Below are 133112 nucleotides of genomic sequence, written 5' to 3'. Positions count from 1 at the left end.
TACAACGCGCTAGAATCCGACCCTCTCTAACGCGCTACCAACATCTTAAAAAATCTGCTCGGATTTTTATGATATTCTGAATTTGTTTTCCACCATTACATTTTATTGGTTTGTTCTTCAATTCAATGGAATAAAACTTTTAAATTTCGGATTTGTTTTTGGATAATCGACTTTTACATTTCGTAACGTTACAACGCCCGTTCAGTTTCAAACAGGGTTCTGCTCGCGTTGTAACGTCACGGAAATGCACATCATGTTAAAATCAGAATAATCAGCCAAATTTACCCGAATTTGTGAATATATCATTGCATTATCTTCACTGCTTCAAGGGGAACTTTATTCTATTGAAAATCCGTTTTGTGATAAATGGCTCGGGAGGCAAAGTTATTGCTATCAATAGTATGAATACTCCTTCATGAAGGTTAATGACACCGGCACCCATCTTCGCTTCAGTATCACCCATATTCTTCTAGTTTTGTTCCAAAGACTAGCGCGCTGAGATACATTATCTTACACCGCCAGATATTTAAAATTTTCAGCATATATCTCATCACGCCGTCGAGATAAGACACATTCTACGGTGACGTTACAACGTTTCTACGCATTCGTAGCCAGATTTTTCACTATAATTCATAAAAACGACTGTAAACTTCAAAATATTTTGTCATATTTAGATTCCTTGTCAAATTTCCGATATGTTTGACCTGTTTAACATAAAGTTTTCATTAGGAAAACTTATTTAAAATGCGTATTTGTAGCGTGACGTTCCAACGCGCTAGAATTCGACCCCCTCTACCGCGCAATCAATATCTTGAAAAATTTGCTCGGATTTTTATTTAAAACTGAAAATTTCTCCCACCATTGAAATTTATTGGTTTGTTCTTCAATGCAGTGAAATAAAACATATACATTTCGGATTTTTACATTTCGTGACGTTACAACGCCCGTTCAGTTTCAAACAGGGTTCTGCTCGCGTTGTAACGTCACGAAAATGCGCATCATTTTAGAATCAGAATAATCAGCTAAATTTACCCGAATTTGTGAATATATTATTGCATTATTTTCACTGCTCCAAGAGCAACTTTATTCTATTGAAAATCCGTGTTGTGATAAATGGCTCGGAGCGCCCAGTTATTGCTATCAGCAGTATGAAAACTCCTTCATGAAGGTTAATGGTACCCATCTTCGGCCTAGTACCACCCATATTCATCTCATTTTGTCCCAAAGACTAAACCGTTGATGTTCATTACTTCGCACCGCCAGATATTTAGATTTTGCAGCATAAAACTAATCATGCCGTCGAATTAAACATTTTTTCAATAATTTATGCAATGTCATTGATTCAAGTAAAAACGCTTCAAGATGTGCGAGCAGTTATTGAACCAAAGACATACCTGAGGATCTGCATACCACTTAGGGGCATCAATTACTTAGAGTTAGTGTCTTTGGCAAAGTTGTTTGATAAGTCAAAAACTTACAGCTGATTTACTATTGGATGTGGGATTCTGACACACTGGGCGACGCTAATTAAAATTTTACAATAGTTTACAAACGATTAGAGTTTCTCAAAAAGTTTTCAACAAATTTTGACTAATTGAGAAACTATAGACTGTTTCAGAAATTATAAATACACTTTGTTTATTAAATTAAATAAACTGTTCTAATAATTTTTACCAACTTTTTTCAGAGTATAGCGTATGGTACTCAATATTTTTATATTTCCTTTCAATTGTCTTGATATTTTGAAGAACAGTCGAGTTCTCTAACAAATAACTAAATTTTTCAAATTTGGATTTGCACAAAGGTGTTTTTAATGAGTTCAACATTTTTTATCACTAAATATCAAAAATTATCAATATTTTTATCACATTCGCTTTCTTAACAAGTTGTCTAAAGAATGCCTTGATCAAAATTTGGAAAAAATCGATCAAGGCATTTCCACAACATTTTTTCGGAGATCAAGTTTTTTATTTTTTGAGGTTTTCTACGGAACATAAGAACTACCACACATTTTCTTAGCTTTTCTGAACGCATTTAATCTAAACAATCTTATTTTTTCAGCTCATTCGATCCTTCAGATGGCAAAGCTGGTCATACCATTAAAACGAATGCAGTAAGCAGTAATTAAGACATTCTTTGGCTTAACGTTTATTGCTACTGTTGAGAAATATGAAACAAAAAAAAAATATTAAGAAGGCCCGTAATGGTGGTTTTTTATCAAATATTCCAGTAAAAATTACTCTTACCAATCGAGAAATATCTTTTATTATCGATACAGCAAATTTCAATTGTGTTTGGAAATTAAATATTTTATCCGTGAGATTTTTTTCTTTTCTACTGTGCTACATTTTTTTACCACTTTGTGCAACTTCAAATTTTAATCATCTAGTTTACAGAGCCCTATTTTTTAACTTTTACCAGAAACATCAACAAAATTGGTATTATATGTTTCGTTAGCATGTTTACTATAAGAGCTGGAAGAAACTTTTTTGGATATTGTGCTCAAATAGAAAAGGTAGTTAATCGTTAGTGTATTTATAATTTCTGAAACAGTCTATATTTTTTTGCAAATTTTTGGGCAAAATTTTAACTACCACTAGTCACGGCACGATAAACAACTTTTCCATTATAAAGTCTAAAGTCTTAAGTAATTAGAGTCCTGAGATATATGAGTTTCAATTTCGTAGGTGTTACGTCTGTTTGTCGGTGATTCTTGTTATATCAAAAATAGATGTAACACTGACGTAATATCCATTCCATATATTTCAAGATCCTAACTATTTAGACAGTTGGTGTCCTCGTTAAAATTGTTTGGCTGGTCAAGAACTTTCAATTGATGGGCCGAATGATTTCAAATCCTTCCACTAGGCGGCGCTAGTGGGCATACACATTTTTAGTTTTACTTACCTCAGGATCGTGATTAATTGGAAAGATGGTTGCTTCATTAAAGTTGTTTGGTAGATCAAGGGCTTTCAGTTTAATAGCCGTATGGTATTAATTTCTGCCACACAGTGGTGGTAGTTGCAAATTTTCAAAAGCATGCCAATTTTATAAATTACCCAAAACACATTCGGCTTGTTGAACTTTTATAAACACATTCGGCTTGTTGTAACTTTTTATAAAATATACCAAAAATTCTCAAATTTTGACTGATAGTTCCTTATCTTGTTGTCTGTAATTTCTACAAATTTGGACTTGATTGGTTAGCTCTACACAAATATGGAGCGCTTTAAGCAGAATCATATTTTTGACTGTTGTTCTATTAACTCTTATATCTTAAGAATAAGTGAATCAAATCAAATTAAATTTTGAAAGTTAAGAATTATATTTTGATCTTTGATTACTATTTGATTTGAATACAATGTGTCCAAAGTGAAAAAGTTGCAGCTTGCAGAATACTTTTCAAGAAATTCTAATCCCTTCACTGCTTTTGCAAAATGGAAACTAACGTCTTCTAGTGGAAATATCTCGCATCTATTGGTCAATCAACAATCAACTGCAAGTCCTTTACTTACCAAACAACTTTGCCGAAGAAATCGTATTTCTATGAAATAGGGATCCAGAGATGTATGAAATTTAAAATTTGTAAGTTCTCTAGCGCCACCTGTTTGTGGAGCTTTAAATCAAATTATCCATCAACTGTAAGCCTTTGACCAACTTAATAACTTTGAAATTTCGTCAGTGTTTCGTCTGTTTGGCCAAACACCATCTCCCCCGTCCTTCAAAAGTCTACGTAGTTTATGAACGGGCAATGGTTCGCAATTTATAAACAATATCTTGAAAAAGAGCTCATACACAACGAGAACGAAACTGTTTTGATTATAGAACTACGTTTGTCCAATTCAGAAGCCGTCCAAGCCAGAAAAATTTGGTCTTTTCCATAGAACTTTTTTTCGTGACGTTACAACGCAAACTTCAACCAGGTGAAACTCAGGCTTCCGTGAACCGATTTTATTTCTTTTAGTCTCGTTTGAAAGAGCTTTTCGAGTACAAAGAGCATACAAAATTTCATATTTGTAACGTTTTCCGTATTTGAATAAAATTTAAAAATGTTGATTTTTCGTGACGTTACAACGCAATAAAAACCCATACTATGATCAGCCATATTTCAGAGTTATAAAGTCTTCCGATTTTGAATCTTTTTATGCTAAAAAATCTACATACATTTATCTACAAATGATGGAAGACTTTTGAAAAATCAGTGTGTTGGTGTTTAAAATACGACAGTTTGGATGAAAAGTGTGCCTAAATGACTTAAAATCACAATTTTAATGTTAATCTTAATCGTCGTTCAATTTATATTTATTGTCATACTAATATCATGTCGAATACATTTTTGGATGGCAAAAGTAATGTAGAATGTGATAAAAATGTCAAATATGACATAACTCAACTTTGAAAAATTGGTATTGATGATACGGGGCCCGTAGAATGTGTCTAATAACCGTACGACCACGAAGCCCACAATGTTTTTTTTTTGTTTAGCAATAGTTTACTTGAAACTAGTAATTAGCATTTTGGCAAATCAAATAGGGTTACAATCATGTTATCATAACTACTGCATAATATTCATGTAATTCGAGACATAACGCCAGAAAGAAGAAGAAAAACTACAAAAATGTTGAAATAGAAATTCAACATCCGCATAAAATGTATTTTTTTATTCCATTTGAAAAAGGTAACAATTTTATGTGCACCATATTCCTATTCGAATGGTTTTGCTGGCAGGACGACTCCGGTGCACGTTCCGAAGCCAATTCTCACTTCATCGTTCTGGCAGTGTCCACGAATCACCACTTCATCGTTGTCCTGTAAAAATTTCCTACTTTCTCCACCTAATAGTTGCACCTGTTTAGTGCCCTTCCAGCTCAACTCTAACATCGATCCAAATGAGTCCGACGCGTCGCCACTGATCGTTCCCGATGCCATCAAATCACCCGGCTTCAGGTTACAGCCGGTAACAGTGTGATGCGCGATTTGTTGCAGTGCTGTCCAATACAGGTTTTTATAGTTGGATCGGCAGACGGTAGTCGAGGCACCTTTAGCGGCTGTGGAAGAAACAAACATTATAATGATATTCAAATTTTTTCTACCGCCACCCGGCAACAAACCGGTTCGACCACAAACGGCCGAACAAGACAAACAAAATTCTTACGTTTGATGTCCACTTCCAGCTTGATGTCGAAGTTGAATTTTTGCTCGTGCCGCAGGTACGGGAATGGTTGTGGGTCTTGTGGAAAATTGTCCACTTTGTATGGTTCGAGGGCAGCTACTGGAACGACCCATGGTGAAATAGTCGTTCCAAGATTCTTCGCCGTGAACGGTCCCAACGGAACGTATTCCCACTTTTGAATGTCTCGAGCGCTCCAGTCGTTCATTAGCACAAATCCAAAGACACGTTTGGCCGCTTCTTCGGTTGTGACACGTGTTCCGAGCTCAGTCGGAGGGCCTCCGACAAAGAATGCCATTTCCAACTCAAAATCGAACAAACGGCATGGCCCGAACACTGGATCCGCTCCATCAACGGGCAGAGTTTGGCCGAGTGGTCTACGAACTGGTGTTCCCGATACGACCACAGAGCTGGCTCGACCGTGGTATCCAACGGGTAGATGCTTCCAGTTCGGCATAAGGGCATTGTCTTTGCCACGGAACATGATTCCAACGTTGGTTGCGTGGTGGATGGACGAATAAAAATCAGTGTAATCACCAATATTGGCCGGTAAATGCATTTGGACGGACGATTGTGGAACGAGCGCTGCTTGCTGAAGATTCGTGTTCTTGTGGAGCTCAGAACCCTCCTGTAGCAGGTTCTGTGTTATGCGGCGAACTTCGCTCCATGCCTCATAGCCAAGAGACATGAGCGGATTAAGAACGGTTGATGTTAGGGCATCCTAGAAGATAAAAAGTTGGTTTAAAAAATATATTAAACCGGTTGAATTACACAAATTTCATCATGAATTGTTGATAAAAATGCTTGGCAAACCTCGTTGAATAAATGTACGACTCGTGCTGAAAAAAATATCATTTTGCAACTTGTTACATGAATTGAAATGTTAACCGAAATATTAACTGAATTTGATGTTTAGAATAACACAGCAAGATCACCTTTTATGCTTGAATATATTGGAAGCTCAGTAGATTATAATAGCATACGTGTGTAAATGTCAAACAGTTCTTGAGTTTAGATGCTTTCAGTCCTGGGCACCTACGATGGTGCAGAGTGCTGAATTGAAAGATTTCCATCCTGGGCGATTGCCAGCCATCGCCCTGACCTGTGGCCAGGTCAAATTTCTGTCGACTAGCTTGATTTCGTTGCTGAGACTGCGCTACCATGCGTCTCTGGGTCAGCCTCTGCTGCGATGTCCTGCTGGGTTCCAATCTAACGCTTGCTTGCAGATTTCGTTTCCGCCCCTGCATAGAGTGGGGCCGACCCACCTCCACTTTCGCTCATGAATTTCTGTCGCTATCGGCTTTTGATGACATCGACGATAGAGCTCCACGTTGGAGATCCAATTGTGAGGCCACCCTGCATGAATTATATACCGCAGGCATCTATTGATAGAGACCTGCAGCCGTTGAGTGTTCTCCATTGATACACACCAGGTTTCACTGGTGTATTGCAGCACAGATTTCACGTTCGAGTTGAAATTTTGGATTACGGTGCGTCGACTAATCTAATTATTTTTCCATACATTTCTTAAACTCGCAAAAGCAGCCCTCGCCTTCTTGATCCGTGCACCTATGTCGATTTTGGTGCCGCCATCGGTCGCCATTTGGCTACCAAGATGTTGGAAGCTTTCAACATGCCCAGCTACTTGCCAGCTACCGTAAAACTGAAAGGTTGACCGTGCTTACATCCAACGATTTGGTCTTGTTGACGTTGATGGTAAGACCTGCCGCTGAGGAGTGATTGACAAGATCATCGAGCTTGCTCTGCACATCGCCGTTGAGCTAGGAGAGCAACGTCATCTGCCAGTTCGAAGTAATTTAGGTGCTCCAAAGCAATCCACGATTTGATTCACGGTCAATCGCACCTACCAGGATCTCGTCGATTATGGTGAGGAACAGTAGCGGTGATAGGATACATCCTTGCATCACTCCAGCAACGACCCGGATGGGATCGGACAAAACACCAATTCTTTCAGTTTCTGCACGAAACTGCTCTGTACTGTGCTTCAATGAGACCGATGATTTTCCCAGGGAGACCCTTGCGCCTGAGGGCTTTCCACATGTTTCCGTGATTGAGACGGTCGAAAGCTTTTTCGTAATCAATGAACACCAGGTAGAGAGACTCTTGGAATTTATTGATTTTCTCCAGGATGATACGGCGCGAGACAATATGGTCCACACAGGATCGTCCGGCACGGAATCCTGCCTGCTGCCGTCGGAGAGTTGCGTCAATCTTCTCCTGTATCCGGTTAATGATCACTTTGCAGAAGACTTTGAGAACGATACACAGTAACATGATGCCCCGCCAATTATCGCATAAGTCATGTCATCCTTTTGGGTACCTTTACTAAGACGCCTTGCATCCAGTCGCCCGGATATGTCGCGGTTTCCCATATGTTGCGGAACAATAGATGCAGTAGTTGTGCGGATACTACGGGGTCAGCTTTGAGCATCTCCTATCTCCTGCACCGATGGAGCTTCTGTGTTGGTACGGGTAATGCGTCGAACCCTTGGCGGATCATGCTGTGGTGTTGATGGCGTGACCGACACTTGAAATAGGTTTCCAAAGTGCTTGAACCAGCGTTTCAACTGGTCAGCCGTTCAGTAACTGTCCAGATGTGTCTTTCACGAGCATCATAGCATTCATCTTAGTCCCACTGAAGCGACGTGAAACATCGTAAAGGAGATGTCTTCTTATGTTGATAATCGTTCAAAAATTCATTCAAATCGGTTCGCTGGTTTCCGAGATATGACTGTTAACAAATAAGTTGCCTACACACTTAAACTCATTGATTTCGGTAAACGGTTTACCGATAATCCAACAGCTGATATCTCGGTAAAATGTTTACTGATTCGCGGTGAACTTTGCCGAGATCTTGGTAAAAAGTTGGATTACCGAGATCTCGGCAAAGTTTTAACGACAGCTCGGTAAAACTTTTACCGAGATTCAGTAAAAGTTATTACCGGATTCTCGGCTGTTGGATTCTCGGCAATCCGTTTGCTGAGGTTGGCGATTTAATTTAGGTGTGTAAAAAATAGTGATCTACAAGAAAGGTTCTAGCGAAAGATTAACCAATTGAGCTCAAATTTGTACCAATGATACACATACAGTGTATCAAACAATTGTCCGTACAGCAATTTTTTGGAAAAAAAATATTTTTTCACTCAAATGTTCATAACTTTTTTATACGTCAATCAAAAACGCTGAAATTTTTACCAATCATGAATCATATATTAGAGCTCCGTTGGTAAAATTTTGAGCGATATCGAATAAGTTTGCTGAAAGTTTTAAAACTTTTAGTAAAACCTTTAAGATTTTTGAACACTTTTTTAATACATTATATCTTAGTATGTACTCGATGAAACTTTTTCATTTTTTGTATTGTACAGCTGATAGCTAAGGTTTCCATATGCAGCTACTTTTGAGGTTTTATATTCACTACAAAAAATATGAAAAATGTGCTTATGTAGTTGACGATGTTTAAAAATTTACCTTATTTTGCACATATAATCTGCCAAACGTTTTCCACCAATAAAAGTGCATTAACTGAACGAAAAATACATATGGCCTACTCTTCATATGTAGTTTAGTAGGTCCTGTATAAAAATATTACTTTGAGAGAATATAAAAACGTAGAAAACACTTGACACTTTTATTGATCAAAATATGATACATTTTCAAATGACACTCTTCTGAACATAGACAGATTTTTCATAGTGAACATAAAACCTCAAACGAAGCTGCATATGAAAGCCTTCGGTATAAGTTGTATCACAAAAAAAAATGGAAAAAGTTTCATCGAGTACATATTGAGATATAATGTTTTAAAAATGTGTTCAAAGATCTTATAAGTTTTACTAAAAGTTCTATAACTTCCAGAATACTTATTCGATCTCGCTCAAAATTTTACCAATGGATTTTTAATATATGGTTTATGATTGATCAAAATTTCAGCGTATTTGATTGATGTATAAAAAAGTTTTGATCATTTGAATGAAAAAATATTTTGACCAAAAAACTGCTGTACGGACAATTGTTTGATACACTGTATAATAGGTTCACAAACAGTCAAAACTTGAGAACTTTTGGTGCACTCTATTAAAAGTTACAGCAAGTTGAACTTTTTTGTGAGAAAAAAAAGTTGCCTATCCCAAACATTCAATCGGGAAACACATTTTCAAATTCCTGTGTGAGCTATTTCTTTACGTTTATGCCAAAAACACTAATTCGATTTTTTACGGGTTTTTTTGACATGATCATTTGGTGCTTGTTGTAAAAGTATATTTTTGGTCTATACATATGCACTGCAAGATGTTGAGATAACTGCTAAAATTACTGTTCCATTTCTGGATACGACACGCCCACTTATATTCGAGTTTTTATCAAGTTAAATCAGGTTTTCAAGAATATTGAATTTTCTGTTTGAATCCAACTTTCAGGTTCAAAAGTCTATGTTAAAATTCAAACCAATGGTTGTATGATAGATACAACAAATCATGGATATACAGGGGATAGACAAAATGATCGGGACCAGTGCTGAAAAGTTCATTTCGTGATATCTAAATTCATTCACCTACAGCTCATTTTAGAAGCTGAACCTTAGAATATGGTATATGAAAAACTTGTGCGGCTGGACCAATTCTGCAAGAAAGCCACGGAAAAAACGATATTTTTCGAATATTTAAGGTAAATGTCACGGACTACCTTCGCAAAATGCCAATGATATTCACGGTGAATATCATTTGGCATTTTTCAAAGGTAGTCCGTGACATTTACCTTAAATATTAAAAAAAAATGCGGTTTTTCCGTGACTTTCTTGCAGAACTGGTCTAGCCGCACAAGTTTTTCATAAAACAATGTTATCAGGTTCAACATCTAAAATGAGCTGTAGGTGATTGAATTTAATTATGACGAAATGAAGTTTTCAGCACTGATCGGGACAGGCAAAATTTTCACTTTTTAAAAAATGTTCAACTAGCTGTAACTATTCCAAAAGTGCATCAAATATTCTCAAATTTTGATTGTAAGTTCATCAACTAGTTGTGTATTAGTGGTTCAAATTTGGAAAAGATCGGGCTTATATCCATGAAGTAAGAAAGATTCTTAAAAAAGGTATAATCATCCGATAGCCAACTTTGAGCTGTTATATTTCCGGATCTACGTCCGAGTGCCAGGGAAGGACTCTAAGCTCAACTGTGGTCCTCCGGAAAGTAGGGGGTTGGTGTCAGGCCCTACGAGCCAGCCGTAAAAAACCATTGTAACGGAAAATCAGCAACAGAATAATACGAACCGAGACCAACGGCAACGACCCCAGCGAACAAAAAGGACTTGCGATTGGAAACTCGGTACGTGGAACTGCCGATCTCTCAACTTCATTGGGAGCACCCGCATACTCGCCGATCTACTGAAGGACCGCGGGTTCGGCATCGTAGCGCTGCAGGAGGTGTGTTGGACAGGATCCATGGTGCGAACGTTTAGAGGTAATCATACCATCTACCAGAGCTGCGGCAACACACGCGAGCTGGGAACAGCTTTCATCGTGATGGGTGATATGCAGAGGCGCGTGATCGGTTGGTGGCCGATCGACGAAAGAATGTGCAGGTTGAGGATCAAGGGCCGATTCTCCAACTTCAGCATAATAAACGTGCACAGCCCACACTCCGGAAGTACTGATGATGACAAGGACGCATTTTACGCGCAGCTCGAACGTGAGTACGATCGCCGCCCAAGCCACGACGTCAAGATCATCATAGGTGATTTGAACGCTCAGGTAGGCCAGGAGGAGGAATTCAGACCGACGATTGGTAAGTTCAGCGCCCACCAGCAGACGAACGAAAACGGCCTACGACTCATTGATTTCGCCGCCTCCAAAAATATGGCCATACGTAGCACCTTTTTCCAACACATCGTTACCTGGAGGTCACCACAGCAAACGGAATCTTAAATCGACCACGTTCTGATTGACGGACGGCACTTCTCCGACATTATCGACGTCAGGACCTATCGTGGCGCCAACATCGACTCCGACCACTATCTGGTGATGGTCAAACTGCGCCCAAAACTGGTAGGCGTTTCCACAAAAATCTAGTACTCCTCACCAATTTGATCAACGTAAAACGATAAGAACGACGTCACATGTTTATGAGTGTGATTTTGGAGGCAAAGTGAAGAGGCCATTTCTTTCATTCGGGCCTGCCGCGTCGTCGTCGTCGTCGTCGCCGATTTGCTCATCTTCGTACGGGCGGTTTAGTGTGATTTTGGAGGCAAAGTGAAGAGGCAATTTCTTTCATTCGGGCCGGCTGCAACGTCGTCGTCGTAGTCATTTTGAATGTCCACATCGTCGTACCCGTGTGTAGTAGTAGCAGTTCAGTGTGATTTCGGAGAAGAGGCCAGTTAGTGGAAGATGCTGCAGCACATACACTTCGGAGGATGTTTATTGGTGAGCTCTTTCCATTTTATCATAATAATTAATGCTAAAGGATTTATACAATTCTGCTCTGGTTTTTGTGTATTTATCTAACAAATATTGAAAAGTTCGTCACGTCATGTGTCGGCGCTAGTTCCAAATGCACATTTGGTTGATAATAAATAATTTCCTTTCATTTTTGCATGTACACAGAAATTTGAATGCTTCGTCATCTTCGGTGTCGACATTTGTAATATTTTAGTCCAAATGAATAAATGTTTTGACTCAAATAAAGGTTGCATGAATTTCTGGAAAAAGAAAGGGTCGGTAAAAGATATACGGTGAACCATGCGGTAAGATCTTTCTGATTTATTTATCACGTGTTATTTTGTTAATACTTGTGAATTGATCGCGTTCAGCATTGTCGCGCGCGGAAACGCAAACTACAGATGCGTCGGTGTTTAGCTTTGTGTTCTCCTTAGTTGCGAATGAATAACTTATGTAGGGTGAGTTTTTAGGCACAATAGATCGCGTTCGTCGTCCAAGGTTTAGAAGGGTATTTCTTCGCGAGCGCATTATTAATCGCGAATCAAAACATTACATTCGTTTACCACGACAAAATCCTCAACACATCTCCATTTCCCCTGTCCAAACTCCTAGTGATTTCTCGTAGTAACGCAGAGAATTCCACGGTTATTGGCCTAAGCGAAAATCACGTCATCACTTCCTTCCCTATCCTCAATTGACCTGCATTCGGACGCGGCCGGCGCTGGTATTGCTTATTGAAAAGTATTGGGATTCCAGCATTTACACAATGAAGAGAAAGCTAATCCCAAGCATCATCTGTTGGTTCTTTGTGTAAATGCAGTTGTCCTTGCAATAACAGAGGAGCAACCGCGGGCGGTCAATCATGCTCATGCTCATGCTCATGCTCATGCTCACGCTCAAGGTCAAACTTCGCCCAAAACTCTACGTCATCAACAATGTACGGTACCGGCGATCGCCACGGTACAACCTAGAGCGATTGAAGCAAACGGATGTCGCCTCAGCATACGCGCAGAATTTCGAGGCCGCGTTGCCAGACGAGGGCGAGCTCGAAGAGGCCCCTCTAGAGGACTGCTGGAGTACAGTGAAAGCAGCCATCAACGACGCAGCCGAGAGCACCATCGGGTACGTGGAACGGAATCGACGGAACGAATGGTTCGACGAAGAGTGCAGAACGGTTTTGGAGGAGAAGAATGCAGCGAGGGCGGTAATGCTGCAGCAAGGGACTCGACAGAACGTGGAACGTTATAAACAGAAGCGGAAACAGCAGACCCGGGAGAAAAAGCGCCGCCTGGAAGAAGCGGAGTGTGAAGAAATGGAACTGCTGTGCCGTTCCCAAGAAACACGGAAGTTCTATCAGAAACTCAACGCATCCCGCAACGGCTTCGTGCCGCGAGCCGAAATATGCAGGGATGAAGACGGAGGCCTCTTGACGGACGGACGTGAGGTGATCGAAAGGTGGAAGCAGCACTTCGATCAGCACCTGAACGGCGTGGAGAACGTAGGCACGGGAGCCCACGGCAACGGAGGAAACGACGACGCCAGTGCAGCGGAGGACGGAAATGAACCAACTCCCACGCTGAGGGAAGTTAAGGATGCCATTCACCAGCTCAAAACCAACAAAGCAGCTGGTATCGCAGCTGAACTCATCAAGATGGGCCCAGAAAAGTTGGCCACCTGTCTGCATCGGCTGATGGTCAGGATCTGGGAAACCGAACAGCTACCGGAGGAGTGGAAGGAAGGGGTAATCTGCCCCATTCACAAGAAAGGCGACCATTTGGAATGTGAGAACTTCAGGGCGATCACTATTTTGAATGCTGCCAACAAAGTGCTATCCCAGATCATCTTCTCTCGTCTGTCACCAAAAACAAATGAGTTCGTGGGAAGTTACCAAGCCGGCTTCATCGACGGCCGGTCGACAACGGACCAGATCTTTACCGTACGGCAAATCCTCCAGAAATGCCGTGAGTACCAGGTCCCAACGCATCACCTGTTCATCGACTTCAAAGCGGCATACGATAGTATCGACCGTGAAGAGCTATGGAGAATCATGGACGAAAACGGCTTTCCTGGGAAGCTGACTAGACTGATTAAAGCAAAGATGGACGGTGTGCAAAACTGCGTAAGGGTTTCGGCTGAACTATCTAGTTCATTCGAATCTCGCCGGGGACTGCGACAAGGTGATGAACTCTCATGCCTACTCTTCAACATCGCTCTGGAAGGTGTGATGCGACGAGCCGGGCTCAACAGCCGGGGAACGATTTTCACAAAATCCGGACAATTTGTGTGCTTTGCGGACGACATGGACATTATTGCCAGAACATTTGGAACGGTGGCAGAGCTGTACACCCGCCTGAAACGCGAAGCAGCAAATGTCGGACTGGTGGTGAATGCCTCAAAAACAAAGTACATGCTGGTAGGCGGAACCGAAAACGACCGGATCCGTCTGGGTAGTAATGTTACGATAGACGGGGATACCTTCGAGGTGGTGGAGGAATTCGTCTACCTCGGATCCTTACTGACGGCTGACAACAACGTGAGCCGTGAAATTTTGAGGCGCATCATCAGCGGAAGTCGGGCCTACTACGGGCTCCAGAAGAAACTGCGGTCGAAAAAGATTCATCCACGCACCAAATGCACCATGTACAAAACGCTAATAAGACCGGTAATCCTCTACGGGCACGAGACATGGACCATGCTCGAGGAGGACCTGCAAGCACTCGGAGTTTTCGAGCGACGCGTGCTAAGGACGATCTTCGGCGGTGTGCAGGAGAACGGTGTGTGGCGGAGAAGAATGAACCACGAGCTCGCTGCACTTTACGGCGAACCCAGCATCCAGAAGGTGGCCAAAGCCGGAAGGATACGGTGGGCAGGGCATGTTGCAAGAATTCCGGACAACAACCCTGCAAAGCTGGTGTTTGCACCAGATCCGGTTGGCACAAGATGGCGTGGAGCGCAGAGAGCACGATGGGCGGACCAGGTGGAGCGTGACTTGGCGAACATCGGGCGCGACCGAGGATGGAGAGCGGCAGTCACGAACCGTGTATTATGGAGAAATATTGTTGATTCAGTTTTATCTTGAATTTGATGTAATACTAAATAAATGAAATGAAATGATTTCCGGATTCAATGAACCGAATTCAATGAAATTTTGACCATTTAAGACTAATATAATGAACTTTGGGCCCATATAGCCGAGGCGGTAAACGCACGGGTATTCAGCATGACCATGCTGAGGGTGACGGGTTCGATTCCCGGTCGGTCCAGGATCTTTTCGTAAAGGAAATTTCCTTGACTTCCTTGGGCATAGAGTATCTTCGTGCCTGCCACACGATATACACATGCAAAATGGTCATTGGCAGAGGAAGCTCTCAGTTAATAACTGTGGAAGTGCTCATAGAACACTAAGCTGAGAAGCAGGCTGTGTCCCAGTGAGGACGTTACGCCAAGAAGAGGAGAGGATAATGAACTTTGAAAAACAATTGACTAAACTTAAAATTCTTAACACAAAAGAAAATTATATCGATTAGATTATTTTTCTAATAAAATACCAAATTCTCCAAAACTTCAACATCGTTTCAAAATTTAAGATGCAAATTATAATTCATTTAATTTCCCTCTAATTGACTTATATATAAATGTGTTTGAAGGAAGGTAACAACATTGTCGCCAATAAATTGAAAAGGTAATGGAATGCATATTAAAAATAGACCAATTTACTGAAAAATCGTGAAATAAATAAAATCGCTATAACTTTTTCTCTTGTTGAAAATTTCAAATTAAGTCAACCGTTTTTCAGAGTTCATCACATAAGTCATAAATGGTCAAAATTCCATAGCATTCGGTTCATTGAATCCGGAGATATAACAGCTCAAAGTTGGCTATCGGATAATTAGACCTTTTTCAAGAATCTTTATAACTTCATGGAGGCCCGGTCTTATCTAAAATTGGACCACTGATACATAACTAGTGAAAATTTGAGAATATTTGATGCACTTTTCGAAAGTTACAGCTAGCTAGCTGAAAAGTGAAAATTTTGCCTGTCCCGATCATTTTGTCTATCCCTTGTAATTATTTAAATGTTTATCTAGCTGAATTTAAGGTGAAGATGTGACTAAGCCACCCTTCGAATTTTCTAGAGCACAAATCTGAAAAACCAAATGATGGAAAGCACTGCAAAGTTGATAGATTGATTACCACCAGTGGCTGGCCAATCGATCAACTTTACAGCGCGGTGCGACATTCGGTTACACAGATTTGTACTTTTGGAAATTCGGGGTTCATTCTACATACATAGAAAAGAATTTGTTAAGTAATGTTGTTGAAGAACCTCTTAAAGGTCTTCTATGGAATATTTTCCTGCATACAAGCAAAGAATGAAATACAACTCTTGATAGTCTTGATAGGCATTTGTTGTTAATATATTAAGGCTGGATAAATGTGAAAATGAAACTTGTTCGTGCATCTAGCCCGAAATGGCAGAGTTGCTAAGTTGTGCCCATAACTTCTGCTTCATGTACATAATGTAATCCGACATAAATCGGTGAGATTGTATGACATAAATCTCAAATTCACATGATGCGTCTTTTTTTTTTATTTTTACTTTATCTAATGTTCACTCACATAAACTAAATGATGCTTATAGGTAATTTTTGTATTCTTGATCAGTTATCCAAATTTTAGTTAATGAAAATGTTGTTCTCTGGTGATATGTTTCACAATAATGTTTGTATATATCGCTTTTTATTTCTTTAAACCTCTTTTTGTATTTGGGACATTTTTGACCAAAAAAGTACACTACGTCAGTGAACTGTTCTTAACGTTATGCAATAAAAAGGTTAAAAAAAATATAAAAAAAAATTTTGAAAATCTATGAAATTATGAGTAATGTCCCATGTTCTACGGGAATCCCTATTAACATGGGACAACTATGCAGCACACGGCAGTGAATGAAGAACAAAATATTACTTCAGAAGAAGGTGAATAATATTATATTTTTTATCAAACCAGTTAGAAATTACTTATAATGAGTTTTGAGCGAGTAAATCATCGAAAAAAAAACTACACAACTTACATGATACTGCACAGGATAGAGGCTCTTAACAGCCCCAAGATCCAGAACGTGTTCTCCGATAGCGACTCCCAGGCGGTGGCGGGACTGGTTTCATGAATAAATAAAAAAGGAAAATATGCAACTCAGTAACAAAAAAAAAGAATGTGTGACCTCTAAGCACATCGGTTCAATATTTAGTTTTTTTTGCCATCATTTACTCACATCCTCCTGGGTTGAGAAAACACCGTACGGCAGATTCTGGATAGGAAAGTCACTGTTTTCGGGCACCGCGACAAACGACTTCATGGTTCGGAAATTATTACTACTGACCAGCAGAATCAGTATCAAAGCCAAATGGAGGTGAAACCGCAACTCTATGGCGATGGTTGGCTAGCGTTAGCGAGAACGTTGTGACTTGCTACACACTCGGACTGGAACTGAATATTTTCGGGATGTTTAGTCGCGTTTATCCGGCAACAGGTTGTTGTTTTGCTCTAGCCTAGCCGGTTTGCTTTCGGATTAGTATTTGTATCAGCAATGTGTAGGTTTCTGTATGATATACGTATTCCGAACGTTTTTATTGCATAGTGATAATGTACACACCCCCAAGCGCAATACATTTTCAACTCTGTAGAACTTGACGTAAATTAATTTGATAAGACTTTCGTGGTTTAGGTGGTTGAGCTGAATGTTTACCGTAGATCATCGCTGCTTGTTTGATTTAATATTCTTTTTGCAGACGAAAGTGTATACACTTTCATATATTTTATTTATTATTTTCTTTGATTACGTTGCGTTAATTAACATGTAAAAAGCTAGTGTGGTAGAGCACATCATCACTAAATTCGGCTGCAACCCGCCTGAATCACAGAAGTTCTAATATTGACTGGTTACTGAGACAGTAGCCCCACTGGTGGTACACCAAATCAGCGAGGTTGCAATAGTAAACAGAACTGTTCAACATCAGTTCTGTCACTTGTGTACCGTAAATAGAGGGAAAGTTCATGTTTTTAAAACCATTTAGTTCGATGAAATCCTACAGTGCATGGCAAACACTTGTTTGCTGGAGATCTTAGGGGTCATCTTAGTATTTTGAAAAGTTTTAAAATCAATACTTTAGTTACACATGAAGACTGGATGGAGAGGCAGTATAACTTTGAACGACTATTCGATGTGACTTTTCCGAATCGTGTTGAATGGGAATCAGGGGGGCCTAATATTCACTGGTGTCAGTGGCCCTGGAATTAGTTTATCAATATCTATGGGCAGATGGCCAACTGTGTTTCAAGCAGAATACAGGCGATTATTGAATGTGCCTATATTTGTTTAAAACGTAACTATAGAAATGCGAACATATGTATCTTTTCTGATAGTCAAGCTGCATTAAAAGCGTTAAAATCTTTTACGTGTACTTCTAAATTAGTTTGAGAATGCATTCAATTACTACAGAAGGCATCTAAAAAATGCTCAGTAAATCTTTTCTGGGTACCTGTGCACTGTGGAATTGAAGGTAATGAAAAAGCAGACTGTTTAGCAAGACTTGGGTCATCAGCTTCTTTCCTAGGTCCAGAGCCATTTTATGGGGCCGCAGAATGTACCTTCAAAATGGAATTAAAGAACTGGGAAAAGAAGATGATTGATGATACCTGGCAAAAAACGACAACAGCACGACAATCGAAACGATTTATAGTACCTAACAAAATTATAACTCAAAAACTTCTCAGCCTGTCAAAAAAAGACTTGAATACTTTGTGCGACCTTATAACAGGGCACTGTGCAAGTAAATACCATTTGAAACAACTATGTATACTCGAAGATGATACCTGTCGTTTCTGTAATAGGGACAAGGAGGATTCTGAACATTTGTTATGTACCTGTGAAGCACTTCTCCAACAAAGATGCACATTTTTCGATAAAGGTTTTATAAAACCATCAGATGTATGGATGACTTCTCTTAGCAAGGTAATACATTTGATTCGATCTGTTATACCGAACTGAGATAATGCCTACAGTCAGCAAGTGGATATGACACACTGATGTGGGCAAAAACATTAAAACGGGGCCGTCCAAAATAGATTTAAAAAAAATGGTCGCAGTGGAAAATGTACCCAACAGGAAAAAAAGCAAACACTTCTAACCCTAGCAAGATGTTGGGGTCAATATGTCAATACCAAGGCATGCACACTGGACGTGTACTATGCCAGCGTGGTGCGCCAATCCCTAGGCCAATCCTTATATCCTAGAAGGGTTCGACACATTATCAGATAAGTTACTCAGTTACTCAATAAAAATTGGAACGATTTTGTTTTGCAACAGCAGAGCAGGAATAAGAATTTGTATTGACTGAAACAAGAAGAATTACATAACCCCTTGATGATCAAGCGGGTGAGCAACGATTATAAGAAGATGAATGCGGAGCTCTATAAGTCTCACGTTCTTAGGGTGCAGTTTGGTTTACGCCGAGACCCAAAATCTTTCTGGAGATTTGTGAATAGCAAAAGGAAAAGTTCGTCTGCTCCTTCCAACGTTATTTATGATGGGCAAGAGTCTGTGAATGAGTCGGAAGCTTGTGATTTCTTTGCAAAGCACTTTGCTTCAGTCTTTCAATTACCGTCATCTGGCGACCAGGCGGAACGTGCCGCTTCTCGTGTTACTCCGGATGCGGTAGATCTGGACACGTTTGAAATTTCATCCGATATGATTGTCGAGGCCTCAAAAAAACTGAAAAACTCATTCGCTCCTGGACCAGACGGCATTCCCGCCGTGGTGTTTCGTCGCTGCATTAGTGCCGTTGCGGAACCGCTATCGTTCATCTTTAGACAGTCATTCGAATCTCCTTGTTCCCTACGATTTGGAAAACATCGTACATGTTCCCTGTGCACAAAAGTGGGGACAAAAAGGATGTGAAAAACTATCGCGGGATTACCAGTCTCTCTACCGCTTCGAAACTATTCGAGATCATTGTAAGTGATCGCTTAATGCGCGCCTCGAAAGCCTACATCTCGAGCGATCAACACGGCTTTATTCCCGGTAGGTCTGTAGCCACCAATCTCCTGGATTTGACAACTACCTGTCTGACAGCTATGGAAGAAAGGATGCAAGTAGACGTAATTTACACGGACTTGAAGGCAGCGTTCGACAAAATTGACCACAAGGTGTTGATATGCAAGTTGCCTAGACTGGGAATCTCGAATAGGCTCTTAGCGTGGTTTTCATCGTACCTGACGGACAGAAAGCTGTGTGTCAAACACGGAGCGTACGTTTCTGCGCCGTTTGTTGCCTCGTCTGGTGTGCCTCAAGGCAGCAATTTGGGACCCTTGTTATTTGTCATCTTCTTTAATGATGCAGCATCGACACTTGGTTTCAAGTGCAAGCTCGTTTACGCCGACGATCTCAAGATCTACATGGTGGTGCGATCCATAGAAGACTGCCTTCATCTGCAAACCTTGCTTAACATGTTTGCACAATGGTGCGAGGAGAACAAGCTTGTTATCAGCGTACCTAAATGCCAAGTGATGACTTTCTACCGCTCTAAGGATCCGATAATATTCGACTACCACATCAATGGCTCCATTCTAAAGAGGGTGGACGAAGTGACGGATCTTGGAACCATACTGGATCGCCAGCTTAGCTTTCAATCTCATTATGCGAGTATTATCTCGAAAGCAAATCGACAACTTGGTTTTGTTTTCAAGATTGCTAAAGACTTTACAGATCCACATTGCCTGAAATCGCTCTACTGCTCCCTCGTACGCCCGATCCTGGAGAATGCCTCGGTTATTTGGGCCCCACATGATGTCACATGGAATCTGAGGATTGAACGAGTGCAAAAAAGGTTTGTTCGACTCGCGCTTAGGAGTCTCCCGTGGCGTGATCCCTTGAATCTTCCAGCGTACCCCGACAGATGTCGTTTGCTCGGTCTGGAAACTCTTGGCAGAAGACGCAAAATTCAACAGGCTGCATTCGTTGTAAAACTCTTAAATAGTGATATCGACTGCCCAAGACTCCTGTCACTGCTCGACTTCCATGTACCTGGCAGGATGCTAAGACAGCGAAGTCTAATGCAAACCGGATTTCATCGTACTCTGTATGGATACAACCAACCAATTTGTGCTATGGTCCGAATGTTCAACACCGTAGAATCAGTTTTTGACTTTGGGTTAACGTCTAAGCAGTTTGTGACTAGGTTGCGAAGAATGGATTTTATTTAATTAGTAATAGATTTACTACATTCATTAAGACTATGTGAGATGAAATAAATAAAATAAAATAAATAAAATAAATAAATGTCAGAAAATCGTCATTCCATAGTATGTAGTTCGAGTGGTGCACTCGAATAAACAAAAAACTTCTAGTGCTTCCAGTAGGAAGACGCATTGTTAAAACCTCGACAGTGGGGTAGAGGTTCGCACTATATTTATGAATCTAGAACCTCAATATAGTTACAGAGTGTTTGAAGCAATGACGAATTCCTATAGAAACTACTATTAAGTATATATAATATGCATCCTCAAATTGTTCCGACAGAGGATTTAAACTTTTATTTGGAGAAGAAGAAGATGGATTATAAGACAATCATTGTGTTGGCCTATTCAAAACAAAAATTAAAAATTAATGAAAAACATTTTAACCCTTTGGAGATGGAGACGGAGGGGTCATATATGACTCCAACATACAAATGGCTGTGTGAATTCACACATTCAATAAAACAGAATACTGTTTCCAACAAAGTTGTTGCAGATTGAGTCCTCTTTCAAGGAAAAATGGGAAAATTTGTATTTGAGACTTCATGACAACCTAGAACATGCTGAACACCATAAAGTTTGGTGGTGTGTATACATATGTCGCAGAATTGGCGGCTATGCACTACGCATTAGAGCGAATCGCCTCTCTTCCCTCTGATCAATATTTCATTTTCACGGATAGCCTCAGTTCAATTGAGGCTATTCGCTCAATGAGGCCGGTAAAGCACTCCACGTATTTCCTAAGTGAAATACGATCATTTTTGAGTGCTCTATCGAATCAAGCATTGGCTTGGGTCCCTTCGCATTGCTCGATCCCGGGCAATGAGAAAGTGGACTCACTCGCCAAGGTGGGCGCTTTGGAAGGCGATATTTATGACTGTCATATCGTCTTCAATGATTTTTTTTTTCGATTGCTCGTCAGTATGCCTTGGTCGGTTGGCAACAAAAATGGGATGCAGGAGAGTTCGGCAGGTGGTTACATTCAATTCTCCCACAGGTATCTAAGACGGCGTGGTTGCATATGGGTCGAGATTTTATCAAGATAATGTGTCGACTTATGTCCAATCACTACTCTCTGGGCTCACTATAAGCATATTCCAGGTCAGCCAAAATACCTTGGAGTTCAGTACTTCAGGTCTACACTAGTAACAGTAGCCATATATGTTATACTGAGTAACGTTGCATAATCAACCGCACTAACTGGACCAATGTGAAGTCTACTTGATATTATTGTAAACCTTTCGGACATTCATTGGACGACTAGAAATATGTACTACTACAAATCATTATTAACCTTTGGGACATTCAGAGTCATCTTAGTCCTTCAAATCTACATGAATAATGTTATGCGTTGGCGAAAAATAAATAATAGCAACGCATAATCTGCTGGGATCCGTGAAGCTCATTAAATCTCAAATGTTATTTGGAAACACTATAGGTATATTCCAGGTCATCCAAAATACCTTGGAGTTCAGAACTTCAGGTCTACATTCGTAACAGCAGCCATATCTGCTATACTGAGTAACGTTGCATATTTAACCGTGGATAGAGGACCAATATTATGATAAACCTTTGGGGCATTCAGGGTCTTCCAAACTGTATTGAAGTTTAGCTCTTGATAGTAGCAGTAGTCATTCTCACAATGAACTGCAACTTTACAGATCCAAACTACTTTGGAGACCATAGCTTCAGGTCTACATTTAATAGCTTTTGCCAGTACGTTAAGTAGTGTTACATCCGCTGTATTTACCAAAGTAGTTCGAGGAACAATATGCGTTGTTATATATTTATTGTGATATTATGGGCCATCGTTACTGTAATGAAGCTTAATTTATAAAAACAACCACTGTAACATGAAATGATAGTAACATTACACTATCAAATAGGGTCCATGAACCACTTAACTCTCAAGGCTCACTTCATGAAATATTTCTGGAGCAACATTTGAAAAGGGCCCAAGAGGTCTTGTGTCTTTTTTCTAAAACGCTCCGTAGGGCATAACAGCAGCCCGCCCACGAAAATGAACACCGTTATCCGAAAGATCGATGTTTGCTCTATCTGATAACGGTCTTAGTTTTTGTGAATAAGCTGAGGGGGGCTCAGGAGCGATGTGTGAAGTCATTGTTTACCAATGCTTGTATGCCCTTTTCAAATGTTGCTCCAGATTTGTGATAATTTGTGTCATCTAATCTTTCATGGAGCGCACAGCAATGACACAGAACTAAAAATGATACATAAATGGTTCATTATTTATTTTTTTACTAATATTCTTCAAAGACTAGTACCGTCAAGGCGCCATTCACCGTGGGGGCTCCATTCACCGTGTGCCTTCGAATATTTTTTCATTATTTCCATATTACGATTGAATGATATGACAATTTCCCTTCAATTTCACCAATACAACACTAATGTATTGTTACCATGTCAAAACGCTCATTAGAAACATTTAAAAGTATCATTTTAACAATAAAGTGTGTTTACATGAAGCGGGTTTCTGCTCGTTCACTGCATTCATAGTGAAAAAACGAAAACTGCGCTAAGGTGATTCAAGCGATAAACTAAATGTAGTAACGTTTTGATTCTACCAAGAAGCAATTAAATTCACATGTCAGGTATGTATTTTGCATTACCGAAGTAAGTTTAATAAGAAAGTACGATTACTCGTACTTTTTAATTGAAACAAAAAGGCACGGTAAATGGGTACCCTAAAAATCAATGGTCTCCATTCACCGTGTCCCATATTGCCCCATATATCTAGAAAAAATAAAAAATTTGAACATTCGTTTTTCTAATAAAATCTTGCAAGTTATAACTTGAAATGAATTTAAACGAAGAAAATTCCCTTGGCTGGGTTGTTTTGATCATTTTTAAACAAAGTAGAATAAAATTTCTCATACACGGTGAATGGGTCCCTACTACCACGGTGAATGGTGACCTACCACGGAATTAGGCGACCCTACTACCCTTTACTAATTGTACTATATCATCAAATTTTGTGAATAATTTTCTACTTCTGTGGATATTGCTTCAATTTTAATCTATAATGAAGGCAATTGAACGCGGCACCAACAATGTTTATAAGACTGGTGTCAAATGACAGCCCTTATTTGCCCCGAATCCTCTTAGATCCACGGTGAATGGTGCCTTGACGGTAGGCATTATTATGTACCTTTGAAACATTAAACATTTGTACAAACTTTTATGAATCTCATATTTAGGAATCTGCATTCGTTGGAGTCATTATTTGTGCTATAAAAAGTTACGTTACCTAGTCCAACCCATCCAGATCCGTGAACTTATGTGAATCTCAGAGCTATTCCGAAATACCTTTGAAATATTTCAGGATTACTAAACTTCCCTACAACTAAGAACATCCAGCTAAGGTGAAGATATGTTGAAGCCACGCTCGAGCACAAATTTGAAGGCAAATGTGGGACACGGCCGAGGATAAGGACTGCATGCTAGATTTTTAACATCATAATTGTTTGGATGACCCCAGCCATTCTGATGATGTTCATTTAACATTCAGAAGATTCACTGGACATGATAGATTACAAATCGTAGCATTGTATAATGAAATAAGTTTCCAATACATGCGCACACTTTAGGATCTTAGCTCAAGAACAGTTTGGATGACCTAAGATATCGTGACTGATCTGATAATGTCACATTATAAGATGTCACATTATAAGATGTATGTCTTGAGTTACGGAATTGAATAAATAATAATAATAATAATAATAATAATATCCGTACTGGAAATCTTAGGGAAATTGTGGCATAATTTCTCCAAAGAAATATTTTGTGAAGTACATATCATCCAATTTTCCCGTAACGTGGGTAGATCACCTTAGAATGGTGCGTTGCGGTGTAAGATCTACCAAATCAAATTTTGATTTTGATATTTACCGTATTTTTAAATATTCCAAGATCAAAGTTTGATGCTCTTTTCCTTGTGTTTTGTAGTATTTGTGTTTCAATGTACTGCTAATTAACATTTTATTTCAGCAGGATTCAGGTAAATGTATTGTACGATATAAATAATATTTTAAAAATACGTAACTGTGGCGAGCGTATCACTAATATGTAGCTTATTTGACGTACGATGTTAATATTATTTTATATTTCAGATTATCAACCGCAGTAATTCAACGAAACGCCAACAAGATGACTAGGAAACCTGGATGAATTGGGCAGACAACTGATTCGAAGCAGTCTAACAATGGTGTGCCTGAACGTTAACCAAGCGTATCCTTTGGAGTTTACCCTTCCTCTAACAACACCCAAATTCCCGTGACACCTAGGCCTGAGAGATCGTAGAGTTGTCTACATTTTTCATAGGTGTCCAAAACTAACCATCCTTTCCCATTCCTCAGCAGTCGCAAGGACGTGGCCAGGACAGTGCTCGACCATTGGAGGATTGCGTCAGTCTTGTCTAAGAGTCAGAGATTAGGCCCAAATCTTTGTGCTTTGGTTCGGACGGGAAGGAGGCAACCCTCATAACAGCGGTCTAGGACTGTACCACCTACGAATTTGTGCGACTCGCTTAATGCTAATGCTAATGCTAATGCTTACATATCATCCAATTTTGTTGAAGAGTCTACCTGACAATTCAAACTAAAAATTCTTAACTGTCGAGAATTTTCTTCAGTAATTTTTTCGACACTTCTGCACGTTTTTTTTTTCATGGAAAAAATTCAGGCATTACAAAACAATCCACTTGGGAGCATCCATTTAGTACGTCACGCTAAAATTGGGAATTTTCTTGTTTAAGCTTCAGCTTTAAGTTTTTAGACACATATTGTGTTTGAGAAAGTTTATTTTCAATTGTTGACCCTATTCCCTATTATTGTTATGTTAGGGTGGTTCGTCTGGTTAAACTGATTCAAAAATCTGCTTTCTAATAATTTTATTTGCGATGCCATGATGGATGGTGATGGATCGTTTAATTAGAAATTCCACCAATAAACGGCAAATTCTAAATTTCATATATCTCAGGACTCTCACCACTTAGAAAGTTGGTGTCTTCGACAACGTTGTTAAGTGAGTCAAGGGCTTACAGTTAATGGTCCACTAGGCGGCGCTAGTTACACATTGGCAAAATCATTCAAATGATTGATATTTTTTTGTGAAGTAATCAACAAGCTGTAAGTTTGTTTTCTTTGAACGTGTCTAAGTCAAGTCAAAGGTTTTTCAAAGAGCTATGTATTAGTCATAATTGTGCAATGTCGCATTTCATTCGGTTCACTTGATCCAGAGATATAGTAATTAAACGAAGAACACTCAAATATGAACTACTTTATTAGAGTTGCTCCAATTTTATGTAAAGTTATCCAATCGAGCCCAAATTTGTACCGTTTATAGCTTACTAGTTGTGCAACTGGCAGGAAAAATTTTGATTACTTGTTCCTCAACGAGTTTGATTTAATTGGTGCAAATTTGGGCTTGATTGATTATTCAACTTTACACGAAATTAGAGCCCTTCTATCTATATCTAGTTTTTGACTTCCGTTTATCACATTACTGTACCTTAGGACTAAGCGAACCGAATTAAATTTTGAAAGTTTGTGACTAATGTATTGGTCTTCATGTATCGTTCACTCAGCCAAATAACCTTAAGATTTCCATAAGGCCCAACTTATGGAACGGCCTTTAAATAATTCATAATGATTCGGATGAATTTCATAAGGTCACTCTATGACGTAAAATCGTCTCACAGCTTGGCTTTTATTCATGTTTAGCAACATTGAATTCTCAAGCGTCGGTAGCCGTGTGGATAAGACACGGGCTCGGTGATCTCGACGTTCATGGATTGAATCCAGTCTGCATCATTTTATATTTTTTTTGTTCTTTTCATAAGTCTATCTTATGAAATTTGTCATAGCAAGCACGATCAATTTTCATAAGGTATTCTTATGTGATCCATAAGAATTAGTTATAGCAAATTTTCATAAGGTATTTCGATGAATTTCGCTAGTTTTTTTCGCTGAGTGTTGGACTCGACTAAAATATGACCAAAGGCAAAAAAGTTGCAATTTATTGAAAACTTTTCGAAAAGTTCTAATGATTCGAATGTTTTATCCAAGGGCTGAAAGTCTCTTGAATAAAGACAAATCAATCGAATGTTTTAATTTTGTAAATTTGCTATAACTTTGTAAAACATTCTGATATTGTATAGAGAATAATTAATCAGCAGATTTTTGGATAAGCCACACTTGATTGACCGTAATTATTTCACAATAATGAAAAAAAAAGGAAAGACAGAACTTGGCAGAAACATTTTTGTCTTCGTAAATACGACTCTAGACCCATTGTGCACTGAAAAGCCCGCATCCAGCAGGTTGCTGTTTGCAAGTGGAAAATTCCATGTAGACAATAGGACGCGAAGCTCAGCAGCGAAGCGAAAGTTATTTTTAGACGCAACCCGGTTTAACTTCTCGGGTTTGAATGGAGGTGTTTGTGTGTAGTGGTATGGAAGCTATGGAACCGTGTAGCGCATCTTAAAACAACGAATGGATTATGATTTATCACATTTTCTGTACGTTTTTAATGCATAAATTGGTAGAAAAGGCATATCTCAATTTTTGGTAGCTTTTCTTGTTTTGCGTGTACATTTTACTTCGATTTTATGTACATTTTTTAATGGTAATTTTTTCAATATTCAATATTCAATTCAATCAGTTCAAAACTTGCAGTTTGTATCATGATGGCTTATAATGCAGGGGTTTTCAGCCTTTTGACACGCGGAGCACTTCATATCAATAAATTGTTTTGTAGAGCACGCATATTAGCGCCAAAGAATACCTCATGACATACTTAGTTCTACATATTTACCGTAATCTCCATTATGTATTACTTCATTATGTATACTTCCCTTTTTGACTTCATTTTTTTTAATATCCCTGGCTTTGTCGATGATAACGATGAGCGGAGTATATGGGGTGGTTTTCTGGCGATATTTTATATAGATCTTGTAGCAATGACAACATTTTGGTGGATGCATGCAAACTGCTCATTCGCCAGACTTTTCCTCAAAGTTGTCTAACAAATTTTTTTCAACATATCTTATGATTTCATCACTGAGAATTGTATTATATTACTGATATTTTTGGTAGATGTCTGCTGATTGAATTCCAAAATTTGTAGCAAATTTTATAAAAAAAAAAGTCCATGTAATGCTTCGGCTGATTACTGACAAAATGTGTCTAGTGCTGTCATGGTAGAATAGGAGCTAGTTAGTCAAGGTTCTAAGATTTCAGCGTCCCTTCACGTGCACACTACCAAGGATGAATTCCTGGAGGAATCTTTGAAGGAACCGCTTGAGCAATTCTTCTAACAACTTGTAAAAGAATCCATGGACCAAGTTTTGAAGAAATCCCTGCTGAAATTTCTGAAGTAATTCTAGTAATATTGAACAAGTCTCTAAAGATATTTCCGAAAGTATCGCTGAAGAAATTTCAGATGGAATTTATAAAAATGTCACGAATAGGCTCGGGAACGGGTCAACAGATTGACATAATTTTGTCACTGTTATATTCGTGCAAGGCCCCGACGTGTTCGCACGGAAAAATAATTGCATAAATCAACCGGAAAAGCAACGAAACCACGAAAATTTTAAATTACACTTTGTGAGCCATTTTCTTCCAGAGCTGAATGTCAAGAAACATAGTATGCAGACAGAACGTCGTTTGCCGGACAACTAGTTATACATAAATTCCTAAAAGAATTTGATGGATTTTCTCAAGAAGTTCCGGAAGGAATACCTGGAAACCTGGTAGAATACCTTACAAAACCTTTGTATAATTCTGCAAAAGGGAAATGAAATGTCTTGAAGCAATATCTAAAGGGGTGGGAATCCTTAATAATAATAATCTCTTGTAGATTTTCTGCAGGAATCCTTGGAGACAGTTCTTTCAAAGGCTTTCTGAAAAAAATTTGAAGAAGTTTTGAGTTTCTGATTCTTAATGTATCCGTAAATCATATTCTGAAATAAGTTCATGGAATATTTATGAAAAACTACAAAAAAGGTTTTCTAGATGAATGCTTTTAAAAAAAATCGAAGGAATGTCTATTAAAGAAATTGAAAGAAATTCGTAGATGTATTTCTGGAACAATTGATTCAAGATTTTTTGAACACATGCAACATTTTTGGAAGCTATCCGTGCAAGACTTTCTTAAGGAGTTCTTGGAGAAATTTCTGAATGGCATTAAGCCTAGAGGAATCGCTAGAAAATTTTGTGAAAAAAAAATCAACTGAATTTCTTTCGGATTTCCTGAATGAATTTTTGAAGTAAATCTATTAAACGAACCGCAAAATTTGTGTAAGTTTTTTTAAAGTAATAGAGAAATTTATAAAGAAATCTCTGGAAGAAAACCTGGTGATATTTTTGAAGAAGTTATTAGTCGAATTTATAACAAAAGTCATGGGAGTTTTTCTGAAGGAACCCCCAGGGTAGTTTCTACAATAATCCCTGCAAAAAAAATTCTCGAATGGATCTCACATTTTTTTAAAGTCTCTGGAGGATTTTTTAGAGAAATGCCAGGAAATTTTTCTGACAGAAATTCAGGTTCAAAAAAATCCCTGGAGCAATTTCTAAAACAAACCCCGGAGAATGTTTTCAAATAAATGTTTGGGAGATCATGTGCGAGAATGCTGAAAGGAATTTCCGAAGGGGTTTTCGGAAAAATCTAAAAAAGCCTCGAAAAAAAGGTAATTCCCTGAAGGGTTTTCTGAAGAAATCCCTGGAGAAATTCTTACAAAAAATCATACACAACTCATTCTGAAACTTCTGGATAAATCACTAAGTAGTCAGAGGAATTTCTGTAGAAATCTGAAGTTGCTGTGGGAATTTTTGATGAAAAGCTTGGAAGAATTTCCAAAGTAACCTCAGTTCAAAGTTTTCAAACATTTTCTGAAAAATAGTTTCTGAAGGCATCGCCGGCAGTTTCATTAAGGCGAAACTGGATCCATTTCCTCACTTTTTGGTTTTTGATTTTTTATTAAATAACGAAGCAATATTTTCAAAATCGGTTTTCGTGCACATGTAGAGTATGGATCAAGGTAGGGCACTTGCCGCTATAACTTAGTCATTTTCAAACCGATTGATTTGAAATTTTGTCCAGAGTTAGGCACGTACAGTATCTAACTCTGTGCAAAAAATCAAAGCAATCGGTTTGAAATTGACTTAGTTATAGCGACAAGTGCCCAAAATAGGTACACCTGCCCAAATGGTACAATACCCTATCTCTTAATTTTTTTTTAGATGGAAAATGTTTTTAGTTTTTGCAGAAACCATTTTTAACCGTTATGTGTCCGACAAACTTTTTGCTTTTTTTACACCGTGCTTTTTAAATGGGCGCTGGGTACCTGGGTACCCTGTCGGCCACATAAGGGTTAAACAAAATTAAAAAAAAAAAAAATGGTTTCTGCAAAAACGAAAAACTTTTTCCACCTGGGAAAATTCAGGAGATACCTTGATCCATACTCTACATGTGTACGAAAACCGATTTTGAAAATATTGCTCCGTTATTTTATGAAAAATCAAAAACCAAAATAATGAGGAAATGCTTCCAGTTTCGCCGTAAAGGAATCTCTGGAAAAATTTCTGACATATTTCTGAATGAATTTTTGTAAGTACCTATCCCTACAGAAATTTCTACTGAAATTCATGAATATTTTTTCGAAAAAAATTGGAGGAATTTCAGAAATAAACCATGAAATATGCTTTGAAAGAATTCTTTGTGAAATTCATAGAATAGAAGAAATTTCTTGAATCCATGGAAGATTTTTTGAAAGGATCAGTGAAGGATATTTTGGCCAAATACTCGGACAAGTTTCCGCAAACAAAAACAGAAAGATGTTTTACAAGAATTTCTGAAGAAATTTTTGGTAGATTTTCTAAAGAAATCTCCAAAAGGTTCTTCGAACAAATGCCTAGAAATTTATGAATAAATAATTAGAGAACTGGGTGAATTTCTCAAATAATCTTAAAGAATTATTTGTGAAAAATCATGTAGGAATTGGTGAAGAAATTCTTGTCAAATTTCGTTAAATAAGTCTTTGTGAAACTTCTGGAGGAACACATTTAAGATTTTCTAAAATATTCTGTAACATGATGATTTGAGGCGGGAAGTTTTATTCGGAGGCCGTCATAATACAGTTGAAAATTCTGGGTTCACTTAATTTTATATAACACCTCAGAATTGTAACAAAAGGCGACCGAGTAAATAGCGGCACTAGCCTACATTACTCATACAGAAAGATCGTTCGGCAAATACAGCACAACCAGTAACCACGCTCTATCAAGTGCTTGTCACGAATCTCTAAACTTCCGAAGATACTCCTTGAGGAATTACAGATGGGATCCCTGGTATCAGGTATCAGAAGGCCGGCTCCAGAGGCACGTTATCCTCCATTTGGGACATTTGTGCCATCGCCAAAATAACAGCCTATTTCATCATCTACCTGAGGGAAAAGGAAGGAAAAAGGATTTGGATGGGGATAGGGACAGGTAGGGAAATAGGAAAAATACCCTGGAAGAGGGTACTAACGCACAAGCGTACCACAATGGGTTCAAACAGCGCCCTGAAAAGGGCACTGTAATAACGCATAAAGCGAAAGAGAGCCTATAGCTCTTTACCACAGCGGGTTAAGAACAACAGAATATCCTGAAGATTCAGGTTTCTGAAGTCAGTTTCACTTAATAAGTGTTTACCGAATACAGGTCGGACTCGATTATCCGGAGACTCGATTATCCGGAGACTCGATTATCCGGAATTCGATTATCCGGAATTTTAGACTCGATTATCCGGAGTATTTTTATTACGATATTTTTTTTTTTAATTCAATGATAAAATTTGACATAATTAAGTATTATTACATAGTGCTGACACAATTTTGGAAGCCCCCGATTTCGTTTTCCTCTGCTTTTGACTGGATTATGTTAGCCTCTTTTAACGAGAAAATTAAAATGTTTAACACTCAGCATTAACATTTTACATTTCCAGTATTTTACAGTGTATCTCATTCAGTTGATAATTTTTGGCGTCATATACAAATTACGTAACAAAAAAATCGCGTTATGTTTGAGAAGGGCCAAACAATTTTAAATCTCTTCTCAGCGAGAAATCGCTAAATGTTGCATCTGTTTTCAAAACATACCGTGCATCATCCAGGAAATTTTCAAAGAATGATTGCTGGCCTTTCTTCAGTAGTGTTTCTGGGGTTTCTCCAAATTTTCCTTCAAGGGGAAACCTATCAGAGATTATTTCCCGAGGAGATTTAACGAAATTTTTTCCGGGTAACTCTTCTTGGGATTCCATCAGGATTTTATACTGGAATTCTTCCACGAAGTTTTGTAGTTGTATTTTAAATACCCACAGGTGGATCTACGTTTTTTTTTCTTAATGGGATTTTTATGGGGATTTCTCCAGGTATTTCTTGAAGTTTTCTCCGGAATTTTCTGTTGATATTCTACCAGAAGTTCTTGAGGATTTCTTTAGGTATTCATGCAGAAATTTCTCCTAGGATTCTTTCGGATATTCCTCAGAATTCTTTTAGAGATTTCTCCAGGAAGTTTTAAATTAGGCATCCCCACTTTTTCAAAAATGTTCTCTGATTCTCAAGTCCTCTAATATTTTGATTGGCATCCAAAAAGAAGTAACTAGTCAAAACTTCAGCCAAATCCATTGTAATTAAGAAGTCCAAAGCACGATTGCCCCCGAAAAGCTAGTTTTTAGGACACCTTAGGCTTTCACGAATTTCAATAATTTTCGCTCAACTCATACATCATTGACAGGTCGGTGAAGTACTAGATTTGTAGTAATGAGCTGAATATTAGTATGGTGTGAAAGTCAATTATTTGTTTCTCCAATTAAATTGTGCAAAAAGCGTGGGTATTATGATTCCTTGCCTAATTTGATGTTGTTTGAGTAAAAGTTTGGGCGCCAATGTTGTTGTTTTCTCCATTTCTTGCAACATAAACAACATAGTTATTCAAAGTTTTGCTCAAACAGCATCAAATTAGGTAAGGAATCATAATACCCACGCTTTTTGTACCATTTCATTGCAGAAACAGAGAACTGACCTTCTCACCATACTAAAATTCAGCTCATTACTACAAATCTAGTACTACACCGAACGTGCCCCATTATAGACACATGGAAAAGGCTGTTTCTAGATTAGAACAGTCTGAGAATTAACGCTGGATTCATCATACAACATCCCCATTCACTTCAAAAAATGTTTTCTCGTTCCTCAACATTTTCTCCAATTTACACAAATCACACCCCTTTACCTCAACCATGTATTCTCGAGCCCATAACCTTTTTATTTAGTTCAAAATTGACAGAAAAGTGCCCGATCTTATCAACCAAAAACACTATTAGGATCTTACTACATACAGCATACTAAGGGAATGTCCATAAATTATGTCAAATTTGAGAGGGGCGGGGAGATGCAGCAAATTGTGATGACCCATTAAAACTTCAGAAAACTTGTATAAAAAGTGTGAATAGGAGAAGTAGCAAAAAAGTTTTTTGACGTAATTTATGGACGATCCCTTATTCGAATTTCTGGTTACGCCACTGCTTCATGAATATAAAATAACAAAAACATATATTTTCATACATTTTTGAATTATCATTTTATTTTTATATGTGATTCGATTATCCGGAAAATTCGATTATCCGGAGTGAAATAAAAATCGATACTCCGGATAATCGAGTCCGACCTGTACTCGGAAACGCAGTTGCGCGAAAACTGGACAGTTACATATCAAATGATACGAAGTTCCATAATCGGATTCACAGCTATCACAGGCAAATGAATGAATGAGTGCAAGCGCTAGTTGATTAGAAGCGAAGAAGTTGTGTGTGGGTGCGTTGAACGAAAGAAAAGAAGGTAAACCGAAATTGTGTTAAACTGCGATTGGCAATTGTTAAACCATTATGTGTGCCCACGTGGGTTGTCTCGAAATAGGTTCGCGGCATTATAGGCGAAGCCGACACACTACACCTACCGATAAGACCGTTTTTGACCCCACGCGACGACTTCAAAGATTCCCGGGGTACACGTGGCCGGAGAAGGATGCGATCGTTAAAATCGCTCCTTGGCAGGCAAGCCCGTCGACAGTCAGCGTCATCCGTGGAGAGCATCTTTTCAAGCCAACCACACGCCGTCCAGCAAGCAACCGTTGCGCAGCAGTACCACGCGCCGACGGCGCCTCAACATTTTTCGCGCCAGCTGCAGGACGAGTGAGCGTTTGTACCGCGCTCCAGACGCAAGCCCGCGTACCGGTGTGGGAGACACCCATCGTCACCGTCGTCGTCGTTTCCATCAATCGCCTCCCGAGGCGAGAGCCCCCGGCAAAGGCCGGGCGTGAGCTCCCTGCACAGCGTCGTCTCCCCACCCACAAATGAAACCCTAGGTTACCGTGAGTAGTAAATTGCATGCAATATTATGTTTGTGTCGTCCATGGCCATGTGACCCAATAGAGGCACAACATATATATTTTTGTTGCTAGTCCGTCCCTACAAACCACGACGGCTCTAGCATAGAAACCGGCGGAGAGCGAGTGTATGAGATCGCCTCCCGCCTCGAAGTTGCCACTTTGCTAACCCGTCTTCGCAAACCCAGACGGCGGTAGCCTAACCGCTCACCCGAGAGTGAGAGACAGCGAGTGATCTGCATGTCGGAGTTCGGAGCAGCGTAGAGAGAAGTGTAGTTTGCGCAGAGAAGAAGAGAGTCGCGCATGCGCGGATAGACAGAAAAGGTAGGGAGGTTTGATCACGTACACATGAGAAAACTAGAGGGAAGATAGAGGGAATGAGTATAGCTTAGGCCTAGGCAATGAAAGCGAAAGTGCTGAGAAAAGGTGAATAAACTCATGAATATTTTGTAAACAGAGTCCCATGTAGTTTGCATTCCATGTATGTTGTCCCTTGAGCAAGATGCAGAGTTTTTAGTCAACCCGATACACGGTAGGAAATGCATCGTCCAATTTGAATGAAGTTAGTTGATGTCTGGTAAGGTCTTATGTTGCTTCGCGTTCGTTTGTAGAGTTTTTGGGTATTTTGTGTAGTTTACTGGGTAGTCGGCCCGAATCCGATTTTGGATCGTTCTCTAGTCTTCCGTGGACTGGGACAGGTGGACTTTTTGGACTGGGCCTGTGAAGAAAACCCCCGCACTGGTGGCTTGTTCTCGGCCGAATATTGGAGGGATTTATTTACAATATTTCTTGAGGTTCGCTGTATCCACTCGGGAACGAGAAGTACGGCAGTCTTTTTGAGTCAGCCAGTCAGCTTACTTTCTAAGAATAGTGACCCTTCCCAAAGAAGGTCTCAAGCCGGGCAACGCACATCTCTGTTGGATGGTCTCCTTTGGAGTGGCGCATAAGCCATCCAATTACGAAAAGTAAGCGCGACAGGCTGGCCCCGTTATAACTTTAACGTCATTAGTTACATGGTATTGGACAAAACAATTTAACTTATGAGTAAAACGCAAAAAAGTACGTTTTCCCATACTAACTTCCACACAAATTTCAATCGCAATGCGGAATACAATGACGCAATCAATCGCTCCAAAACTTTGCACAGTTGTTTTGGACGCTTATATAGATTGAAAAGCTTTGTTCCGGGTTAATACGATCAAATTTAAAGGTTCTCCATACAACGTTGACCCACTTTAATGTCCATTGCTCAAAATATTGGCTCTTCAATCAACCATACATAGTTTTGGAGACAAAAAATTTCGATCGTACCAAAATAGCGAGATAGCGGTTTATTCGTTATTTAGCGAGAATTACTTAAATATACCAAAAACTCTGAGCCTTTTATCGAAAACTCAATTTCCATGCAACTTTTATATGTTTTGGTACATTGTGATTTGAAATTTTAATGAAAATAGAATTAAAAAATTTGCTTCGATTTCATGTAAAATTCGATTTTATAGACATTTCAAAAACCGAAATGTCCACTAAATCGAGGTATACCTGTACTTAATACATTGCTTGTCACACTTTTGCCTACCCCCATCCCCCCTCTAAGTGTGACGTACACCGTGTCCAATAAGTTCTCATACAAAATCAAAATGAATTCATTTCACATCTGTAATTAGGATTTTCAAAGTAAATTTATTTATTGAAAGGCCAACTAACACTGATCAAATGCAGCATATGTTTTGGAATTAATTGTCCTTTATCCTTCTCTGCTGATCGCTTATGTGTCGTAAGTCTATTTCAGCTATTCAGCTGGCACGCACGCCATTTCTTCGGTATTCCGTCACATTTCAACGAGTAATGGTTCAAAGTTGAAACAAATTAGGTTCCTGTCTTCACCATTGCTAGTAGTAACAAAAACCAGAAGGGAAAAAATATGAGACTCTTAATTGGTGGAGTACAAAGCCATTTTATTTTGTACAAAATAAAACGTTAATTAAACAAAAATGTCCATTTACCTGTTTTAATAAGATTTGTTGTGGTAAAGAAGCATGGCTGCATCTTATCTTCTTGATTCACACAATTCTCACTTTTCAGACATGCTTGTATCCCATTGTGGTAAATTTGGTCCAAAATTTACGTTTATGATGCTTATCTGTAATATAACGATAACTTTGAAGGAAATCAACTCAAGTTAAGCTTACTTGCAAATTTCTTATCATTTCATCACTAAAATTGTAATGTTTTAGTCTTTGCAGTGGCGTAGCCAGAAATTTGCTCTGGGAGGGGTTTTCGATATTCAATATTATTATTTTTTATTTGACACTCACATTTCGCAAAAATATACACTGAATTTGTGCCATAGGTTCAAAATAGCGGCGCAGCCGAAAATTTTTTTTCATCACAAAGCGTTTTATACTGGAAATTTGTTCCAGAAATTTTGGCTCTGGGGGGGGTTTTAACCCTAAAACCCCCCCCGTGGCTACGCCAGTGAGTCTTTGTATATCCATTTGGTACAATACTTGAGATAAAAGCTCAAAATTTAACTCTATGGATGCTATTTGGCTATCGTAGAATGAAAATCTTTTCGAACATTTTTCTCGCGTGCCGGAGCAAACGGATTTCAGAAAACGAAAGTGTACTACTAGGCTTATATAAACAAATAGAAAATAACGTTATTATAAATCGTATGCTTTATTTAATCAGTATTATGTAGCCCTGCAATACATGCATTTACATTAAAAATGTGAATCACAGATGTGTAATAAAATTATATTTTTTAAATTTGTATTTTGTATGAGAACTTATTGGACACGGTGTACTTCATGGAAACCCCCCTTGAGATTTTTCAAGATGAAAGCATTAACCAAAAAAAAAAAATGAAAGAATAATATCAGAAGAAATTCTTAGAGGAATTCCGGGGATGCACCCTGAAGAAGACCCTTGATGATTTCCTAGATTTTGTTATGGAACTTCTAAGAAGTTTAGGTTAGGTCGAAGTTTAGCCTATTCCTGTAAATCCAATAGATATTCTATGTTATGTCTGAATCTGATATTATATTATATTATATATTATATACACATATATATATATATATATATATATATATATATATATATATATATATATATATATATATATATATATATATATATATATATATATATATATATATATATATATCTATATATATATATAAAAATGCAGTGGCATACGTGGGACCGCGCATAACTTGCGAACGGATGGTGCTATTTGGGTCGTCTAAGTTTTGTTCTGTTAGTTTTCACCCAAGGAAGGTTTATGAGGCAAAAAACATGGGAAAATAGAGAGTTTTTGCAAATCGGGTTTTTATACATTTTGAACGGGGACTCTGGCTTGGCTAGGGACTTGAAACGTCAAAAAACGCAGTAGGCAAGACAAAGTTTGCCGGGTTCAGCTAGTATATATATATATTATATATGTATAAATGCAGTGGCATACGTGGGACCGCGCATAACTTTCGTACGGGTGGTCCGATTTGGATCATCTAAGATTTGTTCCGTTAGTTTTCACTCAAGGAAGGTTTATGAGCCAAAAAACATGGGAAAAATGAGAGTTTTTGAAAATCGGGTTTTCATGCATTTTGAACGGGGACTTGGGCTTGGATAAGGACTTGAAACGTCAAAAAACGCAGTAGGCAAGACAAAGTTTGCCGGGTACAGCTAGTATGTTATATAATTGATATTATATGATCAATTATGAAGGCGAGAGTGTGCTTGCATGTTTTTCTCAGGTACGTAGTAAAACTAATTATGCAAAATGAAGGTAATTGCTACGACAATGAAATATATTGATGTAACTATCAGGTATCAGGTATCAGTAGGTCGGCTCTAGAGGCACGTTCTCCTCCATTCGGGAAATTTGTGCCATCGCCATGAACACGAGCCTATTCATCATTTACCTGACGGAGAAGGGAAGGAAAAAGGATAGGACATGGGAAAGGACAGGTAAGGGAATAGGGTCGTCATACTCGCAAAAGCGTACCACAATGGGTTCACATAGCGTCCTGAAAAGGACACTGTAATAACGCATAAGCGTGCCACAATGGGTTCAAACAGCGCCCTGAGAAGGGCACTGTGATAATGCATAAAGCGTAAAGAGAGCCTATAGCTCTTTACCACAGCTGGTCAAGAACAACAGAACATCTTGAAGATTCAGGTTTCTGAAGTCAGTTTCACTTAATAAGTGTTTCCCGAGTACTCGGAAACGCAATTGCGCAAAAGCTGGACAGTTACATATTAAATGATACGAAGTTCCATAATCGGATTCACAGCTATCACATGCAAATGAATCAGCTTGCTGAATATTCGCCATGTGATAGCTGAGTCGGCAGTGGCCAGTCAATGCTTTGACCAGCATGCTGCAATTCTGCTTTGACAGATTTGTTAGATACTTTGCCACCCCTAGAGATGGCTCAGTACAATACAATTTTGTTTGACGACATGACTCCAAAATATTCCAGTATTGTTTGTGCTGAGTGGCAGCCCAGGTGTCAATCTGAAGCTTCACCCAACACTTGGATACCGGAATAGCTGGCTCAGGGCCAATGAAGTCATGTGATGCTCCAGTGCGAGCTAACTCATCAGCCAATTCATTTCCAGCGATGGAAGAATGGCCAGGTACCCATACAAGGTGAACAGCGTTTGCTGAATTCAGCTCCTCGATTTGAGTTCGACAAGCGATAACTATCTTCGACCTGGAGTTGGCCGAAGCAAGTGCTTTAATAGCAGCCTGGCTATCTGAACAGAAGTATATTACTTTGCCCATTACGTGCTGCTGAAGTGCTGATTGCACTCCGCACATAAGAGCAAAGATTTCGGCCTGAAAAACGGTGCAGTGTCTACCAAGTGAATAAGACTGATACAGCCTTAGCTCACGAGAATAAACACCAGCACCTGCTCGACCTTCGAGAAGGGAGCCATCAGTGTAACATACGATGCCGTCTGAAATACTTCTTTCCAGATAACCAGATGTCCACTCTTCCCGGGAAGGGAATTTCGTGGAAAATGTCCTATATGGAAAATTACAAGCAATTGTAAGATCACTTGGAGCAAGGACAACTTTGTCCCAATTCACCAAGAGTGGAAACAACGAGGTGTGTGTTGAACTGCGGTTCACAGGAGTTTCCTCTAGTAAACCGAGTACCCATAGGCGGTAAGTGCAAGAAAGTGCTTCTTGTTTGAGATGAATGTGTAGTGGGGCAACGTCAAAGAGAACTTCGAGCGCTGCCGTGGGAGTTGAAGAGAACGCTCCAGACATCGCCATTAAGCACATCCTTTGGAGATGGCCTAACTTTGATTGGACCGTTCTCACTTCGCCCTTTTGCCACCACACAAGACATCCATAGGCCAATATTGGCCGAACAACAGTTGTGTAGATCCATTTGATATACTTGGGTTTTAGACCCCAAGTTGTTCCAAAGGTTCGCCGGCATTGCCCGAAGGCCATACAAGCTTTCTTGATTCTGAACTCAACATGAGGTGTCCAGGAAAGCTTGGAATCAAGAATGACTCCAACGTACTTTACCTGTTCAGTCACATCGATTTCAGAATCAAAGAGACGCAAAGGTCGAACGCCATTACGGTTTCGCCTTTCCGTGAAAAGAACAATAGATGTTTTACTCGGATTAACCGAAAGGCCATATTGGCGACACCAACCCTCAACTACCTGAAGGGCGTTTTGCATCAGGTCGAAAAGGGTGCTGATGCACATACCAACTAACAATGTTAGGTAGTCGTCGGCAAAACCATAAGTAGGAAAACCGCTATTATTGAGTTGCCTCAATAGCGTATCTGCTACGAGATTCCACAAAAGCGGTGATAAGACTCCCCCTTGGGGGCATCCACAAACACTCAATTTCCTAATCCCTGCTAGACGCAATGTCGAGAAGAGATATCGGTTTTTGAGCATTTGGTGAATCCAATTGGAAATCATTGGAGATATACCATGACTCCGTGCGGCTTCCAATATGGCATCGAAAGGCACGTTGTCAAAGGCACCCTCGATATCTAAGAAAACACCCAAACAAGATTGCTTTTGAGCGAATGCTTTCTCGATATCGTAAACAACCTTGTGTAAAAGAGTCACAGTGGACTTACCAGATTGGTAGGCATGTTGGTTCACATGAAGAGGCACGTTGGCCAGATGAACATCACGGATATGATGATCCACAATGCGTTCTAAGCATTTCAGAAGAAAAGAGGTCAAACTGATAGGTCTGAAACTCTTTGCTTCTTCATACGACGCACGACCCACTTTCGGAATAAACTTTACAGTAATATCCCTCCAGGATTTGGGAATATACCCTGTAGCAAAACTGCAAACAAGTAGTTTTTTCAAAACATATTTGAAATAATCAAATCCCTTCTGAAGCAAAATAGGATAAATCCCATCTGCCCCAGGAGATTTGAAAGGAGCAAAGCTATTAAGAGCCCACTCAATCGATTCTATAGTTACAATACTCCGAGCCGAAGCTAAAGAATCATAACTACAAGAAAAGACATCAGGATCATCCGAAGATGTAATATCCACACATCCAGGGAAGTGTGTGCTGAATAAGCATTCCAGAACTTCCTCATCAGAGGAAGTCAGATCGCCATTTGGCAAACGAAGTTCGTTCACCCGGAAATCCTTAGATTTCGCAAGGATTTTGTTTAACCGACTGACTTCACTCAAGCTGGAAACATTTGTACAAAGGTTTTTCCAGCCGGATCGTTCAGCAGACCGGAGAGCTTTCCTGTAGGCCTTGCGAGCCGACCTGAAAGCCTCCGATCCAGCCGAACGTCGTCTGTTCCAACTCTTTCTACATTGTTTCCTGAGCTTCGCCAGATCGGAGTTCCACCAAGGGGTTCCTCTTGTGATCTTCACAGACCGCAAAGGGCAGGCTTCTTCAAAAGCTTCTATGATGAAGGCCGTTGTAGTATCAACGGCATCATCTAAATCACTTGGAGTGTCAATTGATGGTGAATATCCATGAAATTTGGCTGCAACCAAATCGGTAAAGAGATCCCAGTTGGTTGACCGGGGATTCCTGAAACGCAAAGTTTGCGAAGTAACATTCACATGTTCAAACAAGATGTAACGATGGTCAGATAAAGATTCTTCATCTGACACATGCCAATTGGTCAGCTCATGACTAATTCTGCTAGAGCAAAGCGTTATGTCTAACACTTCCTCTCTACCAGATACCATAAAGGTTGGGCGGTTGCCTATGTTAAGTAATCCAAGATCTGTACTACTCAAGTATTCCATCAAACTGGAGCCTCTCAAATTGATGTCTGAGCTGCCCCAGATTATATGGTGAGCATTAGCATCACTACCAACAATTAGCGGAAGGCCTTTTGAAGTGCAGTATGCGATGACTTGCTTGAAAGCATCCGTAGGGGATGGTTCATCATGCGGTAAATAAACCGAACAATAAACGTATTTCCTGTTGAGGTTTCCAACAGATACATCTATTGTGATAGCACATACATCTCTGGTAGTTAGTTCAGAGATGAGTGTAGCAACGATTGCGTTGTTGACAAGCACACATGCTCGAGGCATGACACGTGAGTTTGCCATTTCATTTTTACTGAAAGTAGCAAACACCGGATTCACAAGGTTTCCTAAATAGAAATTCCCCTTACGAAAGTAAGGTTCTTGGACTAACGCCACTTGGGCTGTACCATTTTGCATAAGTCTACAAAGATTGATCGTTGCTGTTCTTTTGTGCTGAAGATTGATCTGAGCTATCCTAACCGTAGCCACTACCCAAACTAGGCAAGATTAAACTCTTAACAATCACAGCACAAAAAAGAACAGCAACAATAAAGCCAGATCGGTATCGATTTGAGTGCGCCAAAGGCGAGGATGCACAGAATACACTGTGTAAAACGCATAATGCGAAACCATATAGGTGAAAATTTAAACTAATTAATAACATCTTCATAATCCCGCCCTTATTCAGCCTCAAGTATGAGATTGAAGAAGGGCAGCTGACTGTCTCGGAGAAACACAAGGTCCACCGCGCTATTGCTCCGGTTAGCACCGTAAGGGCAAATACTGTGGAGGGTGCCCTGGTACTCCACAGGCTCCGTTTGCGGTTAGGTTTTTATTAGACCCCCCTAGCCATTCATTCCTAGGCACGGTAAGCGTAAAGCCGCATAACACCATGAATTAGGGGTCACCTGATTAGTGGATTTCTACCACTGGAACAGGCGGTCCGTAGTGCTATTCTTAGCCAGTTGAACTAACCGCTACCGACACTACACAGCTATCTAGGCTGATCGGGAAAAGAAGTTAATATTGGTGATCAACTTCATACGGGCCCGAAAAGCCATCATACAGCTAGTATGTTATATAATTGATATTATATGATCAATTATGAAGGCGAGAGTGTGCTTGCATGTTTTTCTCAGGTACGTAGTAAAACTAATTATGCAAAATGAAGGTAATTGCTACGACAATGAAATATATTGATGTAACTAAGCTGGTTTAGTTTAAAGCTTTCTAAATCATTTACATATACAGAAAGTATACATAGAGTTTTCCCATTTAAATTCCCATATAAACTTCAATCGCGATGCGCAAACTGTAGGCTCGACCAATTATTCTCAAATGTTGCACATTTGTTTGGGACCTCAAATGGCACAGCGTAACAAAAATTAACTTTTAGTCTGTCTCAAGAGCAAACTTATGTGTCTCTGGCAGATTTTGGTCCGCTGAATCCGAATCCGGGCTCAGATTTGCTCCAACACGTCACAATTTTGAGCTATACCTCAATTTATAGGGCCAAATATGCGATTTTGGGCTTTTTTGACTGCAAGTTCTTAAGCATGGAAATATTTTTTTAAGCTATCAAAAGGTTAATTGGTCAATTAACATCTGAATTAACGACTCGTGCAAAATATTTCAATTTTACCAAATCGTATTTGATAGTTTTAAGCGATTTATGTTAGGTACGATATTTCCCATACAAGTCACCCTCCAAAAGTTGCATGCAAGTTTTCATACTAACATAAAATGTTTAAATCTATCAAATTTGATTAGGGCAAACGAAATATTTTGCATGATTCGATAATTTAGATGTTGATTGACCAATTAACCTTTTGATTGCTTAAAAAAAATATTTCCATGCTTAATGGCTTGCAGTCAAAAAACCCCAAAATCGCATATTTTGCCCTATAAATTGAGGTATAGCTCAAAATTGTGACGGAGACACATAAGTTTGCTCTTGAGACAAAAAAATGTTGCGCTGTGTGGTCGGCGTTAAGTCTGTTTTTCAATGATTTTGGAAAAATGTCCTGCAAGCACATGGGATATCAAATTAAGCACATTATTTTCTGAAATACTATAACTCCTCTATGTAATGATACATCTGCATCAAAATAACATCGAAAAGTTCATAGTTATCAAATTCCTTCGCTTATCTACTGCCGTAAATCGCAAGTCAGTCCCATCTGCAAAAAGTAGGCATTGAGAAAATGGACACTGAAGTTTTCAAATTCGATTTCTATGTGAAACTTGAAAAAATCGCCATGAATTGAAATCTTCTGCGATCATCATTAAACTTTCACACATTGTTTCAAACGTAAAAACCTAACAGTGAATAATATTAAACTGGCTGAAACAGTGTTAAGTTTTGTACTGCTGGGTGCACAAGTTCGTAATGAGACTGATTTGCGATTACATACCATTATGGGACAATCTGACTTGGTGTTGTTTTTTAATTTTCCTGAACAAACTATATATTTTTATTCACGCAGCTGAAAGATCATCCCAAGAAAGGTCGGAAACGTCCATTAACTAATTTTTGTCCAAAATGCAGATGGGACTGACTTGCGATTCACGGCAGTATACCGGCCCAAAAAAACCGCGTAGTCCACTCTGGCTGAACGCCGACTAAATGGCACCTAAAAAAAATGAATCTGATCAATTTAAAACATTTTAAATTTTTACATACAGCGTTGATCCACCCTAGTGCTCATTGCTCATACTTTCTAGGACAGCCACTAAACCTGTATCAAACGATGGTTGCTCTTGGTTACTTCAACTGTTTTATCAATCGTTTTATTTTTTCTTGCGAACTAGCTTGTGACGCGGATGTTTTGATACACGCTCATACCATGGCAGATTTAGATTACCCTGGTAAATTAAAATTTCTGAAAATCGTTCAACATTTACTAATGTGTAACAAATTGTTCACTTCCATCGTAGAAATCAATCCAGCTAACGAACTGGAGAAGCGCGTAGCCGACGCTTTTCTCATCTTCGATCATCACAGCAATAAAACGATTGATGTGCGCGAGGTTGGGACAATTTTGAGATTTTTGGGTGAGTTGGTCAATGTTTGATGATCTTAATTTTAAACCATTGAAACGTTCTACCAGGCTGTGTTCCAACGGAGGCGGATGTCAATGAAGTAATTTCGGCTACTGAATTCGAAGATTCCAATGGAACGGTTCATCTCTCGAAGTTTCTTCCGTATGTTAGTCAATTGATTGCAGAGCACAAGTGAGTAGAAAACGTCTCTCATGATACATATGTTGTACAATTTTCAACCCACATAGACTGGAACCAGCCCCGCCGGAAAAGCTGTTGAAAGCGTTCCGCGTGTTGGACCAGGAGGGTAAGGGATTCGTTGACCGCGAATATATGACAAAGTTGATCACGGAAGAAGGAGAACCGTTCACCGCCGAGGAGCTGGAAGAAATGATGGCTGTTGCGGTCGATATGGCCACGGATAAAATACCTTACGAAAATTATCTTAACCAGCTTTTGGTAAGTTTGCAGTTTGGGTTTGCGTGTGCTATCGCAATATTTGAAAACAAGTACTACGTTTTCTTTTTCAAAAGTATGAACCTCAAGACTCAATTTACACATTGGCCGATCAGTTCAAGAACCAAATCAAACGCAAAACAATATTCAAATTCTACAGAAGATGATATTTTTTTTCCTAATTTTCAGGTTGATTTCTAAATCCAATAAAAATACGCAAAACTATGTCTTAACTTGACTGTTTTATTTTTGGATAAATAAAACACATATTCACAGCAGTATGATGTGTTTTATGTACATGATGACAATGTTATAACTCTTTAAGGCGAAACTGGATGCATTTTTTTGGTTTTTGATTTTTTATCAAATAACGAAGCAATATTTTCAAAAACGGTTCTCGTACACATGTAGAGTATGGATCAGGGAATCTTCTGATTTTTTTGTGGTGGAAAATGTTTTCCATTTTTGCAGAAACCATTTTTTGTGAAATTTTGTTCAAAAATGGTTTCTGCAAAAACGAAAAACATTTTCCACAACAAAAAAAAATCAGAAGATACCCTGATCCATACTCTACATGTGCACGAAAACCGATTTTGAAAATAAGGCTTCGTTATTTAATAAAAAAATGAAAAACCAAAAAGTGAGGAAATGCTTCTAGTTTCGCCTTAATTCCAGATTGTGACTGGGCTGTACTGTTTTTAATGAATGAACAGCTATATAGTACGCATGAAGGTACTTTTCAGCAGAATTTCAGAAGTTTTGATTAGTTCTTCTGAATGTTATCAGTGTTCATGTGAAAGAGTAGGTATGTACCGTCATTTCGGGTGAAATTGATCGACGTGAGGGGCATGTTTATTTGTCAAATATAACGCTCTAAACTTAGACCAATATGTTAGAAATGACCATCATTTGGCTCAAGGGTTATTGAATGAGTATTCGCTAAACCAGTTTTTGTCATCGAAAATTCTTCTCCTTTTTCTTGTTTTATGGCTCTACGTTCCCACTGGGACTTAGCCTGCCTCGCTTCAACTTAGTGTATTTTGAGACCTTCCACAGTTATTAATTGAAGGGCTTTCTTTGCCTGCCATTGCATGAATTTGTATACATATTGTGAGGCAAGTACAACGATACACCACAGACAAACAGACGTCTCACCATTGGCGTAGCTAGGGGGGGGTTCCAGGGGTGCCTGGCACCCCCTAGAACAAATTTGGCACCCCCTAGAATTTTCCAGTCACCCAAAATTTAAAACTGCACACAATAATTCCAATATTTATTAATGGCACATTTGAACATAACTTAAGCACACCTGGAATTACTTATATTCCTGTTGTACGTTTTGGCGTTTTGGATATTGGTAAGAACAATCAAAAGGCTTCTTCATGGATTCCTCCAGAAATGCCTCTATCTATTCATACAGTGATTTCTCTATGCTTCCTTTTTGGATTCCTCCTTATATTTCTTCAATAAACTTCCTTTGGGATTCTCCTGGCAGTCCTGATGGTGTTGTATACACTAGAAATTTCTGCAAAGATTGATTTCTTTGGAAATTCTTAATAACATACTTCTTGGAGTTCTTCTAGGGATTCCTGGTGGGATTATTCAAGACAATCTTCCTGGGATCCTTTCAGAAGTTTCTCCAGTGATTCTTTCAGGAATTCCTTCATAGATTTTATTCGGAGATTCTTTTAGAAATTCCCATGGAATTCCTTCAGGAGCTTATGTTGACCTTCCTTCGGGAGTTGGATTCCTCAAGCAACTCCTGCTGCGTTTCATCCAGCAATGTCTCTTCTCCAAAAGTTCTCACTGTGGTGCCTTCAGGAATTCTACTAGGTCAGTTCTTTTGGATTTTTTTGCGGAAAGATTCCCTGGGATTTAATGAAAAATCCCTGCGGTGATTCTTACATAAATTTCTTCAAGGTTATATCCAGGACTTCCTCCAGAGGTTCTTCCAGAGATTCCACAGGGGATTTCTCCAAGAACTTCTATTGGCTTTATGAATTCCAGCTGGAATTCTTCCAGCAATTCCCATTAGAACTCCTTCAGAAATACTTCTAGGGATTTCTCCTGGCATACATACTTGCTGCAATACTTTCAGGAAATCTTGCTGAAATTCCTCTAGAAACTCCTGCTGCAATTCTATCAGGGATTCTTCCTTCAGTATATTTCTACTGATTCTTTCAAGGAGAATTGTAGAATTGTATTCCTTCAGGCATTTGTTAGAGGAACTTCTCTTAGGATACCCCCGGCATTCTTGATTCTAGGATTTCTCTAGAAATTACTTCTATGATACCTCCCGGGATTTTAGGAATTCCTCCAAATATTCCAGCTGAGATTACTCAAGCAATTCTTGCGGTTCTTCCAGCTATTCCTCCTCCAGAAATTCCTACGGTTGTACTTCAGAAATTATGCTACGGATTCTTCTAGAGCTTCTTCCTGGTTCTTTTGCTAAGATCTTTCCATTGGCAATCTTCCTGAAATTCTTGCAGAAATTCCTTTGGTTGTTCTACCACGGGTTTCTCCAAGGACTCATCCAGGAATCCCTCCAGAAATTTTACCCAAAGATTCCTCCAGAAATTCCTTATAGAATTCCTGCAGAAACTGTTTTTGGCCTTCATACTTCAAACAACTTCCGCGGTTCTTCTAGCAACTCCTCCAGAAATTCTTACTATGATACAAAAGCAATTCTTCTAGTGATTCTTTTACGAATTTATCCTAGCATTGTGACTGGAATTCTTCCGGGCAATTTTCCCGAGCTTCATTCAGAAATTCGTCCCACGCTTTCTTTAGGGCTTACTCTATTGATTCTTCCAGAATATCTCTACCTTTTCTTACAGGGATCACTCAAGGTATTCCAAGGATTTTTTTATTCCTCTGTGCATTCCTGATGGGGTTTCTCTAGAAATTCCTGTATAGTTTCATCCATGGCAATTCCTCCTAGGATTTCTGCCGAGATTTCTACAATGATACATCCCATAATCCTTCTAAAAATACCTCCTGATATTTTTTCTGTAACTTCTTCAGAAGCTCTCCGGTGATTCCTCGAGGAATTTTTATCCAAGGATTCTCTCATAAATTTCTCATTGGATTCCTCCAGGAACTTCTCTGGACTTTCATCCAGGAACTCCTCCTGGGATTCTATAAGCGATTCCTGCTGCTTCTAAAGCTATGTTCATTTAGAATCCGGAATGACAAAATCACATATATCTTAGGGATGGAATAACAAACATAAAAGGTGAAGCCCTCAAAACAAAGGTTATTTATTGTACTTTCATGGAAAAATATCATTGAAATTATTTATTTTTATTTTTCACACATTTTCTCACTTTTTCAGTGTTGACCTCTCTAAAAATCTGCACAACGGTGGTAAATTTTAGCAACAACCCCTTCCGCACGTTTGTTCAACAATCAGGTCATCTATGCAGTGTCCTGAGTACTTTGACTAGTCTGACTAGGATTCCGAAGAAAAATTGCCAAACTTTTTTTTTATTGTGAAATGAGGGACAATTCAGTGAATTGAGAAAACGCGAAATTTGAGTGTTTTTTCGTTGATAAACATTACCCATCTGTGACGATACCACTGAACATCTCCGGCTGTCATGGCAGCTCATCAAAATAGGTAAAACCTCTACATATCCCTTGTGTGCGTTTTTGAAAAGCAGCACGCGATTCTTGAGGCTGTCATCCTTGTATGAATTGGTTCGTATCATCTTGTTGTGAAAAAACCATGCCCAGAGTTCGAACTTCTTGCCAAATCTTCAAATTCAAAGCAGATTTATCAATGAACCCAAGCTTTTTTCTTCCGAGGACACTTCCTTATGCCATGGCTAACAACATCTGTGCACATAACACATAATGGTTTTGACGATATTAACATTTTTCGCGACTGTCGTACCTGACCACGTTAAATTTTCAACGTGTTTGTGCAAGATTTTTTTCCTCCTCTTGTCTTCAATCTGAAATAACTTTTCACTCGTTGCAAGAAAATCGATGAAATTTTCACCATTTAAAGAGGATTAGTGTATGATCAGAGTGCTGCAAAATAATGATGATTATGTTCATTGAGAGCGCCACTAGAAAATGTGACATGATTCCGGATTCTAAGTGAACATAGCTTTAAGTTCCTCCAGAAACTCTTATTGTGATATCTGCAGAAACCCCTCTAGGGATTACTCCTTGCATTCTTGCTGGGTTTCTTTTCCTATGATACTTCCAGAAATGCTTGTGATTCTCCCAGGGATTTTTAAAAGACTGATCAAGGAATTTCTCTAGAGTTTTTTTCATGGTTTACTCTAGAAACTAGTCATGGTATTACTCTTGGCCTTCACAAAAGAATTCCAGCTGAAGGAATCCCAATAGAAACCTCTAGAGGAATCCCTAAACGAAGCTCGGGAATAGTTGGAATTTCCAGAGAAATCCTAGGATGTATTAATAGAGAAAAACTTGTAATTAATTAGAAGGCACAGAATGTTGCTAACTGACAAATTGAGAGATGAATTTGTGAAAAAATCGCATCCTTGTGGCATTCGAACCCACGACTCCGTATTCGCTAGACCATGGCCATTTCTTTGAGGCTTCTTTCGGCATGGTTGTTTCTTTTTTTTTGAAAATTACTGCGATGGTGGAATCTAATCAGCAATTTCCTTTGATTTTTTTTCTATAATTTCAAAAGTTTTTCCCCTGAAATTATTTCCGCAATTTACTTTTCAATTATTTTGCAAATTTCTCAGGCAATTTTATCGTGATTACTTTTGTAATTCTTTTTAATTTAATTGAATTTAAGGTATTGCACCATTTGGGCAGGTGTACCTATTTTGGGCACTTGCCGCTATAAATAAGTCAATTTCAAACCAATTGATTTGAATTTTTGTACAGAGTTAGATACTGTACGTACCTAACTCTAAACAAAATTTCAAATCAATCAGTTTGTAATTGACTTAGTTATAGCAGCAAGTGCCCAAAATAGGTACACCTGCCCAAATGGTGCAAGACCCTATATTTATTGCTTCCGATTTTAATTTTAATTTTTATTTACGTGTATTTTAACATTTGCTTATTCTACACTACTTCCGAAAATTGCTGAACTGGAAATTCAAGAATTCTCAACTGGGGTTGCTCAAAGAAAATCTCATGAAATTCATGAAAAACTTCCTGACAAATTCCCAAATAAATTTCCGGAAAAAATTCCATCAAAATTACCTTAGAACTTTCAAAGTAGTTGGCAAAAGGAGAATTACCAGAGGAATTCCTGAAGAAAATCTTGAGGCTTTTTTGGGAAATTGCTCGAATCCTAAAAATAAATTGCCAAAATATATTCTATAGGATTTTCCACAAACATTCACAAAAAAATTCTTAAAAATTCTCAAAGAATTTTCCAAAATCTTCAAAGGAAATTCTGAAGAAAATTTTGTAAGAAATTCTAAAAATAATTGCCGTAGAATCACCGTGACAAAGATTTTTTTTAATAAATTGCCGAAGGAAATCGCTAAGACATTTGCTGAATCAATTTTCAAAGGAATTACCGAAGAAGTTCCCAAAGTAATAATAACAGTGGAAGTGCTCAAAGAACACTAAGTTGAAGCGAGGCAGGGCAAATCCCAATGCAGACGTAGAGCCATAAAGAAGAAGAAGAAGAACATGGGAGTTGCCGAAGGTATTCCGAAATCATCTGCTGCAGGAATTCCGAATTACTGAAGAAAGCTAGAAGAAATTGTCTAAAGAATTTCCATTAAAATTATAGAAGTGGTTTATAAAAGAATTGCCGAAAAAGTTTTCAAAGGAATTGCCGAAGGAATACCGAATAGCATACTTAGATAATGAAAGTCCAAAAAATCGACGAAAGTACCAAAAAAGTAGAATGACTGTAGAATGAAAAAAAAAAATAAAAAATGTGAGGAAGTTCCCAGAGTCATTGTCGAATGCATTACCAAAGGCTTCACTAAAAGAATTCCCAAATGAATTACCTGAAGAGTAATTGGAGAATTGCAAAAATTAAATATCAAAAAAATTGCTGACATTAACAAAAACAATACTTGAAAGACTACTAAAAAATTGGCGTAGAAACTCCCGAGAAAACATTTTGAGAGATTTGCCAATGAAATAAAAAAAAAAAACAAATAAACTCCTAGTCCTAATGGAATTTCCAATGAAATTTTCAAAGGATACGTGAATGCTGTTTAGTATCAAATTCCAAACATATTACCAAATAAATTCTTAAAGAAATTGCTGAAGTGGATCCAAAGATAGTATCGAAGAAATTTGCCAAATCCAAATGAATTACTGACAAAATTCAAAAAGAAAATGAAATAAATTGCAAAATAATTTCGAATTAAATTGCCGGGAATATTCCCTGAAGAATGTTTTGCCGAAAACACAAATTTCTTATATTATACGTACAAACCAGACTCGAAACAATGTTGGTTTTACGTAAGTCAAAATTTGCGGGCTAATATTTCCAGCGACTCAGTATATCATTATACTAAGAAGTTGAAGCTGGATCGGTATTTCCTTTTACAAAAAAAAAGCATAACAACCTGGAAGCCACTGAAACTGGCACCCTCTAGGCACCCCCTAGGAAAAAATCCAAGATACGCCAATGCGTCTCACTCTACTCACTTCCCATCGTTTCCCTTTTTAACGGATTATTCGAATATTCCGTAGTTCGCAAATCGCTCGCTCATGGAGCTCGCGCTCCTGTTTGGTGTTTGCTCACTACCGCCATCTACTCAGTGAGTTTGCGTACCACAGCGTAATTAGCATTGGGGATTGGGGGATTATGTATGCGTGACGATGATTTTTATCGCATTTTGTTCCAAGTGATACGTCTATTTGTCTGTGGATACGCTATGCCCAGGGAGTCGAGAAAATGTTCCCGACCGAAACGGGAATCGAACCCGCCGACTCCAGATTGGCGATCCATAGCCAGAACCACCAGAACCACTTACTGGAGACCTACAAGAATTCTATAAATATTCCAAATATTCACTTTTAGTCATAAAACTGTACTTTTCGGAAAAAAAAATCATCTATTGAGTATGGAAATTGCATACTTTCAGGTATATTCTAAGAATTTATTAAACTTTCAACCTAACTAATAGAAAACTTGTTGCATATGCATAGTTTTGCATAGCTTTTCGAATTTTGGGATGGTTAATGCGGGTGAAAATAGTTATTTATGCAACGAGTTGCAAAATTATGATTTTTACAGCACGAGTTTTACATTAATCAAACGAGGCTTGCCGACATCTCACTTTATGGCTAGAATCACCAAGCGTGTAAAATTTTTACCAGCGTAGGACCACTTCGCGTTCTTCGACAAAGTCTTTCGGCATATTTCAGGCTATATTTTAACATCATTAGTTCTATGGTTTCAGAAAAAAATGACAAAAATTTAAAAACAACATTTTCTCATACTATTGTAGGGTGGAACGGGGCAAGATGGGTCAGTGCCATTTTCGAGCGAATAAGTCATATTTTGATTATGTTAATAATTTTGTTAGGTGACCAGCATGAATATACAAAAGTTTAGGGTATTGATTGAAAAATTATTCATTCTCATTGGAAATGAAAAATGAAATGGTTTTTTGCGGTTTTATGCGATACATTCCATATATTCTCCATATAAACCACCGCGGGGCAAGATGGGTCACCTTCAATTTTGAGCGTATTCTTGGATCATTTAAAAGTTATTTACTTTTTATTACCAGACTATCTCATAGCTCACTTCAATCAAGCGGAAAGAACGCCTTAAATTATAACATAAAATTATGATAATTGTTTAGTGAAAACATCGATTTTCAAGTCGTCTCAAGACCACTCAAATCGTAAAGTTTTTTATTTTCTAAATAAATTTATAAAATGTTAACTAGTAGCGAAAAATCTTTGTTCCAAAAAATCGGCCAGTCTAATATACATATCATACAGAAGTGCTTATAGAAAGGCAGGATAGTAGAGTAAACATTAGGCTTGTCCAGCTTTTCAAAAATTTTCTCTGATTCTCAAGTCCACTTCCATATTTTGATTGGCATCCTAAAAGAAGTAACTGGTCAAAGTTTCAGCCAAATCCATTGAAATTAAGAGGTGCATCAAATCAATTTTGTGTTCTTCGACTATTTTTAAACTTCAAAAAATCATAACTACACTAAAACATGTCAAAACTTAATTCTTTCGGCAGAAATTGAAAGCTATAGTTGTTTGCTACAACTTCTCTGAGCAACGTGTGCGAATAAAATTGAAGGAAACATGTGTAATTATCACATTTCTGATCAGAAAAACCTTAAAAAGATGATTTTTTGATAGATTTCGTTCTGGAACACGCTAATATACGTAATAAGTTTGATATTTTAAAACGGCATCATATTCTCTCATGTTTTAAGGTTATTTGCTTCTTTGACACCAATGCTGTAGGAGTTGAGCAAAAAATATTAAAATTGGGGAAAGCTAAATGTGGCCTATAAAACCAGCTTTTTGAAGGCAATCACGTTGTGGCGCGAAATTGTACTGAACGTAGTAGCTTTGCTTCCTTGTAGTTTGCCTTGGCTACCCGAATAAAAAATACAGTAGAAAAACCGAACGATATATTGTAACAGTACTATTTAGAACCATCTTTTTACAATAGACACCACTGTAAAAATAAAAATACAAAAACAATACGATGTAATGTAGGATACCATACCGTAAATTGTAAATAAGATTTTTACAATATATTATACAGGTTGTTAAGTATCGTAACAATATAAAAAAATATTTTTCTCCATATATATTTTTTTGCAAAACCATACATTTTATTGTTAATGAATTGTTCAAAATACTGATACGTGGGTTTAAATATACCGTACATTGTATGGTACATGAATGGTTTCAAACAATAAAATGTACCGTAAATAAATTGTTTTTAATTGTAATTTCACTATTGGTAATCAAATGGTTTTAGAATGGTTCTCTTTTGTTATGTTGAATTGTTTTACATTACATAAACCATATATTGTTATATTATCTTGCCATTTTCCTCCTGTTAATGGCATCTTAGGCTTATTAGATTTATTAGAATGCGCTTTGGGAATTCCCAGAGCGTTTTGGATAACCCTTCATATATAGGATCGCCCACGTCTAAGTCTGAGTAGTCTCTGATTGCATTAACAGTTGAAGCTTAGCAGTATAATATAGCTTTGGAGACGGAGGGGTCATATATGACCCCGGCGATGAAACCGAGCATAACAAACGTGTTCGACATCAGCGAGGTTGCGTCAACAGCGGCGAAAAAAATCGATTCCAAAAGGTTAAATTGATGTTTCAACTTATTCACTTTTTTTTTCTTTCCTTTCCTTTGCATCAAAAAAGTCACAAACATCAACAAAACAAAGCACGGAAAAAATCTTAGACTGAATAAATCTGGTGTTTGATTTGAATAGGTCGAATCTGCATAGGAATCACAGCAAACATACGATCTATTCAAATCGAACACCAGAACTAATTAAAAATTCACGGAAAAATAATGTTTCGGAAAAGTGAATGGTTCAAACGTAAGAAAAACAGTATAATATATTGTTACATAAAAATCCAATGTAAATGTATAGTATAGCGAACCATTTCATTACAATACACTTTATTGTAGCTGGTACACTGTATGGTGCAGGAATGGTTTTCACCATACACCCTATGGTTAGTTTTTATCCGGGTACCCCCTACCACGGGTGATAACAAACAAGCGTGACAGGTGTTGGCTATCATATCAGTGCTGACGCGATGCCACTTTTTGCGCGCCAAAGCGTGATTGCAGCCGAAAAGCTAGTTTTTAGGCCACATTTGGCTTTTACGAATTTTAGTAATTTTTGCTCAACTCCTACAGCATTGGTGCCAAAGAAGCAAATAACCAAAAAAAAAAAAAACATTGGAGAATAGGATGCCATTTAGAAAAATCTAACTTATTACGTATATTAGGGTGTTCCAGAACAAAATCTATCAAAAAAAACTGTTTAAGGTTTTTCTGATTACAAATGTGATAATTACACATGTTTCCTTCAATTTTATTGGCACACGTTGTTCGGAGAAGTTGTAGCAAACAAGTATAGCTTTATATTTCTGCCGAAAGAATTAAGTTTTGACATGTTTTAGTGTAGTTATAATTTTTTGAAGTTCAAAAATAGTCGAAAAACACAAAATTGATTTGATGCACCTCTTAATTTTAATGGATTTGGGTGAAACTTTGACCAGTTACTTCTTTTAGGATGCCAAACAAAATATGGGGGTGGACTTGAGAATCAGAGAACATTTTTGAAAAGCTGAACAAGCCTAGTAAACATAGATCCACGAAGATGAATCCGTTGTACCTGTTGGGATTGAAACACTACACGTGTGGAGTTTACAAGTGTACTTTTATTTATGCTCTTCTTCTTGTTTACATGTTGGTGTCGTTTTCATCTATTAGTTGCAGTGCTGCCAAGTTTAGTGAAACACTATAACATATCTCTCTTTTTCTAATACAAAGAATAACAATGAAAGGAATTCAAACTAACTCAAACAGTAATCTTCAAAACGCTTAGGTAACGACACACTTCTACGAGGTCGGCGGTGATGTTCGTCAAGGGGTTCTGCAACCTCAACTGGCTCACCGGAAACCGATCTCGAAACGTCCAAAGGTTCAGCTACAGTAGGTGGGTGGTATGCCTTGAGATGTGATGTATTTCGCTTGAACCGCTGTCCGCTCTGGGTCTCCACTGTTGCCATACTTCCCATTTTCTCGACCACAGTTGCAGGAACTGGCAAGAACGTTGGTGTTAGTTTGTTTGCCGGCTGCATGTTCTTCATGAGGACTTCATCCCCCACATTGATGGTTGTTTCCTTCGCTCCTACTTTCTTGTCACGATATTCCTTTGCACGGTACTTGACAGTGGCATCCCTATCTCGCATTTCATCGTCGAACGTGGCTCCATCTTGCACATGGGGAAATAAGTCTCTGAATCGACGCCCAAAAATCAATGTTGCAGGTGGGATTCCTGTGACGCTATGTGGCGTCACTGAGTACATGTAAAGGTACTCCTGGAGCGCTTCTTCCAAATTCGTACCCCGTTGCTGACTTATTTTAAGAACTTTCAGCAACGAGCGGTTCTGCCTCTCGACCTCACCATTAGCACATGGCCAGTATGGCGTGGTGTGAGTAAGCTTGATTCCATAATCAACGCAGTAGTCTTTGAGCTCTTGACTTGAGAAATTTTTAGCGTTGTCAGTTGTTAGCACGAAAGGCAAGCCCATTTTTGTGAAAATCTGCCGCAGTACACGAATGACATCTGCAGACAGAGTGCGGTTCATAAACTCAGCAACCACGAACCGGCTGTAAAGATCCACTAGTACGAATATATACTTGCCATTTGGAAGAGGTCCTAAAAAGTCTGCACTAACATGTACCCAAGGAGCTGACGGTAATTCACGAATTCGTAAGGGCTCCGGCTTGTTTACAGGTCCAACCATCTGACACTCGACACAGCTTCTGCATGCATCCTCGACATCTGCGTCCAAGCCCGGCCACCACACCGCTGTTCGTAGACGACGCTTCATTTTCTCCTTACCCGGGTGTCCAGAGTGTGACAACCTTACAACTGCTTCACGAAGGTCACCAGGGATGACGATTTTATCTCTCCGCAGCAGAAGGTCTTTCGAAAAGCACAACTCGGATTTGAATGGTGCGTAAGCTTTCAAATCACTCCATTGGTCGTCATTCAGGGCTTTCTTCACCTTTTCGAATTCCGGATCATTCTGCGAACTTCGAATAACCTCGGTCATAGTTATCGCAGACGGTATGTTAACCTCCGCAATCGAATACAACGCATCTTCCGACCGTTTGTCATACGTTTTCGCATCAACCGTTTCGCAGAGCCTGGACAGCGGGTCCGCAATGTTCACTTCCCCAGGGACGTGTTTTATGGAGTATCGATACGATTGCATTCGGAGCACCCATCTCTCTTGCCGCTTGTTTGGACAGGAGGACTCACTGAAGATGTGAATCAACGGTTTGTGGTCGGTGAGAATCGAAAAATCCAAGCCTCTTAGATACATTTCAAATCGTTCGGTTGCCCAAACAATGGCAAGCGCTTCTTTGTCCAGGGTCGAATATTTTTGTTCCGTTTTAGAGAGACTCTTGCTAGCGTAACTAACTGGTCTCGTTTTGGAGTTGCTGGTTTGTAGCAAAACAGCACCGATCCCATTATCACTTGCGTCGGTAACCAGAGTAGTTTTGTACCGGGGATTGTAGAAAGCCAAGTGATTAGGGTTCGCCATGGCCTGCTTCACCTCGTTGAACGATAATTTCGCTTCTCTTGACCAGTGAAATTTGACACCCTTAACTATCATTTTGCGAAGTGGAGCAGTGACGGCCGACAGATTGGGGATAAACTTCCCCACGTAATTCACTAGCCCCAAAAAGCTTCGCATCTCGCTGGCCGTTTCAGGACGACGAAAATTTTGAATGGCACTAACCTTTTCGTTCGTAGGAAGAATTCCGTCTTCCGACAGTTGATGTCCCATGAATTTAACCATCGGTTGGCCAAACTCACACTTCGCCTCGTTGATCGTGAGTCCATTCTCCTTAAGACGATCCAGTACTGCTTTCAAACGTAAGTCGTGCTCCTCCTTAGTCGCTCCATATACCAGCACATCATCAATGAACACTTTTACTCCTTTCAGCCCTTTCAGCACTCTTTCGATGCACCGTTGAAATATCTCCGGTGCGACTTTCATCCCAAACATAAGCCTCTTGTAGCGGTAGTACGCGTCCTGAGTCACGAAGGTAGTGATATCACGTGATTCAGGTGCCAGCTCAATTTGGTGGAATGCCTTTACCAAATCAATTTTGCTGAAGACCTTGCACCCTTCCAGATGAGGCATTATTTCTTCGAATGTGGGCAAAGGGTGCTTTTCTGGAATTATTGCCTTGTTCGCTTTACGCATGTCTATGCAAAGCCGAACAGAACGCCCGCCGTCCTTCGGAGTTACTACAAGAGGAGAAGCCCAACTGATGTTCAACGGCGCCGGCTCGATAATGTCTTGTTCGAGTAGGTCCGCAAGTTTTTCGTCCACTAAAGATTTCAACGGAATCGGCAGACGTCTGCACGACTGCTGAACTGGCGATACACTTTGATCCAGTTTGATTTGAACTTGCACATTTTTCAATTTTCCTATCGGTGGTTCACCATTGTCAACACTGAACACTTGTCCGCGAATTTCAAGTAGTCCGAGTTCGATAGAGGTTGCTCTGCTTAAGAGATTGGCCCCTTTTTCGCTGTCAACAACACAAATCTCGTGGTGCACCGTTTTATCTTGCGTTGCGATGTCCGTTTTTATAACTTTGTGCACTTTCAACTTCCCATCGCCATACACTCGAAGCACTTTTTCTGATTTACATTCCTTGCTCACTACACATCCCTGTTTCTTCAGCCACTTCCACATTCCTCGCGTTATCACATTTACGTGGGCTCCGGAGTCAATAATCCAATCCGTTTTGACGCCTCCGACGAAGCAAGTAGTTTTATCCAGGCCCGAACCGTTCGCATACACCTGCTGCACATCGTCGTCCGACTCCGTTCCTTCGCTGGATGAATCCGAAACGCTGTCATGAGTTTCCCGTACTTGCTGGATCTTCTGCTTCCGTGCCGACGTTTTACCTGGCCTCGTCTTCATCTTGGTCTTACACATCTTCTTGAAGTGACCCACGATTTGGCATTTGTCGCATACTTTTGACCTGGCCGGACATCTCTTGTCGTTTGCGAAATGCCCTACGTTTCCACAGCGAAAGCAAACTTCTTCACGGCCCTGCTTCTTCACCAGGCTCAACTGCGCTTCCTCCACTGATTTCTTCATCTGATCGCGATTTCGTTTCACCGTCTCCAGTACTCGACCTTCTTCCGCAATATCTTGAACCGTCATTAATTTCTTCTTCAATATCGCCTCTCTTAGTGCGTCGGACACACAGTTGTCAAATACTTGTTCCGTGATCCTCATCTCTAAAGCGGCACCATAATCGCAGAGACGGCCTTGATCCCGAAGCCGGTGAATGAATTTCTCAACCGGTTCATTCTCCTGTTGTGTCATCTTCCGGAACACGCACCTTTCGTACGGAATGTTGTTGAGTGGAGCGAAGTGAGCATCAAGCAAACGAATAGCTTCTGTGAAAACATCCGATCCTGGAGGAGGATCTGCATCATGGCCCTCGATATTGTAGAAAATATCCTGCACTTCTGATCCGGCATAGTGCAGCAGATACGAACGCTTGCGGGAGGGAAGAGCTACACAATTCACGTCCAAACATAGCTGAAGGGATCTTTTCCACTTCGTCCATCGACTCGCAATAGATGCCGAGTCCGTCACATCGAAAGGTGCCAAAGTTGTCTTTTCCATTTTCCGCTGGTTGAGGTTATGCTACTGTATGCAATCGGCGAAAACGATCCCGACGACTTTCAATCCGGAACAGCCGCGCCCGATACGTTTATCCGATCTACTCGTATTTAAACCGATACTTTCCGCATTTAAGCAACTTTTTTTTCGAATTTAATCGCGAAATCCCATCTTTAGTCGCCAAAAATGTTGGGATTGAAACACTACACGTGTGGAGTTTACAAGTGTACTTTTATTTATGCTCTTCTTCTTGTTTACATGTTGGTGTCGTTTTCATCTATTAGTTGCAGTGCTGCCAAGTTTAGTGAAACACTATAACAGTACCCCTCGGACTGAAATGATGTCTGCTCAATACTTTTTTTCTACAGTTCTCTTAAACTTCGAAAATATATAAGTTAGTGAAATGGTTGACCGGGTAGTGGTTACCGTGGATATAATGAATAAAATGTATGATTTTCCTTGCGCATCTTGTACTGCTGTCTTCGAGAAATCAGAATCGGCAAAAAACAATTGAGTTTTCTTCTTCTTTTCTTCATGTTCTTGTTCTTCTTAGGTGCGCAGAATTAGGAACCGGTATTTTATGGTGGTCTTAATTGGGTTTTTAAATTTAGAAAAATGTATTGATTTTTGATTATATACGAAAGAGCGTTTTTTTCTAAGCCACCATATTTTTTTTAGATTTTTAGAACTTCATTTTGGCACCTAAAATCAATTGTAAAAAGATTTTTTTAAATTACCTTTTGGCAGCTGGGCAACTGCTTGACAGCTCCGCACAGTACGAAAACGCGACGAGGGGTGATCCGACAAATCGCTCCCATACAAACTTCAAATCATTTTTTAAATAGGTTCCTGGACACCAAAATTCATGAAAATTTGGGTTTCGGCTCAGTTTGACATGCAGACGAGAAAGTATATAGAAAGATACAAAGTAGGAGGAAAGGGACGGGCCAGGGATTGAACCCAGCACCTTTTGCATATGAATCAGAAGCGGTAGCCACTAGACCACCAAGCCCGTCTTCTGTCTGAAGAGTTTGTATGCGAGATTTAAATTGCATTTTTTGACATTTGAAATCAAGTCGACTTGTGATTTCCAGTTTTTTTTTTCAAAATCATAGTGCGCATTTCCCACCCCACTAGACTCCAGCATCTTTAAATGAATAAGTGCACAGAAGATACCGACACGATTCGATACGAGATCGCAGTTTTATTCATGATCCCGCACTTATGCTAACTGCGAAAGGGGTCCACTGGGGTGGGAAATGCGCAATAACTGCTGAGTTCAAAGACTGCTTGTTAGCTCAATAAATCAAAGCTTGTATACACTGAAAAAAAGGACATGGTAACGGTGACCAAATCGAGGGTGAAATTAAAACACTTTTACTACTTGATTTTGGTAGACCATGATTTATTTTTGAAAATACCATGTGAAGGGTTCAATTTACCATGCTGCTTTTTATTTACATTTCATGGTAACTGTGAACCTCACTTCATAGTCCATTTTACTATGTGCATGATTAACTGCATAGTACATTTGACTATGGCAATCCGGTTTTAGTTACCATGCGTGTAGTTGAATGGTAGTGTCGTGTTTATTGTTTACCTTTAAGAAAGTGTTGTAAAAAATAATGTTATCGATTATATTTATTGTTTTCTATTATTATAAATAAAAAATATACATAATTGTTTTATGATTAAATCAATATCCTCCGGGAGCGCCATGACAAGCTTCATTTTCGCCTTTAAAGATGTTCGGGTTTTGTTTCTGGTGACAAGTCTGGTGATGCATGCCTGGGGACGTCCAGCTGCGATGAAACAACGTCGTCCGGAAAGATCCTGAGCGAGACTGGAAATATGCGGTGACGGGGGAAGTTGTTGCTAGGTCACCTTTGTTCGGTTTGCTGCGGCGAAGGAATTTAAGGAGCAGGGAAAATAACATCGACGTCCATCCGCGGATTGCCTATTATTGGCAAAGTGGTGATTCAATATCAATCGGTAGCGCAACCTCGGGTGAACCGTCTTGATTCTCCGGTTCTTCAAACAAACGGGAATCTGGAGGTCCAAGTGTTTTCATGTAACCTGTGAATGATAAAACTGTGCTAAAGAATGTGGGAAATTTCCAAAATAAAATCGTTACCAACTTTTTGCCTTCTTCCTCTGCTCTCTCCAGCTTCTGATTAGCCTGCTTCCGGAACACCCAAGGGAACACCTTTTCTATGGCCGCATCGGAAAAGCAGTAGTGGCAAGGAAGGTTTAATATTTTCTTCCGGAATTCCTGTATGTAGTCTTTTAGGCAGAAGAACTTGTGAGAATATCGTTGGCGGGTCTTGTTAGCGTTCAAAACCACACATGTCGATGGAAAAACTTACTTTGCAATAAAAAAGCAACTTCACATTTTTTGTTGGAAAATGACTAGATGACAAAAAAATTCTGATAACGAGAAAAACCTACGGAAACGGTATAAATAAACATGAGAATAGTAATAGCAAACATGAATATGGTTCTGACAAGCACGTACAACGTAATCAGGATAACCACGTTTGATGGTTTTGATTACTATTAGCTTTGCTGTCAAACCATGGTAATTTCAAGGGAAACATAGTAGTCACCATTGAAAACATGGTCATTGTTACTATTTTTAGGCATGGTAAAATTAATAATGGTTGAATAGTTCATTTTACCATGATATTTTTTTCAGTGTATAGGCAATGGACCTTCAAATATTATAATAAATAAAATTTGCACTATTTCACTGATCTAGCATATGATTTGCTTTATTGAATCTACATTCATTTTATAGCATCGATAGCTGCATAGTGGAATATTGGTTTTAGAGCAATTATACCGCTTAACGTTGGTGCAGTTGGGCATTCCGCAAATGACGGGTTTCGGAGGTTCTATTGGTGTCTGTGGTTGAAGTGGAAACTCCACGTTTGGCGGAAGGGAAATCGTCGCACCTTCCACCGTATTCACATAGGTTATCATCGGAAGTTGAGCTTTCACGGGTCGATTTTTGATGGCCTTCACTGACTTTGAATCCTGTTTTTTTAGCAATCGCTCCATGGTTTTCTTTTTGTCCTTTTCACGTTTTTCATCCGCCAACTGTTTGCGCTTCTGGGATTTTAGCTGGGCTTTTTGGATCGCTTCTGCGGTCATTACTTTTTCTTTGTATCCAGTGGGAAGGGCCATCAGCATTTCGCCGCTCAAGTTGTTGGTGTCCTTGTCTGTGTTTCGCTCGTACATTGCCCTCTGGCGGGCCGTCATCAGCTTGGGATCCTTAGGTTTTATTTTCTTAAGCTCGTCGTCTACTTCTTCCAGTTTGCCGGATTCGATTGCATCAAGCCATCGTTCCTCTTCGCTGGACGTGCCGCTGTCCCGACCTTTGCCTTTCTTTTTCTTTGATGTTTTTGTCGCTGAAGTTCCTTTACCTGGCGGGGTTGTTTTTGACGATGGCCCCGGGGAGGGCATGATGGATGAAGCAGATGCCAGAGCCACTGGTATTGCCATTGAAGTGGACGGTTCTGGCTCGGTCTCCGCCTCAACTTCAGCTATAATCTCCGGCTCCGGATCTGCTTCCATGTACTCGATCTCTTCCATCACCTCGACGGTTTGTTCCACCTCTTCCGGGACATAGTCGTACGTCGGAGGTGCATATTCTTCCGGTTGATATTTGCTTTTCTTATGTTTCTTATGCTTTTTGTGTTTCTTGTGAGAAAATCCATGGAAGTCGTCTATATGTAAGATTCATTATTATTAGTGGATTGAAACAGATATCCAATTTGTATTATAAACATACCTTCGCGATCCAAATACATATCCTTTTTCTTGCCCATGTTTGATGAAAGCACAATCAACGATCCAGATATTTAATTTTTCAAGTTTATAACAAGATTTTCACTGATAATTCATTTCCACAAAATTTCGTAAATCAGTAAAACAAACTTCCAAGACGAAGCTTCCAAGGATTCTGTCAAACGCTTAATCGAAACAAAAATAGGCCTTTTCATGTGACAGTTCCGTGCATGCATTTGTTTACAAAGCTTGCAGAGAAAATAGGTAGAGAAGCGAATAGTGTGAAGCCAAAAATACCTTATCGAACCGTCAAACTGGTATCCTATCGAACAAAATCAACAAACCTTGACGATTGCCGCATAAGTAAAGATAAGTATTGCATTCGTTTCAAACATATTTTCACCAAAGTTTCCAAATATCATGGATGACAGTGCAAACAACATTGATTTCTTGAAATAATGAAAATTGTTCCATTTTGGAACATTAGTTTGATAATGTCTAGTTAATAAAACAACAGTATAAATAGTTTTCAAATGCGGTATGCGAGATAGGCACTACCTTCGATGGGTGGATTAATCTGCTTTGCCGCAGTTGCCAGCATCCGAGCGATGAAATCAAAACAGAAAAAGTGTTGCCGTTCTGGCGGCTGTTCACTCTTCGCTTCTCTACCTATTTTCTCTCAGAGAAAATAGGTAGAGAAGCGAAGAGTGAACAGCCGCCAGAACGGCAACACTTTTTCTGTTTTGATTTCATCGCTCGGATGCTGGCAACTGCGGCAAAGCAGATTAATCCACCCATCGAAGGTAGTGCCTATCTCGCATACCGCATTTGAAAACTATTTATACTGTTGTTTTATTAACTAGACATTATCAAACTAATGTTCCAAAATGGAACAATTTTCATTATTTCAAGAAATCAATGTTGTTTGCACTGTCATCCATGATATTTGGAAACTTTGGTGAAAATATGTTTGAAACGAATGCAATACTTATCTTTACTTATGCGGCAATCGTCAAGGTTTGTTGATTTTGTTCGATAGGATACCAGTTTGACGGTTCGATAAGGTATTTTTGGCTTCACACTATTCGCTTCTCTACCTATTTTCTCTGTTTTCTCTGAAAGCTTGAACAACAGATGCTAACAAGAAAGTGTCATCTTCATAGAAGAACTGTCAAACGCCCGAAAAATCAGCTGATTTAAGACGTCAAATGAAAAGGCCCATACAACCGATATGGACCAGTAGGTCTGTGCCAATAAGGGAGAGAAAAAAAAATAAATAAACGGAGCATCAGCGTTTAGGGCGAAACTAATAAAAAATAAAGCCTGACGGCAATTGGCTTCTTTAACGGTGTTGAGATAATTCGATATTCTGAATCTGCATGTCAAACTGAGCCGAAATCCAAATTTTCATGAATTTTGGTGCCCGGGGACCTATTTAAAAATCAATTTGAAGTTTGTATGGGAGCGATTTGCCGAATCACCCCTCGTCGCAGTTTGTACTGGGCAGAGCTGTCAAACAGTTGCCCAGCTGTCAAAAGGTGATTTCTAAAAATCTCTTTGAAATTGATTTCAGGTGCCAAAATAAAGTTCTAAAAATCTGAAAAAAATCATAGTGGCTCAGAAAAAGGTGCTCTTTCGTATAAAATCAAAAAATCGATACATTTTTCAAAATTTAAAAACCCAATTAAATTGAGAATTTTCTACCGTATTACCCCGCTAATACGACACCGACTGTTGTCGAATAACCGGGGTAAACTTTTAATTCGACAAACTGGTTACCCTACACCACCATGCTCATTGAAATTTAGCAACTCTGTTTTTGTTTTTGTTTTGATTTCCGGATTTGTTATGAAAAATAATTTCAACAGATATTGCGGTGGAGCGAATGAAAAGCTCGTTCTTTCTACGATTGTTGTCATCCTCAGTTCGTTCCGGTTGGTCTCCAGCCGGTTTGGATCTCGAATAGCATCAAATCAGAACTTCCGGAATTACCGGCTGCAAGACACTGAAAAAAGGAACATGGTAATCTGCACCATTTCATAGGGTCAAAATAAAACATCTTTACTACTTGATTTTGGTAGACCATGTATTGTTATTGAAACAACCATCGGCATGGCCAAATTTACTATGCTTTGACAGAAATGATGCATATATTCAAATTTACTATGTTTTGGTCAGAATGAGAAATAATTTGTATCAAAATCAATATTTTCAACACGGGTCAATGTTACCATTTTTTAGCAGATTTTACCATAGAAATATGATAATTGTAACTATGCAATCATGGTAATTTTTAACATGTATCCGTGGTACATTCTGTTGAATTGAAGGTTGATGGCGGTACTAGAGCGCATTTTGCCCTCTTATTGCTTACTCAGCTATAGGAGAAGAGGGCAAAATGCGCTTTAGTACCAGAATAATTAAAATTTAATGCTAAAATAAAACAACATTTATGGAGTTCCATTTGAATAAGTCGTAAAATGTATCAGATTCACAAGATTTTACGATCTATTTAAATTTTCCTCCATTTTTTCTGAAATCGCAATAGTCATATAATTTTTCTAAAATGTTATACAAAGTATTTCTTTAATCTTACATAGTGTTCGTTCCCTATGCGATACAAATGAATCGGCGGTCCATCAAATCGATTAGCATTAATTACAACATAAATATCTAAAGGTAACTGCACCTCAAAAGAAGCGTAATGTTCTACGTAGCCTTTCAATACCCATTCTCGACATGCTATGAACAACTGATCATCCTTAACCAAAAGGTCTTTGATTTCATATAGCTTTACAGACCTCATATTATTTATCGATATTGTGAGAAAGTAGCCAACTCTATAATCGGTACCTTTATATTTAACAGCGTTCGACGTGTAATAAGTGGATGTAAGTAATTCAGTTGTTATTTCTAATTCCGAAAAATAAGGTAGATTGACAAGTTTCATTTTTAGCGCACGTTTGATTTCTAGATCTTCTGCAAAGTGGGACTGATTTTTGAGATTGTTAATGAAAATAGTATTTGCTTTTTTACACAGTGTTAAACAAATATTTCGTCGGCTAGTAATAGTTCTGCAGTATTTCTTGAAAATTTGATGAGCAGCCTCAAACCGGAAACTCCATGTATATCTAGGTGGTCCAATATTCTTAATAGTTTGCACATAGTGTAGCAAAATATGATACTTGGGCTTAAGATTATTGTTAAAAGTTTTGATGTACATAGAATGATGATACGTAATTTGTTTCTCTAAAACATTTAACATTTCTTCATCGAAACTTGGGAGCAATACGATATCGACCAATTCAACTAATGATAAAATAAAATTCCACACATCATCTCCTACCGGCATTATTTCTCCAAATATCAATGGAAAGTAATGAACAAACAACATCATTTCCCTTGCAGTCATCTTATAGTTTGTTGATTTTATCTGCTCCCTTGAAATTTGTTTGAAAGTATTTCTATTTTCAGTTTCTCCAAAGTTAAACATTTGAATTCTGTAATTGATTGTTGATAGTGAAATGTGTAGATTTTGAATCATAAAACTTAAAACCAATGAAATGTCATAACTGCATATGCCGTGCGAAAACAAATCGTGCATCGCATCGACTATCGTAAAATCAGCCACGTGGTAATATCTTAGTCTATTGAACTCAGAGTTCTCCTTGATACCTGTTTCTTTGTACGGTTTTTCTAAATCAATTTCATAATTATCTTTGGTTCTATTTAGTTCGCCGTCGAGTGCAACAGCAGACTGCGCATCGTACTTATTGATTTTACAAAATCTACAGTAATAAATGGAACTAAAGGACGGAGCAAAACCCATTAACATATTCATTCCTAAATTGTCACCCAATATTCCTACCAGAACAAAATGAACTTTCACACAGGTACTTTCAATTTGTAGATCTAATCCATTAGCCTCTAAGTCCACCAATACATCTATCAAGTCATGCAATGCTTTCGATGGTCCCAATTTAGCCATATCACTCGCTTTCACAAATCCAGCAACGAAAATGTTATCTAACCTCGATAGCAGATGTGAAGGAATAGAAGGGAAACTATAATATAGCGAGCATACTTTATGTGTGCCGGAGTGAGCGCCTATCGCATCATTCATTTCTGCCTCATCCGAGTAGAGAAAATATGGCATTATCATCTTATCTGCACTTTGTTGTTTTATCGATTTCCAAAGAGAAGTATTAACAACATTACTTGATTTTTTTTCTAATTCTAGACTTTTCATGTTTTCGACGGTTTTGTTGTATACTCCCGGGCTTTCAAAGAACGATTTTATTTGATGTTTTATTGGCATTAGGCATGCATTTGACTTGACTTGTAGTTCTTTATCTTCAAAATCGACTATTTGAAAATTGTCATTTAGTCCTTATCATTTATGCTCTGTTGCAATGAAGTTGAAAGGGTCGTGCAAATCGTTTATTAATTTCTGTTTATATTCGTTTTCAGGCAAAGTGGACAAAGTGCTAAACGTTTGTAGTAAAGGTTTAACGATTTCTTCTGTAATGCTTTTCTGTATTTCGACTACATCATTCCTTGTCAAATTTGTCTTACTGTATAAGCCTAATGAAAAATTCAAAACCTTTTCTCTTAATCTAGCATTCAAATCTAAAACAGCATCTTCGCCCATACTCTGGTTCTCTATATCTTCCTTTTCCGAATCCGTTGAAACATTTTCCGAGCGCAGGTTCGGCTGTCCGTCATCCTCCGTTTCAACGGTCTGTCTGAGTGGAGTTCTGGTGGATTCTTGTAGTGGCTGTCTCGGTGATCGGAAAAGGCACAGATGTTGTCCGGAAATGTGGCGTTTGAAACGGTATACATCCCGAAATAGTAAGGTTGGTATGCAAGCAGTACATTTGTACGTAAATACAGGTGGTGTGCCATGGCCGACGGTTAGATGATCCAGGTAACGTGGGAATGATGTAAGCACTTCTTGACACAGGAAACAGTTCATGGCTCTGCCTTTTCCAGGAATGATATGAGCTCAAGTAGCTGACTGTTCTTAGTTTTACGTCCACAGTCCACGTTGTAAAAATACTTGGCAACGAAACAGTAGAATAATTCGCAGCTTTCGGGAAAATTGAACTGCAGTACTAGTTTCAACTTTATGACGACATCAACGCAGCGTAAAAATGATGGTAGTCTGTATTCCAACCGTTGTGTTACTACATAGCATGCGTCCAGATGTTCAGGTTTGCCGACTAAGAAGATTCTGGGAGAAAATTGTAATCCGTTTGATTCAGATTCTTGTCTCAACGTGTCTCTTTCCAATTGGTAGTCTTGCTCCGTATCACAAACACGGCAATTTTCTTCCTGTGCTTGCAAGATGGTGGGCAATCTCCTTGACGATGTTCGCGAAGGCTTTATCACAGCATGGAAGACGGAACAGTAAATTAAATTCTTTGTATCTATAAAAAAAATATAAAGTATGCATAATTAGCGAGTGTTGAACCGTTTAAATGTAGATTTTATTTGTTTAAGAATGGCTAATGCACAGACAAACAGACGTAACACCTTGAACGATTTTCATGGAAATCCATCGCATAGTTCACACTACCATCACCTGGTGGAAAAGTTGCACGAATCACTGTGTTGTGCAGTATCGTCAACAGAAGGCGCTAGTGTGAAACGTCAAACGCATAGAAAAACGATGCGCGCGCCTCTGGTTGTGAAAGCCACAACTATGAAAATTTAAAATGATCGTTAAAAACGTGGTCGATGGGAATTTCGCAAGTGTTACGTCTGTTTGTCTGTGGCTAATGCCTCAGTAGGGTATTGGAGGTATCGCTGATGGAACTCCTGGGGGAATCCTTGTGAAAAAAGGAGGAATGCAAGCAGAAAAACCTGGAAATCTATCTGCAGGAGTTCCTGAAGGAAAACATCAATAAACTTCTGGAGGAATCTTTGCAGGAATTTCTGGAGGATTATTTTTGAGAACTTGTGTAGAATCCTCTGATGAAATTTCTTAAGAAATTCTTCTGCCGTACTACCTGGTGGAACAGCTTAAATAGTGAAGGAATCTCTGTGTAACTCCAAGAGAGGCTGTTTCTAAACCACGTAGACCAAAAATTTGGCCATCTCAGACCACTCGCCTCCCCCTCCTGTCCATACAAAAATTTTAAAATTTGTGTGGAGCCTAGACTTTATCTAGACCCCAGCTCTCCCCAAAAAGTCTACGTGGTTTATGAACGGCCTCAGAGGAATCCATAAAATGAACACTTGGAGAGATCCTTGAAGAAACTGCGGAAGAAATATCTGAAGAATCTTCTAGAGAATTCTCTTAAAAGATTCCTGTAGAATTCATTGCGGGAAAACTTAGAGAAGCCCGTTGAAGATCTGTTCTAGGAGCTCCTAGAGAAATCCATGAAGAAAAAAGAATTCCGAGGTCCAGCAAGATTCTTTAGGGGAACTCCTGGGGAATACTCTGATGGATTTCTGAAGGAATTCTTCATAATTCTTCGGGCTAAAATGCTGAGGGAACTCCTGAAAGAAGCCTCTTCAGAAATTCGTAGAAGAATATCTGAAGTATTTTCAGAAGAAACCTCTGAAGGTTCTCATGAAGAAATCCAGAGTGAAACTCTCAGAGGAACCTCTGAAACAAAAAGCTCCTAGAGGATCCTCTTAAGAAAGGATTTCCTCCGGAACCACTGTTGGATCTCCTGGAGCATTCCCCGAAGGAACATATATCGAATCCTCTGTAACTGCAGGAGGATCCTAGAGAAATCAACGAAAGAACTCCTGGAACCCCTGAAGGAATTTTTGGTGCAACCCCTGAAAGGAATCTTGGACTAATCGCTGTTGAAACTCCTGGAGGATCTGATGTGGAAGCTTCTAGAGAATTATCTGAGAAAGTTTTTGGAGGAACCCTCCGAAAAAAACTTGTAGAGAAATCCCTGAAAGAGTTCCTGGCGAATTCTACTGGAAGATCCTTCCCTACTAACAAAAGTAGCAGCGTAAGAGCTCATTGAGCAAACAAATTCGGAAGAAAGCTCTTTAAAGCTTCTATCCAGCAAAAATGTTAGTTGGGTTTTAAGCGAATCCTTGGAGGAATCCTCATTATCCTTTTGGAGAAATATCTGATGGAGTTCCTGGAGATACCACTGCTGGAAATTCTGCTGGAACCCCAGACGGAACTAAAGGAGAAATTCCTTAAGTAACTTCTGGGGAAGGATCTCAGAAATAATCGCTGTAAGAACTTCTGGTGGAATCTCTGTAAAACTTCCAGGAAAAATCAGTTAACTCAGTTCCTAATCCTTCCTTTTTGGTTTCTGTAACGTTTTTTTTTTATTTCGGGCATAGTGGGTTGTTGGCCTAAGGTTCCCTATCCACCGTGGTAGGGCGGTTATCTTCGGTATTGTTTTCAGAGGAAGTACATTTCATATTCAGCCACTAGATGCCTAAACAGACGCTGTTTTAGCCGTACCATTTTGCTGAAAAGTCGCTAGGGATGTACCTCCTCAATCTTACTGAAGTCATAAGCAATACCAGCTAAGTACACAGCTCTTAGCTGGCGGTGTTTGTCTCCGACCGATCCGTAGAAGCATCAGGCAGGAATTTGTGAGCACCAGCTATGTTGGACGCTTCTTTTAGGTTGTCTGCAGGAATCCCAAAATAAACTCCAGGAAAAATCTCTGAATGAGCTACTGGAGAGATCCTTCAAGGAACTCCTAGAGTAATCCTTGATTAAAATCCAAGGAAAATCTCTAGCGTTTCAGAGACGTTTCTGAATGGATTCGAACAGAAAGAGTTACTCAGAATTGCTCAGAGTTGCTCCCGATTGCTCAGTGTCTTGCCCCTAGACTGGAGTAATCCCTGAAGCGACTTCTAAAGTAATTTCAGAAGGAACTTCAAGAAGAATTCCGGAAGAAACTCCTGTAGAGAACCCTGAAAGGGCTCCTGTAGAAATCCGTAATTAAATTTTTGGAGGGATCCCTGACGAAACTCCTGGAAGAAACTTCAAAGGAACTCCAGGAGATATCCCTGAAGAAACTCCTGAAGAAAGGCTTCATTAAACGTTTAAAAGAATCTTCAAATAAGTCGCAATGGAATCCCTAAAGGAAAGGAATTCGCCTGGGAATTCGTCAAAGAACTGCAAGAGGACTCCCTGAAGAATTTTCTGGAGAAATTCGTTATCGAACACCTTTGAGAATCCCTGAAGAAAATTACTTCTTTTGTAATCCATAATGTATAATTTTATATTAATTGATATTAAAAATAAAATATTAATGAGCAAATATAGTATTTGTATTTTTGTAAGAAGAAAAACGAAAAAAATACAAAATTCGTAGTAGTATAATGGGAGTAGTTTAGAATAATTTACAAAACCCTACACTCTCATCGTTTAGCACTAGGTTTAGCATAAAATTCAAATCAATTTATTTTATAAAAAAAACGATTTAGACATAATAATAACACAGACGAATTTATCACGGTGGTATCGCACCCAGGTAATAACAGAAAGACAGGATCAGGCAAGGGATCAGGGAAAATAAATCGATCATGTCAGTTAAACCCTTATGAAAAATCATTGTCGATTTTATCAATAAACACTCCCCAAATAACCATGCTACTCAAACCATAATACATGCATAAATATGGTGTAAATAAAGCAAGCATTACTCTGTATGTACAATTTAAGTTGAATTAAAGTGGACAAACGGCCACAATAAAGCCAAATTGAAGTTAGCTTCAATGCATACAGAGTAATGTATGCTTTATTTACACCATATATGCAAGCATTACGGCTTGAACGGCGTGGTTACTTGGGTCTTAGCTTTCGTAGATGCATGGCGGTCACCTAACAAAATCATCAACATATTATCAATAACCATTAATATTGAAACAGATAAGACTAGGGTTCTGATGCATGGTCAATATCGGTATCATTTATTGGAGTTCTCGTTAAGGTATCCTATTTTGACTAAAAAAGGAGCATGTAAAAGCGGAACCTATCAATCAGAATCATTCCTTACGATTAAGTTGAAAATGACTACTGTAACAAAACCTGAACAAAACCGAATACTTTATAACTTCACAACGGTGATAAAGTAATACGGCATGCACTATACAAGGACACGGGGTATACCACAATAGATCAAATTTTGGTAGCAGTAGTTACGCCCCGGCCGGACATAGAGAAAAAAAAAGCTGAGGAACTAGTTTTGTCCCTGTAGGAAAGTAGGTCATGTAGAAGACGACTTGTGATTCATGGATATCTTCCATGTTCAATTGCCGTTGTACACATAAACATATTGGTGGGATTTGTATAGGATATGTTTGAGAATTAGCTTTGGATGTTCACTTACCATCGGCCAGCGTACCTTCCTCCAAGTAATCCAGCAGCTGAAGCGAACGATGATCCTTGATGTTGCACTTGCTTACGTACTCCCGAAACTTCACCAGGAATGTGCCCCAGTTGTCATACAGCGTCGACGCGTTCCTTGAGCTTTCATAAATAGAGCCGTAGTCAGCATCAATCTGAAAATGAAAATACAAGAATCGTGGTACATTATTCACGATTTTGTTTTATGTATACGTATGAACTGCAAAGGATTGTGATTATAAAGAATGAGCCAAGGAACGAGCTACAAATTTAGTAACCAATATGGCTGTACACCATTATCACTAATCATGCGGGATTGGAGCTACAAATAATATGATAGTACTTACCAGCAAATATCCATTCGGATCTGCAAGACGTGGCCACTCCTGAAGGATGTTTGATTTGTTGATCTCAGCTTCTTTGATGATGCTTGTTACACGCAGCAGCCGAGAGTCGTTCCAACGCTGCAAAATTTCATCAAATGGTTCCAGGTTGTTTCGTAGCCAGTTTTTAATCGATGTCAAGCGGTTTATTTCTGGTGGATGGGTGGAAGTTGTTTATGTTTATTTTCTAGAAAAAGTTTTGAATGGGTCGTATGTATCAGCATTCAAATTGGGAAGAACTAAATATAATTATTGATTTTTCTGTTATTTAATTTTTTGTTTGAAATAATCCCCTGTTGGGCATACTGTTTTGTATAGTTTATTTTTGTAACAATCCGTCAAGCTTCAAATGATCATTAGATCAATTTCTTTAGGTAGATTCTGGAGCTCTTCATAATTTCTTTGTGTATATTCTGGAGTTTCTTATAAAGTAAAGAATGTGATTGATCATTTTTGGGTAACGTTAATAGTCTACGTTCCAATAGTTGAAATTTCTAAGGGTAGATTTTTTGTATGAAAACCAGACTAGTTTTGTATGGCGCGTACGATTTCTCAGACCCCCTTGCCTCATTAACCATTGTGCAATTCTGGAGCAACATTTGAAAAGGGCCCAAGAGGTCCACCACGACCCACCCACGCAAATGAACACCCACCCGGCCCCAATCTTACCATCAGCAGTGAGCTTGACTGCTTCCACCTTGTAACGTGTCCACGGGTCGATCTCGCCTACCTGGCGCCTTGAACCGGTTTTCTTTCGGTTATGAAATCGATCATACAATAGACCAGAGGGGTACTTCTTGCCAGCGGCTGAATCACGGGGATTGTAGTAGGTCTCCTGTAAAAAAAAATAATGTTATATGGGTTTTTAAATAACACTCTCCATTAAGTTACAGATATTTCCGGAGGAAATCGAGCTGCAATCAGGTCGGCAAAACGTTCCATATCTGCCAGTGTAAAATATGTGTTGTTGGCAATGTAGTAGTCGACTATGGTGTGTGCCAACGATCGTCTTTGCTCCACATCCAGCCGTTGGTGTGCTTGGTAATACTGACAAACAATTTTGCCTTTTTCGTTTCTCTCGAGTATGCCAAGCAGTACATTGTTTGTGACGGTTGTTTGGAGTAATTTGTTCATATGGGATGGTCCCGGAACTGCATTGTGGGCTGGGGACGTTTCGCTTGCCGGATTGCTGGTGGTGGAGGGCAACGGGCGGTACAATACACTCTCTTTCCACTGTTCTAACTTGGAGCGCAAGGCATGTTTATGTCCGGTCCATTTGACAACAGAAAATATGTCGCTCAGTGCTTTTTCGTCCAGGACTTTTAAATACTCCAGTGTGACACCGTGACCTACATTATGCGGATGATTCCTTAAACATCAATACTAAAAGATTATTTTAATACTACTTACTAATCAAGATGGCATACACCGTGGATTTAAGTTCCCACTCCTCCAAAATGATGTTTCTTAGATCCGGCTGCTCGTCGGCGTCTGAAAAAAAAACATTGTTTTCGGATTATCAACAATCATTCACATGATTTATCTTACTTACCATTAATAAGGTCGGAATCGGCAATAAGTTCTTCTGCTACAATTACTTCCATACTTGAATCTGCCATTATTACGACAAGTATGCCATTCGAGAGGAAATACGTAAAAATGGCGAGCGGTCGCGCAGAGGATACACGGAGATCTGGAAAACTGAATAACATCTCAATATTTACCATAACTATGATGTGTTGTGAACTTGAAACCGCTTGAAACTGTATGGATTTGAGGCAAACATTTTTAGAGTTAGCGTTACCATGTTTGCTCGACGAATAGTAAAAGCTGAATAGTTGTGATGAATATGTTGATTATGATTCTCACCATGTCACAAAATGTTTGACACATGGTAATTTTCACTGATTCATGGTAGACATAAATAAATATTTGGTTATGTTTACGAAATTTGGGCATGGTAAAATTAAGAACACTGTCGTGGTTCACAGTACTATACTTTTTCTTTCAGTGGAGGAGCTGCTGCGGGTACGAGTATAAGCGCAATATAAAACTGTTTTACATTTACAGTGTACATCACTGTGACATTTGAACACTTTTTAATTCGACATATGTCGAATAAGCGGGGTACGAATTAAAAAGTGTCGTATTAAAACGTGTCGAACGAGCGGGGTAAGACGGTATAACAAAACAAAAAATAAAACGCGTCCTGTTTGGATTTTTAAATCACCTATTATTACTTTCAATTATCGCTGTAGTGCTGAATGTTACGAAATTTTAGGAGGTGCAAAATTAACTTTTTATTTTACATTATTTTTTGGCTATTTTCAGAAAAAGTCAGCTCAGACACCCAATATTTCCTGAAAATTTTACTGGTGTTTTGTAAACAACAAACAAAATAAATATGTACACTGTAATGCAAAACTACTCAAAATATACATTTTCAGTTCTTTGGGAAAACTCGTTTTCGCCTGAGAGTTTTCACATTTTTGACAGTGGACGCTATTTAGGCTATGGTCCACTGCACGAATTTATTCTGGCCTGCTTACTCTCACGCGAAATATGACGTTTGAGCGGTGTCGGCACCGCTCAAACGTCAAATTTCGCGTGAGAGTAAGCAGGCCAGCATAAATTCGTGCATTTGGACCATTGCCCATTGCACGGTGACGTCATCAATAAATCGCTCTCTTTCTCTCCTTCGGGAAATTAGAAAACAACAGGACCAACACCTGTCAAATTTGACAGGTACTGGTCCTGTTGTTTTCAAACTCTCTGAAGGAGCAAAAGAGATAGAATTTCGCCGTGAGGTGGTCAATAATTACTAGTACTCAGGACATCCTGTCTTCCATTATTAAGCAGTCACAGAAGATAGCAATTTATTTTTTGTTTAATGATTTCATGATCCCCATAATCGATTTTTTATTCGTCCCGCAATATCGATTTTTTACTCAACAATTTTGCGTGCACCTCTACATTGTTGTTTTTGTTTGAAATCTGACTGATTGTTTACAGCGTTTTCAGCAGTTGTTGCTGTTGTTCCGCAACTTTTTGTGCGAAGAAATTGATTAAATTATTTGATATTCGCACATAGAAAGTGAAAATCAGTTAAAATTTACTCTGCGGAAGCTCGACTGTAAGCATATAACAAACTCGAGGTAAGTTAAATATTTCTTCAATAGTTCCGGCATAAATACAATCCCTCTTCATAGCTCATTGCCTCCATAATGGACCTGGACACCTCCGAGAGCAATCGAAAACGAGGTAAAAATTTTAACATCCGCCAAGACCGTCAAGTTTGTCTTTCATGGATTCACGCCAAAAGGCAAGAAGAACTGGGCGACAATGCGCCGGCCGATGAAATTCGCTCGGATCCGTTCAACGTTTGGGACACCCTCTACGAGCATGCCGTTCATAATGATCCCAATTTCGAAAAGCGCTCCGTCGATGGACTGCGGCACCGGTTCACGTTGCTTCAGCGTCAGGTTCGGAGGTTTGCCGAGTGCTATACGGTCGCGATGAGGGAGGAAGGCGACCCCGATAAGACATTCGCCAATGCAATGCAGCATTACTCGGAAGTCTACAAGGGGCAATTCCGATTTCTGTGCTGCTACCGAATATTGAGGAAACATCCAAAATTCCATGACATGCCAGAAATCAATCCGAGTATTGCTTTAGAAAAGATGACGGCAAACCGAGATGATGAAGAATGTGAACCAGTTTCTACCGGAAATAGTAACGATGCATCCGAGTGCAACCGAAAACAAGGAACGAGAGGGAGAAACTTTACCGCTGAGCATGACGTGCAAATATGCCTTTCCTGGCTTTATGCGAAAAAAGATGAAGAACTTGGCCGCAATACCTTTCAATTGGAGCCCTTCAATGTTTGGACAGCCCTTCGTCACCACGCCGCTACTAAAAATCCGGATTTCAATCATCGCAGCGATCTGAGTTTGCGAAGCAGATTTTTCAAAATCCAGCATTTGGTTAAAAACTTTTTCGAACTGTACAATGAGGTTGTGCAAGATGAAAATGACACGGAAATGGTTTTGGCACTGGCAATGCAGCGCTACATGGACAAATACAAGGAAGATTTCAAGTTTTTGGACTGCTTTCACCTTTTTCAAAAGCATCCAATAATGCAGAAACAGCTGGATGCAGTGTATGCTACAACATCTAAATTACAGGACAATCTTGACAGTGACGACCAGGGAACATCCATTGTACCAGACGTCGTTCCTCCCCTGGGATTGTTTACTTCCGAGGATCTCACTCAGGCCATGACGACATCTTTCAATGAAGGTAAGTGATCTATGAAAAATAAAACACTAGGAATTCCCGTGTTATATTTCAAAAAATTTTGGAAGTTTGGTGAAAATCATGGTGAAAATACATTATTCGCCTTCGAATAGCACAAAAATGGTCATAACTTTTGTGTTTTCGACGGATTTTGATGAAGCTTTCCGGAAAACTTTTCTGGTTTAGGATTCCGGGCACATGGACACCTGTGGCCGAATTCCGGCGCACAATTTCTTCGAAGAAAAGAAATTTTCTTCCATTGCTCACCAGCAAGAAAATTTTCTTTTCTTCGAAGAAAAAGTACGTTGGAATTCGCCTACTGATCCACATGGTTTCGAATAAGTTATTCCGGATTGTCTTGAGGTGTTACAATTGGTCACATACCATGCACCAGCGTATAGGTACCATCAGGGTACCAGATTCCGCTCATCTAAGGCCAGTTTCGCAGAAAAACATCATCTGTTGAATGACTGTTAAGCCAATTTGTAATGTTTTTCCATTTTCTGTTAGTTCAATCTAAGTGCAATCAGATATAAATCAAGACTTATGTAAAACTTTTCATAAAAGTATGATTTTATTACATTTGGTGTGAGACCAAAGTGGTCCTAATTCCGCTCACGAACAAATTGATGCCATCTTTTAAATAGACTTTTGCGGAAAAGTGCATTATTTTTGCAACTCTATGTTTTTACAATTATTTTTTCCTGTTCCGTAGGAGTGTATAATAGGGATTAAACACACTGTGTACTAAAATCGGCAGATTTTACTATTTTGACGTATTTTTTGCGTGAGCGGTTATTGGAACACATGAAATTAGCTACAGCTTTTTTGGGCCCAATAGCCGCTCAAATAAATCATTGTTTTGTTTTTAAAATTTATGTTATCCGGTAAATATTGCATAAAATGTCTTTTTTTTTTTTTTTTTTTTTTTTTTTTTGCAAATGCAAATCGAGTATTTATTTATTTATCAGAAATCATGGCTTTTACAATTTTGTTAGGCTTGGCAGAGATTTGTAACACTTTCAGCTGCGAATGAATCAGTAAGTCCATATGGAGAAATTATGGTTGAACAGTAAATTTGAACAATGGAAGGGAAAAATTATTCAGCAAAAACCTTCGAATAACTTAACTAAGCTTAACCTAATCTATACTAAAATATCACAGCTTTTATGGAAAAATGTTCACGATTAGTGGATTTGTGGACATCTCACAAGATGTTTTGAACCTGTTTGTTGCCTTTTGAACAAATTCGATGATAGTTTCTGTTTCAGCAATTTGGTGAAGTTCATCTGTTGGAAACCAGGGATGCAAATCGAAGATCATCTTTAATAGCTTGTTCTGCTTAACCTGGAGGCGTCTTAGATGGGACAGAGCACAACTTTGCCACACTGGGCAGCCGTAGGTGAGGACTGGCCTGAACACACACTTGTAAAGAAGTAGTTTGTTCGCCAATTGGAGGGATGATCTGCGATTGATCAACGAATACATTGACCGTGTCAAACCGTTGACTTTGTTGATGCTACTATTGATGTGCTTGTCGAACAGTAGTTTTTCATCCATGGTTAACCCCAAGTAGCAAGCTTCATTTTTCCATGGGATCCTGATTCCATTTACGCTGAGTTCAGTTGCTGGTAGGTGTCTTGGAGCTCTCTTTCGCGTGAAGAAGATTGCCTGGGTCTTTGCAGCATTCGTCTTAATACGCCACTTCTGCTGGAATTCCTCTAGTTTGTTCTGCGCATGTTGAAGTTTGCAGCTGATGATTCTCGGGTCGACGTCAGAAACCAGGAACGCCGTATCATCCGCGAAAAATGCGTAAGTAACTCCGTCAACCATAAGGACGTCACTGGTGAAAACGTTGTAGAGCGTAGGGCTTAAAACTGATCCCTGGGGGACGCCGCATGGAATGTCGAACTTTTCTGACCTACACTCGTTGACTGACACTTGAAATGTTCGCTCGAGAAGGAATGATTGTATCAACTTCACTATGTACAGCGGACAGTTGCTTCTATGTAGTTTGTAGATTATTGCTTCCTGCCAAACAGAATCATAAGCTTTTTCCACATCTAGCATAATCATTCCAGTCGATTTTTTGGTAACAAATCCTTCCTTCACTATGTATTTTCCTTATTCGAGTTAGTTGATGATTAGTAGAGTGGCCAGCTTTAAATCCAAATTGTTCATTCGGAATCACTGCATTGGTATCCAAATGCCGATTCAACCGATTGAGGATGATCCGTTCAAGCACTTTGCTAAGGCTGCTAAGCAGGCTGATGGGGCGGTAGTTGGTAGGCAGCGTAACATCTTTTTTGGGCTTAGGAATGGCCACTACTATTGCATGTTTCCACATAGAGGGAAAATACATCAGTCTAATGCATCCATTGAAAATTTTAGTTAGGTAGACCAGACCCTTTCGGGGTAGGTGTTTAAGCAACGCATTACGGATTCCATCCTGACCCGGTGATTTCTTGCTTTTAAGGCGCTTGATGATTTCCTTGATCTCTGTAGGTTTTGCTAGGGTGGAAGGGTCAAGGTTCATCTCGTTGGAATCAGCAAGTACCTCCATCGTGTGATTCACTTCCTCGACTGTTCTTTGGTCACTCCGAAGAATGTTGTTATGAGCACGAGCAAAGTTGGTCGCCAGTGTGTTGGCCTTTTCCTTATTAGAGACCATGAGACGATCTCCATCTCGCAGAGGGGGTTGGTACTTAATTGTAGATCGAAGGTGTCTGCTAATTTTCCAAAAATTTTTGCTTCCTTGGGTCAAATCTCGAATCGTATGTTCGAAATTCTTGTACCTATGGGCTGCGCACTGCTCACGAATCCTCAGGGTAAGTGTATCAACTACCGTCTTCATGAGAGGATCTCTCGTCCTGTAGAATTGTCTTCTTCGAACGTTCCTTAAACGAATCAACAGCTTGGTTTGGAGAGGGAGGTCGTGTTTCTTCTTAGTGATATTAACAACAGGAACCGATTCTGCTTCGGCTGCATTCAAAGCTGTAATGAATGCATGGATGCTGTCGTCAATTTTTTCGGTGGAGTCCAGGTTATTCAGTAATTCTGTTGTTAGATCAAGCCTTCTTTTAACGGAATTGGCAAAGCGGCTCCAGTCAGCGCGATTGTAGTTTTTATAGCTACGCACATGGATTTCAATTGGGCTATCAGGGTTGACAGTAAACACAACAGGGTAATGGTCTGAACAAAGTTCTTGACATGTTTTGGGTACAGTCATGTTAACGCGGTTGTTCGATAGCACCAAGTCTAATACTGAGCAGTGTTTTCCGCCCGGGGATATGCGAGTGTAACTGTCGGGGTGGTGTACGAAGAAATTTGAGCTTTCACTTTCTTGAAAAAGAACTTCTCCTGCTTTATTTTTCCTCGAACAAAGCCACTGACTATGTTTAGAGTTGAAATCACCAACAACGAAAAAAGGTTCCGTAAAATTGGTGATCTTCCTGAGGTCTCTTTTAAAGTTGTTGAGGATCGTACGATTCGATGACCCAGGGAAGTAAGCTGCAATGATGTGCACAGGAGTGCGCACTAAGTTGAGAGTAACTTGAATTGCCTCAATAGTAGTAGTGTTTAAGCCATCTGCTTGTTTGAATGAAATTCCTTCCCGAACGAAAATGGCAACTCCGCCTCCTCGGTTTGCAACTTGAGTAGAGCGATCCAACCGAACACAAGAGTAGTTTGGGTGGAATATGGAATTATTTGGCTGTAACCATGTTTCTGTGACTACAGCAACATCGATTTTGTGATTGTCGATGAAGTCGAAAAATTCACCTTCTTTATTGCGGATGGAACGACTGTTCCAGTTCATGATGCGCAAGCTGTTCAAACTATCCATTGAAAACGTATTTGAACATCAGCTCAGACAGAGCGAGAAATTGCGATGCCTTCGTCTTACACGTAGCCAGACGTGTGAAAAGATCGTTGGCTAAACTCAAAAACTCCGAAAGGGAGAAAAGATCCGAACTGTTGTTTGCACAGCTCTGGTTTCCGGATGCGGACCCCGCGAGATCAACAACAGCAGCAACACGTTTAACAGCCCCAACAGCAGCAGCAGCACCACCTACAGCAGCATCAGTAGCAGAGTTCTCCTTGACTACATCCGCGAACCTCCTATTGCGGCTAGTGTATGTGGCTCCGAATGGTTTCGAAGCACCGGTAGATGTTGCAGTACGACGTCGCATTTTTTTCTCTTCACTCATCTGAATGAAGTTCTTCCTAGAAGGGCAACCCTTAAAATTTGCAGTATGGTTTTGACTGCAATTAGCGCAGCGAATTTCCAAACGTGAGGCTTGGCGGTCATCTCCGATTAGTGAAGGTAGGGGGCATTCATTGGAAAGGTGAAGTTCCCCGCATTTTACACATTTCGGTTCCATATTGCAGTGCCGCATGCCATGGCCGAATTGTTGACAACGGAAACACTGAACTGCGTCAACTTGCTTTTTGGAGTAGTAGCGCCAGGTTATGGTCACGTTGAAAAGAGCGTGTGTCTTTTGGAGATCACGTAGCTTGATTGCTCCTTTGGGGAAGAGAAGAAGATACCAGGCGAGATCCCCATCCGAAGTCGAGCGTACTAGTTTCACTTCAGAAGGTGAAATACCGTTATCATGCAGCTCACTTTTCAACTCTCCTAAGTCAAAGACAGGAAGGCCGGTTAGAACAATTTTGATAGGCATCTCGTCACTCGTTCCGTGAGTGTAGAATTTTGCATTCCTTAATTTGAGAGCACCAATCGCTTTGTCGAAATCCACTTTTTCCTTCACTTGCAGGCGGATTCCGGACTTGATTACCTTCTGTGTAAACGACTTCACACTGACCGCTGGAGAGGACATCAGATTGTTGATTTGCGTTACAGACCAGTTGTACACAAATATCGGTGGGCACCGAATCTTAGCATTAGTGCCTGGCCGAGCTTGTTCACTTTGCTGGTGGTGGTTTGCATCGTCGTTCATAAGAGCGTCGAAGATGTTTTCAGTTGATACACTCGGATGCACTTCGTAGCGGTTGTTTACATCGCCTTCAGAGAAAATAGGTAGAGAAGCGAAGAGTGTGAAGCCAAAAAAACCTTATCGAACCGTCAAACTGGTATCCTATCGAACAAAATCAACAAACCTTGACGATTGCCGCATAATTCATGATAAGCATTGCGATCATTCGAAACATTTTTTTACCAATATTTTTAAATATCAAGGATATTACTGTAAATAACATTGATTCCTTAAATTGACGAAAATTGATCCTTTCTGGTATACAATTTAGATGATTTCTTGTTAATAAATCAACAGCAAAAATCATTTTCTAATGCAGTACATGAGAAAGACACTACCCTCGATAGGTGGATTAATCTGTTTTTCGGCAGTTGCCAACATCCGAGTTACGAAATCAAAACAGAAAAAGTGTTGCCGTTCAGACGGCTGTTCACTCTTCGCTTCTCTACCTATTTTCTCTGATCGCCTTCGGATTGCGATTGGGGCGGAATCATTTGGCCACCGTGTTGATCGGCACCCGAAGCATGAGAATGCTCACCGTTATCATTTAGCGAAGTGCTTCGCTGACGTTCCTGGTGATGATTTGGAGTTAATAGTTGTTTATCAACCATAGCATTTATCTCAGTATGCGATGAGGTTATGCGAATTTTGTTTTTATCGTAATTCCTCCGGATTACTATGGAGGACGGTCCATTCGAACCACTTTTCGAACTCGCGGCATCTGGAGCACTTCCCGACGTGTGCTTACCCAGGTTTGCGGATTTACCGATTTACTTTTCGCAAAAAAAATATCAAAAGTAACCGTCGTATAGCAAAGATGCTGTAGTCGGTTTGACGTTTCGATATGAACTGATAAAATGTCTTTGCTCTTGTCTAATTTATATTGTCCAAGAATATCAGCACCGAAAAGAGTGTATTTATGCGTGTAAACTTGATTTTTGCAACAGTGAGCGGCTATTGGGTCATGAGCGGCTACTGGTACACTGACGGTACCTCAAGATCCCGATATGATAGGCTAGGGGCTCAACTAGGGGTTTATCCAGAAATCCCACACCATCAAAGTTTTATTCTTCAAGAATTCCTGCAAGGATTAGTCAACATATTCTCCCTGAGGTTTTTTCAGCAATTTCATTAGTGATTTGATGATGAAAGTGTACCCAGCATCAAGAATTTCACCAGTGATTTACCCAGAAAGGCCTGTAAAGTTTTCTATTGAGATTGCATCAGTTATTTCTTTAGGAAACCCACAAATGATTTATAATGAGGACCCGATTTTGTCAGCCCCATTTTGCGACAAACTTTTTGCTCTCATTATCTTACGGCCAAGTTTTAATTAATTCATTCATGTTTATCATCAAACTACAGCTGAGATGCAGAATATAGGGGAATAAAAAGTTTGAAAACTCGAGGGAAGCAAAAAATATGTTTTGAAAAGGGGCTGACAAAATCGGGTCAATAGAGACGAACCAGCCAAGGGCTGAAGGTCTCTTTAATAAAGACAAATCAATCAATCAATCAAAATCGGGTCACTTACAGGGGATAGACAAAATGATCGGGACAGGCAAAATTTTCACTTTTCAAAAAATGTTCAACTAGCTGTAACTTTCCGAAAAGTGCATCGAATATTCTCAAATTTTTACTGTAAGTTCACTAACTAGTTGTGTATCAGTGGTCCAAATTTGGGAAAGATCGGCCCATTTTCCACGGAGTTATAAAAATTCTTGAAAAAGGTAAAATTAACCGATAGCCAACTTTGAGCTGCTACATCTCCGGATTCAATGAATCGATTGCAATGAAATTTTGACCATTCATGACTTATATAACGATCTCTGAAAAGCATTTAACTTAACTTGAAATTTTTAACAAGAGAAAAAGTTAGAGCAATTTCATTTTTTTCACGATTTTTTAGCAAATTGGTCTATTTTTAATATGTATTCCATTACTTTTTCAATTTATTGGCGGCTATGTTGTTACTTTCCTTCAAAACACATTTATATATAAGTCAATTAGAGGGAAATTAAATGAACTATAATTTGCATCTTGAATTTTGAAATGATGTTAAAGTTTTGGATAATTTGGTGTTTTATTAGAAAAATAATCTAATCGTTATAATTTTCCTCCGTGTTGAGAATTTTAAGTTGCGTCAACGGTTTTTCAAAGCTTATTATACAAGTCATAAATGGTCAAAATTTCATTGCATTCGGTTCATTGAATCCGGAGATATAACAGCTCAAAGTTGGGTATCGGATAATTTTACCTTTTCCAAGAATCTTTATAACTTCGTGGAGAATGGTCCGATCTTTCCCAAATTTAGACCACTGATACACAACTAGTTGATGAACTCACAGAAAAAATTTGAGAATATTTGATGCATTTTTCGGAAAGTTACAGCTAGTTGAACATTTTTTGAAAAGTGAAAATTTTGCCTGTCCCGATCATTTTGTCTATCCCCTGTATGTATTCAGGAATTCCACTAGGGGCTTATGTAGGAGTTCCCATAAGGATTTCACCATTCATTTATTTAGCAATTCTTCCAGGGGGTTTTCCAGGAAATCCTCCAGAGAGCCGTTCGGAAATTTTACAAGGATTTCCTAGAGATTTCTCCATGGATTTCTCTAGAGATACAATTAACCATTAGCAGCATATTTCGCCTTTTTAGGCTAATATGGCTATACATATAGAGATCGTCAGTTCCACATCAGCATTATATTGCCATGCAACGCGACTAGTAGTACCCTGTGATTACTTGGGGATTTCATCAACAATTATTACAAAGATTTTCCCGGGTATCCCTCTAGGGATTTCTTCAAGGTTCCATTAAGGAATTTCTCTAAGAAATTTCCAAAGGTTTCTTGGAGGTATAATTTCATCAGATATTCCTCCCGAAATTTCACCAATGATTTGTTCTTCTCAGCGTTCCACTCATAAGTTCTTTTAGGGCTTATTTCAAGGATTTCTCTGGGAATTTCATCAAGAATTTTTCTCGGATTTCCTCTATGGTTCATTCAGGGGTTCTTTCGAACAATCCTTCAGAAATTCTTCTTAGGAATCCTCCGAAAATTTCTCCAGAGAAACTCTAAAGATTCCTACGAGTATTTCTTCATCAAGTCGTACAGGGGTTCCCAGTTTTTTGTATATATTTCGGCTTACAGTACATTAAGTACCTAAAGCGGAAAGGTAAACAGAAACGAAGCTAGTTCGAGCCGCATTAGTCGATATACTTGTCGATCAGATGTTGTTTAATTTAATAAGTTCACTACTAACGATAAGTACGCAGATGGCAAAAAAAATCATGGAATATCTCGATACGTGAAAAATTCTGACACGGAGTTGCTGGATAAATGAGCAATCGTTTCATTTTTCTCGACCGACCGCAGAATACACCTGAGAAGAAAGTTCAAATTAAATGTAGGGTAAATGTACCAATAGTGGTGCAATTAGTAGCTCCTTGTAGGAAAATAATTGAATAAAATTGATAATACCACAAAATAAAAAGTCTAAAAACGTTAATCGGTAGTTTTTCACTTAAATTGGCTATGAAAAATGTAAAAACCATCGTTTATTTCAGTTTTTGCTAATAAATCACTTGCACCAACTATTGGTACACGGTTCCTGTTATGGTGGTAAAATTTAACTTTGGTTCCTATAGTGGTGCATCCCATTGAATTCTTATGGGACCCACCACTATAGGAACACTACCACCACTATAGGTGCAAAGGAGCAAAAAAAATAAGGAAAATAATTGTTTAAAATAGGTTTTTCTACAAATCCTAAATTCAAAACTTAATTAGTGTTATTAATTAAGTATAATGCATCTATTAAAAATGTCATTTGAGAGCTTTTTGGTAGAAAACGTTCTGAATTGCCACTACCACCCAGGCTTTCCAAATGTACAGCCTTCTCGCAACAGCCCGCGCTAGGCTGAATCGATACTCTCTTACGTGTGCAGACCATCTCTCGTTACCGTGTTCAACACCATCAGTGAGAAATGTATCGCCAACAGCACGCACACGCATGAGCGAAAGATGTATTGAAACAGCCACTGCTTCGGCTGCTTGTCTGACAGTTGCATACTCGAGTCGTATCGAGCCGAGTGGAAAACGCCGTGAGTACTGTTGGCCGCATGGCGATGACAATCTTCGACTAAACAAGCCGGCTGTCGCATAAAGGGTGTCATAGGCTGTCACGGAAGCACATGACTTAACGCTAAAAGTTATTCACAAAATATGTGCTCAATAAATATTTTTTTACAAATATGATGTGCCTTTCACAAGATGCCCCAGGGGCGGAAAGGAGTTTGTGCAAGCGTTTTTCAAAATTGTAATCTGTCAAAAATATACCACTGATGTGAAATTAAACTCTCTTTTATATTGGAAACATGGCAGTGCATTTCACATGCCAATAAAAAATAATGCTATGCAAAATACTCTACTAGAACAAGACTTACAAGTACATATTCTCTATTTGAAAAAAATACATAACACATTAAATACGTCGAAAATCTTTAGCGTGGGATATACCACGATATTCGACACGTTCAACAGAAGTAAAATGCTCGGGCGGAGCGCAGCGATTTTCGTCACTTCGTGTACAGCTAACGAGAGACGGTTTGGGTGAGAGCCGAGGTTGTCATCGGCGAACGAACGCACAGCGAAAGCAGACGATGTAAGCAGTTCCCGACAGTGATGTTGTACGTCGCATGAGTTTTATGCTGTGGGCTGTCATAAGCGGCGTCGGTGGTGTAGTGGTAAGCGTGGTTGCCTCTCACCCCAGTCGGTCTAGGTTCAATCCTAGTCGACGCCGTCGGTATTTCTGAGACAAAAATATCTGATCACGCCTTCCCTCGGATAGGAAGTAAAGCCGTAGGTCCCGGCCCATGTGTTGATGGGTTCGATATGTAGGGTGTCAGGTGTGTGTGGATGTCTCCCTGACCGTCCGTGTTTAGGCTTAGTACCAGAAATAGGCGGACGTTAAACTAGAGCTGATGCCGAACGGTGTCGGCTCGCCAGAAATAAGAAGAAGAAGAAGAAGAAGTGGGCTGTCATGAACCATGCATTCACAAGGCTGTCATGGGAAGAAGAGTGTGACAGCCATCAAAATGCTATCATGATGCGGTACTTTTGGGAAGCCTGCTACCACCACTATTGGTACTGTGGTAGAGTCTCAATTAATATTCGTTGAAGCTTCGTGCGCGCCTCGTGCACTGATCATCTTTCGGCCTACACACTTTGTTGTGCATATCCTCAGTCTCTCTGCTACCTTGCGCATGGACGGATCATTTCCCTTCGCAGCGCGCGTGCTATTATCCATGGTCCTTTTAGGTCGTTACCACAAGATGGCGACGAGGATGTAGAATCCTGTGATTGTATATTTTTAGTGGTCAACAATATTTAGTGAAAAGAGAAAAAAAATGAAGCATGATTTGGAAAAGAAATAGTGTTCAGATATGTACAGCGTGGGGGAAAAGTGAACGATCGTGTGCTTCGGAGTGGTTGATCAATTGTGCGATTATTTGCAAAAAGAAAAGCGAGCACTGAATGAATTATTTCATTTAAAACGTGCGATTGATCTCAGTCAATGGAAACATGCAAATAAGATAATCAAATTAAGAGAAAGTGACGTGTTTAGCGGGACGGAAGATTTTCATTCCGCTTTGTTCAACATTGTTTCTGCTGCTGCTGCTGCTGCTGCTGCTGCTGCAGAAAGTGGTAAAGCCATCCAAGGTCACGCTTTTGAATAGCCGCGAGCAGGGTTGCCACTACATTTTTGAACTTATCTGGCAAGTCCGTAATTAAAAATCTGGCAAAATCTGGCACTACACGTTGCTGAGAAAATCCCTAGCTTTGATCAAATTTGTACTGAATTTATGATTTGAGTAATAAAGCAGTGTTCAATAATATTTGTTTTATTAGATTGGAATGCCTTCAAAACAATTTCATATTTAGTATGATAAAAATCATTATCAGTAGTTCAAAATTATCTTAAATATTAGTATTGTGTTCAAAATGCAAAATGTTTACAGTTATTGAGAAAGAACAGAGCTAACTGGACTATTTCTGCATTGAATAATCAAAGCAAAAACACATTGCCGTTTCCTCTCTTCGTCGACTCAGTCATTTTAGTCAATAAATACGAAGTCGAACAAGAATTATTCACGAGTATAGTTACAATTTCCACCAAATCAACTCAACAGTATAAAAGCTGTGTAACTCATATTTTTTCAAATGTATTAAAAACGTAAATGTAATTTTGTACTTAGATAACATAATTACAAATATTCTCTGAATCTTATTCAGCTGAAAAACAAGAACTGATAATAATTATCGATGATTATTTGAATGTGCAAGAAAATTAACGAGTTTTCGGCAAACAGATTAAGATAAAAGACGCCGAATTTTGTGTTGTCTCAAAATTGCTGGATAGATAAGATAATTTTTCAAAACACCAAGAAGGAGTTGCGTTGATAAATAATCTGGCTTGAAATAAAAAATCTGGCAAAATCAATGGTTTCTCTTTTTGTCTTTTTGCCACCTGAAAATCTGGCAGCGCCAGACAAATCTGGCATAATGGCAACCCTGGCCGCGAGAGAAAAGGTATGTCATTCGATTCTATTGTTGCGTCTTTGAGCAAGAACGGATTTCGTTCAAATGACATGTGCGTGAGTATGTTTATTTTTCTGCCAAATATTTATCTTCATGGATGCATTAAGGGAGCCAGAAGCAAGTGATCACATAATGTTGGATCTTATGATTAGTTTGTTGGATTTGAGTTTATTTTCGATTGATTTATGCCAATTTAATTTCTGGTAAAATGCATAAGATCTGCGTGAACTGCATTTAATGATTTACGACTGTTAACGTTGAACTTTTCGTCATTGAAATCATCGTCATCATCAAACATTTGAAAGCAGTTTTTTCGTTCAAAACAAAAGTTTATGCTATGAAAATATATTCACTGTACTCCACATGAGGAATATAATGCAGTGAATATATTTTCATGATCCTTGTTTTGATTTGCAGCGAGAAAACTGCTTTTTATTTTCCGAAAAATGATGACGGATGCTTGAGCCTTAATCGGAGGACTCGGCGCAGTTTGGGTCATGATGATATTTGTAGCGGCCACACATACTGAGCGGTTTTGGATAATAATACTTCTAGAATGATTTGATGATTCTTGAAATAATCATTTTTTGTTATTGAAATGACGCCTCTTTACATAACTGAATTGCAAAAAGGTAAAGTTCTCTAGGAGTGTGCTAGTAATGTTACAAAAAAAAAAAAAAATAATAGTTACAACTAGTATTGCATTGTCGGCAGATTGTGGGAACATCGGAACAAATTTTCGAGTGCGGTGAGGAAAAGATGTTATATGTAAGTTATTAGCTTAAGATGTTCCTCACTATCATGTATAGCAAAAAGGACTATGACACATTCCTTGGAAATGTCTCATGACTAGAGTGGATAAATTTCTAGAAATAGGAAGCGTAGTAATGCAAAAGTTTACTAACTGTAGATTGTGTTAAGCTACAATTGACAATGAAAAAGAATATGTAGTAGTAATATTACATACGATTATCTTGTTGTAATTTAAAAAGGTTAGTATTCTTTCAAAGTAAGGTTCTCAAGCTCAAGTAAACGCAACTGCAATAAAACTTTGAGCTAGTCTTGTGTAATATTTAACAACTATTGCTTTGTATTAAACGACACATGCGTAAAGATTCGCAGGACATATATTTAGCCGTTTAGCTTGTTCAGTGCATGATGTAAAACAATACATTTGCTACATATGCTACAGGTCAACGCTGAAAAAGGAGTAATGATATAATTTGCAATCACCCATGACTTTTTCAAATGATGTAAAACTGCCTTCTGAAAGATGATGCTAATGATATGGCAATGTATAGATCTAAGGCACACTATTTCAAGCGAGATAACTATCAGTATCTGAGTCTTCAGTGCATGTCATATCGTTTGCTATAGCGTTAATTGGATTAGAGTGAGTTTGCTCTGAAATAATGCGAGAATCTGCTCTAACAAATTTGTGTTTTTAAATGATGAAAGAAAGTGCATCACGCAAAATATAGGATGTTGCGAGTACGTAGCCTCATGAATTATCGCTCTTAAATGTTGCGAAAATGCGGTCTTGTTAGTTTACGCTCTTGGGCGATGTGAGGATGTACGCTCTTAAATGATGCCAGAACTTAGGTGTTTACGCTCTTAAATGTTGTGATGAAGTGCCGCATCACTGATCGCTCTTGAATGTTGCGAGTAAGTGTCTAATCGATAATCGCTCTTGGATGATGCGAAAGTGTTCGCTCTTAAATGTTGCGACAGAGTGTCTCATCCATAATCGCTCTTGGATGATGCGAAAGGGTTCGCTCTTGCATGATGCGAGAAAGTGTCTCATTGATAATCGCTCTTGGATGATGCGAAAGTGTTCGCTCTTAAATGTTGCGAGAGAGTGTCTAATCGACAATCGCTCTTGGATGATGCGAAATTGTTCGCTCTTGAATGTTGCGAGAAAGTGTTTCATTGATAATCGCTCTTGGATGATGCGAAAGTGTTCGCTCTTAAATGTTGCGACAGAGTGTCTAATCGACAATCGCTCTTGGATGATGCGAAAGTGTTCGCTCTTGAATGTTGCGACAGAGTGTCTAATCGACAATCGCTCTTGGATGATGCGAAAGTGTTCGCTTTTGAATGTTGCGAGAAAGTGTCTCATTGATAATCGCTCTTGGATGATGCGAGAGTATTTGTTATTAACCTTCCTAATGCATCACGTTGGGAAAAGCTCGATGATTTAATATACGATCGAAAACGACCCTAATGCTCAAGGAAGGTTAAGTTATTGCTATTGAACAGTGTGATTTTGGATGTTATTGCTCTTTAATGTTGCGAAAATGGGATCTTTTAAGTCTCCACACTTGAATGACACGAAAATATGCGCTCCTTAACGATGGGAGATTCTGAAGTCTGGCAGTATCGCTCTTCAATGATGCTATCGTTTCTGGATTACGCAAGAATCAGTGTTTTAGATAAATTGTGATACTAGCGTTAATAAAAAAAAAGACTATGCTAAGGTAGTTTCAAATGCGCAGCAGTACCAAATCATAAGCTATTTGAAAACGATCGATCATGAACCAAAGTGTTTCCTTTATTAATCACTTAAACCCTTTGTTTTGAGTAGAGTAAAAATGGGAACACTGTGCTCAAAATAAGTTTGGATAGCCTATAAAAAAAATCAAGAGCATGCCTTAGTTTATTCTGTCAAAAAAAATGATTTTGTAGGTATACGGAAAATAAATATACGTGAATATATTTTACAGCACTTATGTATAGATTGTAAAAAGGACAGAATTTACAATATTGGTATTGTCATTGATATTGATATTGATGAGTCATGAAAAAAAAACAAATTGCTGTTTAGAATTTATTTCAACGCAAATGATCTAGTCTGTTTCTTAAGCATAGTTATATTTCAAAATTCGTTGTCAACCGCAAAAAAAATCGAATAAAATGACACAATTTGCTTTGTTCATGAGAATGATCATGATATGTTGTCCCCAAGTGTTATCGTACATAATAAAAAAATTAGATCATTGGTGATTGTCATTCAAGGGCTTGCCGTTTTTGAAGAGAAGATATACATTTACCAGTTAGTTTATAAGTTGTCTGATTACAATTGTTGAAAAGGGTGGAGAAAAGAACTAATAGAAGAGCTGTTAACTCAAGTCAAAAGTAGAATTTTAGCCGGAATTGAACAAAGTATACGTTAGATGATGATCATTTTGTTTATGTTTTAAAGTTGGTTGCGAAAAACAGTGTACTTATGATTGTAAAGTAGGTTGCAGTATTACAGAAAAAAAAATACACTAATCTGTGCTAAGAACTAAGAATAAGTGTTTTAATCGTCATTGAGCGATTACAATTCCAGCATCAACAGACCTTATCCGTAGAAATCAATGTATGTGTTCCAGGATTAAAGAAAAACTAACTAGCCGAAAAAAAATGTGTACCAATACATCTTAGCAGTATGTGGCAAACAATGCATTGAGCTATGAAATTTAAATGTTCCGATTATAGCCTGTCCTCGCTGGTTGGGTCACGACTGCGCCCCGATTAGCGAACCGTGTACGTACGTTGGAGCAAATGACAACTGATCAGAATGTTCTAGACACACGCAAGTGACATGAATTACGTCACGGAACACTCACATACTTGCGTTCTGTTTATAGGAGCTGCGATGCGACAGCGGTCAGACGTCAAACTTGTTTTCACATCGATTTTGTTGACAGTGCTTTTAGTTGGGGTTTGCCCCAAACAGTGAACATTCAGCCAGGGAGACAGCCCATCTAACGAACCTCCAACGAACGAAACAGCACTGTATGATTTTTGATTATAACAACATGGTCTTCATCGTGGTTGTTTCAATGAAATACATGTATTTTCTTTGTATCCTGTTCTGCCCTTATTATTGTAAAATAATCCACAAATAGGGATATTAGAGCAATTGGAAATTTTGAACCAATTGCGCTGGTCTCGAACACGTTTGTTATACTCGGTTTCATCGCAGAGGTCATATATGACCCCTTCGGCCCTAAAGAATTAGGAAGTAGTTTTAATATGTATTCGCATGAAACGTTACGCTGTGGACAAATGTTGTAGCGCTTTATTGTAAAGCAAGAGCCTTTGCCTTATATCTAGCTTTCAACTGAGTATACTGTATTATACTGTATTTCAAAAAGTTTCAAACGCTATTCAAAGGTCAATGGCTGGTGTTCAGTGGAACAAGTGTAATGCATACCACTTCTATTGGATCTTTAATTCAGGATTGTTATCACGATGATGAACATTTGCTTGAGATTCTAATTAAAAAAAAACAATTTCAAATAGTCCGCTATATGACAAGAAGATTGTCAACTTAGTGATATTTTGGTTGGGAGGTACACAAAATGTATACTAACAACAATGTGTTCAAACACAAAATTCGATCCACAATCGTATTTTTTTAAATTTTGACGTGTGGTTGCAGTGTAACTATGAATTTGTACAAACTCTAAATTTATATAGGTTGCATGGAACATTGTCATAAAAAGAATCATAGTTGAAAATTCCAATACTGTCACCTGGGCTAATACGATGGTTTTGGTCCTCTGCTTAACACTGTTTATCAAAATAACAGATTTTAATTTTGTTCATTTGTAGTATTGCAGCAGAGTTGTTATATTTTATTGGTATTGTTTATAAACTATATATTATTGGAATAGCATTCATGCTAATTTTATGAAGAATAAGGGAGAGGTATGGCCTTGCGTTTATGTTTCTGTCACTATTCATGTTATACTGTTCAAATAGTCGGAATAGATATATACGTAGATTTAATGAACAAGGGTGTAGGTGGAAAAAAAATGCTTTCAATTTACTGTTTTAATTAGATGTTTACGATCATTAAGTTTTTGTGACCGTGGTCAAGTGTTGTGATAAGAAGGTCAGGAAAGATTCAACTGAGAGCTAACATTTGTAAGGTCTCATTTTGATATGAATTGTATTTAATTATCTAGTTGCATAAAACTTAAAATAAGGAAAGGGGGATGTGGTAGAGTCTCAATTAATATTCGTTGAAGCTTCGTGCGCGCCTCGTGCACTGATCATCTTTCGGCCTACACACTTTGTTGTGCATATCCTCAGTCTCTCTGCTACCTTGCGCATGGACGGATCATTTCCCTTCGCAGCGCGCGTGCTATTATCCATGGTCCTTTTAGGTCGTTACCACAGGTACTACCTCCACTAAGGGAGCTTTTACCCTAGTTTGCCTTTTTTTTATTATTAGAAAGCGTTTGATACTGAAAATACGTTCCAATTTTTTTTTTTAAACATGAAGAAATCACAAAATTTTCTTCTATATAACATTCAAGCTTTTCTCTAATTGTTTTTTTTCTTAATTCTGCACTAGACAAACACCAGCCCGTGGCCCAGGAAAAATCGGATGGTGAACGAGCACCTTTGAGAGGTAAAAATTTCACCGCTAGTCAGGATAGGCAACTTTGTCTATCATGGATCGATGCAAAGGAGGCAAAATCATTATTCGATTCTGCCAGTTCAAAACCGTGCGGCTTTTGGCAAACTGTTTATAATAATGCGGTTTCCAAAGATTCGAGCTTTGTAGTACGAGCACCTAAAGGCTTAAAGTGTAGGATGCATGTGATTCTAAAATATACACGACAGTTTGCGGATTGCTACAACATGTTCGTACCGCTGAAACAGCAGACAGACACAGAAAAAAGTGTTTTACAAAGGGCGATGCAGTCTTACAAAGTCAAATATAACCAACCTTTCAAATTTGTCCATTGCTGGTTAATTCTGAAACAACATTCAATTTTTTGTGCGATGGCGGAAGATGTTTCAGCATCACAATCGGATGTATCGAAACCGGATCAAGAAGACGAAGCATTGTCTAATAATTGTAAGACAACTCTCAGAATAATTATTAGACGAGATGAAATACAGGCTTTGCTAAAGGCATGCTATGATATTGGTGTTGAAGAGGTCCGATCTCGAGGGAAGCCAATAGAACCGCTGTTCTACGATGTACAACAACAGATGGCAGCGTATGGCAAGTTTACCAAAAGAAGGCTACCCATGCTTAAACATATGTACGATAAAACAAAACGGGAGTATAAGGATGACCAGCTGGAGCCGTATCCACCAGAGGCAAGAATTCTGTGGGGAAGTCGAGGAACCAGCAAAGAGGGTAAGTAGTTTGCGATTTTTACAAATTTTCAAAAATTTAATTTTCTTGCAAAAATATACGCGAAAAAGAGAGGAAGATTCTTTTACTTTGGTTTTGTTTATCTAAATTATTACTTCAATTGATTTGAACAAAACAATCTTATGCAAAGATGATATTTACCTGCTTCATGATGATATTTACCATGCGTTATTTTCAGAGCAAGCGAACGATCTCCATTGGGAACGATTGATCCAGTCCAGCTTAGATAATAAAACGGGTTCGTCGTTCTTATCCAGTTCGGAAATCAAAGAACTACTTAAGCAAGCAATCAAAAACAAAGTGGAATCCGATCCCAACAGCGAGAGAATTTTCTACCGAATGCTGAAAAATATGCAATCGCAGAAACTATGCCGTCGAAAGGATATAGACCAGCTGATGGAAGACTATCACAGATTGAAGCGACTATTCCTTAGTGGCTCATCCAAAAGTTTACCGCCGGAGGCAACTCAGCTTTGGAATTCCGGTCCAAGTGATGATTGCGATGAACAGAAAATAGAACCGATCGAGCATATTGACTTTGCTGAATGCAACATGAAAGTGGAAACGGATTTCTGCCGCATTTGTCAGACACAGCTGCTCGATCAATCTAAGGACCTATTCTTCGATGCACATAATGCACAAACATATGCCGACATCATCCAAGAAACGTTGAACGTTAAGGTAATTTATAATTGTAAAGAAGGGTTGTGCTACTTTTCCTCGAATATCGTTTTCTTGAATGCCGATTCCACAAATGGTGTTTCCCCGAATGACCTATTTTCCCGTCATATTGCTCTTCCTTTTGGAGTTCTTATGTCTCGATTTCAGCAGATAGAGGCATTTGAATCAAGTTGAAATCAAAATCACTCCAGTTTTCACGAAACATTATATAACATGGCGACCGTGACAGTACTCAAAGCGTTCAAGTGTTGTGACTTAAATACAATAATATTGTTAAAAGTGCAAAAAAAAATGAATAAGACAATGTTCCGCTGCTGGTGAGAACTCGTGGTCGTGAGGATCACACGTTCGCTTTGTAAGCGGGTGGTCATGATTGCAATTTTCAGCTGCGCAACCTGAAACTTTTCGTCAATCCGATTGACATTTACCCGCTTCTCAGCGGAAGACTCTAATGAAATTGACAACTGGCTAACCTAACCACGGCAAACAAATAGACCTCCCCTCCGATGGACGATACACGAACTACAACAACAACACCACGTGTGCTCTTCGTTCAAAAGCAGTGAAGAAGACAAATGTTTCTCAGACTCAACATGACCCCCGCTCACGCACCGTGATCGATGTAAGAGTCATTTTTAAATGTTCGAAATAATTTATTTATTTATTTATTTATTTGTGTTTACATCAACAGACTTTCTGTAGGTAGTGCTTTAAACATGAAACAATTTGTATAAAATGACTATCATCTGGCTAAAGAGTTATTGAATGATAAGTTTACATGTTTTATTTACAGCCAATTAGTCACATATTTATGTATTAAATTCAAAATTTTCCGAAATTGCGTGTAAAGCGAACTTCAGACACTTTCAAACTTTTGTTACCGTAGCTGTATCGCACATGTAATGAATATTTGAATGAATGAATCAGATTTCATCATCAAAAGTTCTATAAATATTGAAATTTATGCATTGTACTTTTCTGGAAGTTTTAACTTATTTAGTATGGAAATTGCATACATTTAGGCGTTTTCTTACGATTTATTAAACTTCAAACTTAAATAATTGAAAATTTAGTAAACTTGCAAAAGTTTTGCATAGCTTTTCGCATTCCGGGGTGGTTAATTTAGATGGAAGAAATATGTTCAGCTCTTACAACAACATTTCACTGACTGATCAATTTCACCCCGAAAGTTAAATTTTTGATTTTTTATTTCAAATGATATTTTTTTTGTAATTAAATGATTTGCAGTAGAATTCTCAACCTCTTTGACTGATGAAAACCATGGTCGTACTTGTTTTAAAGCATTGAATTTAACCATATCGTTGAGTATTCAAAAAATATTCGCCAAAGACTGCGAAAAGTTATTAATTTCACCCGAAATCACGGTACTGCCCGAGCGCGGTGCAGTTTCGGTTGCTAGATGGTGCGCGTCCTGAAGGGTTAAAGAAAAAAATACCGCAGCGCTTCAGAACGCTAGAGTTTATACACATTGCGTTAATTTAGTTTTGGAGCAGCTAAGTTATAGGGTATAGTATAGATTCCACCCGTGAAACATTGTATTATCTATAACATTATAGCCTCGGGCTGAAAATCTCATAAAAAATATAACATTACCGATAATAACTATGTATGTATATGATTCCTGCTAATCATCCTTCAATCAATATGACAGATCGGTGATGTACTAGATTTGTAGTAATGAGCTGAATTTTAGTATGGTGAGAAGGTCGATTCTCCGTTTTTGCAATGAAATGGTGCAAAAAGCGTGGGTATTATGATTCCTTGCCTAATTTGATGCTGTTTGAGCAAAACTTTGGGCAACAATGTTGTTGTTTTCTCCGTTTCTTGCAACATAAACAACATAGTTACCCAAAGTTTTGCTCAAACAGCATCAAATTAGGCAAGGAATCATAATACCCACGCTTTCTGCACCATTTCATTGCAGAAACGGAGCATTGACCTTCTCACCATACAAAAATTCAGCTCATTACTACAAATCTAGTACTACACCGAACGTGCCCCATTACCTATATTGCAGATCAAAACTACCTATCTTTAAATGAACATTAAAATGGCAATTTTTCATATTGATTTGTAATTTAATTATCGATTTTTAGCATAGCTAACTAATGTATTGAAGTGTAGAGGACAAAAACAAACTAAGCCTATTTGTATTTACAAGGTTAATTATTCATTCCTAGGTGACCCATCTTGCCTCACCCCGCCTTACCTATACAAAACCTATTTTTTTAACATTTTTTTCAATTATTTTTAGCTGCGCGACAGTTTACTTGTCAATTTGATAAAAATGCTTTTTCGGACCAGTTTCTCATTATTCTAGTTTTCTTAAAACGTATATTTCACAAACATATCAATAATCTTTCTTATATTTTATAAATTTACAAATGGTGTTTTTTTAAACTATTTTTTTAGATGATCAATGATGGATTGCAGTCCAATTTCCTTTGTGACAGCTGTGCAGGTTTCATAGCGAGCCTTGTAACTTTTGTACAACAATGCCGTAACAGCTGCGGTGCACTCAAAGTAACCAAAGACATCGCTGCCACAACCTCAGGATTCACTAAACTCGAACTTGAGGCTTCCGACACTAACATCGAATTCTTAGATGAGGAAGCTTCTAATTGTACCGCCTTCGATTTTCCCGGATTTGACGACAATTTCGACCCAGAGGATGACAATATGGAAATAGACAGCAAAGTTAATCTGGAAGAAACCAAACTTGCTGAAGTTGCTCCTAGCGATGATCATTGTGAGGACAATTCAGAGTCCAATTTGGACGTGCCCACTCCCATGGATCTCCAAGCTGAGGACAATGCAGTAACAGATCCTGCAGAATCAACTGTTACAGTAACATCAACCGCTCCACCGGGCGATGGAACTTCCGGAGACAATCCAAAAGTAGAAACTACGAGGAAAAAGCTCGTTTATCGCAAATTGAACCGGACGAGAAGGGAGAAAAACAAAGTAAACAAAAAGCAGTGCCACTTTTGCGGCGTACGGGTAAATGACATAGCGAGACACATTGAAAGCCACGAGGAAACCAATTATCAGTGCACATTTTGCGACCGAGTATGTCCAAACCGGAAACAACTTCGAATCCACATGAACCGCCACACAAAGGAGCGCGAATTTCCCTGTCGATACTGTGGCAAAATATTCTACGTTTGGTCATCGCGAAAGAATCATATAGTATGTTGTCATACATTTGTTTATTGTGATTTTTTTAAGTACTTTTAAATTTCAGAAAAATATGCACGAGGAGGAGAGATTCCAATGTGACATGTGTGATGCGGTATATAAATTCAAAAGTTATCTTCAGCAGCACAAAAAGTTTGTCCATTTAGGAATTCGGGACCTGAAGTGCACGAAATGTGATTTCAGTACGTCAATCAAGTAAGTTAAAAAAAAAACTCGTTACGCAAAAAAATAGGTTTTGGCTAACTATTTCATTTGATGTCACTTGCAGGACTCGGTTGCTAAACCACTTCCGCAGTATTCACACCAGCGAACGTCCGTACAAATGTACGGTGTGCGATCATCAGTCGAACAGTAACACCGGATACTATATCCACTTTCAACGACACAAGAAGTCTGGCGAAGCTACTAGCTATACGATCAAATGCGCTTACTGTGCTGAAATTTTCGATAAGGATCGCTCGCTCGAAGTTCACATTGTTAAGGTGCATCCTGATCGAGCCGTTTTAATTTGAGATTTTCAGGAGTAAGCTCTCATGGACTGTTTTTTTTTGTCTAATATTTATGTCTGCTGTTACACCAAGATATTGTTACTTTTCCGAACGCAACCTTTAATCAATCGACTGAATAAAAATACTAAAGTTTCAACGATTTTTTTTTTACTTCTATTTTTGACACTTTACACTTGAAAAGTGCGTTCGTGTCCGGTTCATATCCAATTACTACAACATTTCAAATGTTCAAATTTAATATAATCTATTTTCTTACATTTCCTTGATCGGATCAGAAGATTCACATCGCTCTTTTCCTTCTTGTTCTTTTATATATTCCTGGTTCTTTACATGCGTTTGCTACTCGATGTTCTAGTGGACAGTCGCCGCTTCGTAGTTGTTCATAGTTTCTCGGTTTCACTATTGTCGTTGTTGTCCAGGTTGTCGTCATCATCATCACATATTTCAATCGGCAATTTTCGTTGATCATCACCGTTCGCGGGATCGACCGCAGCAAAATTAGCAAAATTGAACGTTTGTTCTAGGCGTTGCTTTTGTTCTTCTTCCTTCTCGTAGGAAAACGAGATTTGGAGAAAAGTAGAACATATCACATCGCAATATAGGAGGAAGATTTCTTTCTTTGAAAACAAAAGCATACAAATTACAATTTCAACATTTCCTAAAATTTTATTGTGATTATTTTTATGCCATAGGTAGTTATTTTTTTATAGTTGCAACACAAGTTTTAGTAAACCGTGAAACAAAACTACTTTAGAGCCGTCGATTCACTACAAATACGCACATGCCTTGATAATGCAGGATATTTCTTGAAACAGCAAATCTATTATAGGGTCATTAACCTATCATGCGAATTGTCACTTGAATATTCGTATTATTATAAGGAATTGGGGTACACAAATACACACATACATATATCGCAAAAGCAGCGAAAGAGAAATCTAGGATTGAGGAAACAATAATACACGTGTTGTAATAGACTTCCATACGACTTTACGTGTACGTACATTAGTTTTGAAAAATGGAACACTGGAATTCGCCAAATCTAGTTTTCTAGCCTTTATTTTAGCCGTGACGAATGTGTAAGAAATGTTCGTTAAAACCAAACCTACTTGATTTTAGCGACAATTCCATCAAGATGATTTCTTTTACGCATTGTAAAGTATAATATAGTATCCTCCTACACACAAACAAACCCCCAGTAATATATAATTAAAAATTGTCCTGTTGCTCGCAGCTGTTGGCTTCTATTAAAAGGGCGCAAAACGGAAACGCAAGCAGCTAATTCTTCCATTCAGTTTCTCTTTGGCAACAACTTTTTCCTCAGAACCAGCTGATGTGTGAATCATGTGGGATTATTCTGCTTGTTGGAGCGCAATCGAGCCAAACCGGTGCGTTCCTCTTCTTCGTCGCTCGTGTAGGACGAGATTCCGCCTACGGCGCCTCGAAGTGAAGTGGCCTGCATCAGCTCCTGATCGGGAGCGTTTTTGTTCTCGTACAGCAGGATGTTGAGAGTTTCTTCGAAAATGCGCGCCTCCGGGAACTCTACCTTGGTGTGTTTTTTATCCGTTGCATACACGATGGAAGTGCAACACACTTCTGCCACTTTCTTCCCATTGCCGTAGAACGACCAGCAGCAAATCTCGCTAGAGCCTATGACGTCCTTAATAAAGAACACTCTGCCACTGAATCGCAACGAGAGCTTGTCGAACAGTTCGATGTTCTTTAGCAGATTGTCATCCGAGGTGTTTGTATAACTGTATTTATTATTGTGACGATTGATCAGCAGCTTCACGACTGGTTTGGTGGCCGTTGTTATCAAATATTGCTCTTCTTTCTGCGACGTTATCAACGGAACGCGACAAATTGGTTCCGATTCTCGGGATTCCCGTTCCTTTTTGGCTAGTACCTTCTCGCACGCTTCGCCCAACTCTTCGATGCAGTAGTACTTGGACTCAGCTAGCAGTTCGGCAATCGCTCTGGTGGTCTCCGGGAGAGCAACGCTTCCATCGCGCAGGAAGTTCAGGATCGTACCGAAGTGAGTACCGCATCGATCGATGAGGATCCATCCTGGAAAATAAGGGGGAGATGATCAAATCTTTGGTACAGAAAAAGTGGAGGAATCATACACAAAACATGTCTGCTACATTGTATGCTTAGGAGAGATTAAGGACTAGAAATGATTTCATTGCCAATTAATCCTTTTGTCACAGGATAAAAACGTTCGGACCTAGCGTTACCCGATTCATCTGCATGAGCCCTTTTTTTAGGTTGTTGTGATCTCAATATATGTAACACTCTACACATTGAAACATAGGTAGTTTTCAAAAAGAATATTTAAATCGTGATCCGTCCATGGAACTGTAATACGCCTAGCATACATTTCAAAAATTAAAACTCTTTCAATGCATAGAAATTATAGCCCCCGAAAATGTTGCAACCTTCATCATTGAGTCACACTTTGCTTCACCAGCAGACAGACCATCTGCCTGATTCATGGCGAATCGACTCACTCTCTCCAAAACCAAGGTGAAAGGAAAACAAAAGAAATGCATCCGCATTCGGCGCTGGGAACGGGACAATTGGAGAAATCTTACCTTCGGAATCGGTCAGCACTTCCATCCGGCCGCTGAACATGGCCCTGAGCATGGTGTCCTGCTTGCAGAGGGTTCCGATGGTCGTGTAGTGTAGCGATCCGCCTACATTCAGCTTCACGTACTGCGATGGGTTGCCCTTGATGAGGGTTTTTTGGTCACCCGACATCCTGGACGATTCCCCCTGGGACTCAATTTTGACGGATTGTTAATATACCACTGGACACACGTTGCTCCACGATTGTTCCGGGGAAGTTACGGTAGCGCACTAATTTTACAATTAAAGTTTACAGTTGATTGAATTTTCACTATTTTCGTTGTCTGCTGCCTCCTGCTCAGGGGGCAGAGATGATGACGGCTGGGTAATGACGAATCGCCTGCTGTCAAAACAGAACTACAGTAGAATCAGCGTTTATGGTACCCCCATGTGTAAAGATGCCATACGCGTTAAAACTACGGTTGCATGCAAGATTACTATGGCAATAAATGATCAAACATTTACGAAACTATTATTTAAGTCGAGTTTTTCATAACCTATTGAATTATTTTAAAGTTATGTAAAAATGAGTGAGGAATTCGGGAAATCGGGTCTTTATATCGATGATTTGTACTCTCTTCGAGTGATTGATCCTGAAGTAGCCAGCGAAACTAACGAACTGAAAGATGAATGTGAGCAGTTCACCGATAGTAAGCATTGGATTACCTCTGAGCTAGTGTAACAGGGCTGATTGAAAGTCACAAAATTGATTATACAATTATTGGACCAATTCACGCCATATTCCATAAAGAAATCTTATAAGAAGTAAACGTGAATCATTTGATATAAAGTCATTCAAGGGTTTCTACAGACAGTGCTGAAAATGTCATTTCGACATCAGTAATCAATCACCTACAGCTCATTTGAGAAGCTAAACCTGAAAATATGGTATATGAAAAACTTGTGCGGCAAGACCAGTTCTACAAGAAAGTCACAGACAACCGCTTCATCTCCAATATTTAAGGTAAATGCCATCGACTACCTTCGAAAAATGCCAATTGATATTTATCATGAATATAATTGACATTTTGCTAATATAGTTGATGATATTGACCTTAAATATTTAAGTGAGAGCGGGTTTTCCTTGACTTTTGTAGAACTAGTCTAACCGCATAAGTTTTTTATACACCATATTTTCAAGTTCAACTTCTTAAGGGCAAACGTCTTAAAATCCCGCTTCAGCAGTGCATCAGAACTTCAGACGCACAAATCTCAAGAAGCAATCTTCAAATACCTATCAGAGCATTTTATTATTCTGTTCTTACTCACTTGTAGTGGTGTGCCGCGACCTAATTTATCGATATTATCGATATCGGTTTTCCAAATTATCGATATCGAAACGATATCGGTTTTCAATTATCGATATCGGATCCGATATCCGATAATGAAAAAATATATGAAATTTTATTCACTTTTTATTTATATTTGTCAGTTTCAGTTTACAGTAACTTTTTAAAAGTGAAAATATTAACATCTTGTTCATTTATTAAGACTTTCCGGAAACAAATACTTAGCAGTATTAACTGGCGTAGCAATTCAAGGTTATTATTTTTTTGCAGCTTGATACAACAACGGAAACCCACATTTGAAATATTCTCAGTAATAGGAAAATGCTGCTATAAAAATTTCTTAATCACCCTCCTCCTGCCCTTATGGACCCTTAAGTAAATAGAGGCTAACTCCAAAATATGTCGTTGAACATAATGGAACCTCGCGTTGAACTATCCATTCATGATAACTCCAAAGCTTTGTAGCACTGCGTCCGATATCGCGCAAGGAATATCGTCGATATCGGTTTTTTGATTATCGGATATCGTATCGATAATTTGGACCCGATAATTATCGATAATATCGGATTTATCGATATCGGCACACCCCTACTCACTTGCATTTATTTTATTTTATTGTTTTATTTTATTGATGCACAAGGGGGTCATAGGGCCAAGTCTCCAATGCAAGTCCGAGAACTCACATTGTCCATAATACACCTTTGAATTTGGGAGTAGGCATAGCAACCTCTTTAGCCCTGCGGCTTTTAAGTTTTGCGTGGCCTTGAGGATTGAGAAAAGTGGGAAATCGATGTGGTGTATTGAGCTGTAAGAGAATGTGTTGTTAGTTAAATGGTCAACCAGGGTGTCTACTCATAACTCAAAATAAAATTCCTTGAGTTTTCCAGGTTTTTTCCAGATGAAATTTTGAGAATTTATAATTGAAAAAATAACCCAATTTTTAAATAAAAAATATAAAGGGTGACTTAGGGTATCATCGGCAGGTTTGTTCTCTTCGTCATGAGGGATTTATGCCGGCCAAATCGTCTGAGACTTGATCATATTCAACTTGGTTGGGAAGGAATTGATGCCAATTTTGAGTTCAACAGGTTTCAAAAAACTCCCCATGACGAATAGAACAAAACTGCCGAAAATACGTAAGTTTCCCTGCTCTACAAAAATTCTTACAAGATTTCTGAGCGTAATTCCTAGAATTTCTTCCAAAGTTTTTTTTCTGACTTTCCGCAGGTTTCTTTCACTGAGATATCTGTTTGAGTATGTCACGATATTTCTTGCTAAGTTTTTCCGATATACTTCCAGAGATTCCCGCTGAATTCGTCCTTAAGATTCATCCAAAACTATTCAAAGTTTCTTCAAGAATGCCATTGGATGTCCGGATGGATGAGGGTTCGATTCCCGCTCCAAGCGATGAAAATTTTCACGAGAATAGCTTCTCCGTAGCCACTCCGTGTTAAGTTTCGTTCAATCAGTACATCCGCCGGCTGAAGCCAGTGTCCGTGTCTTTTTAGTGGTTTCCCGGGATAGCTATCCAATATTTTATGTCGGGATTTTTTACCGATAGTTTCCCGATATTTACCTTGTTTTCCTCGCGGAACTTCGTCCGTAGCTGCTTTCAGGATTCTATGAGGTTTTCAGAATTCCTATTTGGATGTTCTTAAGGTTGAAGGATTCGTCATTGATAAAATCGTCGTCATCAGAAATTCGAAAGCAGTTTTCTCACTAAAAACTTGAATGATTGCATTGAAAATGTATTCACTGTACTCCATTCTGCACCCGCAATACAGTGAATACATTTTCATTGCGGAAATTTAATCTTTGAACGAGAAAACTGCTTTCGAATTATCAATGATGACGATTTTGTCAATGACGCATCCTTTAACCTTAATATTTCTTCTCGGGATCACTATTACCTAGAACTTTTTTCGAGATGTCTCATTTTTTCTCAGGTTTTTTCCTGAAGTTCCTGTCGAGATTTCTTCAAAAGCGCTTTGCGGAGTTTCTCGCAAGATTTTCTTTGAATTCCCTCGAATATTTCTCCAGGAATTTCCTATAAGATATTTCATAAGTTATCTCAGGAGACATTCTGAGGAAAACCCGTAGAAGAATCCCATAAAAGAATCCCTGCAATAACTTTGGGAGAAATCCCTAAAGGAGTATCCAGAATCTCGTGACAATTTCTGGTAAAGATTCCAGGAATAATCTTGCGAATAATGCAGAGAATTAAAAAAAAAATCTCAGGAAGGAACAGCCTGGCTCTGAAAGAATGCAAGAGAAGAATTTAATGAGAAATATCAGCAATAACTCCTGTGGAAAACCCAAAAGGCACTCAGGAAAAAAAAAATCTTAGGAGAAAGTCTAGGGTAAATAAATAAAAACTCTGTGAGACATCTCATGACCAACATCGAATCTTCTGAGAGAAGTTCCAGGAGATACTCCGAGAGAAATCTCAGATAAAACTTCAAAATAAACCTAGCGTAAACTTTTAAGAAATTTCTGTAGGATACCAGGAAGAACATCTCGAAGAAAGCCCAAAGCAATTGTTTGAAGATATCACAGGAAAAAAAGTGAAAGAAATCTATTCTATTCTATTCTAGTGCTTGCACAGCCAGTTTTGAAAAGCATCCTGGAAATACCAAAATTGCTTCTGATATTTTCTTGTCATTATTAATATTTGCAGCATATCAACGATGATATGATACAAATATTAAAGCGGCCAGGCCCACTGTGCAGACTAATGGGTTTGAAGATAATTCAAAAACTTACGGCAATTAGATTATCCACGTAGGGAATCTCGCCACTTGGGCGGCGGTTCTATATTCGTCTGTTTTCCACTACAACTCAGTCAAATTTGAACCAATTGGCACAACTTTTGGAATGTGGTGAGATAGGGATAGTATCTACCCGAGTACAACATTTCAAGTCAATTGGTTCAAAATTGACTGAGTTATAGTGGCAAACAGACGAATATAGAATCACCGCCCAAGTGGCGCGATACCCTATGAATAACATAATTGATGCAATTTTCTGAAAGAAAAAAAAAGTGAAAGAAATCTTTTGAGGAACTCTTGCAGTAAATTTGTGAAAACTTTTTCAGAAACCTTTAGAGGAACTTTAGTAGAAACCCCAGGAATAACTCCTTTTGCAACTCCGAAAGAAATTCTGGGGAAGTCCCAAGAGGAACACCTGAAGGAATCGTGTAAAATTTTCATGAGGAATGTCGAAAGAAATTCCACGATTTATCCCGACAGAAATTCTTATAGAGTATTCGGAATAAATTCTCTTAGAAATCCTACGAAGATTACTTTGAGCAAAATACTGGAGAAACTCCGGGAAGAAATAGCACCCCCGTGAAAAACTCCAGGAGAAATCGGTTGGAATTCAGGAATCCTGGAAGGAATCCGGAAGTATACCTTTCCGGAAAAAAAATCAAAAAGGAATACCAAGAAAACTAGCGTAAAAAATGCGGAAGGATTTCTAAAGAGGTTCCAGAAAGAAACTCTGACGGAATTTCTGAAAAAAATCCTTGTGGCGAAATTTCTATATGGATTTTTATTACCAGGTTTTTTATCCATAAGACCCAATGTTTTTTTTTTTATTGGAGTAAAATTTCCCTGAGTACTCAAGATATTCCCTGAGTATTCCAGGTTTTTCCATGATAAATAAAATTCCCTGAGGATTCCCGGTTTTCCAGGTAGTAGACACCCTGTCAACGTAATTTACCTTTGGGTCGCTTGTTTAGGGTAAGCGTTTTGAACATACTGGTTTCGCTGGGTTGCTCTTTCCTATTTTCGTTCGATCGTGTTGTTTTTTTGTGGTAGGTAGTTGTGATTAAATTTTGGTTATGTACTTGGAATGCTGCTTCTTCCTCATCGCCATCTCCAACGAAATACGATAAGCCTATGCCATTTGCTGTCTGCGATTTCTAGCAAATCGTTTTCGTAGTCCAACTTCACCATCTCCTGCTACAATCGCTTCGTCGCTTTCTTAAATTCGGCTCTGTCATTACCAATGTCCTTCCAATTCCAAGGAACATCCATCCATATCCACCTCTTGTCTACCGCTGGATTTCCACGTGAAATAAGGTCTTTCAACTTTTTCCCTGGATTTTGTAGGTTAGTGCTTTATGCATGCTTCCTTTCCTGACACTTCGGAGCACGTCTTAGACATGGCTGAGTACAAACAATGCTCATCTTCAGCGATATTTTTTTACCAGCATCGCACCACCGTCGTACTGCATTACTTCCATTTTTCACTGCTATCTCTGCTTACTGCTATCACTCATGATACTCAGATACATGAAAATATAAAAGAAATGTTAGTAGCGCTTTTGGTGATACTTTCACGACGGCCATTCAGAATGGTTCAACGGATGCAGATGCAAAGATCATTCCTGCTGTTCATTAGACTCAGTTGAAGATGAAACTTAAAATATACGAACACGAAGAGCAACAAATAGGCGAACGCGAATAGGGTATTGTACCATTTGGGCAGGTGTACCTATTTTGGGCACTTGCCGCTATAATTAAGTCAATTTCAAACCGATTGATTTGAATTTTTGTACAGAGTTAGATACTGTACGTGCCTAACTCTATACAAAATTTCATATCAATCGGTTTGAAATTGACTTAGTTATAGCGGCAAGTGAACAAAATAGGTACACCTGCCCAAATAGTAGGTACAAGGCCCTATATAAAAAAAAGAATGATCTTCCATCCGATCTTCAAGTGATCCTCACAAGCAACCAGAGCCGTAGCGTGGGGTTGGCCAGGTTGACCCCCGCCAAGGGCGCCAGCCTCAGAGGGGCGCCAAATTGGCCAAAGGCTGGAAGGAATGGTATGGTGTTTTTAGCAAGATTCAAACTAATGCACTGTATCTCAGAAACACACATATTTTCACACCCCATAGTTATCATGTTTTTGCTGTTGTAGCATTTTTCCATATACAGATTTGTTCAGACTTTCTTTTGAATGTTTACAATAGTTTTTCCTGGGAATTCATACCCCTTTTAAGATATTATTCTATATTTTTCACAATTTAACCTTAAAAAATAAGAAATAAAAATAGGAAGCTTTGTGTAAATTTTCAAAAAATCACAATTTCTGTAGAAGTTTCATTAAATCTATCAGCATTCTCACTATGTCTCAAGTTATTTTCCAAATATATTTTCAACCAAATCAACCATTTCAAAAAATCTTGAGCATTGCATTTTAAAACTTGATCTCATCAATAAATATGGTTCCTGTGAAAATCTAGCTGTATGGCTACAAGTTGTTTGTCTTAGTTATGTTTTTTAAATAATTTATTGGCTATTCCAAGCGTTCTTTTCATAGTCCGTGCCCCCGAATCAACATAAGTTGATGAAAGTTAAGGTTGATAAGATAGATTTTGTTATTAGAGCAACTAATTCCAAAAACAGCCCCTACCAATCTCAACTGCTTTTGCAATTAACTACTACAGATCTACTTATGAAATATTTCGATTTAATATCTTGTAAATTTCATAAAGTACCTGTGGTACGCACAAAACTGAAAGAACTTTTCACGGAAATATAAGAATGGATCATGTGAGGCTTCTTAGAGGACTCCAGGATAGGTATAAACTTTAGGAAGTATGCTGTTAAAAAAGCTATTGAAGTTGTGCTGAAAAGTGATATAAAAAACTGAATGAATTCCTAATAAAACATGTGAAACAGTTTGGTAGAAATAAACAGATATTAAATATCAGATATAAAATTAAATATCTCAAAAAATATAACGTTGAAAATACAACAAATTAAATACAATGCTTTCAAAACAGTTTTTAATGGAAATTCGAAACAAATATGAAATTCTCGAGAAAAAAATATTTTTTCTCAAAACATGTCACCACAGACAAACAGACGTGTCACTTAGAAGAAAATACGATAAAAATCATCGTCACGCAAACAAAATCACCCAATGCTAATTATGCTGTGGTACGCAAATCTACTGAGTAGATGGCGGTAGTGAGCAAACGTCAAACAGAAGCAAAAACGATGCGAGCGCCATGAGCTAGCGATTTGCGAACTACGGAATATTTGAATAATCCGTTAAAAAGTGAAACGATGGGAAGTGAGTAGAGTGAGACGTCTGTTTGTCTGTGATGTCACCATGTCAAAACAAAACAACTTTTGAAGAAATTTTATAAAACTGAAAACAATAGACATTACTATGGGGCGCATATCAGGGTGCTTGCCAAGGGCGCCGTGGAACCACGCTACGGCTCTGCAAGCAACATCTTCCGTTCAGGCACTTTTGAATGTCTGTATGCAACTTGTTCTCACAAGAAATCTGCCTCGACCAAGTTGGCAGAACGCGCCCATACCCCTTTCTGAACCGAAGGGCAGGGTATTAGGCTGCGGCCAGAGTGGACGCGTCACGCGACGCGACGCGGTGCGGCGCGTTTTTGACGCGGTTTCCAACGCGGCTTGATAGCCACAGTGAACGCGGTGCAAAGCGTCTGTTCGTAAAGCAAACTGAAAAGTTTTCATAATTTCCACCACCATAATTATTTTATCTTTCAAATTACAACAAACGGTGAGAAGTTTTGATAAGATTATTTAGATATTGGATCACTTCACACCATCAATGTATAATTTCTAACTCTGGTTGCAGAGACAGTTTGTGACAGGTTCGCCTTGACAACCAGTAGCACACAATCAAAGCGAGCTGTCTCCTCTCTATCGGTTTAAAAGCCATAACATTTCAACAGTTTTCTAGAGTTATCTGGTGAAAGATGGGCCTGTTCATTTGACGTCTTGAAAACGAAGTAGGCCGAGAGTTTTTGAAACGATCGTCATGTCAAATTTTTTCACACTAGTACTTAACAACCATTCGTAGCGACCACTCGCATTTTTCGTTTTAATAAACCATTTTTCTCTGTTTAAGTTCATTCGGCGTTTTACTGCTTTTTCGGTATCCGGTCGGCCAATTCCTTTAGGTTATGGGCTCCTCGGTAAAGGAAGGTGCTGGAATTCCCCAGCTGGATGGAACCAACTTCGAAAATTGGAGGTTCAGAGTGAAGCTGTTTTTGGAAGCTGCTGAGGTTTCGGAAGTACTCGAAGCGGATGTTCCTGCCGAAGGTAATGCTAGAAGAGCAAATTTCCTGAAAATGGACCGCCGAGCAAAATCCATGCTTGTCGGATTCGTTGGGGACGAGTGCCTTGGAGTAGTTCGGGACAAGGAAACCGCTAAGGCTATGTGGAATGCCTTGGAATCTGCATTTGCGAAGAAGTCGGTGGCGAGCCAGACACTCTTGCGTAAGCAACTCGCAAGGCTTCGTATGAAAGAAGGAACGGCGATGCGGAGCCATTTCACCGTTTTTGATGACCTGGTGCGGCAGCTGAAGTCTGCGGGAGCAAAGCTTGAGGAGAACGACCTGGTTTCACAATTGTTCCTCACGCTTCCAGACAGCTACGATCCCTTCGTGACTGCTCTGGAAAACATTGATGATAATGAGCTCACCTTGGAGACGGTCAAACAACGGTTGCTGGGTGAAGAATCGAAGCGTGCTGACCGAAACGATTGCTATGATGATAGTGCAGCGTTCCTTGGCGGATGGGAAAAATCTCGAAAATTCTACGGAAGGTGCCATCGGTGTGGTAAGGCTGGACATATGAAAAAGGATTGTGATGCGGACAACTCTGATAGTGAACATGAAGCGACTGGTATTCGAAAATCAGTATCATTCAATGCGAGCCAAGGTAAGGTGAATAAGAAGAAAATCGTTTTCTACGTCGATTCTGGATGTAGTGATCATTTGATCAACGACAGACGATTTTTACAATCCATCCGAAGATTGAAAGACCCGTTCGTAGTTGACGTGGCCAAGGCCGGCGTATCCCTAGAAGGAAAATTGGAAGGACTAGTGACAGGCACGACGTTGCAGGGTACTCGATTTGAAATGAAGAACGTAGTGTACCTGCCACAGTTAAGAGGTAATTTATTGTCGGTGAAGAGATTGTCTAAGGCGGGAATTGATGTGCTATTCACCAATGACGGCGGAGAAAAGGCTGTACTGAAGATTAAGGGTGATGTAATTGCCGTGGCTTACCTCAAAAACAGCCTCTACGAACTTGAACTGGATGTAGAAATGGGTGAAGCAGATTCAAAAGGAGTTTTAAAGCGTTCGCCATTCAAGAAAGAGGTAAGGGAGTACAAATCAAGGATCATACCTGTATGTTATCAGCAAGAGGGGATTGATGAAGACGACGATGCTGATAGCGGAGACGACAGAGTTAAAACCGATGATGACGACGGTTCTACTGGAAGCTCTGATGAAGGTGCAGCTGGCGGCGCGGAACCTAAGGTGACAAATCATAAAATGGCTTCTTCTTTCGTCCGACGTGATTATTTGGCGAAGTCGAAGGCAAAGCAAGGAGTCACCGTACGTGGAGTTCCGGCGGAATTCGACAGTGATGACGGCGACGAATCATGGATGGACGCGGATGACAATACTGGATCGCTCAGATCTAAGGTGATGCTAGCGATTAATACCTCGAAAATATCTGGAAAGCCAACGTTGTTCAACCGCCTGGAGCATCGATGTAGACCTCGTCGTGGAATTACGTTCCTGATGAACACAAGAAATCTGATGGACCCAAGAAAATGCCGATCGAGAGGGGATGAAAACGAAGTAGGCCGAGAGTTTTTGAAACGATCGTCATGTCAAATTTTTTCACACTAGTACTTAACAACCATTCGTAGCGACCACTCGCATTTTTCGTTTTAATAAACCATTTTTCTCTGTTTAAGTTCATTCGGCGTTTTACTGCTTTTTCGGTATCCGGTCGGCCAATTCCTTTACGTCTTAAATCAGCTGATTTTTCGGGTCTTTGACAGTTCTCCTATGAAAATGACAGTTTCGCGTTTGCGCCTTTGTTCGGCGGTTGTAAACAGTGGCATACACGGACCTGTCAGATGAAAAGGCCTATTTCCAGGAGATATGTAATTATTGTGCTCAACCTAAAATTAAAAATGAAACATTTATCTAAATTTACCTTCAACTGCTATTTATTTCAGATGATTCAGAAGAGGTATACATTTGGGATAATGGTGATTCCCTAAACTCAAATCTACCCGTCCTACAGGTACAAATTTTGAAATTTTATGAACAACTGAGCTTGTAGTCAGAGCTACCATGGCACCCCTTCGTTTATTTTTAAACAGCAATGCAATGAAACAAGTTTGTTAACTCAAAAATAGTATATTTTTATTTTGAAACTATTTTTTAAGCTTACAGCCCTAGTAGAATACTTTGAGATAGTAAAATAAACGAGAGGGTGCCAACCGTTTTTGTGCATGAAACATGGGTAGGGGTAATGTGAAAGCTCTGCTTGTAATGGATGTAGAATGACAGAGATTTCGATTATTTCCGTCTTTAGTCTTTAGTCATAACTTTGAAGGAATTACTGATTTTGATTCGCAAAATAGGTGAAAAGTGAGGTTACGAGACGCCACCGGATAATAAACATGTGATATTATTTATGTTAATATATTTTACATTCACATTTGAATACATTTGAAAAACAATTTCGTAAAATTAGCACCATGATTTTGTAAAAACGTACAAAATCCACACAAAAATACAAAATTCTCCGCGAGAATTTGTATTTTTGTGTGGGTTGTATTTTTGTGTGGGTTTCGTCCGTTTTTACCAAATCATGGCGGTTATTTTACGAAATTGTTTTTCAAATGCATTTAAATGTGAATGTAAAAAATATTAACATGAATAATACCACATGTTTATTATCCGGTGGCGTCTCGTAACCTCACTTATCACCTGAATCAAAATCAGTAATTCCTTTGAATTTACGACTAAAGACTTAACGGAAATAATCGAAATCTCTGTCATTCTACACCCATTACAAGCAGAGCTTTCACATTAGCACTACCATGTTTCATGCACAAAAAGGCGTTTGCACCCTCTCGTTTATTTTACTGTCTCAAAGTATTCTACTAGGGCTGTAAGCTTAAAAAATAGTTTCAAAATAAAAATATACTATTTTAAGTTAACAAACTTGTTCCATTGCCTTGCTTTTTAAAAATAAACGAAGGGCGCCATTTTTTAACGTATACAACCCTGTGGTAGCTCTTGTTGTATACGTTAAATCTAGTTTTTCATAAAATTTCAAAATTTGTACCTAAAGGACGGGTAGATTTGAGGTTAGGGAATTATCATTGTCCCAAATGTACACCTCTTTTGAATCATCAGAAGTAAATAGCATTTGAAGGTAAATTTAGATAAATGGTTCATTTTTTAATTTTAGGTTGAGCACAATAATCACATTTTTCTTGGAAATTTTTCATCAAAAACCTCTAGAAAACTGTTAAAATGTTATGACTCTTAAACCGATAGAGAGGAGACAGCTCACTTTGATTGTGTGCTACTGGTTGTCAAGGCGAACCTGTCACAATCTGTCTCTGCAACCCGAGTTGAAAATTATACATTGATGGTGTGAAGTTATCCAATATCCAAAAAATCTTATCAAAACTTCTCACCGTTTGTTGTATTTTGAAAGATGACATAATTATGGTCAGTTTAATAAAATCTATATAAATAAAAATGGAATGGTGTTTGTATGTCACGAATAGGCTCGGAAACGGGCCAACGAATCTGCACCATTCTTTCAGTGTTTTATTCGTGCAGGGCTCCGACGTGTTCGTGCGAAAAAATAATTAGAAAAATCGACCGGGAAAGCACCGAAAACGAGAAAATTTGAAATTTCATTGTGCGGGGAATTTTTCTACGGATCTGCATGTCAAAAAACGCAGTAGGCAGGCAGCACGACGTTTGCCGAGACAGCTAGTAGTTAATAAATAAAATAGTTATGGTCAGTATTCATGTGCAAAGGTAACGGAAATTATGAAAACTTTTCAGTTTGCTTTACGAACAGACGCGTTGCACCGCGTTCACTGTGGCTATCAAGCCGCGTTGGAAGCCGCGTCAAAAACGCGCCGCACCGCGTCGCGTGACGCGTCCACTCTGGCCGCAGCCTTATTCTGTTCTTACTCACTTGTAATAAGCTTAAGATGAGAAGCTCAGGTGCGCTGGTTTTGTTTACGAAGAGATTTGTGCCCTCGAAATCGTGAGTAGGTGCCAAGGTCGGCCATTTTGGGATTCTAACAAGTCTGTCCTTAAATGAACTGCAGAGCAGATGATTGAATCTAGATATGTCGAAATGACTGCCTACAGATCAGTCAAACTGTTGGTCAAACCAGGCTACACGGCCGATCAAAGTTTGATCCTGAAATGCCTCTAATGCCTGTCAGGTAGTGGCTGGCCACTTTAGACAGGACAGAACAGCAAGATCAAAATTTGATGTGATAGATCTGACACCGTAACGCACCATTCTAAGGTGATCTACCCACGTTACGGGATTAGTTTGCTCCTCCAAGGTACAGTTTTCAGGGTTTTTTTCTAGGAGGAATTTTGAAAGTATTAATTCAATATAGGGGTAGGCGGGGCAATATGGACACCCGGGGCAGAATGGACACCATAAATATTTTTAAATATGAGAACTTTTTTGAACTTTTAATGAATGGAGAATATAGTCCACTTGTCTAAAACGTAGTTTCAGGAAATAAACATTCGAAATTAAAATTATAGGGTAGAAGCTTCAGTTTTGGCCAGTCCGGAGTTTTGGCCATAGTGCGGTATTGAGCCTGTTGCGATCTAAATCGGCGTAAATTTATTTTTTACTAGTAGATTCTAATACAATATGATGATTACAGCTGTGAAAACCACACATTTTTAATAACTGGAAGAAAAAAATATATTTCCTTAAAAAATCTGCTCCCATATATCTATTTTGGCCAGGGTGCTTCTAATTTGGCCACTCTCATAAGAAATACACGTGATTGGCCAAAATAGAAACCAAACTTAAGAATATGGCCAAAACTGCGGCAGAGCTTCTATTTTGGCCAGTGCCACTTTTAATACAAAAATCAAGTATGGCATGATTTCTGCATTTTTCCTTCAAAATATAGATTGAAACCTTTCTTTTGACGCATTGGTTGTTTTCATAGGATTATTGGTTATTTTTATAAAAATGATTTCCCTTAGACTGGCCAAAACCGGTGCCCGCACCCTACTTGATTTTACACGAAAAAGTTGCGTCCTCCGTTTTTTGTGCATGGAAATTATAATTTTCACACCATCTAAAATAAGATTTAGTGATTGATTTATTGCAGGTCGATTAAAAACCTGATATTTCTAGAACACATGCAAGTAGTTTTGCTGTATCTACATGCTTAACATGTTTATATTTTCTTCTTTATTATATCAAAAACCAAGTTTGGAAACATCTTCTGCTGCCGGGGCAAGATAGACACTCACCTTTTTGAAAGAAGCGGCAAGGGAAAAATATATAACCTAAATCACAAACCAACCAAATTCTTCGACTTCAGTATATTTTCAATTAAATGTTCACTATAGTAGACATAGGGTGAAACAAATTGGTCAAAAAACGACAGAAGTGGAAAATAGTTGTTCTAGGCACAGCTGTACATACCGACAAAAACGAAGCTTTATCCAAAACAGCCTGAATTTAAATTAACTGAACAAAAATGAACTACTTCGGCGTATTATTCATCCATAATAGTTGTTTGTAATGAAATGACTTTATAGGTATAAATAATGTACGAAATTCGTAAAAGTCTCATGGTGTCCATATTGCCCCATGGGGGTGTCCATTCTGCCCCGCATGCTTGAAGACGGTAATGAAAAACTAACATTTTTTAAAACATTTTTTGAAATGGATAAATCATTTTTCTTCGTGAGCATTCTTATGCAATAGATCCTAAATAGACTTTAAAAGAATACATGTACAGGTATGTTCCGTTTTTGTCACTATCCGTTTTAATCACTATCCGTTTTTGTCACTATCCGATTTTGTCAACATTTCATTCCGTTTTTGTCAACACTAAATTTTTTGTCAAATTTGTTCCCTCGAACACGAGTTATTTAAAGCTTAACATTAATCTTGAGGCAATGCACCGATGAATGAAATTGAAACAATTACTAATGATGACATAGAAGACAGACGTATACGCCACAGTAGCTTTCAACACATTTCAAAATCAGCTATAAGTAATTATGCTTTCTCTCAAGCATAATTTTACTTCTTATTTGAAAATGAGAAAAATTAAACCAATTAAAGCTTCCTTCTGAAGATCCCTTCTCCTTTCTTCTTCTTCTTCTTCTTCTTCTTCTTCTGGAACTGGAACTTGGCCTGCCACTTCATGTGTTCTTCGAGAACTTAAACAGTTTAGGGCATTCTTTGCCTGTCCTTGCCTGGATTTTTACACTACAATCTTTTTTACAAGACTTTTTTTCAAGTGAAATAAATTTCACGTGATTTTGTACACGTTTTCTTCAGAGACGAATCAGCCAAGGGCTGAAAGTCTCTTAAATGAAGACAAATAAATCAATCAACGTTTTCTTGAAATTATGCGATGCGCTGAATTCTTCTCTCCTGGTCGCTATTTCTTTCCGACGGGGCTCAAATTTCTACCAGATATCTCTCTTGTCATCCTTGATACCCTGTCCAAATTTTCCAGATCGAAACAGCTATATTTACTAGCCTAACAGGAGATTACTATAGAATTTTATCCGAGATTTCATCTTTCGTTTGCTCCAAAAATGCAATTTTGATTTTATTCAGTAATTCCTACTAGCGATTCTTGTATTCCTCCAAACTCTTTAATGGATTTCTTCAGAGAAATCGTCAGGAAAAAATTCAGAAGCTTCAGAAGGAGTTAAATCTTTCAGAAATAAGTTTCTCAAAGAATCAGGAGTCTATGTAGGATCTTGGAAACGATTTCTCCAGCAACTCCTAAAGGATTCCAAGAAGAAACAAAAGATTCCCAAAAAATCCTACAGAAATCCCATTAATTCTGAAAGTATCCCTCGAGGAACAATTGGATGATTTCTTGAAAGAATTTATACCGGATTCCTAGAAGGAATTTCTCAAGGATTCCCACAAGGAGCTTCTGGAGGATCCTCAGGAATAACTCCCCGGAGATTTCTATACAGAACATCATCCCTGAAGAAACTTCTGGGGGATTGTAGGGATTTTTCCTGGAAGATTACTAGACTAAACATCTGGGAGATTCCCAGAAAACGCAGTAAGAAATCGGGGATAATTCTGTTATTCTGTTATAATCAACGCACCCCCGGGCCGTGGCCAATCTGCGTTGTTTCGCTGGGCGATACGTCTACCAGTAGACTTGTATCTGCCCTATGCTAAACCGATTAGCATATCAAGTCCTTTCCACTGATGAGTAGGCTCGAATGTCCCGCCCCTCCCTATAACCCATAGGGGGAAATAAGGAGTTTCCAGTTTCAAGTATTGTATTGATTATGACACCAACTCTTTCTATTCCTTGGTAAAAAAAAAAAAAAAAAAAAAAAAAAAAAAAAAAAAAAAATCACTAGACTTGTTTTATCAGACTATTATTAATAATGAACATAATTAAGATATAAGTTTGCATACACAATTGTAAAAGCAGTGTTAGATACTTTAAAGTGAATTGAAAAATGTAAATAAGATAAATTGTAAACTATTCCGCGGCGACACGAATGCTTCAATAGTGTCATAAATACGCGCAAACAAACAAATAATTGATATTGAAGTATGCATATTGCATTATATATTAGCAAAGTCGTAGAAAGAGTTGGGCGCCTGATTATAAAATTGTTGTACTTATCTTGTGTGTTTCGGACAAGTCCCGTTTGTGTTGGCCATTGGGACACTTCTTGCTTCAAAACGGTCGTTTCTGGAATGGAAAGAGAATAATTGGCCGCACAACTCCGCAAATGGGCGGCCCGCACATATTAGTATAATGTTGCAATGATTGAAAATAGTAGAGTATAATTGTTAATCTATATGAATACTGCTACTAGTTCAGGTTTCTCACCCTCCACGATTCTCTAGATACTGTTATAGTGTGTTTGTTGTTAATTTGTTGATAAGTGAAGCCTCCAGTACTTCAAAATTCAATGTAGCGAAGATCTTGAGCGGATAGCATTAATTGATAATGATAGTGATTATTTTAATATAATATGGCTTAACAAAAATTACTATTCAATTATTTTAAATCGGATTCGTCAATAAAATTATTGTTCATAAAATAATTAACCATGCGAATATCGAACTACACAAACTAAAAAGTGTTATTATATTTTACCAATGATTTCATCCTAATCTTGACCCTAACATAGTTATGCGCTTAGTGGACAATGACCAAAAATAGTGTTGTTTCGACAATAGTCACATACTATGCCCTACGACATTGACGATTCTATTGTCTATGGCTCACCTATTTAGCGCCACCCAGCAGGGACTTGGTCTGGTACCCAATTCAGTATATCCGCTCCACGTAATGTACCGTACCTCTTTCGATTTGTGATATATTACGCGGAACATTACTCTCTTCATTCGGATAGCGGCTATGTAACCCATTGGATTAAAAACCTCCATCAAACATGAAGCGATTAATCGGAGACTGAAGACTCTATACCAAATTTGGCTCAGAGACAGGTAATCAGTGAAGTCAGTTTTTCTCGTTTGTCAGAGACGATTGATACGTATTAAGACAAACTTTCCACTGCATCTGCCAGCAATAATCGGTGATCGATCAACATTTCGAGTACCTACCCCAATTTACACAAGTATGCCAAGGATCACCGCTCATGCTTTACAATACAGTTGGAAAAACTAGAGCAACACCTGGCCACAATGATGCATAAAGCACTAAAGCGGACCGGAAGTGTCGGTGAGCCAGCCCCACCAAGAAATCGGGGATAATTATTATAATATTATTTTTATTAACGAGTTTTTCAGCCTAAGGCTGGTTCATCTAGTAATCATGAGGAAATAACAAAGATGAAACATATAATTGTATTGGAACAACTCTGAAAGTTCCAGTAGGTGTAAATTAGGCCTGTCCAGCTTTTCAAAAATGTTCTCTGATTCTCAAGTCCACCCCCATATTTTGATTGGCATCCTAAAAGAAGTAACTGGTCAAAATTTCAGCCAAATCCATTGAAATTAAGAGGTGCATCAAATCAATTTTGTGTTTTTCGACTATTTTTGAACTTCAAAAAATCATAACTACACTAAAACATGTCAAAACTTAATTCTTTCGGCAGAAATTGAAAGCTATACTTGTTTGCTACAACTTCTCCGAACAACGTGTGCCGATAAAATTGAAGGAAACATGTGTAATTATCACATTTGTAATCAGAAAAACCTTAAAAAGTTGATTTTTTGATAGATTTTGTTCTGGAATACCCTAATATATGTAATAAGTTGGATTTTTTAAAACGGCATCATATTCTCCAATGTTTTTTGGTTATTTGCTTCTTTGACACCAATGCTGTAGGAGTTGAGCACAAATTACTAAAATTCGTGAAAGCCAAATGTGGCCTAAAAACTAGCTTTTCGGGTGCAATCACGCTTTGGCGCGCAAAAAGTGGCATCGCGTCAGCACTGATATGATAGCCAACACCTGTCATCACGCTTGTTTGTTATCACCCGTGGTATGGGGTAGCCAAGGCAAACTACAAGGAAGAAAAGCTACTACGTTCAGTACAATTTCGTGCCACAGCGTGATTGCCTCCAAAAAGCTAGTTTTTAGGCCAGATTTGGTTTTCTCGAATTTTAATATTTTTTGCTCAACTCCTACAGCATTGGTGTCAAAGAAGCAAATAACCCAAAAACATGAGAGAATATGATGCCGTTTTAAAATATCAAACTTATTACGTATATTAGAGTTTTCCAGAGCAAAATCTATCAAAAAATCAACTTTTTAAGGTTTTTCTGATCACAAATGTGATAATTACACATGTTTCCTTCAATTTTATTGGCACATGTTGTTTGGAGAAGTTGTAGCAAACAAGTATAGCTTTCAATTTCTGCCGAAAGAATTAAGTTTTGACATGTTTTAGTGTAGTTATGATTTTTTGAAGTTCAAAAATAGTCGAAAAACACAAAATTGATTTGATGCACCTCTTAATTTCAATGGATTTGGCTGAAATTTTGACCAGTTACTTCTTTTAGGATGCCAATCAAAATATGGGGGTGGACTTGAGAATCAGAGAACATTTTTGAAAAGCTGGACAGGCCTAGTGTAAATGTTTCTACTTCGCATAAATACCGAAACAAAGTCAAAAAATATCATAAGAAAATCTTTAAAGAATCCAAGATAGAACTTCTGATGAAATTCTAGAAAAAACTGTTGAAGGAATCCCAGAAAGAACCCCTGGAGATATATCAGAAAAAAAAACCCTGGAAGGATTTCAGAAAGCAGTCTTGGAAGAATTCCCGTAGGAAATTTTGAAGAAACGGAGAAACTCCTATCTTCCAAAAATAAAATCTTGGTGAATTTCCAAAGCAACTCTTGGATGAATTGATGAACTAGGACCTAGGTTAAATCCCAGAATGATTTTCTTAGCCCACCTTGTGCATTAGGGTTATTCCAGACACAAATCGTACACAACGTCAGCGAGCTGTTCCCAACATAATGCATAAGTATTAAGTATGGTTAAAAAATTCCAATTCCTGGTGGAATATTTGAAGGGATCCCCAAAGAAACTCCAGGAGAAATTTAAAAACAGACATTCAGGTTGATCCGAGAAGGAATTTCTGAAGAAATCATAAGAGGCAGAGCCTCTTCTCTAAAAATTCTTAGGGGCCGTCCATAAATGGCGTAGCATTCTAGGAGAGAGGGGGGAGCCTCTAATTATGCTACGGACCATGTTTAAGGTATGGGAAAATAGGCTACGAGGGGGAGCGGGTGTCAAGAATCGTCTAAAACATGCTACGTCATTTATGGACAACCCATATCGAATTTCAAAAGATAAACAAGCGGAATGGTAAAAGGTAACCTACAAGAATTCTGGAGGAACTTCTTGGAGAATCCAATATTCTGGAGAAAATACAAGTGATTGCTAAGCAAATTTCCAGAAGATTTTCTAAAAGTATCCTAGTGAATCCTAAAAGTATCCTAGTGAAGCGAATAAAACACGGCAGGCTGCGATGGGCTGAGCACGTAGCTCGTATGACGAAGGAACGATAAGCTAAAACCATATTCAGCAGAGAACCAGGTAGGGGCCGTCGGCTTCGTGGTAGGCCGCGCACACGGTGGCTTTTTGCAGTTGAGGAGGACCTAAGGGCTCTAAACGTTAAGGGTGACTGGAAGCGATTGGCCCAAGACCGAGACTAATGGAGGCGAATGCTTCATTCGGCGTAGACTCACCGCTCCGAGTTGTAGCTCATGAATTATCAAGTAGTATCCTAGTTGAAACTTTCAAAGGAATCTGTTAAAAAGGTGGTGAAAACCTCTTTTCGACGTCACAGTCAGAAAACTGTAATTTGAACTGTGCAACTAAGATGTGTTAAACGACATCAAAAACAATAAAATTTCATTATAAACTGCATCTTTTTACTTTTGAAACGTGTTCTACAGGAAATCGTCCAATTTGTATAAAAATGTTGCAAAATATTTTGTCAAAGAAAATTATTCCGTTTTTATCACTATTCCGTTTTTGTCAACTGAAAATCGCGGACCGTGTTGATAAAAACGGAACATACCTGTATCAAAAAACTAAACTTTTTCGACATTTTGCCAGGTAAAGTTGGCAAAAACTATTAAACAAACAAATTAAACAAATTTTATGAAATTTATATATTTTTCTGACACTATACAGAAATACCAAATAATAAGAAAAAAAAGTAAGACCAAAATGCGCTAGAATTGTTATCCAAGAAATTCCCCTTTTGCTGAATTCTTCCAAGAACTCCGTAAAACAAACGCGGACATCGTCTTCAACCAGAGGCTGTACAGACTGAATGAAACTTAACACTAGACCAGAGACACACGGAGCATGCACCAGTGGATACGAAGAAAAAACTATTCTCACGAAAAGTTTCATCGCCCGGATTCACCATGCATGGTGAAATTAGAACCTTGGTGACAAACCGCACGGCTACGAAGCTCCGCGCAATCCCTCAAAAATAAAACAAAAACGGTTAAGGATTTTTGAGCCGCTTGCGCTAAATTATAGTTTCACCGATTGCGCTGAAATTTTGTACAGTTCATATGGGACCTAAATGGGATCTACAAAGTCGACTGGAGCGAAGATTTATTTTTTTCCATACAAGCGTGTCCCATACTAGTGGCCAGTCAATGCTTTGACCAGAATGCTGCTATTCTGCTTTGACAGATTTGTAAGATACTTCACCACCCTTGAAGATGGCTCAGTACAATACAATTTGGTTTGACGATATGACTCCAAACTATTCCAGTATTGTCTGTGTTGCGTAAGTTAATGTGAAGCTTTACTCAACACTTCGATATCGGAATAGTTGGCTCAGGGTCAATGAAGTCACGTGATGTTCCAGTGCGAGCTAACTCATCAGCCAATACATTTCCAACCATTGCACAATGGTCGGAAAAAGATAAAGTTCGGCCAAAACTCTTTTTATGTGTTTAATCGAAGTTATAGGTTGCCTAGATATGTTATTTAGTATTTTTAGTGTTTAAAAAGGGGTATTCAAAAATTACGTAATTTCAATAATTTCAAAAAACGGTGAAAATCAGTAAACCCCATATTTTTTGCGTTTTTTGTTAGAAAATCAATTCGAATTTAAATAAATGATCATCTTTCGATCAAATCCAATCAAGTATGTCCAAACGTGTGAAAAATGTGGAAAGATAAATTTTATTTGAGTATAAAATGGAAAAAATAACGTAAAATATATGAAAAAACATGGCTTTTTTAAATAGCTCTAATTTGAAAAACTGCAAATTTCTGCAAAATATTTAAACGTTTTTAGACAGCCCTAAGCATGATGTTTAAGATGTACTATTCGAAATTGCGGCGACACGCGACGACACGAACCGTTTTTTAACTTAAAAATTACCAAAATTTCTAAGGTACAATATATGAAAATTTAAATAGTTTTGTAACATATTAATTTTGCACCATACGTGCATTCAAATAGTCCAATAACAAGCTTTCATATGCTGGATAACTTAAAACATTTATTCCAATCTCAAAATATTATTATTTTACTTTTTTCGAATAATTCATTTTTCAATTTTGTGACTTAGGCCACTTTGGCAGTGAAAATGTCATTGAAATACAAAAGCTGGTATGCTTTTAATTAAGAATCATAAAAGTACAATACATTAACTTTGTTATAAGGTGAAATAAAGTTTAAAAATATCAATTTCGTTTTTTGAGAGTTTTGGCCGCCCCTTTGTATGGAGCCCGACCAATGTGGCATTGAAGAATGGCCAGGTACCCATAGAGTAAAGTGGGGCAAAAGTTCGAGTGGGGTAAAAGTTTCTTTTGTAGTTTTTGAGCTCAATTCAAATTATTTCTTCCGGGTGTCAAGGTTGTTCGAACCCTTTTTGAATAAGAGTCTTTCACTCCAAAAATTATGAAAATTGATCTTAATTTCGAAAAGTTATGACATAATGTTGGTTTTTGATCAAAAAAGTATAACATGCGATGGTCTTTCCAACGCATGGAATGGAATTGTAATGAAATCGACTTCGATATTTTATTTTGGGGCGTAACTAGGTATATTTTGTAGATGCTTTAGCATGTATAACTTTTTGCAAAAAAGATTTGGAAATCATATTTTACACATAGTGGGGCAAAAGTTCGAATAGTGGGGCAAAAGTTCGAGTCATGTGGCAACTTCAGGTAAAAACCTAAAATTCTGATCTTGTACCGACTTTTCGAACCCTCTAAGCAGAATACCCTCTATGAATAAGTGTAATCAGTTTCGTACCTTTTAATTCCGCCCTATGTTGCTTATCCTTTGACAGATACGCGTATTTCGACTACCACTTGTAATCTTCCTCAGTGTCAGTTATCCACTCCATGTCAGTGGATAACTGACACTGAGGAAGATTACAAGTGGTAGTCGAAATACGCGTATCTGTCAAAGGATAAGCAACATAGGGCGGAATTAAAAGGTACGAAACTGATTACACCCCTAAAATTCTGCAAAATGTACATACTATCTCCAAGAGTGATGGAATTAGTGAGAAAATTCGATTAAAGTTGAAAAAAAAAGGTTGTTTTATCTGAATCTGGCGGAAAACTACTAATTTTTAGTGAAGTAAATTTAACCCTGATTTGGGTAAAATCCAGATCGAACTTTAAAGTGTATTCCAGTTCCAACATCAAATATCAAGTGGTCTCAGTTATTCCTATTACCAAAGTGTCAAAATAATGTGCTACGGTTAGCGAAATTCCACAAACACTAGATTCGAACTTTTGCCCCAGTGGTGGGGCAAGAGTTCGAATAAAACACATATGTACAAAAAGTGTTGTAACTCAAAATTGAAAAGACATTTGGCGTAACTTTGTTCAGCAAAATTTTAGCTCATGGAATGTAGAATCACCACACGGTATTTATTTATTTTTATCCGCTTCGATTTTTTGAAATAAGTTGAATTTTCAACTAGGGTCGAACTTTTGCCCCACTTTACTCTACAAGGTGAACAGCGTTTGCTGAATTCAGCTCCTCGATTAGAGTTCGACAAGCGATAACTATCTTCGACATAAAGTTGGCCGAAGCAAGTGCTTCAATAGTAGCCTGGCTATCTGAACAGAAGTATATTACTTTGCCCATTACGTTCTGCAGAAGTGTCGATTGCACTCCACAAATAAGAGCAAAGATTTCGGCCTGAAAAACGGTGCAGTGTCTACCAAGTGAGTAAGACTGATACAGCCTTTGCTCACGAGAATAAACACCAGCACTAGGCCGTCCCTTATTTTGCAAAAATTGGAAATGTTATAAGTTCGTTAGTGACAAATTATCGTTTTAGCTAAGAAATGATCGTGTAAAAATTTGAAGTCCGTATCTCAAGGCTAAGTGGCCCCTCAAAGGGCCTAAAGTTATCAAAAATGGTATGGGACCAAAAAACATGAAATTTTTTTTGACATAAAAAATACGCTATTCTACTAAACCGGTGATTTTAGGACCTTAAAGGGCCGATAATGTGGTTAGAATTGCGATATCTCTACTTGTTTTTAAGTTATTGAACAAAATAGGGTAGGTTTTCTTCGGAATCTAAAAAAATGATCAAAAATGATGATTTTTCGGTTGTTTTTGACGTAAACTACGTCTATGGGGAAGGTACGGTACTGTACTGTACCACGGCACCGGGTGTAAAATGAAAATCTAAATTTTGCGACCGTCACGAAATTATGAAAGATTTTGCACGCTAATAACTCAGCCATTTATTGACCGATTTTTAAAATTTTGCCATCAAACAATCGCAAAACTATGTCCCTTTCATGTCAAATAGAGAAAACTATTGGTTTTCAACAGCAAACTATTGAAAATTGCGGAAAAGTGAACCTATGTTTTAATTTTATTCAGCCAATCACGAGCGAGCACATTTTTTGGGTTTTCTCGCTTGGTATATAAGTTATTGTCTTCTTCTCATCTTCCATCATTCTTCCGCGACACCTCGAGGGGAACGCATCGGAGGACTGCTAGCCAGTTTCTCCGCTTGCTTTTCCCTTCAGTTTGCTTTGGCTAGCCGAGCGTGGTGGTCGTCGGCTGTTGCCACTTGCTTCACCAGTCGTCGTCGCGTCGCCGTGCGCGGTACCAGTGGGGCCGCCAACCAGACCGGATTCATTCTGGCTTCATCGGGCGTCCGGGCAGCACAAGCCAACATTGGAATTAACACAATTATGGAACGCGCTTGCAGTAATACTGCAAGCAAATTAAAACAGCCCTTGAAAGGGCTACGAAAATGTCCCACGGGAGTGAATCGAATAATTTTCTCAGGAGGAAAGCCTCCTTCAGGATGTTCTGCCTAGGCATGCGCGGTGGTCATCGGCTGATGCTAGTTGTCATGGCAACGCTGTGCGCGGTACCAGTGGGGCCGCCAACCAGTTTACACCGGATCGGATCTGCGAAAACTTTCTCCATCGGGCGTCCGGGCAGCACAAGCCAACATCGGAATCAACAAAATTATAGAACGCGCTTGCAGAAATACTGCAAGTAAATTAAAATAGCCCTTGTAAGAGCTTCGAAAATGTCCCACGGGAGTGAACCGAATAATTTTCTCATGAGGAAAGCCAATCACTGTGAGCGCTGTGTGAAAATTGAACTGCGCTTTGTCGTAACATTGAGATATTCAATTCAAATGTGTGAAAACTGCGCTAGTTGATTGGCAATTGGAAAACATTTTCTTGAACTCAGATGATGAAGAAATTTTTATTTTGATGAAATGTATTACTCAGTGTTGCCATATTTCAATGTGTGCAAATCTTCGCAAAATTCTTAAATGTTCTTTACAATTTTGCCGAAAGATTTATAGATTTATAGAAATTATTTGTTAAACATCATAATTGTGCTGATCGATTTGCAAAAGTTCAATGAGATAATTATTATTAGAAAGCATTTTATGTGCACTGTGCGAAAATCTGTATGGCATCACTAATTTACACCCCTCTTCCATCGAACCAATCACGTGCGAGAGGGGAATTTGAACCTCTTTGCCGTCCAGCCGTCTAGTATATAAGTTATTGTCTTCTTCTCATCTTCCATCATTCTTTCGTGACACCTCGAGAAGAACGCATCGGAGTACAGCTAGCTAGTTTCTCCGTTTGCTTTTCCCTTCAGTATGCTTTGGCAAGCCAAGCGCGATGGTTGTCGATGGTTGCGCTTTCGTGTGTTCCCTTCGCATGGTCGTCGTGCGCGGCGCTACTGAAGCCCCCACCAGCCGGTTCAAACTGATGCACGGCAAAACTGATACGACACGGTAGCCTTGCTGCCCGACGACGTTTTGCACAGCATCGTCACGCAAAGCTAACGCTGCCGATCTGGATTTGGTTGTCATAATTACCGAATTTCACCTCATGTACGCAATAATTGAACAATTATTGTTCAGCATATAGATTCAAAAAGCCCTTCTAAGGGCTTTGAAAATGTTTTCCACAAGAGAGAACCGAATAATTTTCCAAGAAAGACGTCGGGACACAAACTTCTACGCATCTTTCATCATCCATTCACACCTCGAGGAAGACGCATCGGAAGACTGCTAGCCAGTTTCTCCGTTTGCTTCTCCCTTCAGTATGCTTTGGCTAGCCGGGCGCGGTGGTCGTTGGTTGTTGCTAGTCGTCTTTGCATCGTTGTGCGCGGTACCAGTGGGGCTGCTAACCAGTTCACACCGGATCAGATCTCTGGTGCGGCAGGAGCGAAAACTTTCTTCACTCTCGCTCAAAGGGCGTCCGGGCAGCTTTGCAGAAGCGAACAAATTTACACCGCTGAATAGCGCTTGCAGTAAAACAGTCCTTGTAAGGGCTACGAAAATGTCCCACGGGGGTGAAAGAATAATTTTCTAAGGACGAAAGCCCGGGACACAAGTGTCAATCACTATGAGCGCTGTGTGAATAGCGCTCCGTCGCTACCATGACATATTCAATACAAATTTGTTTAAACTGTGCTAGTTGATTGGCAATTTCGATAACATTTTCTTCTTCTCACATGACGAAGAAAATTTCACTTTGATGAATGTATTACTCAGTGTTGCCATATTTCAATGTGTGCAAGTCTTCGCAAAATTCGTAAATCTCTACAATTTTGCCTAAAAATTTGCATGATTTATCGAAATTATGCAAATGTTTAATCGAAAGCATTTGGTGTGCGTTGTGAAAGTGTCGAAACCACCGAGAATTTAAAATCAACTGCATCAAAGGCGCGGCGCGGAAATTTAATCATGTTTTGTCGCATAGGAGCTCAATTTTCTGTAAAATTGATTCGAACAGTTCTTTAAAGGGCCAACAATTTTCTGAAAGTTGGTACGGTGAGTTTTCCGAGAAAGTTGCTACCGCCAAGAATTTGAAACCAACTACATCAAAAGCATTTTGTGGAAATCAATCCGCATCTTGTCGCACAAAAGGCAACATTTCTCTAGTGCGAAAATTGCACTATTGCATTCCTTTTCACCATAACAAGTGTTTGAAAATTGAGACTATCAAACCAATTATTCTTACAAAGCCTATCATCGTCGCTGTTCTGACATTTGTTGGCAGAACAACGAAATTATTGATGACACGTGCAATATTTTTAACAAATTCTGGTTCAAACAACCCTTTTGAGGGCTTCATCAGCAGTTTTCAGAAAGAGTAAACGGCAGATTTTCTGACAAAGTGACGCTGGTGGTCACATAAGTGTCAAATCCGCCGAATTTTGCAACCTCCTACTCCTAAACTAAATGCAACAGCTTGTCTTATCACCTGGCCGTGTCACCGAATCTGGCGAGTACGCTTCCTTCTTGCGTGTACAGTGTATAGGGTCTGGGACCATTTGGGTAGAAGCACCTATTTTGGGCACTTGCTGCTGTGACTCAGTCAATTTTGAACCGATTGGCTTGATTTTTGAGACACGATCAGCTAGGCACAGTAGCTAGTCATGTTTGAAAATTCAAGTCAATCGGTTTGAAATTGACTGAGTTATAGCAGCAAGTGCCCAAAATAGGTGCTCCTGCCCAAATGATCCCAGACCCTAGTTATTAAGGAATTTCTTGAGGCTTTGCTTATGCTTCAAACTTTGTAATAAATATTTCCAACACAAATCCCCAGAATCCACCAGAATCTTGTAGAATTTACCTTGTTAAAATTAACGATTTCCAAACCATTAGCCACTACAAATTCTATTATTGATCCAAAGAAATTGCATAGTAGTCCTTTGTCGTTCATAATAAACTGTTTTACGTAGTTTACGTCATGCGGTTGTGTCTTGTACACACCCCTCTGATTTTTTGTCAATAACTCGGAAACGAGACGGAATGTCTAGACGCAGGGTAGACTAATCACGACGAGGACCTGGGATTGAATCACACTCCCGATCAACTCACAAATTGTAGGTTTTTCCTTCGGAAGGGAATTAAAGCAGGCAGTGGGTTCCGATGTGAACTAGCTTACCGTTTAAAATATCGGTAATAAAGACAAAACCAATATTTGCATCAAACTGCTCGCTGGAAAAAGAAACGTAACACATTCGGAGCAATTCATTTGAGATCCATAATAAATACTGGAAGTAATTTTGGCTTCGATTCTACTTTTTTTCCTGTTAGCATGGTGTGCCGCGACCTAATTTATCGATATTATCGATATCGGTTTTCCAAATTATCGATATCGAAACGATATCGGTTTTCAATTATCGATATCGGATCCGATATCCGATAATGAAAAAATATATGAAATTTTATTCACTTTTTATTTATATTTGTCAGTTTCAGTTTACAGTAACTTTTTAAAAGTGAAAATATTAACATCTTGTTCATTTATTAAGACTTTCCGGAAACAAATACTTAGCAGTATTAACTGGCGTAGCAATTCAAGGTTATTATTTTTTTGCAGCTTGATACAACAACGGAAACCCACATTTGAAATATTCTCAGTAATAGGAAAATGCTGCTATACAAATTTCTTAATCACCCTCCTCCTGCCCTTATGGACCCTTAAGTAAATAGAGGCTAACTCCAAAATATGTCGTTGAACATAATGGAACCTCGCGTTGAACTATCCATTCATGATAACTCCAAAGCTTTGTAGCACTGCGTCCGATATCGCGCAAGGAATATCGTCGATATCGGTTTTTTGATTATCGGATATCGTATCGATAATTTGGACCCGATAATTATCGATAATATCGGATTTATCGATATCGACACACCCCTATTAGCAATCATTTGACATATTGACGACATTCGTAGATCTTCGCTTTATTTTTGTAGAAAGAGTTTAGTGTCCAGCTGGTACAGGCACCCTATTATGGATATGCAGATAACGATTCCTTATTTTTTATTTAACAGGATTAACTGAATTCCGGCGAATAATAGAGCAGTTCACCAGCATTGTGGAGAGTTTTGCAACCGAAGTTGATCACGAGAAAATGCGTGCAATCGGAATTCAAAATTTGCTGAAAACGTTTTCCAAACAAAGAGAATCGGAACAGCAACAAATACAGGTTGGTAATGGATACTACAGAAAAAGTAATGAATGTCTAACTATTTTTTTTAATGTCTGACTTACAGAGTGAAATAATCGAAAAGATGGTCGAGCTGGACAAACTAAAGATAGAATTTCAATACCTGCAAAGAATAGAATCAGAGCAACAGGAAATGATTGATAATTTCTACCAGAACCAATAAAATGAAACAATAATACAAACATATTGCTTACAATCTGCTTCAAATCACAGCCTACCAAACAAAAGAAAAGAAAGCATTTTCAATAAGTTTTTTTACGCTTTAGAAAAATCCAGTGAAATGACTTCCGCGTGGTGTCCTTGGTTGGGAGCTTCCTGAAGAACATTGCTAAGTTCGGCAAAGAATATAGATGTTTCGGAAAGCATGCTGTCGAGGGTCTAGGTCTAGAAGTTCGTTAGCTTCTAGGTATTGTTTGATTCGACGGTTAACCATTCTTTCCATAATATTCCGGCACAACATGTCAGAGTGATTGGATGGTATTTGTATGGGTCACAAGTGCGGGGGTATTGGTCTTGGGAATTGGAACCACTAGGCCTTCCTTCCACATGTCCGGAAACGCGTCGTTGAACCAGATGTTGTAATACAGATTTAGAAGGGCAAGCTTACCTACGCTCGGCAAGTTTTTCAATAGTGGATATCCTATCTCATCAGGACCTGCAGATTTGCCACTACTGCGTGCAAGGGCAAAGACTATCTCTCTGGATGAGAATGGCTGGTCCAACGCTGGGTCTGCAGTGTGCGGAGGAACGATGAAGTTTCCTATGGACATTGTGGATGGGTTGACGGCGTTCTTGAAACTAGTTTCATATCCGTCGATAGCGGAAAGGCTTGAGAAACATTTGCCAAGCTCCTTGGCAACATTGTTTGGATCGATCGATTGTATTATTTATTTCTTGCAACTTGAACAACACAGTTACTCAAACTTTTGCTTAAACATCATCAAATTAGGCAAGAAATCGTATAACCCACGCTGTTTGCACCGTTTTATTGCAGAAATGGAGAATTGATCATCTCACCATACAAAAATCCAGCTCACTACTTTCAATCTAGTACTTCACTGATTGCTTCCTATTGAGATGATGTCTGTATGTGTGTATGTGTGTATGTGTGTATGTATGCCTGTGTGCAAAAAGATCACTCACTTTTAAAGCACTTCCCATTGGCCGATTTTTTGGATCATAGCTTGAATCGAACCGGAATTTTACCGCATTGTTTGCTATCGAAAATTGTCCGGATCGGTCAAGGCGTTCCGGAGTTATGGCCATTTGAATGATTCGGACCAGCACCGGTAGAACTGGCCACATATAAAACTGAACCAAGTCCCCGACCAAGCCCCATCAAACTGCGTCGATTTTTGTAACCTTCAGTATGGTTGACAAATTTTGTGCGGATATTAACACAGGAGACCGAAAATTCTACAATGTCGGTCCAAAATTCAAGATGGCGGTCTAAAATCCAAAATGGCGGCTCCAAATTCATGGCGGCTGTATAATAGAGTTTCAAGCCCTAAACCATGCAATATGGATATATTTTGTATGGGGAAGATGTTTGGAGTCAAATAATGGCGACCATAATGTCCAAGATGGCGGTCTAAAATCCAAGATGGCGCCTCCAATTCAAGATGGCGGCTGTTTAATGGAGTTTTAGGCACTAAAACCATGTAACATGGGTATATTTTGTATGGAGAAGATGTCTGGAGTCCATAAATGGCGATCTGAGTATCCAAGATGGTGGTCTAAAATTCAAGATGGCGGTTCCAAATTCAAGATGGCGGTTCCAAATTCAAGATGGCGGCTGTTTAATGGAGTTTTAGCACCGACGAACCGACGTGACAGTGGCGATCCAAAACTGTCCCCCTCTAATTTAACGGTCGACCAGCGAAGCGAGCGATCGCTTCTGTCAAATCAGCACAGACGCGAACCGTTTCCTATACGAACACACGGGGGTTTGGTGTCGAGCTATCAAATCATCGCGAGCCGTTATAGAGGTGGCGATAGTGTTCGGCTACTTTTCATCATGGCGTCGCGGACAACAAATTTGAATTTATTTGTTCTAGCTGTCACGTCGGTTCGTCGGTGGTTTTAGGCCCTAAAACCATGCTATATAGGTATATTTTGTATGAGGAAGATGTCTAGAGACCATAAATGGTCTGAAATTCATGATGGTGGCTCCAAATTCAATATGGCGGCTGTATAACGGAGTTTTAGGCCCTAAAACATGCAATAAGGGTATATTTTGTATAGGGTTGACGTCCGGTGTCCAAAAATGGCGACCTTAACATTCAAGATGGCGTTCTAAAATTCAAGATGGCGGCTTCAAATTCAAGATGAAGGCAGTTTAAAGGAGTTTTAGACCCTAAAACCATGCAATATGGGTACATTGATATGGCGGTCTAAAATCCAAGATGGCGGCTCCAAATTTAAGATGGCGGTTGTTTAGTGGAGTTTTTGGCTCTAAAACCATGCAATAAGAGTATATTTTGTATGGGCAAGATGTCCGGAGTTAAAAAATGATGACCTGAATATCCAAGATGGCGGCTCTAAATTCAAGATGGTGGTTGTAAAGTGGAGCTTTTGACTCTAAAACCTTGCAATATGGTTATAATTTGTATGGGGAAGGTGTC

At 38.8% G+C, this 133112-nt stretch overlaps 6 protein-coding genes and 1 non-coding gene across 8 annotated transcripts; 3 read left to right on the top strand and 4 right to left on the bottom strand.

Annotated features, from left to right (window-relative positions):
* Positions 1–4611: 4611 nt before the first annotated feature.
* Positions 4612–17404, bottom strand: LOC109423754 (fumarylacetoacetase). Its single transcript, XM_019698757.3, has 4 exons — positions 16897–17404; positions 16696–16779; positions 5156–5891; positions 4612–5048 (listed from the first exon to the last, which is right to left on the bottom strand). The coding sequence occupies exons 1-4, from the start codon at positions 16978–16980 to the stop codon at positions 4705–4707; spliced, it is 1248 nt and encodes a 415-aa protein (XP_019554302.3). The 5' UTR covers positions 16981–17404; the 3' UTR covers positions 4612–4704.
* A 26935-nt stretch (positions 17405–44339) lies between these two features.
* On the top strand, positions 44340–45430 carry LOC109423676 (dynein regulatory complex protein 8). Of its 2 annotated transcripts, none has more exons than XM_062848812.1 (5): positions 44340–44522; positions 44592–44708; positions 44765–44888; positions 44945–45155; positions 45230–45430. In XM_062848812.1, the coding sequence occupies exons 1-5, from the start codon at positions 44405–44407 to the stop codon at positions 45317–45319; spliced, it is 660 nt and encodes a 219-aa protein (XP_062704796.1). In that variant the 5' UTR covers positions 44340–44404; the 3' UTR covers positions 45320–45430. The 2 variants fall into 2 exon arrangements, with proteins under 2 accessions (XP_062704796.1, XP_019554218.3); XM_019698673.3 differs by having other exon boundaries at positions 44355–44522; positions 45342–45430.
* A 16851-nt stretch (positions 45431–62281) lies between these two features.
* LOC109414259 (INO80 complex subunit B) lies at positions 62282–63524 on the bottom strand. The gene is made up of 2 exons (XM_019688073.3): positions 63331–63524; positions 62282–63265 (listed from the first exon to the last, which is right to left on the bottom strand). The coding sequence occupies exons 1-2, from the start codon at positions 63365–63367 to the stop codon at positions 62292–62294; spliced, it is 1011 nt and encodes a 336-aa protein (XP_019543618.3). The 5' UTR covers positions 63368–63524; the 3' UTR covers positions 62282–62291.
* Positions 63525–67938: 4414 nt separating this feature from the next.
* On the bottom strand, positions 67939–74671 carry LOC109400134 (uncharacterized). Its single transcript, XM_062848285.1, has 7 exons — positions 74605–74671; positions 74463–74543; positions 73944–74401; positions 73722–73887; positions 73017–73222; positions 72653–72824; positions 67939–68755 (listed from the first exon to the last, which is right to left on the bottom strand). The coding sequence occupies exons 1-7, from the start codon at positions 74669–74671 to the stop codon at positions 68298–68300; spliced, it is 1608 nt and encodes a 535-aa protein (XP_062704269.1). The 3' UTR covers positions 67939–68297.
* A 1372-nt stretch (positions 74672–76043) lies between these two features.
* On the top strand, positions 76044–99658 carry LOC109423752 (uncharacterized). Its single transcript, XR_009997787.1, has 7 exons — positions 76044–76207; positions 76262–77351; positions 94295–95092; positions 95289–95791; positions 98225–99001; positions 99057–99205; positions 99279–99658. It is a non-coding gene; the product is annotated as an uncharacterized LOC109423752 (transcript).
* A 501-nt stretch (positions 99659–100159) lies between these two features.
* Positions 100160–102459, bottom strand: LOC109414257 (BTB/POZ domain-containing adapter for CUL3-mediated RhoA degradation protein 3). Its single transcript, XM_029879695.2, has 2 exons — positions 102114–102459; positions 100160–101586 (listed from the first exon to the last, which is right to left on the bottom strand). The coding sequence occupies exons 1-2, from the start codon at positions 102277–102279 to the stop codon at positions 100862–100864; spliced, it is 891 nt and encodes a 296-aa protein (XP_029735555.1). The 5' UTR covers positions 102280–102459; the 3' UTR covers positions 100160–100861.
* Positions 102460–102563: 104 nt separating this feature from the next.
* LOC109423751 (intraflagellar transport protein 20 homolog) lies at positions 102564–130714 on the top strand. Its single transcript, XM_029879715.2, has 3 exons — positions 102564–102797; positions 130313–130467; positions 130535–130714. The coding sequence occupies exons 1-3, from the start codon at positions 102674–102676 to the stop codon at positions 130649–130651; spliced, it is 396 nt and encodes a 131-aa protein (XP_029735575.1). The 5' UTR covers positions 102564–102673; the 3' UTR covers positions 130652–130714.
* Positions 130715–133112: the final 2398 nt, after the last annotated feature.

This window comes from Aedes albopictus, chromosome 2 (assembly GCF_035046485.1).
Source record: "Aedes albopictus strain Foshan chromosome 2, AalbF5, whole genome shotgun sequence".
In the NCBI taxonomy this organism is placed as follows: Eukaryota; Metazoa; Arthropoda; class Insecta; order Diptera; family Culicidae; genus Aedes; species Aedes albopictus.
The sequence above is the reverse complement of the archived record's forward strand: the minus strand, read 5'-3'. Positions and strand labels throughout refer to the sequence as shown.

Excerpts from the sequence above, each read along its gene's own strand:
- LOC109423676 (XM_062848812.1), top strand. The coding sequence starts at position 44,405 with ATGGTTGCTCTTGGTTACTTCAACTGTTTTATCAATCGTTTTATTTTT. Across the intron at positions 44,889-44,944 it reads CAATTGATTGCAGAGCACAA|ACTGGAACCAGCCCCGCCGG; the intron begins GTGAGTAGAAAA and ends CAACCCACATAG. Across the intron at positions 45,156-45,229 it reads ATTATCTTAACCAGCTTTTG|TATGAACCTCAAGACTCAAT; the intron begins GTAAGTTTGCAG and ends CTTTTTCAAAAG.
- LOC109414259 (XM_019688073.3), bottom strand. The coding sequence starts at position 63,367 with ATGGGCAAGAAAAAGGATATGTATTTGGATCGCGAAG. Across the intron at positions 63,266-63,330 it reads TATGTATTTGGATCGCGAAG|ACGACTTCCATGGATTTTCT; the intron begins GTATGTTTATAA and ends TCTTACATATAG.
- LOC109423751 (XM_029879715.2), top strand. The coding sequence starts at position 102,674 with ATGAGTGAGGAATTCGGGAAATCGGGTCTTTATATCGATGATTTGTAC. Across the intron at positions 102,798-130,312 it reads ATGTGAGCAGTTCACCGATA|GATTAACTGAATTCCGGCGA; the intron begins GTAAGCATTGGA and ends TTTATTTAACAG. Across the intron at positions 130,468-130,534 it reads CGGAACAGCAACAAATACAG|AGTGAAATAATCGAAAAGAT; the intron begins GTTGGTAATGGA and ends TCTGACTTACAG.
- LOC109423754 (XM_019698757.3), bottom strand. The coding sequence starts at position 16,980 with ATGAAGTCGTTTGTCGCGGTGCCCGAAAACAGTGACTTTCCTATCCAG. Across the intron at positions 16,780-16,896 it reads TTTTCTCAACCCAGGAGGAT|TCCCGCCACCGCCTGGGAGT; the intron begins GTGAGTAAATGA and ends TCATGAAACCAG. Across the intron at positions 5,892-16,695 it reads TCTATCCTGTGCAGTATCAT|GATGCCCTAACATCAACCGT; the intron begins GTAAGTTGTGTA and ends TTTATCTTCTAG.
- LOC109400134 (XM_062848285.1), bottom strand. The coding sequence starts at position 74,671 with ATGGCAGATTCAAGTATGGAAGTAATTGTAGCAGAAGAACTTATTGCC. Across the intron at positions 73,888-73,943 it reads GATTTCCTCCGGAAATATCT|GAGACCTACTACAATCCCCG; the intron begins GTAACTTAATGG and ends TTTTTTTTACAG. Across the intron at positions 72,825-73,016 it reads ATCCGAATGGATATTTGCTG|ATTGATGCTGACTACGGCTC; the intron begins GTAAGTACTATC and ends TTTCATTTTCAG.
- LOC109414257 (XM_029879695.2), bottom strand. The coding sequence starts at position 102,279 with ATGTCGGGTGACCAAAAAACCCTCATCAAGGGCAACCCATCGCAGTAC. Across the intron at positions 101,587-102,113 it reads AGTGCTGACCGATTCCGAAG|GATGGATCCTCATCGATCGA; the intron begins GTAAGATTTCTC and ends CTTATTTTCCAG.